A 143,074-nucleotide genomic window follows, 5' to 3' on the forward strand; every position below is an offset into this window, starting at 1 on the left:
GGACCCTGAAATTATCTGCCCTACTTGCCTCTCTAGCCTCGCCTTGTGCCCCTCTCCTCTCCCACTGCCCTGCAGACTCAGTGGCCTTTATTCAGCTCCTCAAACATGCCCAGCTCCTTCTTGCCTGGGTGTAGTGTGCTCGCCTTTGCCTCTGGTTCAGAACCCTCCTCCCTCTGACATGGGCGTGGCTGCCTCCTCTCCTCCTGGTCTCAGCTTCAACGCCTCCTCCAGGGAGGCCTTCCCTGACCACTCTGAAGCCTCTTTAGTCTCTACTTGGGCCCTCTGTTTAGATCCTTCAAGCACTTATCATTTAGTTTGTTTCCTTTTTTTTTTTTTTTTTTTTTGGTCTACCTCCCCAACTAAACTGTAAACTTTACGAAGAAAGGATGACATCTGGGTTCTTATTCACTGCTGCAACCCCCAGTGCCTTTGCACAGTATGTGGCCCATAGTAGGTCCTTGAATTGTTGTTAAATGAATATATAAATGGGTGGGTAAAGTGAAATTTGGGATATTGAAAGAACAGAAAAAGTGAAATTTTACAGGTCTAAGAAAACTGGAGCAGGGTATCAAGGGGGATGCTTTTGGCAAAGGAAGGACAAAGCCGTCCCAGCAGATAATGTGTCAGATTGGAGAGAGAGGCTGTGAAGTAATCACAGCCCTCAAGACCAAACAGAGAAATTAAGACGCTTGGAGAACCCTCACACCAAACTATGGAATGCGCCATGTAGAAACGATTCTGGAGTTGCTGTCTTTATAATATGTGTGGAGTTTTAGAGGAAGGAGGGCTATGGGGAGGCAGACGAGAGGAGAGAGAAAAACCGAACTGTCAGACTTGGAGCAATTAAGTCCATCAGAACAGAACAACCGCTAAGGAAGGTGCATCTCTTGGCTTATAAACCCTCTCATTGCTCCTCTGTGCTTTGGATATGCAAACGCCTCTGCCGACTGGCAGCTCCCGAGGTGGGAACAGCCTCCTTAATCCACCCGGAGTCTTGCATCTGCTCCCGAATCTTATCACAGCGCTCTAGGTATAATTAACGCGAGCGACGACACGCCCTTGAGGTGGCTGTCAAAAACTCCCCCCCCAAAGGGAGGATCGGAAACGGAGGGAAGAGGGAAGCCCAGCAACTACATCACTAGCGTGTAAGCTCCAGGGAGAGGGACTCATCTGCTGTAGGCGCCCAGACAGACCATCAGGCAAGGGCCAGCGTGCAGCAACTATTCCTAGATTTAATCAGTGTCTAGAAAGAGCCCTACACTGGGACTGAGGCTCCCCTTGCAGCCTGGCCTCTGCCTGGTCGTGACGTCAGGCACAGCTAACGTCTCTGGGTGCGTTTTTACAACACGCAAATGGACTAGCGGCTGATCTGGCCTTTATTTCCTCACCTATGAATCCAGAGAGGCTCTCAAGTCCCTTCTAGCTTTAAAATCCGACATATCAATACATCTGTGAATCATCTATCTATCAGTGTACATTTGTTTGCGCTCATCTAAGTCCTGAGCCACCGATAATAGAAGTGGACTGTTTCTACGGTTGTCAGATAACGTATAAGACACCAGGTTAAATTTGAATTTCAGATAATCAACAAATACTTTTTGAATATAAGTATGTCCCCCCCCTCCCTTTTTTTTGTGAGGAAGATCAACCCTGAGCTAACATCTGCCCATCCTCCTCTTTTTGCTGAGGAAGACTGGCCCTGGCCTAACATCCATGCCCATCTTCCTCCACTTTATATGGGACGCCGCCACAGCATGGCTTAACAAGCGGTGCGTCCATGCACACCCGGGATCCGAACCCTGGTCCACCGCAGTGGAGCGTGCGCACTTAACCACTTTCGCCACCGGGCCGGCCCCTAAGTATGTCCCATTTGGGACAAATATTTAGGATATCTGCTAGATCTGACAGCTTTAGCTATTTGTCTCCTATTCTTCAAACACTGTAACCTTTTGGAGGGACGGGAACTGGACCTTACTCATCTCTGGAAACCCTTACAATTGTGTCTGCTAGATTTTTGGATCTCATAGACTAAACATTATTGGATTTTTTTGAGGAGAAAACAACTTTTTAACTTTGGCAAATAAAGGCATTTTATGACCATCATTTTACTAAGGAAAAGCCAGTTAAACATTAAAAACTACAAAACGAACTCTCAGATCATTTTATGCAAATATATAATTACTTTATTATACTTATTTATATTTATGTATTTATTATATTTATAATTATAGCTATATAAATCATTTTAAAAATTTAACTTTACAGAATACTTATCACGTTGTCCTTTTGTTTGTGTGTTTCTAAGTCAACCAGGTGGCCCGTTGAACCAGTCTGGCACCAACCCACTGACTCGTGTTTGGGACATTCAGCCGTGCGGTGTTTATTTGAAGACTTTGCATGCCTTTTTGACTTTTTTGCTTTAGCTGCCAGGAACTCCGAGTTAAACTGGAGTTCAACTGCTACAACGATCCCCTCCTCTCCCTCCATTCCTTGGCTCCTGTGATTTCCTCCCAGTCTTTAAGCCTTTTTAATGAATGAGTTTTCACTACAAGTTGCCTCAAGAACTTCAGAAGTATACAAATTAAAAAAAAAAAAAAAAAAGGCTTGCATAGCGTGAGACCTCCAAAAAGATGCTCTTGACAAAGCAGATGTGAATATTAAGTGGTGTCTGATTATTTTACTTTCTGAAGACAGTTTTTTTTTTTACTGAATTCTTATTTTAATTTCCCATTCTTAGAATTTTAGAATCTTATAGCTAGAAAGGAAATCACATCTTCTAGTCCAATTCCAGACCTACCAAATTACGATTTGGGAGGATAAGACCCATGAATCTATAGGAAATCTAAGATCCAAGATCCACTGGTCCACACGCCTTCTTAGCATATATCAAAGGGTAATATACCATTTTACAGGTGAGCCAGCTGAGCCCAGCAAAGTCAAGTGACTGTCATAGGAATCGGTGGCAGATGTGGGTGAAGTGGACAGCACCTAGCTGTCTTAGCAAATTAACTGACTGCTGGGGGACAGGAAGGGCAGGGAGAGGTGTTCATTAATTTCTGTTCACACTCTATAGTAGGAAACCGGTGCTGAGTGTAGAGAAATGAAAGACCTAAGAAGATTTACCTCAAATAATAGCAACACCCCTCTCCCATCTGTTCTGGGATTTCACAGTTCACTAAGCACTTCTCCCATATTATCTGGCTTTGATCCTCACCACAACAAGGAGATCTAGCAAGGTGGTATGGTTTCTATCTTAACTTCACAGAGGAGAAGATGGAGGCACAGTCCCTGTGGTTATGTGGCCAATAAAAGAGGTAAAGCTGAGACTTAAACATTTTCTAGGACTAAACTTTACTCTAGTTCAGTAAGACAGGTCAATGTCTTTGCCACTTAAAAAAACAGATTTACTGTTTCAAAAGTCACACAAGTTCTATATGATTATTATAAGAAAATTCAAATAATTCAAGAAAACATAGATTAAAAAGTAGAAGAGTTTATCCCACTGTAGCCTACTCCTGAAGAGTTTGGTGAGTTTTTGTTTCCTTCCCAGAACTTTTTCTGTGAGTTTGCATGCATTTATAGGTAAAGATTTTTTTTTTTTTTAATGGATCAAACTACTACGTACACAATGCTGTGCTTTGTTTTTCTTAACAATATGTCCTGGCCATTTTTCTAAACCCTTAAGTAGAGATCTATCTCTTTGTTTTGAAATGAGCCATGCTTGAAAACAGAATAGCAACATCACGTGTACACTGATGATGGGGGAATATTATTTTTACCACCAGTATCTAATAGTGGAGTTGATTGTGGAAGGGAAAAGGTGCTCGGTGCTCAGAAATGGGGTAAACTGACTCTGATAGTGTCAGCTTACTAATTTTCTCTCAAGAGCCGGGGCTTCAGAATCAGAATCACAAAGAGCCTAACAAGGCCTTGAAAAAGTTATTGAATAACTCTGTCTCAGTTTTCCCATCTGTAAAATGGGGATATGTATAATAAGGTTGTAGCGAGGATTAAATGAGATAATTCAATTAAATGTTCAGCAAGATGACAGTGATGATGACGACGATGATGACGGCAAGGACAATGACGACAAGGACAACGCTGATTCTCCTTTGTCCGTTGAAGGTCTAGTCGAGTTTGAGACAGCAGGTGGGGCTTAAAGTGCAAAGTTACCAATACCAGGAACGGATGTCTCAGCGGATACTTTTTTTTATTACACGCCACCAAATCAGTCCGGCCGCCTGGGATACCCCCTGGAGACGACTCTGACAGCCCTCTGAGACAGCTCAGACATCGAGACTCCCGTTTTGGAAACTTCAACGTCCCAGGCTCTCATGATCCGGCGCTTGGCTAAACCTTTGGGGGAACTGAGGACTACAATTCCCAGGGTGCACCACTCTCGCCCCGCCCACGACGTTGCGCCTCTCCTAAGTCTCTCCAGGCTCTCGCCAGACCCAAACTACAAATCCCAGAAGACCCTGCAGCGCCGCTTGGTTTGCCGACTCATCACTCCCACTTTTTGAAGCGTACCTGCGGCCGCGTTGCCCAGCTGGGAGATGTAGTTCCTCGGTGACCCAGCCTTCCTCCCACCCCCATCCTCCAGGCCTGGGCACTACAATAAGGCGGGCCAACTGGCCACGCTCGAATAGCCGCTTCTCACCGCCCACCCGGAAGAGTCATCGGCTCGAGAGGGCTCTGGAGACGCGCCTGGGTTCGGGGTCGGCTGGAAATGTGGCTCGCGTCCTAGGCCTCACCGGGCGAGAAGGTAAACTGGGAGGAAGGCGGCGGAGGCGGATGAGAGCGAGGGGAGGGTGAATCCAAGTGGAGATAATAGGGGTGAGAGCGGGGCGTGGCGTTCCCTTCCTCCGGGGCCGGGGTGAGGAGCGCTCCCTAAGTGCAGTGGAACAGAAATCTCAGCAAAGAGAAGAGAGGCGTCCACCTGGTGGGATGGCTTGATGGTTTGGGGCTGATCAGTGGGACTTCCTCCCACGGCCTCGCCTCCCCTGGCTAGTGGAGCGGTTGGCGCAGCAGGCCTTGGACCTGCAGAGTTTGGAGTGCAGGAGATCCCTGGCTGGGAAGTTCGGCAGGAGTGTGTTACCCGGGGAGCCTGAGGGCTTCAGCCGTGCCCCGGGAACAAAGCCTTTCCCTAACCCCTCCTTCACTGCTGGTGGTTGCAGGAGGTGGAAGGTCTCTGGGGATAGATGGTGTTTGGGATTCTGGCCATAGGGAGTCCCAGCAGGAAGGAAACCTGTGAACCCTCGGGCTCTTCTCACAGGACTAAACAGTCCTGCTGGAGTACCCGCTACGTCATCGTTATAAGCCTTACGTGGCGTTACGTTGGGTGGAGGCTATGTAATCTGAACCCAGCCAGAGAAATTGGGGTGCAGCTCCCTGGGTCTAGAATATTGCAAAAGTGGCGCAGCTCATAGAAGAATGACCTGAGTAAATTAGTTGGGGAAAAAAAAAAAATCGGGATACAAAACAGAATGTATGTACTGATCCTGTTTTGTAATAAATATCTCTGTCTTCCAAATATGTAACATGTGTCTAAGGATAGAAAAAAATCAGAATTATACTGTGCTCCAAACTGTGAATAGTGGTTGTTGATGGATGGTGGGATTACTGATTAATTTTCTTTTTTCTTTACATTTTTATGTAGCATCTGAATTTGTACAATGAGCATATATTACCTTTTTTTCCCCTTATTTTTCAAAAAGAGTCACTCGGTTGCTCTGTGGTGGTGTGTTTTGGAAGGCAGGCTCTAAGCCCAGCTGCTCTGTGGCTCGAAGCTGACCACTTGTGGACTGATTTGCTGGAAAGATAAGAGGATTGAATCCGAGGGGTGAATTTTAGTGCGCAGTCTATGTGAGGCTAACGCTTTTTTCTCTCTTCCAGGTGGGAAAGAGGTTATTTTAGCAAGTGTCGCGCCATGGTATGTGGTTGTTTTGGTCTATGTCAGTCTAATCCATTATCCTGTCTAGTTTGAAAGGTCGCCCTTCTCATTATCTAATGGATTTAGGTTGCACTGCAAAACTTCCTTGGGATCTGATAACTCGGGGTGGCTGGGGGATGAGAGGGGGAAAAATATTGCAGCTGAAATCCCTGTTCAGCTTTGGAGTTGATCTGACCTTGCTTTTTGCTTTTTTGGTCGGGGTCATTGTTTTTAGCATATGCTACCTTCTACCCTGTGTGTATGTGCTTAATTATAAAAGAAACTTAAGTATATCCTTTGATTGTGCTCTTATGCATTTCCTGGGACAAAAGCTTGTTAAAATCAAGGTAGGAGAATGGCAAATAAATACATTTAATGTTAATTTCAATATTTTTTTCCTTCCCCAGCTTTTGCCAAGTTTCCAATTAAAGACTGACATTCCTGCATGAGGATTTCTCTGTTAAAATGTCCTTGCCTCTGACAGAGGAGCAGAGGAAAAAAATCGAAGAGAATCGACAGAGGGCTCTGGCCCGTAGAGCCGAGAAATTATTAGCAGAACAGCATCAGAGCGCAGGCTTGTGCCCTTCCGCTGCTGCCACGCCTTCCCAGTCCAAGCAGGGCCCTTCCCAGCATCTCCCCAGGGATCCTTCTAAGCCAGGGAGCCATGGTGTCATTTTCAAGCAGCAGAATCCCAGTAGTTCGTCTAATGGTGACCGAAGACCTCATAATTCCCACAGTTTTCCTCTCAGCACTCCAGAGCAGGCAAAGGGGACATGGAGGAGGCAAGGAGAGATGCCCACAGCCTGCCCAAGTCACAGCCCCCCAAGTCAAATGCCTGTCACTGGGGTCTCTCCTCCCTTGGCACAAAGTCCTCCACAGGTCCCCAGCCAGCAGCTCTTGGGTTATGAGTTAGGTCAAGGTCATTCCCAGTCTTCACAGGAGACCAGATTGACACCTTTTGCTAACACAACTCATGAACCTTTGTCCAAAGCAAAGAGTTTCCAGAAGACACCAGCTCCCTCTGGACAGCCTCCTGGGGATCCTGAATTAGAGGCCAAGATGGTGAGACCGTCCACCTCGGGGCAGAACATTTCTGATGTCCACTGTGGCTCAGGGAGTGGGACACCCAGGACAGATGGAGGACTCCTGCAGAAGTTAGGGGCCTCGCTCCAGAAAGCAGGAAGCTCCCAGAACGGCGTGTGCGTGAGGCATGGGGATCGTTTCCACGTGAAGATGGGATACAACGCGGAGCTCATCGCAGTGTTTAAGAGTTTGCCCAGCAGACGTTACGGTAATGAGTCTCCAGTCTAGTTCTTCAGAGGTTTTGGTCTATTTCTGGAGTCTCTTTTAATCTAAGAGTTTCTCATAATTGTGAAGAGAGTGCACTGGCACATTCTGTCCATCCCATTGTTACAAGTTCTTTGTCTTAGCTCCTTTTGTAATGGATAGTCCTTCAAACAGCTGCCACGCGGGGCCCGGCCGCAGGGAGAGTGGATGGATATTTACTGTGAGGCCCGCTCTCCTGCAGCTGCCTTATGTGCGTTGTAGCACTTAAGCCTAACAATGGTTTTTGAGATAAGTAGACGTTATTTCTGTTTTAAAGGCGGTGGAGCCGGCTCAGCAAGTAACGTGCTCAGGTCGGTTTGTCTGGAAGGGGGGGCCCGGGATGTGGCCAGCTCTGCCAGGCCTCGGGGCCCACACTCCTTCTCGTACCACTTTGCCTGACTACGCTGGGTCGCAGAGAACTTGGGTTCCAATCCCACCTCTGTCCTCAGCCCTCTTACAGGGAGGCCATGATGTCCCAGGCCTGACCTGAATTCCTCTGTATGGAATAAAGGCATTATCCTCGTGAGTGTTTGCTACCTGGCCTCTACAGGGACTTTGTGAATCAGTAGGGGCTTGTCAGTCCACTGCTCTGAACTTAGCGTGCGTTCATGCATTCCGCACGCTTCTACTGAGTGTCCACATACGAGTGATAACAACAGTCATCAGCCTCGTTGTGGGCAAACAAGTACTTCTGTTTCATTGCAGATCCTGCCACCAAGATGTGGAACTTCAGCATGACCGACTACAGCACCCTAAGTAAGTAGGTGTATCGTCACCCCCCCGTGCAGGGAGATGCTGGCATTGAAGAGTTCCCCTGGAGGAGCAGGATGGAGTCTAGCTTGTGCTTCAGATGGCTTTTAGGGCACCATCCCGATGCTCTTCTTCCTTCTCACTGTGGCCAGCCTAGGGAGGCAGCTGCTTGGGTCAAAGTCAGGGGTAAAATTAACTCAAGCTAACTCTTAATGGAAGGATCCTGCTACATGCCAGGTTCTTCTAAGCCCTTTACTTAAGTTAGCTCTTTTATTCCTCATGACACCCATTTTACAGATGGGAAAACTGAGTCCTAGAGAGGCTAAGTAACTAACCTAGGGTCACACAGCCAATAAGTTGTGCAACTGGGATTCAAACCCAGACAGTCTGACTTCAGACTGCATGTTCCCCTGGACTGCTGGCTCCAGCTGTGACAGCCCCTGCTCCCTGAAGGTGACAGCTCAGCAAACAACAGCAGTGCTCGCGGCACTCTCTCTGCTGCTGGGTAACTCGAGAGTGTGGGGAGCGGGCGCTGCCCAGGCAGGCTCCAGCCCGTGCCCTGTCCGGTCATTGTCCGGGCACCTGGGTGCCCCCCTGGCTTCTGAGATTTTGTCGACTGTCCTGCACCAAGGGGTCTTCACCTCCTCCTGGAGCCCGGAGCCTCCACCTCTGTCAGCGAGTCAGCCCTGGGCGTTCTCATCTCCCATTTACTCATCTGTCCCTGCAGCCAGTTCTGTGCCCTCTCTTTCCCCACCCAGTTCAACAAGGGAAAAGGTGAGGCTGCATGGTGAGGTCACTCCTTTGATAGGGTAGAATTCTCTGGAGTCTCCAGCACAGTTTCTAGGGGTGATGGGACAGTGGCATCCCTTTCTGTGGTAGCTGCTGGTGACCTCTTTTGGGGGCCCACTTTTACTGTTACTTTAATCCGTTTGTTAGGTGTTGGGAGGGGGAGAGCCTGGGCTGCGGGTGAAGATGCAGGGATGGACACCTGGTTTTCTCGTTGTGGCTCATTTCAGACCAGTGATTTCCACTGGCGTGATTTTGTTTCTTTTGTTGTCTTTTTACCCCTGTTCTCTGACCACAATGTGTGGTGACTTGGGTGACTTCTGCTTTTGCAAATTCATTTAGCTTTCTGTGTGGTCTGGTGGCTTTTGGTAATGCTCCACATATTTTTGGAAAACTGTTTAATGGGCACAAAATTCTCTGTAGCTTTTAGATGAATTTTACTGATTACGACTTGTTCAGCTCCTCTGTATTCTTACCTGTGTTTTGCACGCTTAACCTGCTGTCTACCGAGATAGATTGTGAACACTCTTGTAATGATTGTGGATTTGTGAGTTTATCCTTGTTTTTAATTTCAGATAGATTTGTGCTTGTTTTGTCTTCTTAGTAGATTATACTTTATATCAGTATAACATATAAAGATGGTCTCTGTCAGTCTTTCTGTTTTTTTGCTTTAGGTCTACCTCTGGATTTTGCCTTTTAACCCGACCACACGCTCATCATAGGTCAGAGGGAAAGTATATCAATGTGCAAAGAAGAGCCACCATCCCTCATAATCTCCTCACTCAGTTAACCACTGTTAACGTCTTGGTTTTGTTCCTTCCAGCCTTTTTTCTATGCATTAAAATATACAGATTTTTGGGGCTGCCCAGTGGCACAGCGGTTAAGTGCGTGCGCTCCGCTGCGGTGGCCCCGGGGTTCGCAGGTTTGGACCCCGGGCACTCACCGACGCATCACTTGTCAAGCCATGCTGTGGTGGCGTCCCATATAAAGTAGAAGATGGGCACGGGTGTTAGCCCAGGGCCAATCTTCCTCACAAAAAAAAAAATACAGATTTTATATATGTGATAGGATTTTTATCTTGTCTTCTTTACTTATTGTTCTAGCAGAAGCATTTTTATTTTAATGGTGAGTGTTAACAGCTAATTCTGCATGATGAAAGTGTGGATGTCCATTATTGGACCGTTTTGACCTCCGAAAAACTGATTTCATATTCTCGAACTTAATATTGGTTTTTGTATTTTTGTCTTTTCCAAAATTTCTTACTAAAAAAAAATTAATGGCTATGTAACATTCCATTGTATGAATGAATGTGTCATAAATTGTGTAAATTATTTTCTGTTTGTTTAATTTTAATTTGCTCACCATTTTTTCAGTATTAAAGCAGTAAGGAACACCTTTGTTCATAAACTTTTGTATTTTTTGTGTGTGTGTGTGTGTGAATTTGTTTTTATTGATGTCATAATAGTTTATAACATTGTGAGATTTCAGGTGTACATTATTATTTTTCAGTCACCATATAAATGCGCCCCTTCACCCCTTGTGCCCACCTCCAACCCCCTTCCTTCTGGTAACCACCAGACTGTTCTCTCTGTCAAATGTGTTAGTTTATATTCCACATATGAGTGAAGTCATGTGGTGTTTGTCTGTCTCTGTCTGGCTTATTTCACTTAACATAGTACCCTCCAGTTCCATCCATACTGTTGCAAATGGGACAATTTTTTCTTTTTTATGGCTGAGTAGTATTCCATTGTATATATATACCACATCTTCTTTATCCAATCATCTGTCATTGGGCACTTGGGTTGCTTCCACTTCTTGACTATAGTAAATTTGCTGCAATCAACATAGGGGTGTGTAAGCGTCTTTGGATTGTTGATTTCAAGTTTGGTTAAATACCCAGTAGTGGGATAGCTGGATCATAAGGTATTTCTATTTTTAATTTTTTGAGGAATCCCCATACTGTTTTCCATAGAGGCTGCACCAGTTTGCATTCCTACCAGCAGTGAATGAGGGTTCCCTTTTCTCCACAACCTCTCCAGCATTTGTTATTTTTTGCCTTGGTGATTATAGCCATTCTAACGGGTGTGAGGTGATATCTTAGTATTGTTTTGATTTGCAGTTCCCTGGTGATTAGTGATGTTGAACATCTTTTCATGTGCCTATTGGCCATCTGTATATCTTCTTTGGAAAAATGTCTGTTCATATCCTCTGCCCACTTTCTGATTGGATTGTTTGTTTTTTTGTTGTTCAGTTGTGTGAGTTCTTTAAAATAAATTATGGAGATTAACTGCTTGTCGGATATATGATTTGCACATATCTTCTCCCAGCTGGTGGGTTGTGTACTCATTTTGATCCTGGTTTCATTTGCCTTGCAGAAGCTCTTTAGTCTGATGAAGTCTCACTTGTTTCTTTTCTCTTGTGTTTCGCTTGTCTGAGTAGACATGGAATTCAAGAAGATCCCTTTATGACCAGTGTCAAAGAGTATACTGCCTATATCTTCTTCCAGGAGTTTTATAGTTTCAGGTCTTACTTTCAAGTGTTTGATCCATTTTGAGTTAATTTTTGTGTATGGCAAAAGATAATGGTCTACTTTCATTCTTTTGCATGTGGCTGTCCAGTTTTCTCAGCACCATTTCTTGAACTTTCCTTCTCCATCGTATGTTCTTAGCTCCTTTGTCAAGGATTAGTTGTCAGTATATGTATGGTTTTATTTCTGGGCTTTCAATTCTGTTCCAGTGATCTGTATGTCTGTTTTTGTACCAGTACCATGTTGTTTTGATTATTATAGCTTTGTAGTATATTTTGAAGTCAGGGATTGTGATGTCTCCAGCTTTGTTTTTTTTTTTCCTCAAGATGGCTTTAGCTATTTGGGATCTTTTGTTTCCCCATATGAATTTTAGGATTCTTTGTTGTATTTCCATGAAGAATGTCATTGGGACTCTGATTGGGACTGCATTGAATCTGTAGATTGCCTTAGGTAGTATGGACGTTTTAACTATGTTTGTTCTTCCAATCTATGTGCCTGCAGTATCTTTGCATTCTTTATGTCACCACTGATTTCTTTCAATAATGTCTTATAGTTTTTATTGTATAGGTCTTTCACTTCCTTGGTTAAATTTATTCCTAGATATTTTATTCTTTTTGTTGTAGTTATAAATGGAATTGTGTTCTTGAGTTCTCTTTCTGTTAGTTCATTATTAGAGTGTAGAAATGCAACTGATTTTTGTAAGTTGATTTTGTACCCTGCAACTTGGCTGTAGTTGTTGATTATTTCTAATAGTTTTCCAATGGATTCTTTAGGGTTTTCTATATATAAAATCATGTCATCTGCAAACAACCAGAGTTTCACTTCTTCATTTCCTATTTGGATTCCTTTTATTCCTTTTTCTTGCCTAATTGCTCTGGCCAGAACCTCCAGTACTAAGTTGAATAAGAGTGGCAAGAGTCGGCATCCTTGTTCCTGTTCTCAGAGGAATGGCTTTCAGTTTTTCCCTGTTGAGTATAATTTTGGCTATGGGTTTATCATATATGGATTTATTATGTTGAGGTACTTTCGTTCTATACCCATTTTGTTGAGAGTTTTTATCAAAAATGGGTGTTGTATCTTCTCAAATGCCTTCTCTGCATCCATCGAGATGATCATGTGATTTTTGTTCCTGGTTATGTTAATGTGGCGTATCACACTGATTGATCTACAGATGTTGAACCATCTGTGTCCCTGGTATAAATCTCACTTGATCATGGTGTATGATCTTTTTAATGTATTGCTGTATTTGGTTTGCCAATATTTTGTTGAGGATTTTTGCATCTCTGTTCATCAGCGATATTAGCCTGTAATTTTCCTTCTTTGTATTGTCCTTGTCTGGCCTTGGTATTGGGGTGATGTTGGCCTCGTAGAATGTGTTAGGAAACGATCCATCTTCCTCTATTTTTGGGAATAGTTGGAGAAGGATAGGTATTAAATCTTCTTTGAGTGTTTGGTAAAATTCTCCAGAGAAGCCATCTGGTCCTGGCCTTTTATTTTTGGGGAGGTTTTTGATTACTGTTTTAATCTCTTTACTTGTGATTGGTCTATTCAGATTCTCTATTTCTTCTTGATTCACTTTTGAGAGGTTGTATGAGTCTAAGAATTTATCCATTTCTTCTAGATTGTGCAATTTGTTGGCATATAGTTTTTCATAGTATTCTCTTATAATCCTTTGTATTTCTGTGGTATCGGTTGTGATTTCTCCTCTTTCGTTTCTAATTTTATTTATTTGAGCCTTCTCTCTTTTTTTCTTGGTGAGTCTGGCTAAAGGTTTGTCAATTTTATTTGTCTTCTCAAAGAACCAGCTCTTTGTTTCATTGATCATTTCTACTGTTTTTTTGGTTTCAATTTCATTCATTTCTGCTTTAATTTTTATTATTTCCCTCCTTCTGCTGACTTTGGGCTTTGTTTGTTCTTTTTCTAATTCTGTTAGGTGTCGTTTAAGATTGCTTATTTGGGAATTTTCTTGTTTGTTAAGGTGGGCCTGTATTGCTATGAATTTCCCTCTCAGGACTGCTTTTGCTATATCCCATATGAGTTGGTATGGTGTATTTTCATTTTCATTTGTTGCTAGATATTCTTTGATTTCTTCTTTAATTTCTTCTGTGATCCATTGGTTGTTCAGTAGCGTGTTGTTTAGTCTCCATGTCTTTGTCACTTTCCCAGTTTGTTTCTCATAGTTGATTTCTAGTTTCATAGCATTATGGTCAGAGAAGATGCTTGTTATGATTTCAATCTTCTTAAATTTATAGAGGCTTCCCTTGTTTCCCAATATACGGTCTATCCTTGAGAATGTTCCATGTGTGCTTGAGAAGAATGTGCATTCTGCTCTGTTTGGATGGAATGCTATTTATATATCTGGTCCATCTGGTCTAGTTTTTCATTTAAGTCCACTATTTCCTTATTGACTGTCTGTCTGGATGATCTATCCATTGGTATAAGTGGGGTGTTAAGATCCCCTACTATTGTTTTGCTGTTAATATCTCCTTTCAGGTTTGTTAATAGTTGCTTTATGTACTTTGGCGCTCCTGTGTTGGGTGCAGATATATTTATAAGTGATATGTCTTCTTGGTGGAGTGTCCTTTTCATCATTATATATTGCTCCTCTTTGTCTCTCATTACCTGTTTTATGTTGAAGTCTGCTTTGTCTGATATAAGTGTGGCAACACCTGCTTTCTTTTGTTTGCCATTAGCTTGCAGTATCATCTTCCATCCCTTACTCTAAGCCTGTGTTTGTCTTTAGAGCCAAGGTGTGTTTCCTGGAGGCAGCAAATTGTTGGGTCTTGTTTTTTAATCCGTCCAGCCACTCTGTGCCTTTTGATTGGGCAATTCAATCTGTTTACATTTGGAGTCATTATGGATATATGAGGGCTTAATGCTGCCATTTTCTCTCTTGTTTTTCAGTTGTTATGTATTTCCCTTGTTTCTTATCCTGTGTATTTCGGACTGCTAGTTTGGTTTGGTGGCTCGTTATGATGGTTTTCTCAGTTTTGTCTTTATTATTTGTGTCTTTCTTCTGATTGTTTGTTTAGTGTTTACTGTGCGATTTGTATAAAAGATATCATAGGTGAGATAGTCCATCCCCTGATAGCCTCTTGTTCCCCTAGTCTAAGCAGGTTTCATCGCTTTCCTCTTCCCCTTCTAAGTTGTTGTTGTCACAACTTATTCCGTTATGTGTTGTGAATTTGTGGTTAAGATGAAGTGATAATATTTATTTTTGATGTTTTCTTTTCCTTTATCTTTAGAATTATAATTAAGTGTATGCTAATCTCCTCTGGTAGAGAGTTGCAATTTTCTGATTTTGTCTATCCCCTGGCTCAAGGCTTTGTAAATCCTTTGTTTTTTTTAGGTATGAGGGCCTTCTTGATCAAATCTTATATGGGGAGACTTGTGGCAATGAACTCCCTCAGCTTTTGTTTATCTCGGAAAGTTTTTATTTCTCCATCATATCTGAAGGATATTTTCACTGGATATAGTATTCTTGGCTGAAAGTTTTTGTCTTTCATAATTTTCAATATATCATTCCATTCTCTCCTCGCCTGTAAGTTTCTGCTGAAAAATCCGCTGAAAGCCTGATGGGGCTTCTTTTGTAGGTTATTTTCTTTTGTCTTGCTTCCCCTAATATTTTTTCTTTGTCATTGACTTTTGCCAGCTTTACTAGTATGTGCCCTGGAGAAGGTATGTAATTAGGAGTTCTTTTGGCTTCTTTTACATGTAATTCCAGCTCCTTCTCCAGATTTGGGAAGTTCTCAGTTATTGTTTATTTGAACGAGCTCTCTGCTCCTTTTTCCCCCACTTCTCCCTCTAGAATACCTATAATCCTTATGTTACATTTCCTAATTGAGTCAGATATTTCCTGGAGAATTTCTTCATTTCTTTTTGGTCTAAGTTCTCTCTCCTCCTCCATCTGAAGCATTTCTGTATTCTATCCTCCATCTAATTCTATCCTCCAGCTTTTGTATTTTTAATTGTTACTTGGGTTAGAGTCCCAGAAGTTGAATCCTTATGATCACTTTTTAGGCCTCTTGCTATATATTGTCAAATTGTTTTCCAAAAGGTTTTATTCCCAGCTAGCAATGCAAATATCTGTGTTTTGGTTTTTTTTGTGTGTGTGCAAGTTTGATAAGTAAAAAATGGCTTTTTATTGCTCTGATTATTTGTGAAGCTGAACATTTCTGCAAATGTTTATTAGTAATTTTGCCCCCTCTTTTGAATTGGTTACATCTCTTTCTTCTTATCTTTTTTGGTCTTAGTATTTTTTTTTAAGTATGAGCTCTGTTTAGATTTCTTGCAAATATCTGTATTTAATAGTTTTGCCTTTCAGTTCAGTTTGTGTTTTTTGACTGTCTGGTTTTATGTAGTCAAATCTATTAATCTATGAAATGCGTCAGTAACAGATAAGGTTCAAAACCGTGCATTTGTGGCCGATGGTCCTGTGTCTCTTCCCTTGTTCTCCAAGTGTAGACAGAGTAGTGACCCAGGAATGAGGGTAAGTGGGTGATTTCTGGCGTGCCGACTTCAGGGGCTTCTCTGACACAGGAAAAGAAATTATCTAATAAGTTTACTCATCCTGGTGAGATCCTGCTTCACCCTGCTCATTTCTCAATTCTAAGTTGTTTAATTTGAAAACTCAAGGAACAGCAGAGTTACATTCGGTAAATACTGAAATTCATGAAGCCCCAGTGGAAGCACACTCATGGGCCTTCCCAACCTAACGGTGCCTTTTCTTGCCTACCTGCCCAGTGCAGTTTCTCTTGACCCTGTCCCTGCATGTACCTCCCAGGGCCCTGTGAAAGTTGTCCGCGTGGTCACCTCTGTCCTTTTCTTCTTCGGCAGTGAAAGCAGCCCAGCGCATCCCCAAGGTCACCCTACAGCCTCTGGAAAGAGGCGAGGGCAGTGTGGCACAGACCAGCCTTCCATCAGCCCCCTCCCTTGGCTTTGTCAAAGGGCGATGTGTGCTCATCTCCCGGGCCCGCTTCGAGGCAGACATCGGCTATTCGGAAGACCTGATTGCGCTGTTTAAACAGATGGAGTCCAGAATTTATGGCAAGTAATTGGCCTCTGCCCGATTCCCAGGGTGCATAGTGGTCTGTGATCTCAGAGTAGGTTGTTTTTCTCTCTCTTTGAACATTCAGAAATGACTTTCTAATCTACTCCTCTTTCTCTAGAAAGGTGTTGCCTAAACTGTTCTAGACAGTGAACACATAGTGGGGCCAGTTTTGTCCTTAAAGTCCTCCCAAAGAGAAAACTCCACATTGTCCCCAGTCACCTGGTCAGGTGATTCCTGCTTCAGCCATTTAGACCCATCTGTTTTTATTTTGTCCTTAGCAGAGCTTGAAAAATAGATGTTTGCCATAAAAATAAATGCCTTTGGATAGACCAAGTCAGTGGTTTTCAAACTGGAGCATGCATCAGAACCACCTGGAGGGCTTGTTAAAACCCAGATTGCTGGGCCCCATCCCTACAGAAAAGACTGATGCGTGGGTCCCGCCCGGAGACACTGATTTAATTGGTTTAAGGTGTGGTCTGGGCAGTGGTATTTTTAAAAATCTTCAAGTGAGTCTAGTAGTCAGCCAGGATTGGAAACCACTAGCCAAAGCAGAGCAGTTTTGCTTTATTTTGGGGGCAGAAGTTAGCTTTAGGATTTTGAATTCCTGGGTTTCGTTCTTAGCTTGGGTCATGTTGTTTTACAAAATGGTGTGGCTTTTATGGATTAGTATTCCCATTCTTGAGATGGTTTTAGCCTTCCCCTAGGCAAGTAGAAAGCAAACCCTTAAAACCTCATGCCTTTGAGCCCTCACGTTCAGGCAGCATCATGGAAGAAGCCTCTGGAGAATGACTTCCTCAGTGAGAGCTCTCCTGAGGGTTTGGGGCTCCTTCAGGAGGAGGGTGATGCTGGCTGTTACATTTTTATCCCTTCGATGGATGGAGTTGTAACTGGTGAGAGCAGGCTGGTGAGCAGGGTTCAGGTGAGATGCGCTGGGCCCAGCCTGAGTCGTGGGACGAGCCGCTCACACGAGGACCAGGGTTCTTTGTGTCTCCTGCCCCCTGAGATGTTCCGTTCAGCTTGGGGTGGACCTTAAAAGGCAAGCACAGATGACCTGTGTCTTCTGAAAAGCGTGACCTTCGAAATCACAATCCTGACATAGTCTGCTGTTTGGGGAACGTGAACAGCTAAAACATTGACCCCCAATCCTGCCCACACCCGGACATCCAAACCACGATTGGATTTTTTTGCCATAGCTACTGTTGGCGGGCTTGCCCCCTCTGCTGCTCTGCCGCTGTCAGGGTCAAGCCGTTGTCGGGAAGAGTCTCCTGTACTGGTCCCACCTCGAGAGTAATCTGTCTGCTTCCGCTCTTCGTGCCAGATGACGCCTGCACTATCTTGATTTCTTCCTGAAGTGGACTCACTATGTCCATGATGCTTTTTCCCCAACCACCTTGCTTCCCCAGTGACCAGAAGAATTAACTTTTGCTGTCCAGAGAACATGTATCAAGTTGAAGCTTTCATGATTTTTTTCAGAAGGTGGATGGGTAGGCAAACTCTCTAAGTAATTAGCCAGTGTTGGGTAAGCGAGATGCTCACCCTTCTTAGTTAATATTGTGCGTAGTTTATGCTACACTATACTAATTGGCAGATAGCCTAATAATGGTAATAACAGTAACAATAGTTTACAATTACTGACTTTTTTTTGAGTGCTCATTGTTTGTCAGGCACGTTTTCACAAGCATTTTACATTTAAATTTCATGTAATCCTCACAAGAACCCTAGGAGACAGGGACTGTAGTATCCTCATTTTTCCAACGTGGGAACTGAGGCACAGAGAAGTCACATAACTTGCCCAAGGTCACACAGCTAGGAGGTGGCAGAGCTGGGATTTGAACGTAGGCTGTTTGACCACTGACCACGTGCAGCTTGCTTCCCATGTGTGAGAAGGAGCTAATAATACTGTCCAGCTTATAGCATAGTGAGGAGCAGAGGAGATGGTGCATGTGACACTGTTGGCACCGTGCCTGGCTTAAAGTAAGCACTGAGTACATGTAAGCTACGCTTATTCTCCCTATCTTGAGGGGTAGGGCATTTCTGAGTTGCGGGGCCACGCCCAGTCATGGATCCCTGCAGCACCCTTTATCTCCACCCTTACAACCCACTGTTGGCACCATGTCTGCTTGTCTCTCCTCCCTGAATTCTGAGAAAGCATCAAGGGCAGGCGCTCGCTCAATTTCTGTGTCCCCACTGCCAGGCATAGGACCAGCCACATTGTCCGAGCTTGCCGGGGGTTTATGAAGCCGGGGACTGAGGAAGTGATGAGGTAGCAGAAGGGCAGGGGGTCGCGTGTGCTCACTTGTTTCTTCTCATTGCAGATGTCCAGACCAAGAAGTGGAACTTTCTCTTGGAAGAGCACAGTAAACTAAGTGAGATGCCCACCTTGCTTGTTTTATATCGTGCTATTGTTAAGCTTTAATTATCTGCCTTCAATCCAACGTATTTTAAAAGACTCTCCTCCCTCCGCTGCGGTAACTGCACGTGCTGGCATGCAGGACAAGCGAAGGTAAAGCTGTTCTTGGGCAGCTGCGTCCTTGTCCACTGGGAGGGTAGCTTTGCAGCAGCCAAGCAAACGCAGGGCCTCGTCTTCCATCAGGGTATAGCAGTACTGGTCAAATTCCTGAGGCCCATGCAACCTTCCTGCCCCTCGTAGAAGTGTTAGAAGTGAGGGTACGCGGACTTTGGGGATCAGAGGCGAGCCGGGGTTGCTTAGCTTAGATGGAAGCTGCTTTAGATCCCCTCTAGGAACATCTCTCAGTTTACTTCCAGAACCAGATGAACAAAGAAGGTTGGAGTGTCTCGTGGTCACAGGCTTCATAATGGGCTGAGTCATGGCAGATGCAGAACCCTAGGCCAGGGCATGTAAGTGTGTAATAAGCACTTTGGAGACTGACCAAGGGAGATATCACTACAAGAAGGAGAAGCCAGTTTGGGCTTATCATTTCTCTTCCCTGTGCTCTGCTTGGGTGGGGCAATAAATTCTAACATGCCTGAGAAAAGGAGACATGGTCTCATCTCAGCCTGCCCTGAATGCCAGTCTGTCCATCTTCCAAGCTCTCATGATTCTGCAGTGGGTGTGCAGCTGGCACAACTTCTGTGCCTCCTGCTTGACCCCCTGAGGACTTGTTGGGCCTCCCAGCCGGTGCTGGTGCCAGTCAGGCCAGGAGAGACGTGATCTAGCCCAGGGAGCTCCAAGTCATTGGCTGTCTCGCCGCCAGGCAGGGGCTTTAAGGAAGACGGATGGAAGCTGGGTTTCTTCTCTTTGTCTCTTCCTCGTGTGGCCTGCTGTGTGATGCCGGGTAGATAACTCAACATGCTGTGTCCCCTTTGTCTCTTCGGTAACACAAGGGGCCCTTAATCCCCATCTGCCCGACTGACAGAAAGTACATGTAAGGGAAGAGCTGTTGATTCCTTGAGGAAAGACTTGCTGGAAGCTCAAGGTTAGGTTTGAATGTGATGTGATACTTACTTAGTATCAGCAAACACTGGCGGAAGCGGAAAGGATGACCGGCGTTGATCTGAGACCCCATGGCTGCTGCTATTTAGAACTTCGGCTTCAGAGGGAATTATTTGGCCAAAGCTGAATTTTTGATGAGCAATAGGGGTGAGTTTTTCCCTCTCCATTGTCTTTAGCCACAGAAAGACGTATAATTATGTTAGCTATAAAGGCTTTGACTTCTGTGGAATGACAAAAAGCAGGGTACTTACCGCGTTAGCAGGTGAATGTAATGTTGAAAAATCATGACTCGCCACTCACATAGTGTTACACTGTGGTTCCAGATCTTTTGTGGGCAGTAGACTCTTTGAAATATCTGGTGAAAATGATGGATTCTTCACCCAGAAAAATGCACATAATGGCCACACATAAAATTTTGCATTTGATATTAGTAATTCCATGAATCTTGAGTTAAGAATTCTAGATTTATGGCCGGCCCTGTGGCGTAGCAGTTAGGTGCGTGCACTCCACTGCTGGTGGCCCGGGTTTGGATCCTGGGCGCGCACCAACGCACCGTTTGTCAGGCCATGCTGTGGCGGTGTCCCACATAAAGTGTAGGAAGATGGGCATGTATGTTAGCTCAGGGTTGATCTTCCTCACAAAAAAAAAAAAAAAGAATTCTAGATTTAGAGTTGAGATTGCGTGTTTACATTCTGTCTCATTACAATGTCTTGTGGAAGATAAGACTGATTTCTCCCCATTTCACAGATTGGGAAAAGCTTGGACCCAGAGAAAGGAAACAGTTGTTTTCCTTATTGGGAGCATTGCAGGGTCACAATAAAGTCAGTGACAGAGACCAGACTAAAGTTGCAATCTTGAGTTTGTAACGTGACCCATGTGGACGTTTAGAAGCCAGATCCGTGAACTAGGTGGCCGAGGAGACAAGGCGCTGGAGAATACCACAGTTCCCAGTTTCGTTCTGATTCCACCATTAACAGATTGCAAACCTGGGGAATGTGCATCTCTGTCCTCTCCCCTAGGTCTCATTCCTCAGGTGTGAGATTAGGTTATTGACCCTGAGCTCGTGAACATGTGCATATGAAACTAATTAAGAAATTACAATAAGACCTTCTGAGGGGCTGGCCCGGTGGTATAGTGGTTAGGTTAGCGTGCTGAGCTTTGGCGGCCTGGGGTTCGCCAGTTACCTACTCACCGCTCATTAAGCCATGCTGAGGTGGCGTCCTACACAGAAGTACTAGAAGGATCTACAAGTATGATGTACAACTATGTACTGGGACTTTGGGGAGAAGAAAGAAAAAGAGGAAGATTGGCAACAGATGTTAGCTCAGGGCCAATCTCCCCGCCCCCCCCCCCAAAAAAAAAAAGGAAAGAATTTCCAAAAAAAAAAAAAGACCTTCTGAGGATATGAATGCTCGTTGATGGTGTGGTGACAATTATTTTCTCCAGATAAGGCAAATCTAAGAGCTTTCCTCGTCTCCCTTTTCCCAGTGACCTGAGGCCTTTTGCCCACAGTGAAACTGGCATAAGACCTTTTGTTTTCCCCTGACTGTCACAATTCAGAAGGATTCTGCATCCTCTCCAGGGATCTTGTCTTGTCAGCTGTTGTTTGAAAGCACGGACATCTCTTGGCTGGGTGGCTCAGTGGCATTCTACCAAAGAGCTGTGTTACAGAAACGACTTGTAGATGACTGATGAAGCCAGACAGCACATTCTGCTGTCTCCCCGCATGGGGAAAGGACAGCAGCGACAGTCGTCGACAGAGCACAGGGGCTTGCTCAGAAACACACGCGGCTGGCAGCATAGGGTTTTGGAGACATAGTTGGAGGGGAACAGTGGAGGTTGGTTGTTCTCCTCTTGAGTGGCTGAAAGGACATAATGCTCACAACGTACCACATTTCACCCCAGCCAGACCGTCAGCCGTTTCTCAGTTTTCATCGGGTGTTTGAGTTCTGAAGATCATGGGATTAAAGCGAAAATGGTTTCTGAAAGCACGAGGAGTGCCCAGTCTCCTGAAGTGTGCAGAAACCAGCGTGCTCAGGTTTAATTTGGAGGCGTAAAATGTATTCCTGCATCCATGTGGACAGTCTCCTTTACATTAAAGCCGTCAGCCTTACCTAATTTCTTATCGTGGTGATTCTGTTCATGCAGACTCTTTCCAGAAATCGCTGGCACTTGTATTTAGTGAAGGACAGAAATGGATTTAAATATATTGAGAATACAAAGCAATTTAAGGTAGCAGAAGATGGCTCAGCCCTCCATATTCACATCACTATTTGCCATGGTATCTGGTTAATGGTTGTGGTGAAAGACTCTTGGAATACCTTGTTAGGATATTTAGAAAACACATGACAATATGGAATAGAGAACTAACAACCTTAGGATTTCAAATAATATTAGGTAGAAATGAAATATACCCAGTTTCTCTAGTTGGTTCCCTCTGCTGGATTCTTGAGGACGATTAGCCCCTTGCTGAGTTACTGTGACTCTCCCAGGGTGCCCCTGAAAGAGTAAAGGGATAAAGAGCAAATGAAGGTCTGTAAACAATGGTTACTCTTCTAATTAGATTTTTCAAAGGACAATGATAAAAGGGAAGAACATCTTGAAAGCTACTGCCCATAGGAGACCAGGCTGTGATTAGTAGTTTAATGATAATTCTACCACCAGAGATGTCTAGGTCTGTCATCTTGTCTCAGACTTTTTAATTTTTAACTTCTCCTGCCCCCCCAATACAGTTTTTTTCCTCTTAATTTTAAAATCAGGTAAGGCTAACTTCTTCCAAAAACCCAAATCAATGAAATTAATTTGCTTTCGTTTCCATGAGGATCCCAAGTAGTTTTTCCCACTTGGTTAATGGCTCTGGCTGGAAGAAGATGTAGGGGTCTGGACCCAGCACACTGGGAAGGAAAGACCCTTAAGTATAAGCTGTCATTGAAAGAGTCAGAGTAATGGTCACTTAGTAATAGTGTAGACTCTGAGCTTGGCAGGGGTTGGTAAACTTTTGTAAAGGGCCAGATAGTAAGTATTTTAGGCTTTGTGGACCATCAGGTCTCTGTCCCAACCACTCGACTCTGCCACTGCAGCGTGAAAGCAGCCGTTGACGGTCATGGCTGTGTTCCAACAAAGGTTGATTGACAGAAACAGGCAGCAGGCCGATTTGGCCCCCAAGCCTTAGCTTGCCAACACCTGCTTTAGAGGGTAGGGAGGGAGCTGTCAGGTCACCCCAGGCTGATGAACTCACTGGCTGCTCCACCAGGGAGATCACTACTATAAACTCACCTCTCAACGGCAGGGCACTATCCCCTATGGAAAGGATCAGAAGTGTGCCGGGCCACTTGCATTTTTATCAGTTGGCGGCCTTTGTGTGGACTCTGCCCCTTTTATTGTTGTTTGTAAACAGCACTACTGTCTTGCTGATCTTTCCTGGAAGCACCTGACAGCTCCTCTACGGAGCACAGTGCTTCCTTGCCTGTTGACAGCAGGTAACTTAGAGTTCTCAGACTTCTCAAACAGCAAGACAAAAGCAAACGAAGGAGCATGGAAGCAAGACAAGATATATTCATTCAAAGTCTTGCTTTTTCTGGGCCGATTTTTTAAGAATATGGGTCCTTATTTATTTGAATGGGAGTACTAAGATAATTTTTTAATTACTTTAGGTTAAAAAAATTGGTCACAAGAACAATTTTCAGTTCTTTCCAGTGTTTGTGTAGTATAGAAGATTAATTTTGCATTCTTGATTGTCCTCGTTTTGCATAAATTAAGGAAGAGAGAGGGAAAACTAGTTCTCCAGGTTTATGTGTTTTGCCCAGGGTGTATCTGTCCGCCCCCCGTTTTCTCTCCAGTTTTCTTTTAGGAGAAGATGGCATGCAGCAGAAGCCACTGAACTTTGTATTTCGAAGCCCCTTCTCTTTCCCCAGATGTCTTGGGCATTCACACTCCAATTCTTGTGTCTCTGTTCTTTCTAGTTGAAAGGGTGCGTGGCCTTCCACACGTTCAGCTGGATCCTCTGCCCAAGACACTCCTCCTGGCGTTCGCATCTCAGCTCGAGAAGACGTCTCTCCATCTCACGGCGGACGTCCCTGAGGCCGACCTCTCTGGAGTGGACCCCAAGCTCGTGTCTAACCTGCTGCCCTTTCAGAGAACTGGAGTCAGGTAGGTTCTTTATCTGCCTCTTGCTCAGATTTCATCACTTACCACTGACCGGGTTCAGATGCCCCCTTTTAAGAACGCTCATCTTTCCTGGACGTCTAGAAGCATCTAGGCGTTAAACAGCCAGTTGTGCCGTTAGCAAAGCCCGATTGCAGCCATTGGGTTTCAAATTCCATGAGTTAATCAGGACTCTGAATGGCAGGTGTCCAGAAACCCAACCCAAACTAGTTTCAGAGAAGAGATTTCTCAGTGCATGTCATAGAAAACCTGGTCTCTAAAGCTCTCGTCAGGACTCTGTCCCTCTCTCAGCTCTGCTGCTTCTTCGTTTGCATTGTTCTCAGCCAGGCGCTCCTCAGGTGTGGCCGTGAGGCCTGCCAGGGTCTTCGGCTTGCAGCCATCAGCTCACCAACCCAGCGGAAGCCCCTCTTTCCTAGTGGGTCTGACACAGAAATGCCTTAAATGTGGTGACTACACCAGAAATAGTCACCTCGGCCTGGGGGGTGTGGATGTCTTCTTGGCAAGACCAAGTGATGGGCCCATCCCTGGAGCCAGAGGGTGGGGCCTGCCCCACTCGATTACCTCAGCAGAGAGTGCCAGGTGGTGGTTTTCCAAAAGAAAGTCACGGTGCCTTTTGTTTTTGGTGAGGAAGATTGGCCCTGAGCTAACACCTGTTGCCAGTCTTCCTCTCTTTGCTTGAGGAAGATTGTGGCTGAGCTAACATCTGTACCTATCTTCCTCTTATTTTGTATGGGGGACGCCGCCACAGCATGGCTTGATGAGCGGTGTGTAGGTCCACACCCAGGATCCGAACCTGCGAACCCTGGGCCACCAAAGCAGAGTGTGCAAACTAAGCTACTGGGCCGGCCCTAGGATGCTCTTTTTATAAAAAGAAAAAAGAGAAACCTGTCTTTTTTTCCCCAGAGTTTCTTGGGAGAAGCAAAATGACAGGTTTGAACTTGCCTTCTAGTGAAAATACGGGAGGTCGAGGAGGGCTCGATAGTCCATCCAGAAATAATAAGATCTAGATCTGTTATTAGTCAGTGTGGTTGGAGAGGAGTCCTGTGCAAGGGAAGGGACTAACTTGTCGGTGGAACTGGCCGATGAAGACAGCCTGCCTGTCTGCTGCCCGCTCGTGGCGTTTGGTTACAGCTCGGCTGTCTCGGACAGGATGTCACTCTGTGTGTGGTTTGGGCAGAGTCTCACCTTACTGCATTCCCAGGGTCCCAGCTCTGCCCACCCCATCTTCCTGTCCCTTCCAGCTTCCGTCTCTCTGAGACAGCACGCTTTGCCGTGTCAGTCCTTCATCTGTTCGACGTTCTTTGGGCCTCGGTTTACCCAGAATCAGGGCGGTTTTCCCCTTTGATCTTTCTCCTCTGGCTCCTTCATTAACACTGAGAGGGACCACCCACCCCTTCCCCTGGGCAGCCTTCGGTACCCAAGTTCTTCGTGGCTCCAATAGAGATCCTTGGCCCACATGGTGCGTGCTGGCCTCAGGCGCCCGTTAACTCTGGCACCGCTGAGGGACTTGTGCGAGGCTCCCCAGGGCCCCAGTGCGTCCAAGCCAGAGTGTGGCCAGCAGATTCCATCTCTTCCCTCTGTGGCTCTGAAACTGCTAATGGTACTCACAGCCTTTCTTCAAAACTTTCTAATTGAACCCAGCTGTTAACTTGCATTCTCTGAAGAGGAGGGGTTGGGTGTTGGGGGAGGAGGGCTGGCAATTCCGTGGTTTTTTTGTTTTGTTTTTTATGTGAATACTACAATGGAAAACTCAAACTTGTGGAGAAAAACTCTCGTTCATGTGTCAGCTCCCTCTAATATCTAAATGGTCCCTTTCAACAGATGGTTGAGTCGAGGCTCAGAAAGGCAGTCATCTGCATAAAGTCACTCAGCTTGCAAAAGTGGAATTGGGGCTGAAATCCCTGTTTTCTGATGACGAGTGCAGCGTTTTTGTCTGTTATTCCAAACTATCCTGCAGGGGACGACTTTCAGCTCTGTGATTATTTCTTTGCTACCTGGGTGCTTTCTTTGCTTTGTTCTCATGTTTGGCCACTTTGTTCCTTGGTTGGGGTACCTCGAGGCAGGGAAAAAGGAAAGACTGTGAAATTCAGGGGTCCGTTCCGCTTTGAGAATGACCAGATGGACGAAACCCTGTGGACGTTGTAAATGGTGGCGCCAAGGAGGCTGCAACAAAAGGCCCTCCATGCTTTGTTGCTTGGGTGCCCTGTCTGCCCTGGCCACCAATTTTGTAAACCAGCAAGTGAGGTAAAAAATAAGTCTTTTCACTCTTGCCCTCCCCTCCTCTGTCTGTGTCATGAGATGATCCCAGAAACAGTCGGGAAGAGTCAGTGGAGGTAGGCGTGCCTGGGGAGGAGGCTGGGCCTGTTCGGAGAGGTGAGGTGGTGGCCCGCCGCTGGGCCCCCTGTCTCCCCACTGAATATGGTGGCCACGGCTGGGGGGATGCAGGAAGGACGCTCCCTCTCACCGTGTGGGCCGTTGTGGCTGCTGGGAGGACAAGGAAGTGCCTGTTGTCTGCTGTGCCCGGGCGTGCCAGCCTCATGCCACCCGCACGTCTGCTGCTCAGTTTTCGTCTTTATTGAGCAGTGGCTTTCCAAGGGCGGAAACGCTATTTCCAGGCTGTTCAGAAAGGCTGTGTGCAGCCTGGAATTGTCGGCCGAACCAGCTGCTGATTAGAAGAGGTTATATTGTCTGTCTTTACTGTGTGAGAAGGAAAGAAGAATGAGTCGACTGGATTATTACCCGGTTTCTGAGCAAATGATGAGTTTTTCAGGATTCAGATGGAAGAGGACTGGGTCTGGGGCAGGAGACCGGGCGTCTGGTGCTCAGATCCTTTTAGCTTTTCGTTGATTCAGCTTGTGACTTGAACAAGTCATTTTACTGTTTGTGTCTTATTTTTCTTCTTTTTGTGGAATAATAGTTATAAGAGAAACACTAACTAGCATTTAAGATGGTGCCAGGTGCTGTGTTAAGTGCCTTACACATTAACTTTATTAATCCTTGCAACAGTCTCTGGGGAGGTGCTAGATAATTCCCATCCTGGGGCTGAGGCACGAGGAGGTTACATAACTTGCGTAGAGGTATACAGCTGGTAAGTGGTGGAGGCAGGATTCCAGCCGGGCTGGTCGGGCTCCCCAAGAGTGGAATGCGCCCTCATTCACAAACTGAGCGAAGGTTGTTGCACCAGAGGGCTTTGGGACCTGGGAGGCTGCTGGTTAATGAGACACTTGCTAAGGCTGGTGCCCCTCTTAGGCAATCGCCTGTCCCCTCCTCTGGCCGCCCTCCTCTTCTCCAGCACCTTCTGTCTTTGCTAGCTCCTTCCGTTTGCTTTTATGCATATGGCATCCTCTCTGATCTTCAGAAAGCCTTACGTGACCCCGCTGTCTCCTCTTCCTTCTAGGCAGACCTGTCTCGTGAACAGGAGTGCCCCTCCTAGCCCCCCGGTGGGCCTCCCTCCCACTGTCCTCCTCTCACATCCCCGGGGCCTCACCTGCAAAGGCTGAGGATGACTCCTCTTATTGGAAACTTCCCGCCTTGGCTTCCATGACCTAATCACCTTCTAGAGCTTTTTCCTACCTGTCAGCCATTTCACATTTTCCCCATTTTTGACTCTTTTTTTTTTAAATTATTATTCTGCCCCTTGATTGGCCTCTGTCTGCCCTCTCTGGGGACAGGTCTCGTCTTGTGAGCAGGGCCCGTGCTGGTGAGCGCGGTAGCCCACACGGGGCTGTGCGTGTCCCTTCCGTGGCAGCGTGGTGGTGGGTTAACTGAGGCCCCTGGACACTGAGCTGTTCCGCCGTCCTCACCTGCTCTGCTTTCAGCTCTGCCATAGCCAAGGGAGGCCGCCTGCTCCTTGCCGATGACATGGGCCTGGGGAAGACCATCCAAGCCATCTGCATAGCGGCCTTTTACCAGAAGGAATGGCCCCTCCTGGTGGTGGTACCATCCTCCGTGCGCTTCACCTGGGAGCAGGTCAGTTCTCTTCGTGCTGCGATTTCAACCAAGAAGCTTCTCCTTGGTGTTAGAGCAATGAAATAGCAGCCTGGGGACAGGGCCTAGGGAGCTGTAAGGTCCTGTCTCAGCTGAAGGCAGGAAGGGAGAGGCAATGGCCTCCTGAGGCCAGGCCCATGCTTATGCCTTTAGGGAAGAAACCCAAGGAGTTAGCGAGCTCAGACTTGCCTCTGTCCATCAGTAGACCTTCCTGAGCCCCTCTCGTGCCCCTGCTAATAACACCTTTCATCTGGACCACACTTGAGCGTCACAGTATTTTTACCTCCTTTATTTCCCTTAATCCCCTAACAGCCACGTGGGGTAGACACAATAGACATTAACCTCATTTACAGACCAGAAAACTGAATCTCAGAGGGGTTAAGCACCACGCTTACTGCAGTGAGGAGCAGCGTAGGACCTTGAAGTGACGTCTCCTGACTTCTTAGCTCAGGGCTTTTCCCCTGGGGAAGGGGGTGTGGGCAGGATAGTCCCTGTGTACCGGGCACCTGTATGGCTGAAGGAGCTGACGTGAACACTGTGTTATCCCTCAGCCCTGAGCTTTGTCCACTGTAAATCCAGGGATCAGAGCGCGTCTGTGAAATGAATAAAAATCCACATGAGCAAATGCATTGAAGGAGGAAGACCTCGCCCATGGTCCGTAGCTTTTCCCAGCTTTATGCTGCTCGTGGTGGCTGTCAGCCGCCTCACAATTTGACTTCTTACTGAGTGCCTGGGAGCCACTCAAGGAGAAGAGGCAGCCCTGCGTGCAGCCCGTCAGCCTGATGCCCAGACATTCCCTGCCAGTGAAGAGAGAGCAAAACTTGGAGAATGTGCATGAAAACAACACTCATTCTTTCCCATCCTTGTTCTCTGACTTCTGTCAGTGCCTCTGGGAACTAACAATTCAACACATATTTATTGTGTGTGTTAGATGCCCACAGCACCCTCAGAAGTCTAGAGAATAGCCACGTGGTCAGATGGCTGAAAGCACCAGCCCTCTGATATAAGAATAGTGTCAACCAGGGGAACACCAGACACCAGCCACTGACACGGAGGCACCTGGTGGCCTTCCATTGGCTCCACTGGCTTTGACTAGAGATGGTAAGATTTCTGGAGGGAGCACGTGGCTTTGTAGAAATTCTGACATAAATATTTTTATCATCATCAGTGCCTTCGGTGTACCAGGCTCTGCTAAAAATTCCTTTATAGAATTCCTCTTAAAAGGAGTCACATTCTTTCTCTGCAGAAACTTGCCGTCTAGTTAGAGGTCATAGAAATGAAATCACAGACCCCACAAGGTGACTGCCAGCAGGCACTTGCTCACGAAGGCGGGAGGTGTCCTGTTGGTGCAGAGTGGCGGGGAGTGGATGGAGATGGTCGCTCTTCAGGGGGATGAGGGTCCCAGCAGGTGCAGGAGGACGTGGAAGGAAAGAGGCCCAGTTTGTTTTTCAGGGAGCATTAACTCTGGTCCACATGGAGAGAGTGCAGTTGAGGGTGGCTGGGGTCACAGCTGGCAGCTGCTGGGCCGAATCTTCATTTCAGTTTTGTTCTCCCCTGTCATCCCCAGGCCTTCCTTCAGTGGCTACCGTCCCTGAGCCCAGACCGCATCAATGTCGTGGTGACCGGCAAGGACTGCCTGACAGCTGGCTTGGTCAACATTGTCAGTTTTGACCTTCTGAGCAAGTTGGAAAAACAGCTGAAACAGCTAAAAATTCCTTTTAAAGTTGTCGTCATTGTAAGTGACTTGGCAAAGTCTTTATGTACTTTGTCTCTGTGGAAACTTTCTTCTCAAAACCTCTAAGAACTGTCCTATCTGTACTCTCATGGAGCCTCGCTCGGCTTCTGGGAGCATAGAAGTCACTGTCTTTATTTTCTGGGGAGCTGACATTTTTCTCAAATAGTAGTTCTCAACCCTGGCCACTTGTTGGAATCTCCTGGGGAGCCTTTTGAAAAATGTGATTTACTAGGTCTGTGCTGGGGGCTTCTAGGCCATCTCTCACCATGTGAGGTCATGGAGGGAGGCCAGTGTGTGGACTCTGGACCGCCCAGGGCTCCCGGAACTACAGCCTGGACAGCAAGGGCGTGTGCCTTCATCTGCTGCCCCCTGGTCGGATGGCTTAGACATACAGTTCAGACAGTTAATAAAGTCTCCTCCAGCCAATATACAGACACTGCCTCCCCCAAAAAAGCACTTTTTAATTTAGGTGTTTGTTAAACGATGTGACTGCACGTCTTTCAGTGACCGGCCCTTCTTTGAACTCCTCACGTCCTTCATAAGGAAGGTCTAGAGAGACTTGGTGTCTGTCAGCACTCAGTGTGTCCAGTGGCTCACAAATAAACATTATGACAGGGTGTGCAGTTTCTCCCACCCTGCTGCATCCATCCAGTTCCACCCCAACCCAGTGACCCCTCGGGGACATGCAGAGGTGAAGCGAGTGGTGGGTGATTTCCAATGGAAGTTAACCCTCGTTTTTCCTCTTGGCGAAAGAAAGAACCTGATGCCTCTAGATGATGTGAAAGGTTCTTCTTTATTCAAACATGTGAGTTTTTAAAGCCAGTGGTATTTTCCTCTTCTTAAAAATAAAACTCTCTGTTGACTGTGGCTTCCCAAATCTTGGTGCTCAAAATTGGAGTGTATTTCTTATCTAGAGGGAGAGTAAGGAAAGAGTTTTTAGGAGGCCCAGAAGAGTAAAGGCTCTGAGCCACGCAAGTCAACAAGATTATGATGGAGACTCCGTGCCCGGCCTTTCCCAGCACAGGGCTGACTGCTGTGGGAGGCACGTTCATCTCTGTGTTCATCTAACAGGATGAGAACCAGCTCAGCGCCCTGCCCAGTGCTGTGCACTGAGGGCGTGGAAGGAGGAAAGTCAGCCCCATCCTCCATGGAACCACAGTCCAGTAGGACAGACACACACACACACACACACGCAGATCATTAGAATACATCTCAGTGCTTTCATAAACGTGTGAACCCACGATTGTGGGAGCTCAGAGAAGGGAAGGAGAAGGCACAGTTGCAGACCTCAGGGCTCTATTACTATGTTTTGGACGTGAGAACCATACTGTGTTCTTAGCATAAGCAAACTTAAATGTTTATATTTTTTCACAGCTATACGGGTAATGAATCTTTGGGGGAGTCATTTCTGGTTTGGCACAGATTCAGATGTGGCTTTGAAAAATGTTAGCATCCATGTGAAATGAAAGCTAAGAGAAGTATCCCAGGGTGATGGCGATGGTCCTGCAGTGTGTAGAAGTCACGCCCTCACTGCCTGAGGGCTCTCCTGTATCAGGTCCTTTATATGTAGTCATTAAGGCGGATAATGTCCCCATTTCACAGCTGATGAGACTGACGAGAGAGGTTACGTAATTTGCTCATGCGCCTGAAGCTAGCAAGATGGAGAGTCGTTGATCAAAGCTGGGTAGCATCTTGCTTCAGAATTCATGTTTTTCTATTTCTAGCTCAACACTTAACCTGCCATATGATTTTTGACAAGCCACTTCCACCCCTGTCGGTTTGTTTTTCAGTTAAGAAAGAGCCCTGTCCCCTTCTGACTTCAGAGAGATGTTGTAGGAAGGAGTAAAGTGACGGCTCTGAGGTGCCACACTTCTTAGAAGAGACTTCAGATACAAGCCATTCCTTGTGGCTGCTTATCACAGTGGTTAGTTAACAGTGGCTAGTTATAGTCATGGTTAATTATAACAGTTGTACATTTTTACCCATTGATTGAAAGGGTCCATTCCCTTCCATGCCCTCTGTACTTTCTGCTGTTTCTTTCTATAAACTCTTTTTTCTTGCCTGTCATGCAGGCTCTTGAGACAGGAGCACAAGTGTCACACCCTAGGTTTCTGGGAATAGACATTGTGACATTTGGGGGTTCATCTCGCACTCCCCTCCGTTGTGCTTTTGAGGTCCTGTTTGGTTCATCGTAGCTGAAATGGAACAGGGAGTTCTCACAGATCCTCTTCAGGGACAGTGCCGGGATGTCCTGGGTATCCCCATCAGAGGGCGACTATACCAGTGAGTGCTCACTAAGTGACAGGACTGTTCCAAGGGTTTATGTGTGTTAGTCCATTGAAGACTTAGAGCAGCCTGATGCTGGTGTTACGCCCATTATACAGATGGAGAAACTGGCAGCGTAGGGAGGTCATGAAGTTGCTCAGAGTCCCATGGCATGTAATTTGAATGTGTACCAAAACAGAAATTTTCTCCCTAATACTAAGAATGTACTAGTTAGTCACCTGATAAAATATGACATATTCTAGTTTTCTTATGCACAGAATATAGAGCTATAAATAATCAAACTCCACGTTCTAAACGTGACAGTCCGTGCCTTGAGGACAGGAACCACACCTCCTTCCCTTCTCCAGGTTCCCACAGTACTTTGTCACGCCCACCTCAGTGACAGCTCTCATAGCATCGTCTGATGAGTTGTCAGTGTGGCTGCCGTCCTTCCTGCCCTGCGAGTCCCTGGGCAGGGGCTGAGTGCCAGTGCCTCGTGCCCCGGGCACACAGTGGGTCTTCAGCACGTGCAGACGTGACATGCATCTGACAAAGCAGCAAACTACCTCTGGGCGGTTTGTTCAGTACAATCTTGAGGTGGGCAGAACGGGGGAGTCACTAACCCCGCCTTATAGGTGGAAAACTGTCCCAGAGAGGTGGAACGACTTGCCCAGAGCGTAGCGGAGAAGCTGCGCCAGGACCTGGGTCCTTCCCCGGGCCCACAGCTGTCCCTGGAGTGAACGATCTGAGGGAGGCGTCCTCGACGCGATGCTGTGCCGGGGTCCAGCTCCACGTGGGCTCTGCTCCGTCCACTCAGGACTTGCCCTTGTTCACCTGCATGACTGCTTCTTTTCAGGATGAATCTCACTTCCTCAAAAACAGTAAGACTGCCCGGTGTCGTGCTGCCATGCCCCTCCTCAAGGTGAGTCCTGCTGAGAACAGCCCGGGAGCCTGAGCCCACTTGGCATTGAGACCCTGCGGTCTTTTGCTCGGGCTGGCAAGGGGTCCGAGGAGAGCAGGGCCTGCAGGTCTGGGGCTGAGGGCCGTGGGCCGTGGACTTAGTGTTGACTTAGGGCGTCTCTGCTTAGGGCTTCAGTGCCAGATTTGTTTTTCTTCCTAACATCTTGCTAAGGAACTAGTGGTTGGTGCAGTCGTCTCTGTCTCTCAAAGATGAAGACTTGTCTAAGGTCACAAGCCAGGTCGGGACTGCCCTCCAGATCCTCCTTGGGCTCCTCCTGGACGAGGCAGAGGGGGAGCCTCCTGCAGTATGCCCTGTGAACAGCTCGGGAGAAACTGCCTGTCTTCTAGGTCGCTTGTGGGGGCGAAGCTCTCATGGTGCTAGGAAGCAAGGGATGAGTTACACAGACGTAGAACCAAGCCAGTGGGGATAAGCAAGAAGCACCGAGACGTGCCTGAGCTCTCTGGCTGGTTGAGTCCCGGCTTCAGAGCAGGCGGGGTGTGTATACAGTGTAGCTGGAAACCGTTACCTGCAAGTGTTCTATGCTGACATGCAGTGTCAGCTCCATGTCTGACCTGGCACACACTTCTTGCCTGTATTTTGTGTCCCAGGGCCCCCACCGCCAACAGAGGGAAGGCCCCCAAATTCCCTTCTGTCTTCTTGTAGTGAGCTTTTTCCTGATATTGGGGAAGAATAGTATAATTAGAAAAGTGGCCTTTTCTCTCATATGAAGGTAGAAATCTCTCACAGATGACTTTGGGGGAATCTCCTTTGGTTTGTGTAGACTGAGCCAATAAAAGCACATGTTCATCTTGTACTCTATTAAAGCAGCCGGGGTGTTGCACCAGCATCGTAAAACTGCAGCTTTTATTGCTTAAAAGAACCGTTAAGCTGTACCTAAACTATGGAAAACAAATATGCTAAATATTGGTGAAGCTTACTAGCATTTGAAAACTAACTTAATTTTTCCACCTCCTCGAAAAACACATACAAGTGTCGACTCATTTCAAGTTTTGTTGTGTTGTGTTTTAGGAATAACAAGTAATATGATACAGCTTCCAAAGCAGGATTATGTCATATGCTCCAAACTTAAAAATAAAGATCCTTTACTTAAAAAGCTTGATCCTCTGCTCATATTGCCTATAAATATTTATAGGTCGAGAGCCGTTTATGGACACACTTAAATGAGATTTTTTTTCCCTTTTTGACCCTTCTTTTGAGAAGCTTTAATTTTTTTTATTTTGAAAAATGTTAATACACCTTGGTACTGTGGTTCCCATATTACAGCCTTAACTAAAATTAAATCTGTACCCCGATGGTTTAGACAAAAGAAACTGCACAATAGATAGATCACATCATTAAAGGCATAATAGGAAAGCTTCTTAGCAACCGTCCTGTTAATATAGTCGCTGCCTGGTCAGGCGAGCTGGACCACATATTGGTTTCTGAAATACGTGCTTCTGAGCCAGGCCTTTTAACACAGAGCTTGTATCTTTAATATCTTGGCTATGTTTCAAAATGACACATTTAAAACAAATCTTTTAACTGTTAACTAGTATATATTACTCTGCATTTGCTGTAGAACTTGAATAAATTAACATTTGAAAATAGGACCCCTGAACATAGCCTGCTGTTCATCAAGGTGTCTTGAAGCTGTGCTCTCCCGTAACCTTGACTTCACGTGATGCTGGGCTACTGGCAGGATGGAGTGGAGGTGGGGGTGAGGCGTTCTGTGTCGTTCTGTTAACTAAACCTTTCCTCTGTGTGCTGTATTTTCATCTGGATTGGAGTTCCTCAAACTTGGCGCTGCTGACATTTGGGGCTAGATAATTCTTTGTTGTGCGGAGCTGTCCTGTGCATTGAAGGATGTTTGGCAGCATCCCTGGCCTCCATGCACTAAATGCCAGTAGTACCCCTCAGTTGTGACAGCCAAAATTGCCTCCAGATACTGCCAAACGTCCCCTCGGGGGAACATCTCTCCTGCCCATCTCTGTTGAGAACCACTGATCTAGATACTCTAAGGAGATGGATCTGAATGTTTCTGGAATAAGAAGAGTTGGGAAGAAGTAAAATATGCCTTTGAAAAGCCATGTAAGGGCCTAGTGTAATACCACTTCATTGTTCCTCTGACTTGTGCATCTCTTAGAACTATATTCTGATAATTAATAGTTCAAGATGTTTTCAGCAAATGTGCATGTTAAGGTAATTAGGTTATATCTTACAGTCTGTGAGATAGCTGGGTCAGATCGTGTCCAGAAAATGTGGGTTTCATAAATGGTGACAGCAGCCGTATGCAGAGGACACGTTGCTTAGGTTGTAAGAAACTGTTGTCGTCCCCTGGGAAATGTGACATTTTTCTTCCCCTGTAGCACAATTTGCCTGGGCTACTAAGCAAGATGGTTCTATTTTTATATACTAATGTGTGAAAGTAGACAAGACAGAAAGCTGTAAAGAACAAAATTAAAATCACCTTTAATCCCTCCAACAGAGAAAGCCACTGTTAACAGTTTGGTTATTTTTCTAACACATCAGTTGTAGGGCAAGATCCTCATTTTTCATGGCTCTGGAGCATTCCATTCTATGGCCGTGTCCCATATTTTAACCCTTAGTGTTGGGCACTGTTTTGCTATTATAAATAATTCTGCAAATGAATATTATCCGTATATTCGTAGCTTGCATACTTTGTTCTATTAGGACAAATTCCTGCACTCAGAATTGCTGGGTCATAAGTTTACCTTCTGATAGATGCCTTTGAAGTCCAGTCAGGCCAGGCATAACCATCTTTACTCTTGCTCAGCCCGCATCGCATGGTCTTTTTCTCCACACGACAGCAGCCCTCAAGGTTATCAGTCTCTTCCCTTTTGAGCAGTGAGGTGTGTGTTGGGGGTTTTCCTTAGTAGGGTTTTATTTACAGTGCTTTTTATTGTTAAACCAGTGTTACAACATTATTAACAGTATAGATTATTTCTTCAGAGAGAAAAAGGCCCCCAGAATCCTACTATCCTCTCCTAATAAATAGCTATTTCATTTTGTGTGAGTACAGTCCTTTTTTTATATCTCTATTGATTGGCTAGACGAGATGAAAATAGTGGTCTAAAATGTACGAGCTCTTTCTTTTTCCTTTTTCATTAAAGTAGTTTAAAAGGATGATATATTCAAATAGTATGAAAAGGTGTACAGTGAAAAATAACTCTTTCTCCCACGTCTGGATCCCCAGTCCTTTGATCTCTCTCCCCAAAAGCAGCCCTAGGTACCTGATTTTCAGGTTCACTTCTAAAATTAGTCTGTGCCCATGTAAGCACACATACATGTGTCTCTTTCTTCCTCCTCAGAGTGCTCTACAACCACTGGTTCACATCTGCCTCTTTTCCCTTAGTAGTGTACCCTGGGAATCATTCCACCTCGTTCCAGATGACCCGGCCACATTCTACAAATGGTATTCTCTGGTATAAATCTATCATGTGTCATCTGTTCCCTTGTGATAGATTGGTAACCAGGCTCTGCATGTCATATACAGTATGGCATTGACCATCTTTTCATGTGATGAACAAGCAGGGAGTAGAAAACCCAGTTCCTCTGCCTCCAGAGGAGAAAGCCCGGTCCCTCTGCCTCCAGAGGAGAAAGCCCGGTCCCTCTGCCTCCAGAGGAGAAAGCCCAGTCCCTCTGCTTCTAGAAAACACCCAGTCCCTCTGCTTCTAGAAGAGAAAACCCAGTCCCTCTGCTTCTAGAAGAGAAAACCCAGTCCCTCTGCCTCCAGAGGAGAAAGCCCAGTCCCTCTGTATCCAGAGGAGAAAACCCAGTCCCTCTGCCTCCAGAGGAGAAAGCCCAGTCCCTCTGCTTCTAGAAGAGAAAACCCAGTCCCTCTCCTTCTAGAAGAGAAAGTCCAGTCCCTCTGTATCCAGACGAGAAAACCCAGTCCTTCTGCATCTGGAAGAGAAAGTCCAGTCCCTCTGTATCCAGACGAGAAAACCCAGTCCTTCTGCATCTAGAACAGGTGGCTCTTTGCGTCTCTTAGGCCACAAGGGAGGGTGGTGTCAGCTGGAGGGCCTGCTCTGCCCCCAGTGTGGTCAGGCTACTGGAGGAGTCTTCTGTAGTCCAGACTCTCTGGTGAATATTTCTCAATTTCATCACAGAATCAGACTTAAAAGGAAATTATAGGAGTCTAATACAAACCCCACACTAGTGTTTAATTTTAGCGTGTGCGCTATACACAAGTGTTTTGCATAACTTGAAGTGATCGGTTGTAATTATACCGTTTGATGTATTTTTGTAACATTTTGGTATTTTTGAACCAGTACACCTGTAGCCACAGTCTTCATTCTGTTACCCAAGACCTAGTTGCCTTACACATGGCATCAGAATTTCATTAATATCAGAGCAGTGAGACTCACTTAGCTTAAAAGTGCGATGCTTATCATGCAGATCAGCTTAGTAAAGGCAGTGCCATCCAGACTTGTGGCTGGAACTCTGTCTCTTTTTGGAAGAAGGCTGGAACCTGGAAGGGACCACTTTTTTGTGAAATGTGCTGACCTAACCCGAGACTCAGAAAAGCCATTTACTGGGTATCACTGAGCAGTAGGTGGCCCTCTGCTGATCCCTGGGGCGACTCTGGTCAACAGTGGTCATAATTATACCGTTTGTCTTGGTTTGGTCTTGTGTGTCATGGGGAGCAGAGTAAAGAATGGAACCTCGCATCTTCTCCCCAGACTCATCACTGGATTCTCCTGAACAATGAGCTTTCCCTCTTGTTCTCAGGTTTTCAATTTGCCTATGAGTGTTGACTATTCTGTTGCTTCTTGGGTAGTGGCTAGGATCCTGCATTTGTTCTTGATCTTTGTACTTTTGGTCACTTGTCCCCAAACTATGTTTGCCGCTATCCTTATTTTTCAAGATTCTTCTGAACTAATTAAAACATAGCTCCACTGTCCCTGCCACATCAGGGCTAATGCATATTGGGACACTTGGGTGGTATGGGCTTGACCTCTTTGATGTCACCTGCCTCCTCATGTTCTATTGCTAAATCATAGGGGACTTCTCCTGTAGCATAAACTTTATTTAGAGTACCGTTGGGAATAATATTGGGTATAAGAATGAGACTAAGCTTTGAGGAGCATGACTTTTTCCCTAGTCTGGGGTCCTGGTGAATTGTGTCATAGCCAATCAGAGTAACTCAGTAAAGCAAGTTATTGGCTCAGTTAGGAAAAAAAAGAGGTAACAATGGAAAGTGTTGAAGAATTTCCAGACTGCTTCTTATTTGAACTTAAAACAATTTCAGCTCTTTTCTCGACAATAGAACATTCTCTTGGCTCATATTTTAAAATCCATGTGTAGGTTATGGATTACTTTGAATTACTTCATTGAGCAAATTATATATACCAACTTGTCCTGCTGTCAGCCTGCAGGGCACCCCCACCGTGACCCCTGAGCAGACTAAACCTGTCTTTCAAGGTCATCTGCCCCCAACGGTGTCTGCTCATGGGAATCACATAATTTCTCTCTGACACCAAATAGAAGGTATTTTTTACCTTGTTCCATTGTGGGTTTCTTGGGTGCTGCTTTCTTCCCTTAACTAGAGGAGTTAACCATAAAGTGTTCAATTTAGTGTGGATTTATGTAGCTTTCTGCATTTATATTTTCCCAGAGTGGAAGTTCTCAGAGGTGGAGGGTGACACATAAATCATTGCAGCTGGGCACGATTAAAGGCCTTATGGGTGACAGTGATGATGCTGCAGACGTGTTGGGGCTGAGCAGGGAGCAGGCTCCATCATTCTATAGCAGATGAGATGCCGTTCTGGTTGCTTTCAAAGCTGGCCTTTTTCTTTTTCCATAATCCTGCCTCTGCTTTTTAACACCCACAAATGTCCATTTTTCAGTGGGTCCATCACCCCCTAGTCTGGGCAATGGATGAGAGATCTGACTCAGTATTCACCCTGGAGTGAATTTTCATACCCTGCTCTTTGAACTGCTCTCCGGGCTCCATCCCCAGGCAACAGCAGCCACCATGTGGGGAATAGATTTGGGATGATGAGCCGATTTTCTCTTATAGATAAGCCTTTTTCATTTTCCCTGTTTCGTTGAAAATGGTCTTGAGCCAGGCAGGGGATGCTACAGACGTCATTGAAGAAACTCATTGTTATTTTAATGAGTCTGCATTAAACCATGCAGGAAATTAGAATGCCGGGTAATTGAACTGTGGAAGATTAAAGCTGGAGAAAGTCATAGCTCTCCTGTCATAATGGAATTAGGTATTGGTGGTTGCTGAGAGGGCAGGAGTGCATCTTGAGAATTGTATATATTGTGTATTTATAAAGAATCATTTTCCTTCCCTCTGTTGCACCTTTTTTTATTTATTTTTATGGAGCAGTGTATCCATCTGAAGATCTCATATCCTCCCCTTGGTGATTTACTGCATGTGATTGCCTTGTATTACTGTCATTAACTCAAGGGTACAGTGGTTAACAAGCTGTTTCTAGACAACTGAGCTCCATGATGGGGTCCCTTCCCCGAGCCGAAATGAATTTTACCTCCAGTAATCTTTGGCCATTCCATGTTCTGATACAGTGGGAAGTGTCTCCTTTTTTATTCTCACCCTTTTTCCCATCTGAATAAGAGGTACGATATTTGGGTCTGATCTCCTGGGGTCAGGTTATTGTCAGGGTACTGAGCAATGTGGAGTTCGTCATTGGAATTGACCAACTCTTTATTTCCATCCTGCCCACTGCTGAGCAGGCCGCTGCAGACCCAGGGCTGAGTTTAGAGTAAATGGTTCCAGGTCCCACCTTTTAAAGTCCTTATCAATTGCAAAATGAGCTTGAGTCAGGATCTCTACACCCAAAGCATGGTGAAGCTGAGTTAGTGACGGCCCTTTTTTCCCCTCTAAAGAAAGTCACATAGCAGCTTGTAACAGGCCGTCCCCGACTCTTCCTCCTGGGAGTGAGAAAGGGCTGATCCTGGGTGTTATTATTTGGTCATGAGTTCACCTCCGATGTCAGAAATCCCTTCTGGAAGAAGTTCGGAGCCATGGGTATCTCCCAAACTTCCACTTCCTCTTCCTGTGCTGGATTCTCTGAGCCTACTCCGTGTTCTCTAGGGCACTAATTAGCTTCCTTCTGAATATTTTTCAGCTTACAGAGAACATTTACTGATTACCTACTTCTTGCCAGGCACTGTGCTACAGAAAATAAAGGTGAATACAGACCAGTCCTTGGTCTCAAGAAGCTTGCGGTCTAGTGAGGGAGACAGAGAGCTAGGACTCAGTGTACTGTGCTAAGTGCTAATATAGAGATGGGCAGAGAGTGCGACGAAGGCAGCTTGGGAGATGATGTCCAGCTACTGACATGGGTCACGCCATGAGGTTCTCTTTTTCTCTGGTTGTAGTACCTTCCTTAGAGTTCCCAGGTGTGGGCCACACGGAGCTCTGGAGTGAGGCCAGTCTGCAGTGTCTTTGGAATCTAGATCTGCCTGGGCTCTGAGATGGGTAAACTTGAGAACAGCCAGCAATCAGAGTGTCCAGGAAGTGGAAGGCGTTTATGCTGGATTCTGAGAGATTTTGCTGTTCCTGAGGGCACCCAGCTCCTGTCTCATTGGGGCATTTGGGATATTCCCTGTGTGCTCCTCCATGTTCTCAGCACCTCTGGCTGTTTGTTTTCTAGATGGCCAACCGGGTGATCTTACTGTCGGGCACGCCAGCCATGTCCCGGCCTGCAGAGCTCTACACGCAGATCCTTGCGGTCAAGCCAACTTTCTTCCCTCAGTTTCATGCCTTTGGACTTCGCTACTGTGATGCCAAGCGGGTATTTATCCCCTTCCCTCCCCAGCCCCATCCCCCTCCCTGACTTGACACTTACCTTCCTGCTCCCTCTCTTCGGCCATGGTGTGATCAGACCACCAGCCGGGGAGCTGGACCAAGATTGTATTCTGCTTTGCCTCTAACTCTGACCTCGGAGTGTCCCCAAGGGGAGGATGAGAACAGTCCCTCCCAGTTTTAATGCTTGTGGTGACTCCAGGTTAATGTTTCCCAATAAAGGGACCAGTGGCTGATGTGTCGGTGTGTGGAGCTCTGAGAGCCAACAGCTTTTGCCTGAGAGAAGGGCACTGAGGTGAGCTAGAGGCGAGGCCGAAGGAGAAAAGGAGACGAAGTGGGTGAAGGAGTATGGGAGGAGTATGAAAAACTCCTCTAAAAAGTGAAAAAATACTCTGCAGAAAAGACAGAGGAAGGCTTTGAGCAGGTGGTGTAGGAGCACAGTCGAGCTGCCTTATAGGCTCCCATCAGAGAGCCCGAGCTTGTCGATAATGACTCATTATAGTGAATTGTGCCAGAAGCCTCTGACCTATAAATTATTTCTATGAATACGATGTCAATGGAACAGGTGCCTCAGAAGCTACAATCTGAGCAGCTTCAGTTCTCCAAAAATGGCAGAGGAAACCTTGTAAACACAAATGCCATTGCAATCAAAATCTCAATTTCTAAAACCTCAATTTTTTTTTAACTGAAAAAAAAATGTTTATTCAATGATATTGGGAAATACAACATTGGAAAAAAACTTTCTCTTCTTTTCTTCCTTCCTTCTCTCTTTCCTTTCTTCCTCTCTAGGTCTCTCGCTCTCTCCTTTCTCTTCCTCTCTGATATCTGAATGGAAGGCAATGTACACCAAAATGGATTACCTTTATAAGCAGAGGAAATTAGGGTTTCTTAAAAATGTTTAAATTGCATTATTCACAAATCCCAAATTCCTCCTGATGGGTCATTGAATCCATTTGTGTTCATTGATCTGATCAAGCCAGCTGAGCACAGGACGCTGTCCTCCTCACCGGTTCCTTTGCGTGTCTTCAAAGCCACCCACTTTCAAAAGGATGACCTTGCCAGACCAAGGACTCCTGTCGAAGGATAAATTCATCACTTGGCTTTCCTCCGGATCCCCCAGGACCTCACTTTTGAATCTAGGTCAAGAAAATTCTAGGGCCGGCTCCGTGGCTTAGTGGTTAAGTGCGTGCACTCCGCTGCTGGCGGCCCGAGTTCGGATCCCGGGTGCACACCGACACACCACTTCTCCGGCCATGCTGAGGCCGCGTCCCACATACAGCAACTAGAAGGATGTGCAACTATGACATACAACTATCTACTGGGGCTTTGGGGGGAAAAATAAATAAAGTTTAAAAAAAAAAAAAAAGAAAAGAAAATTCTAGTTGCTACAAACATTCTCTCTTGTAAGCCAGAGGACAAGAGTCAGGGGGTTAAGGGGAGGAAGAGGAGAGGGGGAGCCAATGTTTTTCTCTTTTATCCCTGGATTTCCTCATCAGCCCTTACATCACAGGTCACGTGCGTGTCGTGTGTGCTCTCCCTCCTTATGCGGGTGAATTTGCTGCAACTCTCTTTGCTGGGCCTCTCCAGACATGGCACAAGCCTTGGCTGGTAGCAGGCTCGCCTCTGCGGTTTAGGGGCTGACTTGAGAACAAAGAAACACTGATAGGATGGACCCAGTGGAAGTGCTGGAGGGCCTGATCGTGGCTGGTTCTCAGCTGCTCCATCTGAGCAATTTCCTCGTATAGACTGGTCAGATCTGATGCCCTATCACCCTTGCAGTAATAATGCTGCCCATTGCCTTTTCAGAGTATCCCAGGGCTAGGGTCAACCAGCGGGTGGCCCAGGAGGCTCTGTCCCAAGCAGTTGTTAGGTCTTTCTCTGAGCCTTGTAATCCACAAAGCCCTCCTTTTATGAGATTTTTTTTTAACTTTATTTATTTATTTATCCCCCCCAAAGCCCCAGTAGATAGTTGTATGTCATAGTTGCACATCCTTCTAGTTGCTGTATGTGGGACTCGGCCTCAGCATGGCTAGAGAAGCGGTGCATTGGTGCGCACCCGGGATCCGAACCCAGGCCGCCAGCATCGGAGTGCGTGCACTTAACTGCTAAGCCATGGGGCCGGCCCCCACAAAGCCCTCCTTTTATAATTCTTTCGGCCCCTTCACGTTTCCCTCTGCCTTCTGCAGGTTGAAGTAGGCCTCTCTGCCATGGTTCTGCAGAAGCCAGCCATCCCGAGTGTGGTAGATCATGGCCAGAGCTTCAAGGATTTCTTTTTTCCCCTTGTCTGTGGTCATGTCTCCCTTCCAGGTCAGCAGTGTGTTCCTGGTGGACTCAGCGTGTTTCTTGGCCTGAGCTGGGAGGCCTCTCAGTGTCAGGCAGCCATAAATCAGGTTGGCCAAAGCCTGTACACATTTCCAGTGTTCTTCCCCAAAAACAACCCAAGAAAAGATGACCCAGCAAGTCAGCTCCATGTTTGCTTGGATGTTCATTCTTTTCCTTAACGAGCCGAGCTGTTTTCTTCGGGGGTTGGGCTGCTTTCCTTTGAGAAGAGACGCACAGTCCATGGCCTTCTCCTTGACTTTAGTGCCTTCTTCACTCTCTCCAGACCTACCATTGGAATAAAACCCATCTGTGTGCTGGGATCTCGGTTTGCTGTGATGGATAGAAACAGAAGTCGCAGTCAGTGTCATTGTTGACGGTTGGGGTGTGGGTGGGGCTGGCTCTCATCTTCGTCCTGAGCCCCAGGTAGCTCTCTCTGATCCAGGCTCAGAAACATCCACGAGCTGAAAACCACGAGGGAAGATTCGCTAATTTCTCTTGCTCATCTCTACTTTCAAAACTATGGCCAGGGCAATGAATTCATCCTTCAACAGTAGACCTTTGTCTGGCAAGGTGAGACTTCTCAAACTCCTGAACTCTGTTCCCCTGAGGTTGAGCGTGGCCCTGAATTAGAACACCACATTTGGCCCCTCTCTCAAGGGCTCATCACTTCTCCTTTTTCCCTGGTTGTTCTGCTATAGCTTCATAAACCCTGAAGCCACATCCTGAGCTGCCCCTGGCTTCTTCCTTGAAGGCACTGCCTCTGCCGCAGGGGACTAGCTGGGCTCTAAAACCTCATTAATTCAGACCTTAAAGATTCCTGTTTTTGTCATCAAACCGCAAATATCCCAAGCCACTATTTGCATCAAAGACACTGACGCTTTAGGGAAATGGCTGCAGCTTACTCGTTACCTATACCGTCTATGAGGGAAAAGCCTTGCTATGCAAGTTCATGATGTAAATGAGATTGTCTGCCTTATTTTTTAAATACTTTTTTTAAAAGAAAAAAAAAGTTTTTAAGTACTTTAAAAATATCCACTTACATTCAAACAAAGTACTTATAATGTAAATTGTAGTGCTTTGCAAAGTTAATTGCAAACCATTTTTAGCTGGTAATTGAGGCAGAAAATTTCTCCGTTATTAAATGTATTTAAAGCCATACACTTCAGCAGATCTGTAATGCACTTTCCCCATGGATCAATCCAGATTAGATTGATTATATACAGTTTTCATGGTTCCTCAAAGCTCTTCATGTGCGATTTGTACCTTTGTCCTATTTGCAGATGTTCCTCTTTCTGAAAAGGATCTTCTCTTCCTCGACTCGCTGGGCTTGTGGGATAATGATCAGCTAGTGATGGAAGGGGCTGAGATGGAATCCATTGCCTTTACTCCCCAAACTGTCCCTTCCTGTGTTCCATCTCCGACCATCATCTCCCCTGGGTCATGCCATCTTCAAACTCGTCCTGTCCCTCCTTGCTGCCCTCCCCCACACCCACACCACAGACAAGTCCCTTCCAGATCTTCATATCCTTTCCTCCACCTAGCCCAGTGCCTGGTACTTGGTTAGTGCTCAACAAAACCTTGTTGGATTGTGATTATTCCAAAGTCCAACTTAAAATCTTTAGTATTATTGGATTTTAACCTGCAAAATTAAAAGCTGACAATGTTAGAACTTAGGAGTATGATATCCAAAGTAATTATGATGTCCACTTGTCCCCAGCATGGTTTTTACTTAATGCAGCCGGTAGGCCAGGGCCACCGTGTGTGTGTGTGTGTGTGTGTGTGTGTGTGGCCAGCGTCCAGGATTAAGAGAAGCCGCTGAAGAGAGTGCCCCATACTGAGCTCATTTTCGACCCCATAGCATGAGGCGTTTGCTGAGAACTTCCAGTTGATTTCAGGTTTTTTTAATAGAAGAAGCAGTTTTTCATTATTTTATTTCTCCACCTTTGACCATCTCTTCCTATTCTCAGTTTAGCAAAGGTTTATTAGACGCCTGCCATGTCCCCAGTGGCCCTCGGACATGGACAAGCCTAGCCCCTATGCGAGGTAGTTCACAGTCCGGGGGAGTGGGGGGCAGGAGGGGAGTTGAAGGGCTGAAAATATAAGGCAGCAGACACCCTGGCTCCCTGATTCTCTATAAGACTGTGGGAATAAGTCCTCTTTCCGGTAAGATTGTTAGTGAAGGATAGGGTTTTTCTTCTAATCGATAACGTCTTCTCTAGCTGTGAGGCAGGAAATAGACATTCTTGCTCACTGCATCCCATGAGCCACTACATGAGGGAGCCATGCTTGTGAGGGACTGGCTGGGGGCTCTAAAACCCCCTCTGGTGTCAGCCAGATTGGCAGAAGCCTGTGTTCTGGGCTCCTCCTCCAGTCCCCACCACCACCACCATCACACAATTGCATGTGCTACACTTCACTCGATTGTGTCACCCATACTGAGGACACAGCTTTTTAAATCCCTGTAAATCTCATCAAATAAAGATATTACTGACAACATTATTTATTACATTGTGCAATGGACTCTGTAGCATAAGCCCTAGGGAGATTATTTCTGTATTGGGTGTGTAGGAATGGTCTGACAAGCTGAGTATTTTGTTTGTTTTTTAATATAACGGACACCAAACGGCTTGATGTCTTGCATTTGCTGCTAGAAAGCTTAGTGCCAAATTGTAGAACACCATGATAGGTGTTTTCTATTCCCCTATTCCTGACTTTCTTTTTCCCTTCTCCTTCCTGTTTCTCATTTGTCTTATATGGGGTTTTATTCATTCTTTAAGGCCACTTGACGTTCTTCGCACAAAGCCTGAGGGAGAGAAGGTGGTGAGGAGACCACCTGGAGGTCACGGCCCTGTGGACTTGGCCCTGGGACAGTCTAACGCTGTGTCTCGGTTCTCCTTCCACAGATGCCCTGGGGGTGGGATTACTCAGGCTCCTCCAACCTCAGGGAGCTGAAGCTCCTGCTGGAGGAAGCGGTCATGCTACGCCGCCTCAAATCCGACGTCCTTTCCCAGCTTCCCGCCAAACAGCGCAAGATGGTAGTCGTTGCCCCAGGCCGGATCAATGCCAGGACCAGAGCGTCCCTGGATGCGGCAGCCAAGGAGATGACCACCAAGAACAAAACAGTGAGTCCAGGGCTGAAGACAGGTGTTTGGAAGTCAATGTGTGCACAGGTGTTCCTTCCTGTGAGGGGCTCTACGGGGATTACCCAGAGTTCTCTGAACTTGCCTCTGCGTAACCTCCTACCCCTCCCTGGGCAAGGCCAGTGAGCCCATTTCCTTGCTCAGCCAAGCTGTTAATTTGCAGTTTTATACTTGTGTAGATCACTGCTGATGGATGGCCATAAAAATAAACCCCAGGGCAACTGCAGGATGGTGATATAGATACTGAATCCCTCAAAGAAAGTTGGAATTTATGGTTAGTGTATTTTGAGAATGCCTCCATCTAGTGACAGTTCTTGGAAATTAGTCCTACATGTATTTGATATATACGTTAACCCTCTAACCGTCCCATGTCATTGCTTTAGTCAAAATAAGAAATTGACATTTATATAAAAGTAGAGTTTTCAAACCCTCTTAACGCTTTGAATCCTTATTACAGTCATTTGTGATTGGCGGGAAGTTGGCATCTCTATTTTACAGAGAGGGAAACTGAGGCTCTTAGAGATTACGGTTGGCCCAAGGTCTTATGGCTGCTCCGTGGCAGAGCTGAGTCTATAGCCAAGCCTGTTACCCCTGTATTTTAGAGCTCTTTCCACTATGGTGGTTTTATCTTTTCAGAACACTTCAATATCTGTCTTTAGTGTCACACTGTGCTAAGTGCTATAGAGTAATCTACGTCAGCTCCTTTTCTGTCCTCTTGGGATAAAATCTTGCATTTTTCATTGCCAAGAAAATAGCAGTCGTTGACATTTTTTGACGTTATCATAAAGTATTATCTGGGCTTGATATTACCCTGTATAAAGGAACTTAGATCTAGATGAGATCCCAGCCTTCTGGGAGATTACGAAATAAATAAGAATGACAAGACAGAATGTGTGATTTTTCTTTAATGTTATTTTACTATGTGATGAGCGAGACTAGCTGGTAACTTCTGAGAAACAGGGTTGGGTAGAGGATGCGCTGGTAAATTGTCAACCTGGATTTAATTTATGCTGTATTACAGTTAATAATACGGGTGGTCTGCTGGAAATGAGCAGGCATAATCTCTTTGCCATGGAGTTTTCTAGCAAGTTCCACGACATTGATGTGGATGTAAAGACCAGTGGTCCTCAAATTATATTTCAGTGGGACCATGAGCAGAACCAGGGTATTCTGTTGCGAAAATCAGTCTTGGTGGTCTTTTTCTGATTTCTGGAGATAAAAACTCAATGATTGGAAAAATTTTTTCTCAGTTTTAAGTTTTTTCTTATAATTTTCTTAAACCTTTAATGTCTACTAACTTTTGCCCACTAGTGAGCTCTATCTGACAAGAATACCAATGAACAAGTACAGTAAATGTAATATTAATGGAAAAAATTCAGATGTGTGGTATTTTTAGATGCAAAGAACTGAGTATTTTTAAAATGCTATGTTTTAGTTCCTTGTGTGTGTGGTGGAAATAAGTCTATTAGTATTTCGTTCAGTTCCCCAGAGAACACCCTTACCTGTACCTGGTCTACCTCCTGAACCAGGTTGAGAATCGCCAATGTAGACAACTGAATAAAACAGTCAGTGGGCATTTGAAATGAGGAGGAAAGTCACCTAAATTGGCCGAGAGGCAACTGTAAATTTTGCAGTATGGCCAAAAAGAAAATGAAAAAGAAAGAAATAGAAGTAATGGGAATTTTGAACTTAGTGCAACAAAGTTTGAAGGCCTTTTTTAAATGTTTTGCCAACTTGCATAGTTCCCTGAGTTAGGTGAGTGGCTCTTGACACAGATGATTTCAGATGTAACCTGAAAGTTTGATTTCTGAGTTTACAATGATGTGAAATTAACTAGGCTAAGCCATGGAAATCAGGAACGTTGGGTGTTTATAAATTCTGGTAGCTGTGCAATCCCTTAAATTTGGGGAGATATTTTGATATTTTCTTACCTAAAAAGAGGAGCCACAACCTGCCCCCTAGGCTTCCTGCTGGAGAAGTACGTAAGGGTAGTGCCAATTGCTCTGAGCCCCACCTGTTGTGTGATTGTCGTCTCTGCTTCTTCACCCCAGAGTCTTAATGCTATTTTGCAGATTCTGAAAATGAAGCCTAAATTGCAGTGTAATTCTTTAAGAATCCAGCTGAGAAAGAGCCTAGAGTCCATTGCTTGAGAGTTGCTGTCGGCTTCCACGGAGGCCTAGGAAAATTAAGAGTTTGTCCCCGAAAGGGAGAAATTGAGTTGGTATAGAACACCTTCCATGTCATGCTGAAGCCAGATACTAAGCTCTTCCAGTAATAAGATTAATCCTTGAAAATTTGGTTCCCTTTTGTGTTCTGTAATGTAAATTCATTTTTATAATGGAAAATCCAAGTAGAAAACAAATTTACGAGCTTTGTGCTTTAGACCATCAGCACCTTTCTGACTCTAAAGCCAGCAGTGTGGTGAATCTGTGAACCGTGGATCTCATTGGGAGCACGGCCCAGCTTAGCTCAGGCAGGGAGTTGGACTAGATGGCCATTGACCTCCCCTGTAAACCCTGGCCGGGTGTGAAATCCTGCGTTGGAAGAGTTAAAATGGGGAATCATGGTTTTAAGATTTTAGTCAGATAAGGAGACTGTATGAATCTACAGAAAGTCCCATTTTTATAGTTACTTTTTCGGCCCAAGTTTCCCTGCGATTTTGCACATTATGATGGTTCCAGCAAAGCACCGCTGACCCGCCAAGAACTGGTTCTTTCTTTGTTCCCTCGCATCTGCCATCTGGAGGAAGACATTTTTTATAAAGCTTTAAATCACAGGAGCCACGGTGAAGCAGCCAATTTATAAAATATAATGTACAACAAAAGCTTTTTCTCATTTTCAGCTGAAATAATAGATATCTCTTCACAGGCTAAGAAAAGCTGACTCTAATCATCTTTTGTCTAAAGCCCTTTTTTGACCAGCAAGACCAAGAGCAGAAAAAGGGAACAAGTCCACACAGGTGTCCTGGTGACAGTATCAGTTCACCCTTCTGCCCTTTGAGAATCCATTCAAATTTCCAACATAGAAAAATAAAATCGAAACCACAGTGGATCTAATTTAATAAAAGTCTAGGAGACAGGAACAAAGAATGCAGGTCATTTAAAATTTCCTGGCCTGTGTCTGGCAAAAGAAGTGAGACCATTAATAGACTAGTATTATGTCTACCCAGTGTTGGGGAGTTTTTTTTTAAGACAAAACTATTAATTTTCCCACATTAAAAATATGATAGATGTCTATTATATAAAATGTGAAAAATAAAGTACTTAAGTAACATTTATTAAACGCTTTTTGTTGCTATACTGTAAAAAAAGATTCTCTCATCTTTTATATCACATAATTTCAGCATATATCATTTGGGTATTTTTTCCATAATGTGTATGTATATTTTGCTTTAAAATATGTATTATTTTTATATACACATATATATATTCAAAGCAGAATTGGGATCATACAAATGTACATCAAGTGGGGAAGAAAACAGGTTACAAAGTTGCATCATGAACATTTTCCATGTTGTTAAATGTTCTTTTAGAACATAATATTTAAAAACTGTAAACTGTATAGTGTTTTCTCACGTCTGTGTTATGGTTTGCCATTAATTTTTGGTTGGACACTTGTTATTTCAGTTGTTCCCTATTCTAAGTAAGACTACACTGAAAGAGTGGCTTACATATGAATTGGTGTATATCCAATTATATCATGAGATAAATTTTAAGGAGTAACTTGCTGATCATAGGGTATGGGCGCATTTTGAAGGCTTTTGGTGCACATCGACAAATCGTCCCCCAGAGGATTAGCCCAGTGGACCATCCCCCGACCATATAGAGTAAAGGTGTTCGTTTCCTCACACCCACATCACCTCTAGGTGTTAAATCTTGGGGCAGGGTTTCCGAAAGTGCTCTTCACCGTTTTTCCTTTCTTATTAGCAAGTGTGGAGTGGGTGAGTGTTGGTTGGAGTGATGGACCTATCAAGATAACGACGGTCTCTGAAGGACACAGGGTAGATTATAGACTGAGGATAACTGACGGCAGTTAGCTTGAGGCATCCACATTGTGGGTGGGGTCATCGTATGAAGCCCGGCTCTGTCCCTTTAGCATATCCTAACGGGGACCGCATTAGGTTAGAAGGCTTCCCCTGCTGCAAGGGACCCTTTGAGGGCACATGACTGGACCTCCTAAAGTCTGTGAGCTCACTGGCCACAGGCGAAAGGCTTTGTGGTGTCCAGAGCCTCATCAGAGTCTGAGCTGGGCCTGTAGCTGAGAAACAAGTTGAGACACACTGCCATGGAGTCTCGTCTTCCACATGAGTCCCCAGGAAGTTTGAGCTATTCAGTTGGACTACCGCCACAAATAGAAGGGATGGTGGCCACCACTGCTGCAACATGTAGAAGATGAAATGGATCCACTGCCCTGTCAGTGCCCCCATGAATTCCTGTGATTCCTGGGAATCTTTCTTCTTGCTCGTCAAGACCTGAAGGAAAGACAGTGTTTAAACCCAAGAAACTATTTTTACCAGGCAGCTTTTCACACCATCCGTGGTGTCAATAATTTAAGGTACAGTCTGGCTGTGGCTGCTTTCCTGAGTTATTACTGAGTTCAGGACCACAGATATTGTTACTATTGGGTCACTTCTTTGTTCCGTGAGGAAGCTGTGTCACGTCAATCACTGGCCTCCTAGGCCCAGGCACGAGAAAGTAGAGGCATCTATAAACCCATGCTTGCTCGTGGAAAGAGATGGCTGCCCTACCATTGATGGCAAGGGTATCTTTCATCTCTGGGAGCCCAGAGTGAGTACATGTTATCTCATATTGTTGTGAAACTATTTGAGCATCTTCTGTGTTAGCATTCTTTATTAGGATTTATTTAGATGCAAACTAGAGAGAAAACATGGTTTCTTCTTCTGGGAAGTCATTTACCTTATGTGGGAGATAAGCCAAAAACATATGAACCATGGTTTTGAGATGATGCTAGAATAGACTAGTTGGGATCAGTTGGAATTAATTCAGTTAAGTTTTGGGCAGAGGTGGGCTTGGTCAGTCGGGTATGGACACAACTTGGCAGAAGGAAAAGGGGAGGTGAAAAACACGTTGGGCCAATGTCATGTGCAGGTTGTCACCAGGCTGCAGTGAATAGGTGTGCTTAGCAAGGCTGCATTCCAGCTGGTCACGTGAGCTTGGCACGTATGGTGAAGCCCTACCTGTGATTCTCACAGCAGTTCTTGGAGGATGACAGAGGAGCTATAATGCCGTGTCTCCAGGACAAAACCCGAGTCCAGACAGTTCCTATAGCTTGGCTAAAGTGCATGGATAAGTCAGGGTCTCCTGGCTCTAGCGATTGGGGTTAGGATTTGAAAAGTTCATAGTGGCGATAATTACGTCAGCTTATCCTGGAGTTGTCAGAGTGGGAGACTTTAATCCCTCAACTTCTCTTTCCACAGAAACAGCAGCAAAAAGAGGCCCTCATTCTCTTCTTCAACAGAACAGCTGAAGCTAAAATCCCGTGTGTCATGTAAGTGGTCACCAAGTGTCGGCTTCTCTCTCTCTCACCTTTAAAAGAAACACCTGCTACCCTAGTCTGCCAGAGCAGTTTCACTGCCGTAAGAAGTGATCAGAGATTAGAATTACGGCTGCCTTGGGTATAAATTTGAGGGCGCCGGGCATCCCCCACAGGCATAAGTCGGCCTGTCACTGGAGCGCTGCCAGAACGTGCTTGCGGTCCCCGAGAGGTCCTGTCTTAACCCAGTGAGCTGGAGCAGCCCACTTACAAGGAGGGTGGGGTTGACCCAGACACTAAAGGGAGCTTTTCCTCTTACCTGGGAGAACGGTGGTCACTTGCCTGTAGGAAAAAATTAAGGGTTTCGTGGAAGACCAAGAAGGCTGCCTTAAGGGAATTCTCTGGTCTTCTCCAAAGACATGAAGTTTCAGCTATTATTTACCTACATAAAAAGGCAAATGACAAAGTTTGTTCAAAAGAGATGGGCAAGTAGCCATTGTCACAATTAGCTTTCCTTCCGCCTTATAAACTAAGGCTGAAGTAATAATTTCTGTTCTTAAAATTATTCACTGACTTGAAAAATCTCAATTGTCTGCCTTTCTGAAAGAAAGGAAAAACCCACTCATGTTCAAATATCACTGTGGTAGAACCTTGTAATTCTAATGACGTGCTATTTCCTACTTTTCTGTTATTTAACATTCATGTGAGGCTCTGGTGGGGTAACACTCCATGTGATTAAATTACAATGGAAATGTGTTTAGCGTGGGTTGGGTGGTGCCAGATTGGTTATGGGGACCAAGCCCTGTGGATAAATTGAGACACACACAGCCTACCCCACCCTCGCTCTCGGCCTCCAGGTCTCCCAGCCTCACCAACCCCTCCCTCTGCACCCTTCAATGTGGTAAGAAAGTGAGTTCACTGCATTATTCAAATCGAAGATTCTCCACAAAGACCACTGAATGTTGGCAAGCTCTCTGTCACCCCCCGGGCACTGCCCTTTTGTTTTATGATACTGTTACGAGACTAATGAACTCCAGATGTGGTTTTTGTGGCCTGGAAATTTATCTCAGAAACTAATCTGAATTGCCCCCACCGACCCATTTCTCATGAGCTGCTGAATAACAGATGGCAGTGGTCCTTTCTTTTCTCCCTCAGCTTGTGACCTACAAAATTCAGGGTCCATTGAGCGCTGGGCCCAGAACCACCAATTTAACCATTTTGCCACCTCATAAATAAACTTGAGTCGTACCTTGTCTTAGTCTGTTTAGGCTACTATAACAAAAATACCATAGACTGGGGGATCTAAACAACAAACGTTTATTTCGCACACTTCTGGAGGTTGGGAGGTCCACGATCAAGCTACCTGCAGATTCAGTGTCTGGTGAGGGTTCTCTTCTTGGCTTGCAGACAGCCGTCTTCTCGCTGTGTCCTCACATGGTGGAAGGAGCGAGGATGCTCTCTGGGATCTCTTTTATAACAGCACTAATCCCATTCATGACGGCTAGTCCCGAATTATTAGATCTCATGACCTAATCAACATATGAATTTTGGGGGGGGACACAGACCTCAGTCCATCACATACCTTATACCTACTTTTTCAGAATTCCACGATAGATTATATAGTGCTTTTATAGTTTCCAACAATTGTGACATCTGTTAACTCATTTCACATTTACAGTCTCTTTGTGAGATCAGTAGAATAAGTCATATTGGCCCCATTGTTAAAATGCAGAAACAGTAAATCTCACTTACATCTCTGGACCTCAGAGTCACACAGCTCGTAAGTAGAAATTGGGTTATAAATCTTAAAACCCCAATTTCCTCTGCTGGTTGTTTTTCTTCCCTTTTTTGCTGTTGTTTTCATTTGAATGGACTTCTTTCAATGTGAAGCCAAGGTCGGTGTGGGAGGCAAATATTTCCAGCGTGGTGGCTTAGGGATGCAGGGAAGGGCAGAGCAGCAAAGCCTTGTCTGAAATGGAGAAGGGAGAGAAGCGTTAGGAACATTGGGGCCTGCGGTGTTTATAAGCCAGCCAAGTTGATTTTATGGCCTTGTGACTTCTTGATGCTGTGGCAATAAACTTTTTTGCTTATATCATGGCAAATTTTATGTCTCTCAAACTAATTAAAGCAGATTCTGTTAGTACCAGCAATTCGCAAAATGAACTCAAATCCATACCGTAGTTGGCCGTAGTGTTGTTTAAAATAATTCTTGGATGTTTAGAGGACAGTCCACTTACCTTTCCATCACCTCCCTATAATAGGAGACTCTGAGATATGTCCTTCTCTGAGGAGGGCAATGCCTCTTCTCTGCCCAGACACACACACACACACCACACACGCACGCGCGCGCGCACACACACACAACAGGGATGGCCTCAGGCAGAGTGAGTGCTCCTTGTGTCCAAGGAAGCTCCCTTTCTCGCTGTCCGTGCGAGAGCAGTGACCTGCACTGGGGCTGAGAGCCCTCTGCAAGGTCTGCTGACTGGGTGGCTCTCCTCCCTATAGTTCCCAGGGGTAGCTGCCTTCCTTTAAGGCCTTGGCTGAAGATAAGACTTTTCTTGGGAAGTCAAGAAAAAACACAGTGGATAGAGGAGAGAAGTAAACTAACAGGACAATGAAGACCAAGAAAATAAAGTCCTTCACCCCATATTCCTTTGCCTCGGAAAAGAATTCGCTTACCACTGACTTAACTGCTGGCCCTGTGGTTTGCAGTGTAGTGTGGGAGGGAGCTGGAGAGCTTTCGCTGACCATCTCTTCTATATTATTACTTTTGTCTCAATATTATACTTCCAGAAATTTGATTACTGTCAAGAAATCCCTTAATCCCCTCCCTAGGCATTTTCAGATCTGTAGGCGACACTTCGGTTTGCATTGAAAACACATTATAATGACAGTAGCAGCCCACGTACAAACTGTTAATTATCTTCTGTGATCCCAGGTAATAAAAATGTTTCAGTAACATATCAGAGACACATAAAACATAAGAATACCTCGATTTATTTGTGTATGGGAGTCGACTAGAAAGTACAGAAGAACTCTTTCTGTTCGTGACAGAAGATGGCTTCTCCACAGCTCCTAATTTTGCTTCTTCTGGTCAAGTGACCTGGCGTGAGGGAGAGGGGGAGAAGTCGGCCCCAGAGAAGGGCGGGGATGGGTTGGGGAAGGCAGGTACCCTGAAGATGACTGCTACAGATGTAGGCAGTTTTCAGTAATTAACCTCAACTGGTTGAGTAGATGCCTAATTTATTGTGTTGTCATTGTCGAATGCAGTGAATATATCCTGGACCTACTGGAAAGTGGAAGAGAGAAGTTTCTAGTGTTTGCACACCATAAGGTGGTTCTGGATGCAGTTACTAAGGAGCTTGAGAGAAAGGTAAGCTCCCTTTGAAATTCAACACAGGATGCTTTTATTATCTGTGTGTCGGCTGCTAAGTTGTTCTGAGCAGGCTGAGATCAGACCTGAGCCAAGAAGTGAGATTGGGTTTCCTGAAGCATTGCTGAAGACTCTCTGAAGGATTCTTGCTTATAGAACCATGGTGAGGCCAAAATATTTTCTTAGCAGTGTCATTTAGCTTCCTCCATGCTCCGTCCAGATATCCCTGGAGTCTTGGTCAGGAGCATCTCCCAGTGGGTCTTCTATTATTCTGTGTAAATAATTACAAAGTGGTCGAGAGAGGAGGTGGCAAAAATCATTGTCTTGTGTGGGGACAAGTATTTGTGTGAATATCCTCCTCTCTTCTTCCTTTTGTTCCTCTTCGTTACTGTCAAAGTGGCTTTATTAATGGTACATGGCAGTGCGCACACTTCAGTACAATTTTATGGCTCTCGTTAAATTGAGTGAAAAATATCTAGAAGGATTTCCAAGGATGTTCATTAAAACTAAACACATCGTATTTTCACCTCCCTTTCAATTTGTGGTTAAATTTAGGACCATAAATTTCCTTTTTTCTTCCTGCATCTTTTATTACACTTATGTAATATTTCAAACATACAGATGATTACAGAGAAGTACCCAGCAAACACCTATGTGGCCCCCACCTAGATTTAATAAATGAAATCTTTTGCTGTATTTATTTCAAAGTTTATTTTTTAAGTAATGTAATACTTAGGCCTCCTCAGTGGTCCTCTAATTCATTCCCCTTCCTTCCTCCCCAGAGATAACCACTATCCTGAATCCTTCCCCTCCGTATTGTCATGCTTTACTCTAGAAGTGTGTATCTTTAAACAATATATAGTCTCTTTTTGTATATTTTTTAATTTACACGAATGGTAGCATAGTGGAAGCATCCTGCAGTCTACTTTTTTGCTCAACATTATTTTTAAGATTTCTCCATACAGTGTTATATGTGTAGTTCATTCACAGTAACTGCTGAGTGGTCTCTCATTGGATGACCGTATCGCAGTTTATCCATTCTCCTGCTAATGGACATTGAATTTTATTTACAGTTTTTGCTGTCATGTGATTATTTTTGCATGTGTGTGTGTACATATGTAAGTATGCCGTGTGTGTGCTTGGGCATATCCATGCATGATCGTGCATGATCGTTGGATAGGCTCATCTTCAGCTCTACTAGGTATTGTCAAATTGTTCTCCAGGGTGGTTATTCAAATTTATAATCCCACTAGCAGCATTTGGGAATTCCTGCTGTTCTATGTGCTCATCAACACTTAGTATTATCAGACTTTTTACTTTTGCCAATGAAGTCTCATTCATTCTTATTTTAATTTGCATTTCCCCGACTACCAGTAAAAGGTGTATCCTTTTATGTGTTTGTTGCTCATTTCAGGCTCTCTTCTGTGAGTATTCTGCTTGTTTTTCTGGGGAATTGTTTGTCTTTTTTTTATTGATTGATTTGGAAATATTCGTTAAAAACTCTGGATATTAATCCTTTATCAGTTATGTTTTTATCTTTTTACTTTGTTTCTATTGAACAGAAGTTTTAAATTTTTATCTTAAATTTTTAAATATATTTTGTTTATTAATTTTTTCCTATATAGTTTTTAATTTTTATGACCAGTTTAAGAAATCTTTCCCTACCTGAGGTCATAAAGATTTTCTCCTGTATTTTTTTTTCTGAAAATTTTAGAGGTGGACCATTAACCCACTTGGATTTGAATTTTATATATAATGTGATGCAGAAAGCCAGCCAATGGAATTAAAAGCTATAATCCCTGGAAAGGAAAAATTAGAGCTGTTACTATTTTCAAGAAATTCAAAACAATTAATTAGAAAACTATTAGAATGCATAAGAGTTTCGTAGGATGCCTGGATTCCAAATAAATACGCTAAAGTAAATTGCTTTTTTAATGTTCTAGCTGTAAGTAATTAATTAATGTAATGGGAAAAAGATAAGTTCACAGCAGCAAAAAACTTAAAGTACCTAATAATAATCTCACCAAGCAGAGTGTAGAAACTGATGAAGACTTGGAGAGACTTGTGCCGTACTCCTCTGAATAGGATAAAAGGTATAAAAATGCCCGTCCTTCCCAAATTAACGTGTAGGTTTCATTCAATCCTAATAAAAATTCCAGTTGGATTTTTTTAAGGGAACTTGATACTGTTATTCTAAAGAACATCTCAAAAAATAAGCAGGAGAGGTATCTAAGACAACTTTGAAAAGGAAGGGCAAGACTGATAGACTTGTCCCTCCAGATATTAAAATCTCTTATAAAACTCAGTTGTGGGGCCGGCCTGGTGGCGCAGTGGTTAGGTGCGCCCACTCCGCTTCGGTGGCCTGGGGTTTGCAGGTTCGGATCCCGGGCACGCAGCGAAGCACCGCTTGTCAAGCCATGCTGTGGCGGTGTCCCATATAAAGTGGAGGAAGATGGGCACAGATGTTAGCTCAGGGCCAGTCTTCCTCAGCAAAGAAGAGGAGGATTGGCATCGGATGTTAGCTCAGGGCTGGTCTTCCTCACACACACACACAAAAAAACTCAGTTGTTCTGGTCTGAGAATTGGTGGCCAGATGGGCAGAATGAGGAGTAGTAGCCCTTTAGTGTAAATTAAAAACAAATATATGATCAAAGGTCATCACAAATCAGGTTTGACTTACTCAACAAGTAAAGTCTGGGTCATTGGGGGGGGAAAGTTAAATGGAACTTTGCTTCACTGTTTACTAGACTAAACTCCAGAAGAATCAAAGCTCCTTGAAATCGTAAAGTATTAGAGGAAAATACAGGTGAACATATAGCTGATTACTAGATGGAGGAATGACTTTCTAAGCATAAAAACAATGAAAGAAATTACAAAGGAAAAATTGATTCAGATTACCTAAAAAATGGATCCGTTCTGTCACACACATACACAATGGTTAAATCATGGTTCTTTTGCATATTTGGTACATTTTTTTTTGGCAAGGCCAAATGGCAGTAACTTAATGTGCACACTAATATTTCCAAGCTCCTCTGCTAGGAATTTATCCTAAGGAAATAACCAGACCAGTCAGAAAGATTACGTACAAGAATATTAGTCATGTTGTTATTTATGATGTTGAATAATTACAACCCTGAATGTTCATCAATAGGTATACCATTAAATAATAGTCCATTCAGACATAAAAAATAATGGTGTAGATCAGTGGTTCTTAACTTTGTGGAGATCACTGGATCCTTTAAGAACCTGAAATATCAAAAAATTCAACTTGGCTAGTAATCGAATGAATGAAAATTAAAACAAGATACTTTTTTTTAACGTATCAAATCAGCAGAGGTTTCAAAACGTGCGGTGCTCACTATTGATAACCGTGCAGTGAGCTGGACGTGCTCGTGCATTACTTATTGGAAAGCAATTTGGCCATTATATTGAGAGCCTTAAATTACATTTTTCTCTTTTACCATACAACCTTGATTTTTAGTAGTCTAAGGAAATAACCAAATATGGGCAAAGAACCATGAAGAGGTTTATTTTAACCCATCCTTTTTAAATTTTTTATTTTAATAGCTCTATTGAGGTGTAATTACCGTGCAGTAAACTGCACATATTTGAAGTGTACAGTTGGATGAGAATCAAATAGTGAACATATCCGTCAGCCCCAGAAATTTCCTTGTGCCCTTGGTAAACCCTCCTGTCTCTCCCCGCCCTCCCGTCTCCAGACCACCACTGATCTGCTCTCTGTCACTATAGATTAATTTGCATTGTTCAGAGCTTTATATAAATGTGGAATTATACAGTGTCTACTTTTTTTAATCTGATTTCTCTCAGCCTATTTTGAGATTCATACGTTATTGCATGTATCAGCAGTTCATTCCTTTTTATTGCTGAGTAATATCCCTTTGTGTGCCTACAACACAATTCTTTATTCACTAACCTGTTGGTGGATATTTGCGAACCCATCCTTTTTTTTTTTTTTTTTTGTGAGGAAGATTAGCCCTGAGCTAACATCTGTTGCCAATGCTCGTCTTTTTGCCGAGGAAGATTGGCCCTGGGCTAACATCCTTGCCCATTTTCCTCTACTTTATGTGGGACACCGCCACAGCATGGCCTGACAAGCAATGCGTCACTGCGCACCCAGGACCCGAACCTGCAGACCCCGGGCTGCAGAAGCGGAGCGCGCGCACTTAACTGCTACACCACCAGATCAGCGCCGCCAACCCATCCTTTTTTAGTGAAAATTAGAAATCCTCCAAGTGTGAAGAAATAGATGAATGGTTAAATTATACTATTGCTGATAGTGAAATAGTCGTTAAAAGTCATATTTTAGAAAACTTTTGAATAATTTAATTTACAATATCATGTTTATTGAAGAAAAGCAGGATATAAAACTTTTTATTTAAAAGACATATTTTATACATTGAGAAAAGAGAGGAAAAAATAGATTGGTAATATTACTGATATTTTTATTTTCCTTAAAATGTTTATTATTATAAAAAAATAAGTGCCCCTGAAAAAGAAAATAAGCTAAATTAAACATGCAGCCACCATATGACCCAGAGGTTGACTCCTGGGCGTTTCCCCAGAGGAATGAAAACTTGCATTGACACAGAAACCCGTACAAATGTTCGTGGCAGCTTTATCTGTAGTAGCCCAAAAACTGGAACCAGCCCAGATGTCCTTCAGCAGCTGGTGGGTAAACTGTGGTACATACATACCTCGGGGTGGGACTCGGCAGTAAAAAGGAATGAACCACCAATACATGCTGCCACTTGGATGAATCTCCAGGGAATGATGCTGAGTGAAAAAAAAAAAGCCCATCCGCAAAGGTCACACACTGTCTGACTCCATTTATGTAACATTCTTTAAACGAAACATTTTGGAAATGCAGGACAGATGAGTAGGGACTGGAAAGAGGCAGGGAAGGAGCAAGAGGGAGGTGGACGTGGTTATGAAAGGGCTAGAAAAGGATGCTGGTGGTGCTGGAACCGCTCTGTGGAGTGTCTGTGAAGGGGGATGCGTGAAACCCTATGTGGGTGATAAATTGATAACACACACACACACGAGGACAAGTGAAACTGGGGAGATCTGAGGAAGATCGGTGGATTGCGTCCAAGTCAGTATCCTGGTTGTGAAGTTATACTATGGTTTTACAAATTATTATCATTGGGGAAAACTGGGCAAAATGTACAAGGACTCTCTGTATTATTGCTTAAACTGCATGTGAATCTACAATTAACACAAATTTTAATTGAAAGAAAAGAAGCTCCGAAAGCAGGATCACTGACAAACTTGGTAGCCCCCCGTCCCGCCCTGGGTCTGAGCCAGAGTGGCAGCGCGGGTGTGTCAGGGAGCCCTGGCCCGCGCTCTCCCTGGCCCATGCTCTCCCTCCCTCGCCCCTGAACGGGAGCCCTGGCCCCTGTTCTCCCTCCCCACCCCTGTCCGGGAGCCCTGGCCCACGCTCTCCCTGGCCCATGCTCTCCCTCCCCGCCCCTGAACGGGAGCCCTGGCCCACGCTCTCCCTCCCTCGCCCCTGTCCGGGAACCCTGGCCCCTGTTCTCCCTCCCCGCCCCTGTCCGGGAGCCCTGGCCCGCGCTCTCCCTGGCCCATGCTCTCCATCCCTCGCCCCTGAACGGGAGCCCTGGCCCCTATTCTCCCTCCCCGCCCCTGTCCGGGAGCCCTGGCCCACGCTCTCCCTGGCCCATGCTCTCCCTCGCTTGCCCCTGAACGGGAGCCCTGGCCCACGCTCTCCCTGGCCCCTGCTCTCCCTCCCTCGCCCCTGAATGGGAGCCCTGGCCCATTCTCTCCCTCCCTCGCCCCTGTCCGGGAGCCCTGGCCCACGCTCTCTCTCCCTCGCCCCTGTCTGGGAACCCTGGCCCCTGTTCTCCCTCCCCGCCCCTGTCCGGGAGCCCTGGCCCACACTCTGCCTGGCCCATGCTCTCCCTCCCTCGCCCCTGTCCGGGAGCCCTGGCCCACGCTCTCCCTGGCCCACGCTCTCCCTCCCCGCCCCTGTCCGGGAGCCCTGGCCCACGCTCTCCCTCCCTCACCCCTGTCCCGGAGCCCTGGCCCACGCTCTCCCTCCCCTGCCCCTGAACTGGAGCCCTGGCCCGTGCTCTCCCTCCCTGCCCCTGTCCGGGAGCCCTGGCCCACGCTCTCCCTGGCCCAGGCTCTCCCTCCCTCGCCCCTGTCCCGGAGCCCTGGCCCACGCTCTCCCTCCCTCGCCCCTGCCCCTGCAGCAGGTGCAGCACATCCGCATCGACGGCTCCACCTCCTCGGCCGACCGCGAGGCCCTGTGCCAGGAGTTCCAGCTGACCGAGAGGCACGCCGTGGCTGTGCTGTCCATCACCGCCGCCAACATGGGCCTCACCTTCTCCTCGGCGGATCTGGTGGTATTCGCAGAGCTGTTTTGGAACCCAGGGGTAAGGGTCGGGGACTTGAATTCCCGGGCGTGCCTACGGCTGCAGGGAGGAAGGAGCTGGTGTCAGTCGGGGAGACAGGGTTTCGGCAAGCTGTCCCTAGTGCCGGTTTCCTCTTCTGTTAGGCCTCATAAACATGTGTGTACTTCCCACATGTCAGTCTTCACAAAGACCTACTAACTAGTAAGGTTATCACCTCCATCTCATCAGTGGGAAAATCGAAATTTTAAAGACGAGAAGGAATCTTAGACTTCTCTCTCTCTGAGGAAATTGGGGCACAGACAGCTCAAATGCGTAGCTGTCCCCAAAGGGGAGCGTGTGGCAGCAGCAGGGGCAGCCCAGGCCTTCCAGCCGGGGCCCCTTTTATTAACCATCCCTGTGAGCTGCCTTGGCTGATGGGGCCAAACACAGCGACCGCGTGGTGTCCCCTGAGCAAGGTCCTTGTATCTATTAGCCTTACCTGATCAGCTGAGGGCTCTGACAGCAGATAGAAGATGTCTGTTTGGACTCATAACATTTTCTCCTGAGCTCCAGAAAGAGGTTATTTCCCTTCTGGTATTCTGACATAGTGTCCCTCTCACTGGCCACATCGGTGAGTGCTCTAATGATGGGTGGACTTCAAGGTTGAAGGCATTTTATAATAGAAACAAGTCTCTTGGTTTTCCTTATTTATTGTGGGGCTTGCCACCATATTGAAAAAACAGTGTACCCCCTAATCATATATGGCCTCTCCCTTGGGTGTGATGTTTATCTATTTAGAAGATAATTTTATTCCACGGAGAGAAGAATGGGAGTGAGCCAGGTTTCCTTCATTTGCCCTCCATCGCAGCCTGATGGCAGGGCTGAGGCTCGCTCTGCATTCGCAGTACCTACACCAGGCCCGGCACTGGAGGGCCACCCACGGCCGTCCAGCTGCAGATTTAGTTCCCCGACCAGCATTTCGTTTGGTTCCCTCTTTTGTCAAATGACAGGTCCTTGTACCTAGAGGCTCGTGGGCCTGCTGGCGCGTGGCACGGCAGTGAAGAGCTTTGAGGAGGAAGGGTTGAGGTGGGGTCGGGGGCAGGGGGTTGCCCGCGGTGGTGGGCTGAGCCGCTTCGGGCCCTGACCTATGTGCATGCTGATCCCTGGCCGCACAGGTGCTGATCCAGGCTGAGGACCGGGTGCACCGCATTGGACAGTCGAGATCCGTGGGCATCCACTACCTCGTGGCGAGAGGCACCGCTGACGACTACCTTTGGTACGGCCGGCCGCTGGCCCAGCAGTGGGGGTTGAGCAGCAGTTGACACCGATGCCATGTTTCCCGTGCTCCTTACGTGCTTCTGCTTTTGCTAAGGTCTTCGGGGACCCAAACAGAAGACCTGTTAGTAATGCCCCTCCCTGCCCCCACCCCGCATTGTGACCACGTTTGGCCTCCTTCACAGCACTCACTGGTGGCTTGCAGCGCCCATGAGGACATCTTGTAGGAATAAGGGGATGTGCTCCTTGCCCACTGGTCTGAGACAAGGGAAGGAAACTGATTGTGGTGCAATGCAGATGGAATTTCATTTTTGAAACACCATATTCCCAGCCATGAAGGCACTTGTTGAGACAGGGTGACGCCCACTGTGCCCCTTTATGTCGTGCACTGGTATGATAAGGCCACATCTTAGAATGGTGGATCTTGCAATGCTGCCGCTGGGGCATCGGGAGAAAGTGGCTCACCCGGGGCCGTGTAGGGTTCATTAGCAGAGCTGGGGCAAAATTTCCAACCCTGGGGGTTCATGTCTGTTACCTAAGCAAAAAATCCCAAAATGCTCCTTCCCAATCCCGTTTCCCTTTCCTGATAGGAAGTTTCTTGATTCTCTCATTAGTTTCCACTGCTTGTCTCTGTTCCCAGGCTTATGACTAAGGGGTCCTCCCTTTGCACATGTGCAGATTTCCCCCCTTCCCTCTCTTTGTGTAGTGGATTTGTTAATTGGGTGGCTCCTAACGACACCAGGTTCAAGATTTTGTTGTCATGAGGTAGACTTTATATCCTACACATCTTCCAGTAGAGAGAATTTTGAACTTGATAATATTGAGCCCTAACTTTGTTGGCTTACCTTGGAGAGGGGGCATTATTTCAGGATGGGCATTTGTGCCTCGAGAGATGCGAGGATATGAAACATTAAGCGTGTCACAGTCCCATGAGGAGGGTGGCCTCATTTTAATCAGTCTTCTGGTTCTGTGCAGGTTGTATTCACTGCAGCTCATTTCTCCCCAACAGGCCTATGATTCAAGAGAAGATTAAAATTCTGGGTGAAGCCGGGCTTTCTGAGACCAATTTTTCAGAAATGACAGAAGCCACTGATTACCTCTACAAGGTAACACCGGCACCGGGCTCCTCACCACTGGCGGGGAGGGAGACCTTGAGCTGTCTGCCCAGCCCTGAGGTCTTGAGCGGGAAGGTGTGAATCACTCCTGGGCCACCCTCCCCAGCCCAGGAGTTGAAAAGGATGGCCTGCAATCATTCTCAGTTCAACTCATATGTACATTTCCTTCACGGAGCATTGATGGCATTAACTCCTACTGCTTGTGACATGCCCTTGTAGATTCTCATAAAACCAGGGCTTTCAAATGCTGCCTTTTCCATCAGGGCATTAGGCGCTGACAGAAACTCCCCATGGCAACTTTTGAGTTGTTGCAAAAAGTACATAGCAACACCACACAGCAGAGCTGCCACAGGAACACGTACTGAGCACAGAATGAGAGTGTTTAGCGTGGGGTGTTGTTTTTAGATAACGTATTGTCCCCTCTGTCATTGCATTTTATTCTGTGTCTCCCCATTTTATAGAGGGGTGACTGAGACATGCAGACCAGTAAGACTTGCCCAAAGTCACAGGTCATGTGAAGCCAGCCCAAAGTAAAAGGCTTCCTAACCCGGCCCAGCATTCCTTCTGTGACAGCCCCTCTTGTCGTGGGGAGTGAGAAGCCACTGAACATCCTTCATGACTTGGTGGGCCTTGTCAGAGGTGCTGGGAGGAAGGCTCGTTTGCCTCTGGAGAGGATGACCGGGGCCCAGCAAGTCTGCCCTGGCCTCGCGCTCCGGCCCAATTGCTGCCACGGCCTCTTCCTCCTCCATTCCCGTGAAGCTCAATGGAGAGGAGCAGGAAACACAGGAGAGCTCAGGTAGTTGACAAGGGAGGTGAATCTTGGGAGGTACTGCCTGCCGGAGGTGACTCCTGAGTGAATGCTTCTAACACGAGCTTGGACAGAGGTCTGAGCCTCGCACAGAAAGGCGGCCTGTGGTAGCTTGTTGGGAACCCGAGGTGCCTGCTCCTTCCTGCGGAATTGCTGAGCATCAGAAGCTGAGTTAAATTAACAGAATCTTGTAGGTGACAAGACCTAAGAGTCTGAGGATTCCATCTTTCACTCAAATTTACTTAGCAACTAAATCCTTTCTTCCAAACGTAATTATTGGAACAAATAAGACTCTGAGATCATATTTTTAAATGTAGAGTATAAATTATCCTTATAGATGTAAACAGTTAATAAGCCAATTTTAAAATAACCTTATTTTTTAAGATTTTTAAAGAACTCTCTAATTCAGTTGAATGGTAAATATTTTAACAGAGCCTTGGTTATTATATGCCCTTCGAAAAGAAAGAGCCTTATTTTTAAGGGATTCTCAACCAGTGACAATAAATTTATTTATAACTGATTCATTCATACTGGCCTTGCCCTCAGTTACTCTGAATTAGTTAAGAATTTCTGCCTAAAGTACAAGATAATAAAAATAGGATTTATCAATATTTATTTTGATTAATAATTATATCATTTATTGTTTTTTATTAAAATAGGGTTGAAAATTTTATCAAATACTAGAAAAAGAAAATGTTACCTCCTATGTAGGCAACAAAAGCAAAAGAGGTTATGTCTCACTAAGATAACCTGCCTTCTGAGAGGAAAAGTGACATACTCTGATCTTGAAATTTCCTGCGTCAATTATGCATGTTCCAAGTTAACACATAGCATTGCCATCGTCATAATCGAGTGCACATTGACATTATTTCTACTTAGAATAGGCTGCCTCGTGGGGTAGCATGCATTTCCTTGACTTTTTAGTTGCAGACAGAAGCTGATGAGGCTGTCCCAGAGGAGGACACATGGATGGTGTGGGGTTGACCTTAATGACCTTTAATATCACTTCCTGTCTGAAAGGCGAGGAATGTAGGCTGCAGGTTCATTGAGTGATCCGGAATTCTTCCTTGACGTGCTCCCCTGATCAGTTTCCAGGCAGCTTCACTTCACCAGTGTGGAGGGCTTCTGTTAAAGAGCAGTGAGGAAATAGAGGCCAGTTAGGTTGAGACCTGATTATAAAGAGCCTGAAAAGCCAGGGGAGCAACTTTAGGCTTGATGAGGTGGACACGAGGGGACCCAATGACGTGACAAGAAAATCTTGTTAAAGATAGCTTAGGGGGAAATCAGCCTGGCAGAGACCTGTCAGGGGTTGAAATGGGAGGAGGCCTGAAGTGGGATGTACAGTTGAGCTTTTGCAAATCCATGCAGATACAAAGTGAGGGGGCCCAGGAAAGATTATGTCTGTGAAGTGTCAAGGAGGGAACAGATGGGAGAAACACACGATACCAGTTTGAGACATGAGATATGGAGTCAGGATGCCCTGGTGATTTCAAGCCAGGGAGACTATTAAGCATGTTGGTAGACTATCAAAACTAGGCTTTTCTGGAAGGGGAGCTGGGTTAAGGATGCGGGAGTGAGATGAGAGATGGTTTTGGCTTTAAAACAGGTTTAGTGTCAAGGAGCTATGGGTGTCAGTTTGTTGTTGTTGTTAGTGCCATCAAGGCGATTCTGACTCCTGGCGACCCTGCGTACAGCAGAAAAGAACCCTGCCTGGTCTTTTTCCACCATCCTGTCACCTTCCAGCACTCTATCAGACAATGCTCCGCTGCTCTTTGTTGAGTTTTCGGGACCAGTTTTTTTGGCAGTGAGTGGCCAGGTCCTTCTTCCTAGTCTGTCTTAGTCTGGAAGCTCTGCTGAAACCTGTCTACCATGGGTGACCCTGCTGGTATTTGAAATAGAGGTGGCATAGCTTTCAGCATCACAGCCACATGCAGCCGCCACAGTATGACAACCAACAGACAGGTAGTATGGTTCCTTGACCGGGAAACAAACCCAAGCCACAGTGGTGAGAGCACTGAATCTTAACCACTAGAGCACCAGGGCTGAGATGTCAGTGGAGATATTGAAAATGTGCCTCTGGATTGAAAGATGGTCAGGGTCAGGAATTTAGACTTAGGAGAGGTCAGCAAAGGGGTGATAGCGAGCCCATCGTGTGTGGTGGTTGTAACCACTGGGCATGATTTTGACCCTACACCATTGTCGTCACTGCATAGATACAGTGGGTGGGCGTTTTGATCATTTGTAACTTTAAGGTAATCATAAACAGGTACAGGTATCTGCTTATCAATATGTTAAGTATGTGTGTGTTTTATTAGCCATCCTGAAAATTAGATGTAAGCCATGGCTAAGCACACTGATTCGGCAGGTGCATTACAGCTTAACTAACCCCTCAGTGGAGAAAGGCTTGGAGGAAGTGAGATCTTGGGAGCTATTTCATGTTGAAATACTGACTTGGAAAGTTAGAAGAGAGAAAACATTTCTAACATAAATTATAGTGTGAAAGCAGGTTCTTTGTTGCTCACAACCATTTCTTTTTTTTTTTCCCTTTATCCAACAAGCAGCACGGGGGATGAGATGTCAGACACTACTGCAGTAAGGCTGCTGTAGTGATACATAGTTTGCTGAGCTGGTCCGCACTCGCCATCGGGCGGCACCTCGTGTCACAGTGGTGGAGGGAGAGTCGGTGTTGGAGCCTGGGTTCTTCCTTTTATCTTTTCTTCTCTATCTCTGATGAAGGACCCAAAGCAGCAGAAGATCTATGACCTTTTCCAGAAGTCCTTTGAGGAAGCCGGAAGCGATATGGAGCTCCTGGATGCAGCAGAGTCCTTTGACCCCGGAAGTGGTTCCCAGGACATGGGAGACACACTGGAGGAAAGCACCGTGACGGGCAGTCCACTGAAGAAAAGGAGATTTGAATTTTTTGATAACTGGGACAGCTTTACCTCTCCCCTGTAAGAGGGGCAGAAAAAGCATTGAAAAATCACAGAATTCATTACAGTAAAATAAGGCATTTTGTTCTTAAAGCCTGTGCTCCTCTTGTCATTGCAGCAGTGCTCGTGTCCGTCTCCCAGCCCAGCAAGGTACCGGGCCAAGTGTCGGCGTTTCCTTTCCAGCATCAGTATGTGTGGGTTTGCTGGAGTCTTAATCAACCTTAGCTTTTCTGGCTGAGAAACAGAGACAGTAGGTGGTTGTAGTGGTAATTCATGTTCTTTAAATAACAAGGTGCTTCTTACACAACCCTGGAAGTCTGGATTTTTAAAATTTATTGATTGAACAGGTATTTATCAAGCACCTAATATGTGCCAGACACCGTTTTAGGTGCTGGCAATAATTCACCAAACAAAAGAGAAAAATTACTTACACACCTTTGGAGAGGTTATCTTGTAATGAGAGAAGCAATAGTTATATGTCCTATGAAGAAAAATAAAGTAAGGGAAGGGTTTAGAGCAGGGTGACAGCGTTTTCTATAAATAACCAGATAGTAAATATTTTGGGCCTCATGGGCCAGGACATCTCTGTTGGAAGTGCTCAATCCCAGGACATCTCTGTTGGAACTGCTCAATTCTGCTATTTTAGATAACAACCATAGATAATCCAGAAACAAATGATCATGACTCTTTTCCGATAAAACTCTGTTACAGACGTTGAAATTTGAATTTGGTATAATTTTCACGTGTCACGAATTGTTATTCTTCTGATTTATTTTCAACCATTTAAAAATGTAAAAACTGTACTTAGCTCACAGGCCATACAGAAACAGGTGGTGGGCAGGATTTGGCCCCCGGACCGTAGTTTGCTAACCCCTGGTTTAGAGCAGCACTGTCCAATAGAAATATAGCACGAGCCACATGTGTGATTTCAGTTTTCTAATAGAGTATTTTAAAAAATAAAAGATCAAGTTAGTAATATTTTATTTAACCCAATATATTCAAAATATTGTCATTTCAACATAGGATCACCATTAAAAAGTTTTTGAAAAACTTTACGTTCTTTTTTTCATACTAACCTTCAAAATCCAATGTGTATTTGACACAAACAGCACATCTCGGTATGGACTCGCCACGTTTCAGGTGCTTGATGGCTCTGGTGCTGGACAGTGCAGGTGTAGAGACTGAGGAGGGAGCAGAGCATCAGGTGGGAAGAGTAATAGGTGATGATGTTGAGAGGTAGCTGGGCCGGCTGATGTAGAGCTCCCAGGTCATCGTCAGGGATCGGACCATGTTAACTTTGAACGTGAATGGAAGCCACCGACTGGTTTTGAGCAGGGGTAGGAGGCAATCTGATTGTATTTTTAAAGGCTCACCCCAGTTTGTGTGTAGAAAATAGACTAGAAGGATGGGTGGAGGGAACAGTGGGGGAGGAGGCTATTGAGGTGTTGCAGCCGACCATGGAGGAGATGCTGGGGTGTGACCCAGCTGAGTAGCAGTGTGAGGGAGGTGAGAAGTGGTCGGATTCTGGATATATAATGGAGGTAGAGCTGAAAAGATTTGCAGATGGATCGACCATGGGGCATTTGAGGAAGAGAAGAGTTAATGCTGAGACCTAGGGTTTTGCCTGAGCAAAGTGGTAGTGCTATCGACTGAGCTAAAAAGACGAGGAAGAATAGGTTGGGGGGCAGAGTGCGTCAAGGGTTTGGTTATGGACTTGTGGAGTTGGAGATGGCTGGTGGACAGTCTGTGGCAGACCTGGAGACACCCCACCCAGCTCCCCTTCCAGGAGAGACTTGCTGCCCAGGTTCAGGGAGTGCAGTCAGCAGATGGCTTCCACCTGGCCACAACTTCCAGGTTGGACTCAGTTCACAGAAAGCCACTCTGTCCGAGGTCACCTGAGGTGGCCTGCATTGGTGACTGAGCAAGGTGGGCGTAAAGGCTGGGCTGTTTTGGCCTAACAGTTGGACACCTCAGATGGGCAGTATTCCCTGCAGAGTTCCCCACTCCCCCTGGGTTGTCTGCATCACAGTTCTCCTTCTCCCTCTGCCCAGCCCTGCTTCCTCCCCGCTTCGTGTCACAGGCGTCAATCTCTAATAACACCTTGCACCCCAAACTCCATCTCAGTATCTGTTTCCAGAAACCCAACCTGTGGCAAGATCCAAGCAGAGACGTCCTGGGGGCAGTGGGATATCTGAGTCTTTGGCACGGGCGGTCAGACCTAGAGCTGTGGATTCTGTCCTCCCCAGCTAGAGGTGGTATTTATAGTCCTGGGGCTGGGTGAGATCACCTAGGGCGCACAGCGGCTTCAGGAGGAAAGCGGATCTGACTGTCCCCACAGCACTCCAACATTTAGAGTTGGGAAGAAGAGAAGGAGACCAAGCAGGAAATTAAAGGAGGAAGAAAACCAAAATGGGTGTCCAGGAAAGGGATTTTTAAAAAGTGTTTCAGAAAGGAAGGAGTTCCTGCTTTAATTGGTATTGTAGAAAGACAGTGGGCCAGGTGTGAGAGTTTAGAATTAGCCCGATTTTCTTGGCAGCAATGAAAGATGCCCAGTTGTTCCGGTGTGATAGTTTGTGGATTTGTTTGTTAGACTTGGTTTTTAGTTCTGTGCTGTTTACTGGGCGCCAGGCACTGGGCTGAGCGCTTCACATGTATAGACACGGTGAACCCACCTTGGAGGAAGGTCGTTCCAGTTTCATGGTGCACATGGTGTCTCCGCTAGGAAGTGGCAGGGCGCCCCCTCCAGAGCCCACCTGCAGGCGTAGGTGTGCCATTCCTCCAGGGCAGGAGGCCCGGTGTGCTTTGGCGGGTGTGTGAGCAGTTTGTTACGTGGCTCCTTCCTGAGGGCCTCAGCCCTGGCTGTAAACCTGCACTGGCTTCTCCGCAGGCCCCCGGCCGGCTCTCTGCTCAACAAACTGGAACAAGACCTGGGAATGCGCCATTTTTGTCCCATCGAGTCCCCTTTCCTGGGCGTCCAGACAGCTCCAGTGGAGAGAAGGGATCTTTGGGAGCCACCTAACTGCCCTCACTGTTGCTCAGGGGAGGTCCGGCTTACTGACATCTCAACACAGCCTGGATGCGGGGCTCCACGTCCTGTGTAAGGCTCCGGCCTCAGGAAATGGCTAGGAAGATGCTAACCTTTCCGCCCTCCGCGGTCAAGCCTGGCTTTTGGTTGCGATGCCTCCTGTTAGTGGCTGTGTCGACCCGCGGCTGCTGGCTTCTCCACGGGATCAGGGCACTTCAGGACGGTCCGGCCTGAACACCTGAGTCTGAGGGGCACCAGTTGGTCCTCTTCTTTCTGAGGCCTGTGAAGATGAGCAGCTGAGCCTGCGTTCTGCTGGTTCCTCCTGCCGTGAAGAGGTCCACTGTGGCCCCAGATCTCCGTATCATCAGGCCTTTGGTTTCCTCATCTCCTACTGAAAAGGGAACTACCCGGTGTTATCTGGAGAAAATCCAGGGCCAGAGCCCTGGAGAGAGTGACTGTCTGGCTCTCCTCTGGGCCACCTGAAGTTGTCTCATACGGTCTCCCTCCCAGCTCTCTATTTTATTTTTTAATTTTGTTAGCTCTACCAGCTCAACATGTTTGTCTGTGACAGTGACTAGTCCTGGTGGAAGCTCCCAGAGGACAAGTGTTGGGTCTATCTAAATTTTACTTTACTTTTGCCCCAAACAGGCACTTAAATATTTTTCTAAGAGCAATTAACACAGAGCAGTGGCTGCTGTTTCACCAAAGCTTTACTGAGTCCTCTCCTGAGTGGGTGCCCTGGAAAGCCAATTACGTCACTTCATGGCTGTTGCCCTTGGAGGTTTATAATCGGCCGTGGACACAGCAGTCAATGCAAAGATGGAGAAGGACACAGTCACTCCTGCACTGGGTGGCCTACTGGGAGGTGATCCAATGGGGACAGAACCTGTACAAAAAGAAATGTTGACAATTCTACATCAACTTTGCCCGTGTGATCTTGCCAGTCTTGCATTAATGGAAACAACGTAGTCACTTCATTAGGGAAAAGAATCTCTGGAATGAGTTAAGGTCCAGGAAGCAGAAAGGTTTTGGGGTCACAGTCAGGTCCTGAGAGAGTTTCAGAGAGGAGCATTCTTCCTCGCCTGCCCCAGTGCCTACCCGTAGCCTCTGCTCTGCGTATTTACATCACACATCTTGAGAAATGTTAAGGAGCCTTTTGCTGTGAGCCTGCGGACATCTCCAGAGACGCTCCCACCTGCCTGCTGCTCACTCAGCCCCCAGAGTATCCAGAGAAGTTTGGGTGCAGCTTTTCCATGGGCTCCACTGGAGTTTGGTCAAGCTCTTTAATGTCTTCGAGTATGTGATCGTAAGATCTCTAATTCTATTCGAATAAATTCCTCCTTACTCCAGGGATGTGGCTAGGATACAGTGCATACTCTTCAAAAGTAAAAAAATGCACAGGTGATTTTGACACATACATGTGCAGTGTTGCTTGGGAGAATCACTGATCATTGTTGAATTAACAGATTCCGGCTCTGTTCACCTCGTGGCACAGAGTGGCCCTTGGAATACTGCAGAGTCTTGGCTCAGCGCCTGCCATGGGGAGAGTTTGCCCTTGGTCCTTACAACTTGGTGGTCATACTGAAACCACTGTTCCTCTGTGGTCTTAGCAAATATGGCCTGTTGAGCCTCCATCTGGCCTCTAGTTGAACCTCCATTCCAGCTGCACTGGAGAAAACCTCTCTCTCTGAGATGTCTCTGAGGTCCTGCAAAGCAAATTTTATTTATACCACGTAGTCTATATAGTTTAAATTAGGCTGTCCCAAATGTACCTCTGAAATTTGTTGAGAGCCACTCAGCCATTTCTGTGTGAGTCAGTGAAAGACGCTTGGACTTATTTACATGGAGTGGATACGTTTGGTTTTACGGAAGCATTTCCACACCAAATCCTTTTCCTCCTCTATTTCGCAGCCCAGTCCAGACACTCCTCCCACCATGCACTGCGTTTTCTGGAAATGTCAATTGGAATGAAGAAAATCTGGGCCCATCTCATCCTTCTCTCATCCCTGCCATGATTATCCCCTTAAGAGGTTTTACTGAAGGCCCCCCAGACCCACTGGAGCTGTCTCTGTCTCCCTTCTCCAGGGTCATTAAGTGGAGTCTTATTCCCTGAGTGACCCTGGTTAATTTCTGCCTCCAGGGCCGGCGTCAGGAAGACTCCAAGAGGCAGCAAGTGATCCTGTTAGCCTTGATCCACTTGTGTTTGAATTAATCATGTCTTTCCCTTGTTGGCTTCCTATGAGCCTTTTTCTAGGTCAGAGGGAGAGCTGAGAAAGAGCCGGAGGTGCCCTCCCCGCACCGCCCGCTCTGGGGTTTTGCCTTGTCTGTGCATTCTTGTCTGTTGGAACCTTGATGCTTTCTGAAGCTCTTTTTAGGTGAAATTTAAGCTGCAAAGGGGATAAAGAGAAGTCCAACCTTATTATTTACCCCATCCTCTCATTTCTTACCAGGTTCAGGACTACAAGGTAAAAAATGTCTTGGAAGCTTAAAAGGAGTTTATTGGAGCAGTCTTTCGTACTTATGTTTTATTTTGGTTTTGTGTGTGCCTGTGGGGTCTCAGCAAAGGAAATGGATTCCTAATCATTGCAGAGAGCATCTGAGAAGCCTGTGAGTCACAATCTTTTGGGTATTGTGACAGCCAACAGTTACTTGATTTTGCAACAACTGCCCACATTCCTCCCCCAATCCAGTCAACAGATTTTATTGCACATCAGGCACTCTTCCACTTTTTTATAATCCCCCCCTTTTGGAGGTGAAATATAATACACGAAGGAGTTCTTAAAACAAATTCACAGCTTAAGAAAATATTATAAAACAAACACCCGTGCAACCATAACCCCAAGTTTATAAATATAGTATCTTGAAGCTTTATTGTTGTGCTTTTAATGGTTAGATATACAACCCACCTGAAGTTTATTTTTATATATGGGGTGAGGTAAAGTCAAGGTTAATTTTCTGCCTTACGAATATGCAGCTATTTTAGCACCATTTATGGAAAAGTCTGTCCCTTCCACCAGTGCTCTGCAGTGCCTTCTTTCCGCTATTATGAATTTGATGTAAAAACTAACTAATCTAGAAATGTATAAGTAAAAAAATGGAAGTCGTACATTCTCATCCTTTCTACTCTTAGCCCTACTTCCAGGAGGTACTAACTAATATAACCAATCTGGGATGGAGCCATTGGTAATTATTCCCTATGTATATGAATATATATAAATGTACATAGAATTTGTTTTTACAAAAATTGTGTCAAGCTCTTCGTACTGAAAATGGCTCATTTCACATGATAGATTTGGTCATGGTATTATATTGATCTACCTTATTCCCTTTAAGAGTTGCTAACTCCCATCCTGATGGGTGTATTCCCTGTGTCAATGCTCTGTGAAATGTCTATTAAAAAAACAACAGCAACTAGAATGAATGTAAATTTGTGGAGAGAAGGGAGGCAGGAAAGAATCCATGTGCTGAATCCATTTCAGACAGCTGCTTCTTTCTAGGTGTCCAGGATGTGGCCTTGGCAGGCCTTGCCCCCTCTTGCTGAGTCAGCCCTTCCCTGAGGAGCTTGGCCCACAGGGCTCTTGACAGTTCTGTGCAGACTTGGCTCTTGTCTGTGGCCTCCGGGTGCTTCAGTGAAGAGCAAGCGAGAGGTCTTGAGGCACGCAGTGAAGGAACAACGTGGAGCCTGGGGCTCCAGGATAAACCCTTTCTGTCTCCAGCATGAGAGGAATCGGGGATGATACTTGCTCCTCTGATTTCTTTCAAGAAGAAAATGTTCCACGTGCCCCCAAGAGAACTGGTTGACTCAACAGCTGAAAGAACTCTTCTCTGGAGGCGATTTTAACTTATTTGTTTTTCTAAAGGGGAAAAGTGATTTTTGAGTGCCCCTGAGGAGCAGGGGTGACTCAGCAGAGATTCTTACTGAGATTTTTATGGGTACACATTAGAGTTAACAATCTCTACACCTGATGGTCCTCTAATGGGGATGGAAATTTGTCAGCCCACAGATAAGACAAATTGAGACTTTATGAGAGGCACAATTCTCTGAAGCCACTTAGGGCTGATTTCATGAGAGCGCCATTTGTACATCCTCGAGCTTGTTATTTAAAGAGAATTGTTCAGTTTTGACGAAATTGCTCTGAACATGAACAATTTCCTCCTATTTTGGAGTGTCTCATTTTCAGACATACTATTGCAGTCTTACTCATGCATTCTCTCTTCTCTTCTTCCCTGTCTCTCAGACTCTCTGAAGGCCAGAGACAAAGGAGGCTATGCAGAGGATGGGGTGAGGGAGTGGTAAATTTGCTAAATGATGACCTGAACTAGACTCTAGAGCCAGCCCAGGAGAGCTCACCTCGGCTCTGCCTGAGCTGCCCCAACGCCAGGCTGGCTGTGCCTTCCCACTCACCCAGGGCAAGTGAGCACCACTCCTGCTTGGCCTAGAGACACAGGCTGGAACAGGAGAACCACTTGAGTGCTTGGTTCTCCACACTCCTTCCACCAGTCCCATTTGTTTGCACCAATATGAACACATTTTTGTTTTAATTTGTAGTTTTCTGGAGGCAGGGCATAGTTTTGATGGAGAGTTTTCCAGAAGTCATCCCCAAATGCAGTGCATTTCTCTTCTGGGGGAGGAGGGACTTGCTCCCTTGGCCCCTTGCTATTTTTCACCCTGAAGGGGCAGAAGGTACGTGAAGGCTGTGGTGGAAATGAGAGACCTTGAGCACATCCTGCTCCCTCAGTGGGCCTCAGGTAGCAGTAGCCACGACTGTAAGAGTCTCATTGTGCCCAAGCTAAAGAAATTATGGAGAAAAGAGATGGGCATATTTTTAAAGGAAAGTAGAAAGCAGGTCTGTTGTAGTCCCCCGAGTATGGCAGAAGAGGAAATAGGATTGAAAAGGCATCAAGAGACATTGAAATCAGGTTTCATCGTCATCTCAATGATAATGATAACCATCATTTAGAAATGCCCACTGGGCACTTCATAAAAGTTATTTCATCCTCCCAAGGACCTTATAAGGTGTATGGTATACTCATTTTGCAGCTAAGGAAACAGCATGGCTCTTGTGACAATAGTAGAAAGAGCACTGGTCTCGAAGTCATTTATTGACTATATGACCTTGGGCAAATCATTTGACCTCCCCGGGCCTCAGTTTCCAGTTTGGGCTAGATTGTCTCTAATGCCTTGTTTAGTTCTGACATAAGTGGATTGACCTTGTAGGGCAGAGAAGCCTAGACAAATAAAACCCTTTATAAACCCATCATCACCCTTATACCATGCAAGGTAACATTCCCCCATTCAACAAGTATTCATTACCACTGACGTGCCAGGCTCTGTGCTTGGTCCTGGGATGCAGAAATGGACAAACACAGGTCCTGCCCTCATGGGTTTGACTTGTGATGACTTTGGGTTGTTTTTTTAGATAGAGTTTATTTTTTAGAACGGTTTTAGATTTATAGAAAAATTGAGGAGATAGTGCAGACAGTTCCCATATACCCTCTCACCCAGATTCCCCTATCATTAACATCTTACATTAGTATGGTACATTTGCTATAATTAATGAACCAATATTGATACATTATTAACGAAAATCTCTAGTTTATTCAGAGCTCCTTAGTTTTCAGCTAATGTCTTTTTCTGTCCCAGGGTCCCATTTTAGATTTAGTCAGCATGTCTCCTCTGACACAAGCTCCTCATGGCTGTGACATTTTCTCAGACTTTCCTTATTTTTTATGATCTTGATAGTTTGAGGAGTACTGGTCAAGTATTTTGTAGGATGCCCCTCTACTGGAATTTGTCTGATGTTTTTTCTCATGATGAGACTGGGGTTACGGTTTTGGGGAGGAGGATAGCAAAAGTAAAGGGCTACCTTCGTTGCATCATATGGAGGGTACATCCCATCTGCATGACTTATGACTGTTGATATTGGCCTTGACCTGGCTATGATAGTGTTTGTCAAGTTCCTCCACTCTAAAGTTACTCTTTTTCCCCCCTTTGCATACAGTGCTCTCGGAAGGAGTCACTCTGCACAGCCCACGCTTAAAAAGTGGAGAGTGCCCTCCTCCTAGAGGGCAGAGAATCCACATAAATCATTTGGAATTCTTCTGTAAGAGAGAGTTGCATCTTCTCCCCCATTTATTCATTTATTTGATCATTTATTTATATCAGCGTGGGCCCAATTTATTTACTTTCTACTTTGGGTTATATTTATATTATATTTATTTTTTACTTTGGGTTATAAATCAATTCTACTTTATTTTTTGCTCAAAATTTTCCAAACTATCTCTTGGGAGTTCTTTCAGTTGACTCCTCTGTCCCTTTGACATATCTCCATCAATGTAGGGTCTTTTTGCTTTTTGAGCACTTCTTTATTTTCTGGCACTGTGAGATGGTCCAGTTTCATCTTGTATATTTCCTGTTGCAGTCCTAGAATCGCCATTTCTCCCAGGAGCCTTGGTTCCTTTTATTGAAGAATGGTATTAGAAGCCAAGATCTGGGTGCTAGGTGTACTTGTTGCCAGTGGGTTTGTTCTTGTTGTTTTTAATTGTAAGTTTTTCAGATTATAAAATAAATACATGCGCATTAGCAGAGCTATTTAGAAAACGCAGAAATGTATAAAGACAAAAATCATCTTAAATATTCCCACTACCCATGACCACAAAAAAGTAGACATTTTGCTTTTTCTCCTCCTTGAATTTACACAGCCAGAACTGGAGCAACAGATTGGGGAGGGTAAAGGGGGAGCTTTTGTTCCGCAAAAATTTACGGGATGGTGACAGCACAAATTGCCTGGTCAGTCAGCTGCCCCAATAGCACTCAAAGTCTGGAAGCTCATCCTGAAACCATAGAACCTAAGAACTGGATGGGATCATGGGGATCATCTGGTCCAGCCCCTCATTGTAAAGATGGTCGCTGCTGGGAGGCAGGGAGTGGTGGTTCTCCAGGCCAGGCAGGGACTACAGCTAACCCAAAGTCATACCACAAGGCAGTCACAGAGCCTGGCCTGGATCGAGTGCCACAGACCTGATTCTAAGTCAAGTACACTTTCTGCTATGAGTTTTTGGTGCACTAAATATTATGACTTGGAGTGATACAAGCCAACAATTAGGAGAACTGACTTCGGGGTCAAGCAGACCTGAATTTGAGTTCTAGTTCCACACCTATTGCTATGTGACCTTGGGCAAGGTGCTTAAATTCTCTGAGCCTTGTTTTCTTCATCTGGAATAACAATAGTAATAGTTACAACTGTATAGTGTTTACTATATTCTAGGCACCGTGGCAAACATTTTCCATGCATTTAATTCATTGCCTCTTCACAACAACTTCATGAGGTAGGTATTACAATTATCTAGATTTTACAATTGGAGAAACCATCATAGAGAAAAGTAAAATAATTTGTTGGAGGTCCCATAGCTGGTAAGTAGCAGAGCCCTGCTTTGAATCCAGACCTATGATCCTAATCATTACATGAGACCTCCTCTCTTTATCCTAATAATGAAGATAATGATTTTTCCTATCTCAAAGTATCGTAGCAAAAATTAAATGAGAACATCCATATAAAACACTCAGAACAGTGCCTACCATATATTACCTTTCAACAAATGCCAGCTGGCATTATTATTAATACCACTTCTACTGCTTTTGAGCTCCAGTGACTCTCCCAGTATGGTACTCAAATCACGAAGGTCCAAAGATTGTAAACCTATGAAGTATGAAGTATGTGGCTGTCTGCAAAGTGCTTCTAATGTACTTGTGAAGATAAATGAACACATGCAAAATCATTTGAGATAGTTAACGCTAAACTTTGTGAATCGAAGCTACTTGTTACCAGAATTCTGATTGGAAACAAAGCCAAGTAATCCCACCATGCCTTTTTGCTATCAACTTAAAGAGCAAACTTTCCTGCTATTGTATCTCAAAATGAGTTTATTTGGGAATAGTGCAAAGAATTGCAATTCGGGATGTGCATGCTATGGCAAACCATAGGCAAATCCAGAAAACAAAGGAGGGGAGCTGCTTTTATAGAGAAAAAGGGGGAGTAGGGAGGGACTGTTCTAAATGAAAGTCCGTTGGGGGAAAGTAACAGTTCAGAGCGGCAATGCTTCTCATTAGCCGGGCAGTTACAGAGTGAGGACAGAAATCTTCCTTCAGTAGTCAAACAGTTTTACTTCCCTCCAAGATGCATCTATCTATCTCTTCCTGTTTGGTGTAATTGACGGTGTGTGATAAGGCATGAGAGCTCCCCCTACAGACCTTCCTGACTCCAACTCAGTTAAGGTTTCTTTTATTAATTTCCACACAGCGCTCCTGGTCTTTCTTGGCCCCTAAATCATGGATCTTCTCTTACACTCTCATACAATAGTTCTCTGAGCTTCCTCTCCTAACCATCTTCTGAGAAAGGGCAGCAAAACCTTCTGATATGTATTCTACATGAAAAGCTAACGTCATCTTCCTCTTCACAGAACACACCTTCCACTTTCCCGCCTTGAGCGGAAACCTGGCTCTTTCCTGCTGAAGCCTTTGAGAGAGCTGCAAGGATAGATAACAGATTGCGGTTAGAGAGTGAGATGGGTTCAAGGTTTGAGACAGGGACCTGACAGCCTAGGATGCGGCCAAGGGAGTGGATTCTGGAATGAAGAGGAAGACAAGTCATCAGGACTGAGGAGGTGGAAGGAGAAACTGGAAGAACAAAGTCCACAGTGACTGTTACTCCTCCCCAGCCGTCGGATCTGACTTTCCTCAGCGAACCTCAGGCTCTTCCCTCTTCCTTCCTTCCGAGCTCTGACCAGTTTGAAATTTCGTAACGCGTTAAGGTGGTCCTATGTCTGTCTCCTGGCTGGCCTGGAACTTAGGAGAGTAGAGCTGTGGTTTTTAGTCACCCCTCTGCCAGGACCCCGCACACGGCCTGTCGCTTTTAGAAGGTATAATGTAGTCGAGGAAGCAAAGAGAAGTGGAGTTATCAGATTCAAGCACGTCTTCTCTAAGCCAAGTACCAGTGAGCAAGTCACTTAAAATCTGAATCTTTCTTTGTCCATAAAATTGAGCAAATCGTACCTGCTTTGCAGGATTTTGTGAGCTATATGTGAGATACTGTGGACGTGCGATGCTGCTTCTGATACAGTTTGTTGCTACACTTGGTGAATCAGGGTAAACCTGGCAGGGAGACAGACCTCCTGCCACATTTCCCAGGAGGCCGCGGGGGCAAGGAAACCTCCAGACCATAGAGCTCAGTTCCTAGCTGGGCCTCCCACTCGCCACTTCCGCTCGTCGGCCTAAAACCGCGCCTGCGCACTGCGTCTCTTCCTCTCTGGGCTGGGACCTAGTTCGCGGCGACATGGTGAGTGATGGTCCCGGTGAGGCCTAGATGTTTATCCGCCCGCATCTCTCTGTTTCTTGATTTCTTCGACCCAACCCGCCTCTGCTTGGCCGCCCGGTCCCGTGTCCTCGTCGGCCTCCGAGCCCTCGCCGCTCTTCGGACGGAGACCGGGGCGGAGGGGCGGGGACGGCTTGGCGGGGTCTGGCCCCCCGGGGCGGGTTACCAGGGTCCCCTCGGAGCACCGGGCCCGCGCTGGGCCCTGGTTTTACGGGGCTGGAATGGGGGCAGCTGGGTCGCAGGCGGGGGCCGGGCGGGTGGAGGAACGGCCTCGGAGGCGCCGGGACTTGGTGACGGTGGCGGGGGAGCGGGTCCCAGTATCGCCCGTGTCCCTCTTCACTCGCCCTGCGCAGGCCAAACGCACCAAGAAGGTCGGCATCGTCGGCAAGTACGGGACCCGTTATGGGGCCTCCCTCAGGAAGATGGTGAAGAAGATTGAAATCAGCCAGCACGCCAAGTACACTTGCTCCTTCTGCGGCAAGGTGAGGTGGTCCCGGCGGGGGCGGGAGGGGGAGGCTCCCCCGGCCCTAAGTTGGGGAGCGGCTCGCATCGCGCCCCCTGTTCGTGATCAGTGTGCCACGGTGGAGTCTTGTTGGTGACTTAGGTTTTGTAGGACGTTTCCCATTTAAAGAAAACCACGCGGGAACTAAAGGGCAAAAAATGATTTGAGCGAGAGCCCCAGCCTAAAAACGAGTGCCAGTCTTGTCTCCTGGAGCTGCTAGAGATTTTCGTTTAGTGTTTGCACATTTATTGTGTGCAGAATACCGTAGTACAGCAGTCTTCGTGTTGGTTTTGGGGGAATGGGGGTCTTGCATATCCCTGGCGGTGTCACCACGATGAATGCACATTCTGCCTCGGAGAACTGGGGGGTGTTAGAAACAGGCGCAACCTCATAAAAGGCGCCAGCGTTGGTTGTCCGGTGCAATTGAGGCTCCTGGGTGTTTGCAAGATAAGAGGCTTTTATTTGGCTCCGGGGGAAACTTGATTTGCCGTTTACAGACCAAGATGAAGAGACGAGCCGTGGGCATCTGGCATTGTGGCTCCTGCATGAAGACGGTGGCCGGGGGAGCCTGGACCTACAAGTGAGTCCCCTGCTGTGGGGGGTATTTGGAGGGGTGTGTGTGGACCACGTCCCACGTCCAGGTTTGACGCCGGGTGGGCTGGTTTTCCCTGTTTGTCGAGACTGAGAAAGTCAGGATGGGTTTGCTTTTTCAGGACTCTTGAGAGTTAGGGTTTATTTTCAGTTATTCAAAGACTGGAAACAAAACTACAGAAAGAAAAAGTCACGTTACCGTAGAATTGTATAGAGTCGTCAGGGTCGTCATTGCGAGCATCATCTTGATGGTGTACAGGTCCACTAGTGGGGCTGAATACGCGCTGAACCTTGACTTGCATTGCAAGTTGTTATGAAATTTAAGTCGGTTAGCTTATTATTGAGCGTGGAAACTTGAGGCCATCTGGACCGCCACGCCCTCGCCATTCTGAACAGTACTGGTGGGACTTCTTCCGATTTTTGGGCCTGACAAGGGCCAGGTAATATTGCTGAGGTGAACCTCTATGCTGGTTATTAATTGCGTGGATTCTTTTTTTTTTTTTAGATTTTATTTATTTATTTATTTCCCCCCCCCAAAGCCCCAGTAGATAGTTGTATGTCATAGCTGCACATTCTTCTAGTTGCTGTATGTGGGACACGGCCTCAGCATGGCCGGAGAAGCAGTGCGTCGGTGCTCGCCCGGGATCCAAACCCAGGCCGCCAGCATGGGAGCGCGCACACTTAACCACTAAGCCACGGGGCCCGCCCTGGTTATTAATTGCGTGGATTCTTGAGTTTATCCATTTCTGGATATGAAAGCCACCCTGGAAGGCCTCTGGTCTTGGAATTCGTTGCTGACCCTGAAGGCTGAGGTGTTCTTCCGCCAGTGTCTGCTTTCGCTGTCCAATACACTGGCCACTTGTGTATGAAATGATAGGGCTGGTGTGGCTGAGGGGTTGAATTTTTAATTTTAGTTCATTTAAATTTGAAACTGAAGCAGTGTAAAATATTGGAAAATGTTGAAATGATGATATGAATATATGTAAGCGGCTGGTGTGGCTTTTATGAGGTCAACGGGGAAGACAGAGACTAGTACAGTCTCGGTTGTGATAGTAAGATGAATTAGCATTCATATGCCCACCGAATGGGATGGACAGTTGTGTGTTTTTCAGGCACAGTTCCTGAATCGTGTGGTAAAACTTTTTGTAGTTTTAATAGCTCTTTCCAAAATGTGCTTTAGTTTGCTCTACTGCCTTAGACATTGTTTTCTTGATATCTCTTATTTATTGTCCCATCTTATAATTTAGTAGTTTCTTCTGACATTCTGTCCATTCCCTTTTAATGAGTTTAGATCAGACTCCTGCAGCCATTCCTCGTTAATTTTTTTATGCTCTGTTTGAGAAATCAGATGCGTGAGATTGCCTGTCTAATTCTGCAAGAGCCAGAAGACGTGACTCTTAAAGGATGACATCAAAATTAAGATTGAAATGTAAAAATAAGGCAGATTTACTCATTTGCCATTTCACATGTTAACGTAGTTAATTATGTTGGAACCAAATTTGTTTTTCTTTCCAGCACCACTTCTGCCGTCACAGTCAAGTCTGCCATCAGAAGACTGAAGGAATTGAAAGACCAGTAGAAGCGCCACCATTTGAAACGTTGCTAGCCTATAATAAATGGGTTAATTTATGTAACAAGACTACTTTGGTTTGTTGTTAATTTTATTAATTAGATGTTCTGATTTGCATTGCATTAAGTTTGCTTTCTCAAAAAAGACTTGGAAGTGAAAATGTTCTATTTTTTTAGTTTTTGTGAGAAAGGTCAGCCCTGTGCTAACATCTGATGCCAATTCGCCTCTTTTTTAGCTGAGGAAGACCAGCCCTGGACTAACATCCGTGCCCATCTTCCTCCATTTTATTTGGCATGCTGCCGCAGCATGGCCTGACAGGCGGTGCGCCAGTGCACACCTGGGATCCGAACCTGCGAACCCTGGGCCACCGAAGTGGAGTGCGCCCACTTAACTACTTGTGCCACCAGGCCGGCCCCTGAAAAATGTTCTATTTTTTGTTGGAAAAGCATGCTGAGATAGATGGGTTTTCATAGTCCAGTATTTTTTTTTCAGTAGTCAAATAAATAAAATATAAGACTATTAGCCTTACAGGTTAGATTTGTGTCTTAGCTTTTTATAAGTTCTTGCCAGTTTGAGTTGAGATACGTTGGTTCAAATTGTGCAGACTTTTGTTTTTAAATCACAGTTAATATTTTTTAAAAATGTTTGTGAAGGGTAGGTTGACTTATATCGCCTCTTAACTTTTGGTGCTTTGTCTGACCACCCATTGTATCAGCATCTTCAGAACCAATATGAAACAATTAGAATTTCAGAACAAATATGTACACCATACTCTGTTTTTCAGTTTGCACACAGGAATTTATAGGCTTGAATTATTCAGGTTGATACAAATGGTCACACCAATAAAAGATGAAGTTCCTTGGAGGAATTCAAGAGTTGTAAATAGTTACAGTTAACCTTTCATTGTCACCTTTATTCAGTCCATCACTTACTTCTCTGCCAGTTTTGCCTGTTGACCTCTTGTCAACTGTCTAAGCTACTATCTGTGGTGTGGACTCAGGAGCCCCCTCACTGGTATGTCTATCCTTTCCCCACTCCGCAGACAGTAGTTTTTTAAGAATGCACATGTGAGGGAAACATGGATTTCCTATACTCTTAGGGTAGCGTAAAAACATTTGTGGCTCTTCATGGGCTGGCCCTGTCTTGTGTAGCTTTCTCTTTGGCCAGTTGCTTGCTCTTGTCTTTAATGCTCTGTAAGGCCTATGCGTAGATTTTTCCCTTTGCTTCAGCATTGGCTCTAGCACAAACATCATTACCTCAGGGTTACACTCCTTAACTGTCAATCCCTTGTCAGACCCAAAGTAGTAACTATAGGGTTTTTGTTTGTTTGTTTGTGGTATTGTTGCTCCCAACAGTTTTGTTCACCATTATATCCCCAGTACCTAGCATAATTCCCTGTGCATAGTAGGCGTTAAGTATTTTATTGAGTAAATGCGTGGATCTCATTTTTAAAACAAAGTAGCACCTCTATCTGATTTTGTAGTGTGAGACATCAATAAGTACTGTGGGTCAGTAGGAGTAGGACCAGGAGTGACGAGTCGGTATTATCAGACTTGATAGAAATATTTGACACAGGTCAGTCGGTATTATCAGACTTGATAGAAATATTTGACAGGTCTTCAGGAATCCCCAGGTGACCGGCTAGGATTTCATGCCAGCATAGAGAGTTGAGTAAGCATTAGGTGGCTGTGGTTAAGAGTCACTAACTCAGCCAGACTGCCTGGGTGGTTGTGTAGTCGAGGTTAAGTTACTTAACATCTCTGCTTCCGTTTTCCTGAACAATTGCTGGTAGTAGAATGGAGTATATGATGGGAGCTGGGATGACTTTTATTTGGAGGCTTTTGTGTTACTTTGCTTAAGAATTTGGATTTGAGTCTGTAGTCAGTAGAGAACTGTTAGAATTCTGTAAGCAGTGAGGTAATATTTAACATTTGTTGAGCCTGAGAATTCTAAACACTGAGTATCATTTAATCCCACAACAGCTTTATGAAGAAGTGTAGATAATGTCCTTATTTACGCATGGAGCTGGGGTTTGAACCCGTGTGTTCTTGGCTCGAGAGCTGATAACCCTAGACACTTTATATTGCTTTTAACATACTTGGTTTTTTATGATAAAGAGGAGAGTGGATGAGGGGCATGGAGACTAGTTAGACGGCTGTTGAAATAGTAAATATTTTTGTGGCTAAGGAAGTAGTGACTTTCTCAAGGTTACAGGAGGCAGCTGTGGGGCGAGGGCTAATTAGGTTTCTGACTTCTCATCCATGTTTTTCACATTGTATTAGGCTGCCTCATATTTTATGGCTCTAAAGAGCACATTCCTCTTTAATTTGCCGCTTTATAGATTAAAGATCCCTATCTTAATTTTACTCTCATAAAACCACCTGACCCTCTAGCTTGTTTTCCCAGTGGTTTTCTGAGGCTTTGAATCTAAGTCATTTAGTTGAATTGCATCAGGATATAAAGGTGAATAAGGTGTGTTCCCCACTATTAGACTCCAGGCTTACAGGCCATCTCATTGTATCTTAAATATTTGTGTGCTTGCTGTGATAAATGTCAGGTAGCCAGAAAGCCCAAACAGGAGCACATCTAACTGCAGGTTTTGGTTTGGGTGTGGAGATGAGGGATGGGGATACTTGAGCTTTGTTTTAAAGGATTGTCAGCCAAAGATGAGGACTAGAGATCAAGTTTTGGAACCAAGGATGGAAACTAAGAAGGTATTTTGGGAGGACCAGAGTTGTGGACCCAACTAAGATATAATAGAAATAAAACATTTGCAGCGGCAACTTTGAAATGTAGCAACCAGAACTAAGCAGTCTACAAAGTTAAAAAATTTTTACTGTTAACTGTTTTCCTGTGGAAAACCGAAAGCCATTTTGTTGTTGATAGCACTTTCGGCCAAAATTCAACAATGGGAAAGGGAAACTTTAAATATGTGTTTTGGGATACAAAAGGCAAAGTGAGTCAAGGGTCTAATGTCATGCTGCAATCAACCTTGTAGTTCAGGGCCCTGAGCATAGTATCAGGAGAGTGGGTGGTATGGCTGACGCCAAAGACCCACAGGTGTTTTTGTGGTTCCGCTAATGCAGAAGGGGGATTCTTGAGGGTAGGGACCATTCATTAAACCAGCGTGTGTTGACAGCTCCCTGCAGTGTGGACAGGATGTCACCACCCTCAGCTCACTAGCAGGGGTGAAACAGCATGCCTCATTAAACTGATTTACAAACTCCTAGGTTGGAAAACTATATGGTAGAGGTGTTCCAAAGTAATTCCATATATATGTATATATATATATGGCATTTCTAATCAAAATGCTAATTTTCCCCCCAGAACTCTAAAATTTATTTGGAGGCAGAATTAGGAAAACAAGAAAGTCAATGTAGCATGGTGGTTAAGAACATGTATTCTAGAGTCAGAAGTAGGAGTTTAAATTTCTTACTACTAGGTAGGTGACAGTGGACAAGTTTATTCCTTTTCTGAACTTGTTTCCTCCTCTGTAAAATGGATATAATTTTTTCCTCAAACAGAACAAATTAGGTAAATTTTGTTCCAGAACTTGGTCACTAATAGTGGGGTCCAAGAACTCAGGATGAATAGAGTCCTGGGTCTTGGAGAGGGGAAGAGGACTAACTTTGGAGATACTGGTGCTGTTTTTTAGTGGGGATGTTAGACCAAAGGAGACAGAATCAGGAGGGAAACTGCCTGTGGCAAAAGGATGATTTAATGATACCAGGGAAGGAGGAGGAGATGTGAGGTTCAGGGTGAGGAAGCTTTTTATAAGGTACATTTTTGGCCAAAGGAGAAAGAGGAGCTAAAGCAAGATTTATTTTGATGATATGAAGCCAGCGTCATGCCCTGTGTGTCATGCGCATGTGCACACGTGTGACCACAGGGCATGCCCAGAATATGGAGCATTCCTTTTTTATGGTTCAAATTTCTGTGGGTTTTTGTGGTATTCCTTGTAAGGGGAAGTTTTATTTTACTCTCTTGCATCCGATCTGCCTGTGCTATTTGTGTCTATGTGAAGTTGTCGTGGACCTGTATGTCGTGGGTTAAATTCTAGCAAATTTATGCAGAAAATCAAACAGTAACATTTCCAGGTGCTCTACGTAGGTATTTTAGTCTAATTGTAGATAACTTAGTCACTCTTCAGCTTACTCCAGGCTCTGGAGAAAATAAATTATGAATTGGCAGCATTTGCACAGAAACCATAAAAGGATTGCCCCAAGCACTATGGGAAAAGGGATGGACAACTGATAGAGTAAATGAAACCAATCAATTCTCTTCAGAGAATTTGAATCAAATGACACAAGAGCTGAGTCATACTAAGGCAGAGCACCACGCTTCGGGAAATTTCATGGACTCCTGCTGCCAAGATCACAGAGCTGTCCCAGTTCCTACCTGTTTCTGCTAGTGTTTTTGGTTGAGTGCAATAGAGACTGATTTGAGCTAACCAAAGCAGAAGAGAGATTTACTGGAGGATAATAGTGTTCTTCACAGGATAGAAGAAAAGGACCAGGTTTGTAAGGGGAAGAAACCAGGGCTTCTTCACGGTTATCAATGGGGGAGCTAAGAGACAGTCCTCTTAAGAAATCCCCAATGAGGGGATCAGATCTGTGTTTTATGTCTTTTTGACACTTTGTTCAGGAGTCAAAACCTGAAAAGAGTGTCCAGTTGGCCTAATTGGGGTTACATTTCTATCCCTTGGCACTTGAGTAGACAGTTTCACCAAGACTACAGACGACAGAGGAGAAATCTCCAAAAGGAAGTGATGGGCCATAATTTTAGGAGGGCAAGTGTCTTTAACATCAGACTTGAATTATTTGGATTGTATTCTTACCATTTACTCTTTTATAAACCATCTAATTTAAAAGTAACACTTGTATTTTGTCCCTCAAACCACCTTGCAAATGGCAACTCATAGAAGAACGCTGTAACATGGCCTCAAGTATACGCTGTAGGTTGTTCCCCACTTCTTTCCCATGGAAACGTGAGGCCACTGACCATGATCAGAATAGGCGCTTATGCCTGTCAGATGGTAGATGATGTCTTGGATTGAGTCATCCGTGGATAATGTGGAATGATGGCTTCCATCCTGTGGTTTTTACCCCATTCCCAGAATGTAGAATGGGACTAGGTATATTTAGTAACTGGTAAAGTCCCTTCATTTGTCCCTTGGTCAGTGGAAGGAGGACTATTAGGTTTGGAAAGGTGAAGTGCAAACCTCTAGAATTGCACTTCCCGTCCAACAGACACACCAAGATAGTAAAACAAAAGGACTGTCTGGGGAATCAGATTAATGGTACCACCAAACAATTGAAATTGCTATGAGCAATGGTCTTACGATCATAACTGATCTCAGCTACGATTCCGAAGATAGTTCTATACTGGAGGAAATCAACACCTCTGGCCCTAAGATGCTGCTGTTAAAACCTAGCAAATGTTTCCCTTCATCCTTTTCTGCAAAGTAATTGAAATTAGTTTGCCTTCACATACAGGGACAGCAGTATAGTTTCGTTGTTTTGCTGCAGGGCCATCAACTCTTAGAACGTCATAGTCCTGAAGGATCTTGATCATGTTGGTCTCTCACAAAAGATCATATTGCTCCATTACGCTGATGACATAATAACGACCAAGTGAGATTAGGAAGTATTGTAAACCTTGTATGGCTTAGTAAGACATGCATATGGTGCTTTGGGTCATCTTGGAGATTTCTTATCTAAAGTGGTAGACAAGTTTCTTTACCATAGACCACCCCCAACTAAAGAAGAGGCATAACATTTGTTAGATCTGTTTGGATTTTGGAGGCAAAACAGATCACATTCGAATGTGCTTTTCTGTCCCATTTACTGAGTGATCTGTAAGGCTGTCAGTTTTGAGTGGAGGCTAGAGAAAAGAAAGGACTCTGGAGCAGGTCCAAGTCACAGTCTAAGTCACTCTGCCATTTTAGTGTATGACCTAGCAAATCTGAATAGATTGGAAGTGTTAGTGGCAGACAGAGATGCCTTATGATGCCCCAAAAGAAGAATCATAGTGCACTAGGGGTTTGGAGTTAGTGACTGCTTCTGCTAACATTTATTATCCGTTTGAAAGTAGCTCTTGTTTGCTACTGGGCCCTGGTGGAATGCCTGAACACAGAGTGGAGAGTTTCTATGCAACTGAAACTGCCCATTATAAACTTGACGTTACCTGATCTATGAGATTAGAAAATCAGATGTATGGGGCAGCATTCCATTCTAAAATGGAATGTTTGGATTTGCTATGTTGTATTTACTGTGTTGCTATGTATGGATTTGCTATATTTGCTGTGCTAAGTGGCAGAGTGACTTGGATCACAGCTTAAACCTCCAGAGTCTTCTTTTTCCAGTCTCCACTCAAAATGCATAGCCTTACGGGTTATTCTGTAAATGGGACAGAGAAGCACACCCAAGTGTGGTCTATTTTTGCCTCCAAAATTCAAACAGATCAAATAAACATTATGCCTCTCTTTCAGTTGGAGGTGGTCAAAGGTGAGGAAACTTGTCTATCACTTCAGATAGGAAATTCCCGATATGATCTAAACCACTGTATGCGTGTCTTACTAAGACATGAGATTCATAATATACACAAAATTGACAAGGGAAGATCCAGAAAATACAAGTAAGCTGCCCTAGAATGTAGCTTAGATTCCCATGGATATAGCATGGATATAGTATAGGTGTATGCTCCTACTGCCTCACTGTTTCTTCCTTGGCTCAGATGGTCTGGGGGAGTTGCCTGTGTCTGCTAATGGGAGAGGGACATGTACTTTATGGATGGATCTCCACACTGCTGGCATCAGCTGAAAGTGGGCAGAGGTAGCCACGAAAGACAGCAGTGAAGGGAAATCCTCCCAGTGGGCAGAACTTAGGGTAATATCTATTTTTTTTTTTTAATTTTTTTGTGTGGAAGATCAGCCCTGTGCTAACATCTGCCAATCCTCCTCTTTTTTTGCTGAGGAAGACTGGCCCTGGGCTAACACCTGTGCCCATCTTCCTCCACTTTATATGGGACGCCGCCACAGCATGGCTTGACAAGCGGTGCGTCAGTGCACGCCCGGGATCCAAACTGGCGAATCCCGGGCCGCCCCGGCGGAGCGCGCAGTTAACCGCTTGCGCCATCTCGCCGGGCCAAGGTAATATCTATTTTGCATGGAAGAAGAGATGGGTTGCATTATAGATTTATACTGATTCATGGGCAGTGGCAAATGGCTTGGCCAGCTGGTCAGAGAGTTGGAAAGAAGAAGAATCAAAGACTGGAGACAAGGATGTTGCAGAGATAGATATATGCATAGAATTCTCAGAATTAGTACAGAGTTGATATTTGTGTCCCATGTGAATGCCCACCAGAAAGCATTCACTATGAATATTGCTCTAACCATAAATAAATAGATAATCCATTCTGTGGATGTCAGCTATTTTCCCCAGCCAGTACCTTGGTGATTGCTCAATAGGCCCATGAGCAGAACAATCATGATAGCAGAGATTGAGCCTGTGTGTGAGCTCAAAAAGATGGACCGCCTGTTACCAAGGATCTAGCTGTTGCCTCCGCTGAGTGGCAGACTGCAACAAGAGAGGCCAATGCTGAGCCCTAATAAGACACCATTCCCTAGGGATACCATTTAGCCAAGTAATTACATTAGATGCTTTCCATCATGCAAAGGACAACAGTTTTTCTTCTTAGGGATTGATGTGTATTACGGGCGTGGATTTGTCTTTTTTGCCTACAGTATATCTGCCAGCATCACCGTTCATGGACTTGCAGAATGCCTTATCCATCTCTGTGATATCCTATACAGTATGGTCTCTGACAGTGAAGGAAGTGAAGGAATTGTAGCAATTGGCTCACACTCATGGGAGTCATTTGTTTTGCAATGTGCCCCGTCACCCAGAGGCAGCTTGCTTAATAGACTTGGTGGTTTGCCAAAGGCTCAGTTACAGGACCAGCTAGGATAGGACTTAACTCACTACGAGGTTAGGTACTGTCCTACAAAATTCCTTGTAAATGCCTTCAACTTATCAGTATATGATGCTTTCTCCTGTATAGCCAAGATGCATAGGTCAAGAAGACAACAGATGGAAGTGTGATCACACCACTGAGAAGTATACCAACTGACCCATTGAAGGCATGTTTGCTTCCTGTGCTCATGACCTTGAATTTGGTGAGTTTGGAGATTTTAGTGCCTAAGGAAGTATGTTTGTTCCAGGGAGCACAACCTTGGTTCCATTTAAATTGAAATCTTGAGATAATTTTCTGATCACTTTGGGCTCTTTATGCCACTGAACCAATAGGCAGAAAAGGGGATGTCTCCAGATACTCGCATCAGCTTTACCACCCAGCTCTGTGCTCCAGCAGATTTCCTTACCTGTATGGGCAGCAGCAGTGGGTTCCCTTGTTCTCTGGCTTCTAGTTAAGTTCAGTAAGTGGGAAACACCAGAAGAAGACTTGGCAGATAAGAGGAAAATGGAGTCATGATACTTTATTTCTCCTGCTCTGCCTTGCAGAGTTGCTTCAGGTAGACTGTGTTACTGAAGGCTGCAGGTCTCTTAGGTGACTCTTCCCTGTACCTACAGCTGCTGCCTCTGAGATTTAGTATCCACTCTCTCTTTACTCCTTCAGGCCTAGTGTAATGGCTCCCCATTGCTACTAGTCCTGGAGGACTTCATCCGTTGTTGATTTCCCTTAACCCTGCCCACACTGTTGACCTTAGTCCCTTCATTCAACTCACCTCACTTACTCCATTTGAGTGTCCCGTCTGTTTTCTGCCAGGACCCTGACCAAATCAGATGTTTCACAGTAACCTGTTTTAACATTTCTAGAGCTGAAATTATATCCTCCAAATTTGTTTCCCATCCTATGTCATGTGTTATTCCTCTTCCTTATATTCTGTAATAGACACATTATTTTTGTCTCCCCAAATCTCTTCCTTTGAGCCACTTACCTCCTCCCTTCCATTTGGGTATGGTGGGAGAACCAATGATAGGATCCTTTCCCTTGGCTACAAAAGGATGGTCACATGACACAAACTGATACAACTGATCAAACAAATTTTTTTTCCTGGGAATATATAAATTGGCACTAGTCACACACATGGAGGTGAGTAGTTGGAATTGAGTCTTTTAGTGGAAAACTCTAAGAGACAGACCATGAATTTCTAAGATTCCCTGAAGCTGCCCTGATTCTGCCTTGGTATCAGCTCTTCCTTTGATTTGGTGAGATCCCAGTATGGAGTAAGACTCCGGTGGGCTACTATCTGAGAGTAGAACTGAACAAGAAATAAACTAGCCCTTGCAGGGACTGAAGATGAGTTCTAAATCATCTTAACCCATGATTGGATTTAGTTAATTTAGAATTACTAGTGCCCTAGCTGTGTACAAGAAACAAATGTAAATCCTCTCTGGAAAAAGAAAAGGTATCCTAAACTTCAAATTATCTCTATACTTTTTTATATATGATGTCTGGGCACCCAAGTAAAGATAACCAAGTTTACAGAAAGACAAGATAGTTTGATTTTAAAAACCAAAAGAAACAGTAGACAACTGAACCAAATCCACAGGCTATAAAAATAATAGAGTTATCAGACACTGACTTAAAAAGAACTGCTTAATATGGACAACGAAATAAAAGACAAGACTGAGTATTTCATTACAAAAAATGACATTTCTTGTACTGAAAAATTTAATAACTAAAATTAGAACTCTATAGATGGATTTAACAGCAAATTCAATGCAGTTTAAGAGAGTATCAGTGAATAGAAAGATGAATTTAAAAATATCCAGAAAGAAGTGTAAAAAACAATGGAAAAGAATAAGAGACATAGGAGATACAATGAAGAGCTCTAATTCATGCATAATTGGAGTCCCAGAAGGAGAAAAAGGAGAGATGATAATGATTAAGAATTTTCTAAAACCAGTAAAAAATATCAAGCCACAAATTTAAGAATCCCTGTAAACCTTAGGCAAAATAAATGCAAAGAAAATCATGTGAGAATATCATAGTACTAATGAATACCAAAGACAAAAGGAATGTCTTAAAAGCAGCAGCACTAAGACAGTCAACTTTTTAATAACAATAGACTCTAGAAGATAACAGGTTTATATCTTTAAAGTCCTTCAAATTCTGTACTCAGGGACCATATCCTTAAAATATGAAGGTGAAATAAAGACAGTTTCAAACAAACCACTGAGAGCATTTATCACTGCTGACCCACCCACTGGACAAAGGGTAGATAATCTAAGGGGGAGACTTGAAGATGCAGGAAGGAATGAAAGTCAACAAAAAGGGGAAATATGTAAGTAAATATAGGTGAATATAGACTCTATAAATAATAGCAGTAATAATTTTGGGGTTAACATTAAAATATATTACAGGATCAGCATATAGATCAAGAAAGAGGGTAAATAGTGTTAAAATGGTCTAGGGTTGGGGCCGGCCCTGCGGCGTAGCAGTTAAGCTTGCGTGCTCCGCTGCTGGCAGCCCGGGTTCAGATCTCAGGCGTGCACCGACGCACCGCTTGTCAGGCCGTGCTGTGGTGGCGTCCCACATAAAGTGGAGGAAGATTAGCACAGATGTTAGCTCAGGGCCAGTCTTCCTCAGCAAAAAGAGGAGGATTGGCATGGATGTTAGCTCAGGGCTGATCTTCCTCACAAAAAAAAAAAAAAAGGCCTAGGGTTCTTGCATTGTTCCGGAAGAGGTCAAACTACAAATCAAATATGTGTTGTAATCTCTGGTAATCATTAAAAGAATAGAAAATGATGTATAACTAACAAATTAATACAGTGGAAATAGAATTAAAAAGCACTCAATCAGAAGGGATAGGAAAAGAACTAGTAGGACAAATAGTACATAGTAAGATGGTAAATTTAAGCATATGTGTATATACACGGATGTGTGTCAGAAATAATATTACATGTAAATAGAATAAATACTTCAATTAAAAGGTAAACATAGTCAAATTGAATTGCATACCCAAAGTATAAAGATTAAAGCAGACCTAAAGAATAAGGAATAGGATATAAATAATAAAATATAAGGGTGCAGAAAGGTTTAAAGGAAAAGGATGAAAAAAAATAGAACCTGCAAACACTAATCCATGAAATGAAAGCTGTATTAATATTTGACAAGGTGGACTTTAAGGCAGAAAAGCATTGCTAGAGACAAAGAGGGACATTTATATTGTTAAACATAAAGAAAAAGTGTGTGCATGATTTTTCAGCATTTCTGGGCCATTGATGAAGATATGAAACACTAGATAAGTAGGTGGTGATGGCTCCAAAGATATTCTTGAGGAGCAACTTGAAGAATTAATTGAAGAACTTAGAGAAACACTGACTAGAGGAAATCAAGGAGAACTGATAAATTCTACAAAGCCAATGCCAATGACTAAAAAGACCCAGCAAGTTGGAATCATTATCACCTAGAAAATACATAAATTAGTTAATTTCTGAATAATAGTTATCTCTATGAAGTAAAAACTTAAAATATCAAAAAATGTTTCAGCAGCTCAAGATATAATAGTAATAGATGCTAATAATTTAAAAAAATTAACCTTTCAAGCTGAAATAGAGCTAATACTGAACCTCTTAATCTCAAGTTCATGTGCTCGATGCAAAATAAGCCAGTCACTGATAGACCAGTGCTTGGAGACGGAGAAAGTTTTATTTGAATTGGCCCAAATGCGAAGGTGGGAGGATACGTTCTCTCAAATCCATCTTAACCAAAGAAGAAAGCAGGGGGTCTTTATAGAGCTAAGGGGCTTGGGAGGAGGAGTTTCAGAGAAACAAGGGAAATCCGTGTTTCTTTCACTCCAGATAAGCCCTTGTGCAATCAGACTTCTGGGCAGCTGGCAGCTGGTTATCTGATGATCATAACTTCCTTAAAGGCATTCTTTTTCTTCTGCAAAATAAGCTCATAAATCCTTGGGACCATTGAGTCACCCCTCAGGTTAAACAAGAAAACAGCAAATTAACAAGATCAACTTCTTTTCATCTGTGTCTCTGTTGGGAACACGGTCGAAGAGTAATCAAGTTCTTGTTGAATGTTTATAGTAACCTTCAGGTACCTGGCTTCAGAGCCACCACCTTTCCCTTTGTCTATGATTTGTTCTCTGTTACTGAAGCCTGCTGCTCCATTTTGTTTCCTGGATTGGCATTAAATATTGACGTATCCCTAAAAATGTCAACAGGGGAAAACAGAACAATCATTGGTGCATGCATATCACTGTATTCACCATTTGTTTTGTGTGCTGACTTTGGAAAACAGACTTTGTAAGGTGTCATGTATAGTCACTGGTTCTCTAGATATTTTTGAAGGTTTGTATGGTGCACTTTGGCCTTGGAACACAATGGGTATATATATATTCTTTGGGAACCTAGTCTGTATATCAGGAAAATACTTATCTGCAGATGTTATTCATTCCCTCTACAAAGCGGAGAACTTGGTCAGTATGTGTTGGCTGCAAGCCTCAAATATAACGCTAGGGGGTGATAGAGTATAACTAGGAGAAAGGAACGTAGCCTGACAATTAGGCGTAGTGTTTGAAAGATTCATCTTGAGGGCGTATATAAAATGGTTAAGAGCTGTGTAAAATTACAGTTTAGTAAGTACCAAATTATTTTTAAGTTTCCATAATGCTATAATGTGACCAAGCGGACTAAAGTGAAGAAAGGAGACCAAAAGGAGTTAATAATTACAGGTCTTCTGGGACAAACAACTCTGATATATAATTAAGATGACCTTCAGTGTATTTTCTAGAGTCTGCTAGTTTGAAGAGAAAAATTTTAATTTAGTATTTTCATTTTGTTGATAATATTAAAGATTGTTTTTACCAGTTGAAAAAACAGAACTCTTCTGCAGTGATAATGCATCGTTAGAATGTATTTAATTGATTATGATTTTATTTGTCAAGCACTTCTCAAACTAGGGCGTGCAGGTCTCTGACCACATTTTCAGAGTCTTCAAGAATTTTTTTCGCTTTAAAAAGGTCAGTACAGGAGGAAAGTATTAAATACACCATCATAAACCCTGGGCTTTGTAATTGAGTAACTCGAGCAATGAAGACTTGAGCCAATGAAGGAAGCTAAGTGAGAGCACGGCCTCCCAAAAGTGGGTCAAAAGGTTACCTTGATGCAGGGAGATGCCCTAATGGTGTCACTGCTGGGCAGAGCCATTGGGATGCTCAGTGGGAGTATGACGTGGAAGGGAGCCAGGAGGAGAGGGCCTTCTCTCTGTCCAGAGGAAGTTTGTGTGTGTGCACGTGCACATGTGAAATGGTGTGATTTGTTGAGACTCAAAGGCCAGTATTACAGGGGTGACATATGGATCTTCACTTCTCTTTCCTGGTGTTTTTCTTTCAAGGTCTTTTAAGTGTTTTTTCCCTCCCAAGCAACTCTTCTTTAACTCATCGACTCAAGGCTGTTGTGCACATATATTTCCCGGCTTTAGTTTCTAAGTCATGATTAGCAGTGGGAGGGTTTTATTAGAAATACCTAACACGTGCACCTGGCTGTGCACCAGGCTGTGTTCTAAGGGCTTAAGCTGTATAAACTCACTCCTTCTGACAGCCCTGCACTGGGTAACTGTAGGACCGTGTTTTACAGGGCTCTTTATCACTTGACTCCTGCTTACCTTTCCAGCCTTATCTGTTGTCATGTCCTCTTTCCTCTCTAAGCACCAGCCATACTAAACTTGCTTCAGTTTCTTGAACGCCCATTGCTTTAAGATCATAGCTAGTATTTATTGTGCTCTTTCTATTGCCAATTCTCCTTTCCTCCTGCATTGTCCTCACACCAAACTCATGGGATCAATATGATTGTTTCTCCCATTTTACAGATGAGGAAAAAGAAGCTTTGAGAAGTTAAATGTTACATCTAAGGTCACACACTTCAGAGAGGGATAATAATGTGGAAAAAGGATGAGCTTTGGACCCAGAAGTTATGTTATCCAACTTCAGCTGTGTCATTTACTGACTTGAACTTCAGAGAATCTTTATTCTCTTTTTACAGATAAGGAGACTGAGGTTCTCTGAGAGTAATACGTTGCGAAGGATTTTGCTGATGGGAGGGTCAACCTAGGCATGAGACAAAGGCATAAAGTTAGGGGAAGAACAACAGAATGGAAAGGAAAGACTGTTTTCAAGAGTAATGTTAAGGAAGTACAAACAGGACTTGACTGATTATATTAGGGCATGTACACATCTGCCTCAGACTAAGGGATCTGGGCATGTCGTATTTTATACAGGAAGAGGACTGTAGAGAATGGACAGCAGAGGGAGCCCTTGTAAGTTTTGCTCATCAAGTCTGGACTCAGAATGAGAAAGTGACATTCTCCCTGGTGTTCCCCTGCCATGAGCTTATTCCTCCCCATTCTCGTCTGTACTCGGTGCCTGTGTCATTTCCCTAACAGAGGTGCCTATGAAGTGCTGGCAATCCTGCCTCTCCTCACAACGCCCTGTGACGTTGCTGCTCTATTCCTCTTCACTAGATGAGGAAACCAAGCCTCAGAGGAGTTGACTAACTGCCCCCAGTTCACTTACACAACGGGTGAGTCATTGAGTCAGGATGCCAGTTCTTAGGGCTCTGCGATTCTAAAGTGCAGCCCTCTCATCTCCAAGTCGCTTTTCTGTGCCCCTGAATCTTCTGTGGGCCTGTATTCCCCCTCTGCAAATGCAATCCGGGGTACGAATGGGGTTAAAAAGACACTATATTAGAGTACCGTAGTAGGTTCATTTTTTTGTTGTTAGTGTCGACGAGTGGATTCCTACTCCTAGTGGCCCTTTGTACAGCAGAGGGGAACCCTGCCTGGTCTTTTTGTACCATCCTCTCACCTTCCAGCTCTCTGTCAGACAATGCTCCACTGCTATTCACAGGGTTCTCATGGCCAATTCTTTTGGAAGTGGGTGGCCAGGTCCTTCTTCCTGATCTGTCTTAGTCTGAACCAGCAAATGGGTGGTGTGGTTCCCTGACCAGAAAATGAACCTGGGCTGCAGCGGTGAGAGCGTTTAGTCTTAACCACTAGACCACCAGGGCTGGCTATGTTCATTTTAGCAGGGACAGTTTAAAAACACAGTGCTTTAGGGGCCGGCCCCGTGGCTTAGAGGTTAAGTGCTCATGCTCCACTACTGGTGGCCTGGGTTCGGATCCCGGGCGTGCACCAATGCACTGCTTGTCCGGCCATGCTGAGGTGGCGTCCCACATACAGCAACTAGAAGGATGTGCAGCTATGACATATAACTATCTATTGGAGCTTTGGGGAGAAAAAGGGAAAAAAAGGAGGAGGATTGGCAATAGATGTTAGCTCAGGGCCCGTCTTCCTCAGCAAAAAGAGGAGGATTGGCATGGATGTTAGCTCAGGGCTGATCTTCCTCACAAAATAAATAAATAAATAAAAATGATCATTTAAAAAAAAACCAAAAAACAAAAACACAATGCTTTAACTCAAAGGAGGTGCACACTCAGAAAGCCCGTAGGAGAGAAACGTGGGGACTGGTGGCAATGGCAGTACCAAGGGTGTGGATTTGGGGGCTTTAAAATCCCCCCATAATTTCCATTCGCCTCCCCTCTCTCTCTTTCTTATAAACAACTGACATCATCTTAATCTAATGTCCAAAAGCTTTGCAAATACAGTTTCAAAACCCTACCCTGGCTGCCGCCTTCCAATCTTCCCTAAACTCCACTGTGGCAGCCTTTACTGGCAATAATCAAACCTTCCTCCCGTGAGCAATGGTGGGTTAGCACAACTTGGAGACCCCCAAAGCAAAAGAGCTCCAACTTCACATCTTTAGTTGCTACAAAATAAAGACTCTTTCTCTTCTGGGATCCCCGCTGTGCAGCTTGGCATGGGACCAAGTCCTGGTGGGGAGGGGGGCAGGGGGGTGGGGGGCTCAGCAAAGACTTGGTGACAGGCTGATTTATGGATTCCCCACTTCTGCCTGCCCTCCCGCCCACTCCTGCAGGCTCTGGCCCAGGTCCACCGTCCTGCTGCCTGAGGGGTCTGCTTTTCTATGTTGAGTCAGCACCAATGAGTCAGGGCCAAGATCAGCTGGGGGTCGGGGGAAGTACTGCAGGACATTGGGAAGGAAGTAAGAATTTAGTGACCCAAAGGAAGACATGGCAAGGGGCATCTGAAGGGAGGGTACTGGGGTTGTGGTCAGAGGAGCCTGAGCAGGGGGCTGACCTTTTGATGTCATTGACCATCAGCTGTTGGTGGAACACTTTCTTGTTGAAAAACACAAGGAGTTCCTCAAATCACATTGCTTAGGGCCCTAAAAAATCCCAGTCTTTTCAAAATCGTCCCATTTGCAACAACATGGATGGGCCTGGAGCGTATTATGCTAAGTGAAATAAGCCAGAAAGAGAAAGACAAACACTGTATGATCTCACTCATATGTGGAATATAAACCAACACATGGACAGAGAAAACTGGACTGTGGTTACCCGGGAAGTGGGGGTGGGGGTGGGCACAAGGGGTGAAGGGAGTCATATATGGGGTGATGGACAAACAAAAATGTACAACCCCAAATTTCACAATGTTAGAAACCATTAAAATATCAATAAAAAAAAAAAAATCCCAGTCTTTTCCCTTTCGTGCTTCAACTCTACTCTTTTAGAGATGCCAAAATGAAACCACATCTCCATGAGCTTAGCTAAGGGAAGATGAGAAGAAGGCAGATGAGTGAAATTCTTGGATACACTCCAACAGCAATTCAGCCTTTGCCAGAGCTGCTGAGGGTCAAAATAAAGTGGCTGATGACATTTGGTGGCATCCTTCTGTACTTCTCCATCCACAAGTTGTATACACTGGTAGTGGGGGCAGGAAGAGAGTTGGTTGTGGCTGGAAGGTAGGTAGGGGGACAGAAGTTAAGAGAAATCCACCTTCTAGTAACACTTAGGGAGGAGGAAGTGGATGGGAAGAGGTAAACCAGTGATGCTGTTCTTGCTAACGGTCAAGCAAGACAGTTATGCCAGTGTTGTCCCCCAAACCACAGAGCTATGGCAACCTGAAATCATGTTGCTGGGGGTAAACTTAGAGGTCGTCTCATCCAGCTCCATCATTTTAAAGAGAAGGAGGCGCAGATGTGGAGAAGTGAAGTGACTTACCCACAGTCATACAACTAGGTGGCGACAGAACCTAAAGCCTGATTCAGGGCTCTTCCCATGACAACAAAGCAGAGCAGACCTGCAGCAGGCCTCGGGGAGTTCGGAGTTGTTTTGGGCACAGGTTTGCAGGTGAGAGATTCATTACTGCCGAGAGGCTGAGACTCTGGAGGTCCTTATTTTGACACTTCTGTTCCTCTGAAGGAACCAGTCTCTTATCAGGTCAGTTGGACTTGAGCTTTTTTCATTCTCAAGAGCCAGGTCATCAAGAGAAGGCCATCAAGAGTGAAAACGTCCTCTCAGAAAGCCCTGAGTTTCTGCCTAACAGAAGAAGAGAGGTGGATACAGGAGGGTCTCTTTGTTGCAGGGTCTAACTGGGCACAAAATATGGGAAGTCTGAGTGTGTTCCACCAGTGCCATTCTACGAAAGGACTAGGGCTTCCACTCTTGGGAAAATTGCTGTCCCTTGCTCCTGTTAAGGGGCTGAGGAATGCCTGTTGTAAGGATTAGTAGGATACAATGAACAAAATTCCCTGGGACCGGGGCTTGCAAACTGAGCCCAGAGCCACACAATGAAGCCACACCCCCTCACCCCAGGCTCCCTAAGAGAGGCCCCCTCCCTGGCCACCACTTCTCCAGTAAGCAGTTTTCATCCATATATAAAAATCTCCCGGCAAGAACAGGAAGTCTTTCTGCTTTGGCGGCACGTTTCTCACACAGCAGGACAGCGCCTTGGAGAGGAAGATATCTGGAGTGGACCTCCTGCACCCGGGGGAGGCACGTCCTCCTCTGTCGACGGGGGCATCCATTTTGTTTCCCCAGTGCCTTTCTCCAAGACATTCAGAGCACAGCACAACTGATTTTCTTGATCCTGTGAGAGTGCAGCAGTGATGAAAATGGGTGTTAGTTTCAAAATTGAAGACCTAGGTCAATTGTTACCATATGGCAATGTCACAAAGTCTTAGAGGGTCCAGATGGACAGGATCTTAGAGATGACCCTGCAGATGTAGCATGGAGGTCAAGAGACAAGGCTCTGGTGTCAGACCATTCACTTTCCATCACTAATTATTCTTAGTGTCGGGGCCGGCCCAGTGGTGTAGTGGTTAAGTTTGCGCACTCCGCTTCAGCAGCTGGAGTTCGCAGGTTCAGATCCTGGGCTTGGACCTATACACCACTTATCAAGCCATACTGTGGCAGGCATCCCATATGTAAAGTAGAGGAAGATGGGCATGGATGTTAGCCCAGGGCCAATCTTCCCCAGCAAAAAAGGAGGATTGGCAACAGATGTTAGCTCAGGGCTAATCTTCCTCACACACAAAAAATTAGTCTTAGTATCTTTATTCCCTTGGGCAAGTTTCCTAACCTCTCCAAGCCTCTGTTCGCTTGTCGATAAAGTGAGGATAATAATAATACCCACCTCATAGGGTTGTGGTAAGGATAAAATGAGATACTTTTTCTAAAGTGCTCAGCCTCATGAGCATTCAGTTAATGTTTAATATTATTAGTATGTTATTATTCTTTCCGTCGCTTAACAGACATGGAAACTGAGGAAATAGAGGTATATTTTAAGAAATACATTTTCTTAAAATCACAAAACCAGCCTAGTTGTGTTGAACATTTTAATTGATTAAAGAAAGGGAACATGTGGGCACCTGGATAAGAGCCAGGGATGGCTCTCAGGTTATGTGGCAGTAACAACTCCCAAGCACCAGGGCTTCTAATACAAGTGTTCATTTATTGCCCACACTCTGTCCATTGTGGGTCAGCTTGGGGCTCTGCTCCTATCATTACTGCCCTTGTTCTGGGACCTGGGCATTTGAACCACAAACCTACTCTTAAATCATCCATCTGGAAGTGACTGTGATCACTTCTGCCCACGTATCTTGGCCAAAGCAAGCCACATGGCCACATGGGAGTTCAACAATGTGGGTAAGCATGATCCCCTTACAGGAGGTAACCAGATATTGGTGAAGAGCAATGCAATTTATGATGATCTGCTACATAAACAGAGATAATCTTAGTGTGAATGATCCTCTGACATGAGCCAAGTGAAACACCTGCCCTGAGATGTCAGAATTGGTATGAAAAACTTAGAGACCCTTCCACAGCATTAGAAGGAACATCTCCTGATGCCCAGTCGTTGAAATAATTTCTCAAAATGCCCAAACCATGGGCAAGGTCAAAATCTCCATTCCTTAAAAGCCAACCATACACAGTCATGAGACTCATCCTAGGATGAGAGGGTCCTTGTGCTAGAACATCACAGAGGGTTCACCTCCCTCTCCCATCCAAGTGTTTACCACCCATCCCAGTGTTTACCACCCATCCCATGCTGTCCCATACCCTTTGTGGTCCACTCCATTAGCCGCTGCTGATTTAGTGCTTACCACCTGTCTAGACAGTGGAAACATAAAAGGGGACGCAGCCCTTGTCCTCAAGGAAGGGGGCAAACTTCCTGCTAGTGGTGGCAGACTAGCAGTAAAGTCAACAAATAGAATATAAGGTAAGCTCTGGTATGGTTTGGGAGCTGTGGAACCACAAAGGAAGGTCACTTAATCTAGGCTGAGTCAGAAAAGTTCAGTATGGGAAAGCTGATGTTTCTGGAATTTCATTCCTAAGGACGGGTGGGAATTATGCAACTCGTTGAAGTTGTGAAATGATATTGGGGACAAAGTGTTACATCCTTTAAGAAGCAAATGTTTAGACTTCTTGGTGTTTTCTCATTTATTAACAAGCATCTTTTCTGAGTGTTGGGCATTGGCGATATACCAGGCAATTAAATGACACAGTCTGTGCCCTTTGAGACTTAACTAAACTGAAGCAGGGGTTCTGAAAGAATGGGTCTGGGGTCACCCACAGGTGTAGACTTGTGGGGCCCACCCCAGAGTGTCTCAAGGTGAGCCACCCAGAAACTGGCATTTTAAACAAGTGCCTATGATATTTTCATCACACTTGAAATTTCAGGGTTCCTGCTTAAAAGGCAGCCATAATATTGACAGATGTGGAGAGGACCCAGGGAAAACGAGATGAGTGTATTGAACAAAGAAATACATTGGAGTAAAAAATATTTGTGTTCTCTTGTGAGTCAGGGGCCAGTGCCCTCTGAAGTGTGGAGCAAAGGTTAGGGAACTTGGCATTTCTTTGTCAAGGCCACTGTTGACTTCAGTTCACGACCGTCTCTCCAAGCCTGATCTCTTAGGCTAATATGTTGTTTTTTTTTTTTCAATTTGTGTTGCCTTTTTTTTTTTAATCTCTTCCAATAAAACAATTTAATGGCAGAATCTGGTACTCATTTTGTGTACAACAGCCAATTTGGGGTAAAGGTGATTAGTGAATGAGGAATAATGACATCTCTCTGTTGGCTTCAAGTTTACAAAGAACGTAGATTGTCTCATTTGATCTTCACCCAAAACTGTGGAGGTAGGTCTCATGCTAGCCTCATTTCTCAGTCGAGGAAACTGAATTTGGAGAGGATAGGCCATCTGCCCAAGGTCACATAGGTAGTTAGGAAGCTAGCTGTGCTGAAAAATGATAGACTTCAGTGAGAATTTAGTCTCTGGGATTATTCCAGTGACTCTAAGGATCCTGGGTGAATAGTTTGCCTCATTTACAACCAGACTGGCTGTGACAGAGAACTCACCCCTTCAAGAAAGCCCCGTGAGCCCCACCCTGATCACTTGATCCCCCTCTTGACTCCTAGCATCCTTGAACACTGCTGGATCAACAAGAATGAGGTGGTCTAGGTGAGTGTGAAGGAGAGAAAGCAGAGCAGAAGATCAAAGAAAAGTTCAGAAGATGGAGGCCTCCTTCGATTCCCTGAACTCAGCAGGCTGGAGTATGTAGTACATTCCCCGTAGTACGCTGGACCAACGTTGGCAAAACCATAAAGAAGTTTTACATGGCCTGCGGTCTTCCTCACCTCACCCCAGCTGTCTCCTTCACCCCTGTTCTCTTGCCTAACTTTTAGCTGATGGTCTCCTTTCTGTCCCAAAGGGACTGTGAACTTCTCAACCTGAAAGAATTAAGGAGCTGGTGTTTTACTCTCCCCAGAGGCACATTTGTGCTTTAAGCGTAAGATCAGTTTTGGGAACTGCATAACCCAAAGGAACAGATGATTTAGAGGACAGTCTTGGCTGGGAAGGAATCACCATTGTCAGTCATTATGGAGAATCCCAGAGAGCTATTTTCTGACCTCTGGTGAGAGGACAAGCCATAGAACCAAGGGCTCCGGAGAGTCTCCTTTCCTTTCCTCATCATGACCTTGAGATGTAGTACCAGCAATGGGAGATGCTTTGGCTTTAGAAAACTGAGCTGGAAGTCCAACTCCCCCAAACGCTTGCAGTGACCTCTGGCAAGTCTCTTTACCCCTGTTCTGCTCAATTCCCCCATGTGGAGTGGAGACAGAAAGGTCTGCCCTGCTCACCTCACAGGGTGGCTGTGAGACTCAAAGGAGAGGATGTGCACAGCTAAGCAAGTACTAGCTGCATGGTCTGAAAGTCCCGTGGGGGAGTGGTGCAGAGTTGGAGTGGAGATGTGGAGTCCCTGAGGACAGGTGCTTTATGAATGCCCACTCTGAGTCCGGGGGAGGATTTTTACCTCATCCCATGATGAGTGTGAGCACAGGTCACCGGCTAACCTGGAGTAGCCATCAGAAGACAGTTAATAAGGCAGGAGAGGGGACTGGCTCAGAGGGTGGGCTCGAGGCAGACTATCTGGGTTTTTCTGACTCTGGCTCTCCCTAGCTGTGTGATTCTGGGAAGATATATCAACTTCTCCAAACCTCGGTTTTCCCATCTATAAAATGGGGATACAATCCTGTCTCAGTGAGTTGCTCTGAGATTTAAATGAGACTGGAGGGGAGTGCTTAGCAGAATACCTGGCACAAGAGAGAACCCGTGAGTGTTAGCTGTTATCATTACAGATTACATTTGACTGCGTGGACTACGCTGAGGCCAGTGCTTTCTGGTTGCTCCTGGGGCCTGCTGGATGGGCCTGAGGGACGTAGGGTAAGCACCGAGCAAGTACAGGAATTAATTAAGTGGATAGTGGATGCAATCAGGAGTAATGCCCTGACACTTGTACGTGCCAAGGACGGTAAATGCATATCTATTTGGGTGGCTCTGTCCCCTGTGTGCTCCCTGACGTGTAGGAGTGAGAGCAGTCACACAGCCGTCACTGTGCTGCCACATCCTGTGCAACTAACAGAATCAGACTCTTTCTCTTGCCTTGTGGTCCTCCCTAGGGTCCTTGAAGAGAAAGAGAAGTTGTGACTATGACTGGGAAGCTTTTCATCCCGGCCATCTGGCTGCTCCCAGCCTTGACTTACCTTCCTCTGTGTGCATATTCCCAGCACTGAACCCCCATTCCAAACCCTCTCCCTCCGCCACCCCCCAACCTCGAGTGGAAATGAAAATGAGGCTGCAGGAGAGCGACTGTGCTCTGCTATTGAAAACAAAGGCCTGGTTGGCATCAGCTGGCAGTCCCTAGCTGACATTCTCGATTTCTTTCTACTTATGCCTGGGTCAGCCTTTAAGAAGCACCACCTCCCTCGTTTGTTGTACTTAATAGTGATTCTTTCTGGGAAACCTTGGAAGGGGCTTTTGTGCAAAGCTTTGGTGATTTATGGAGTCACCGGAAAGGATGATGGGCTATGCTGGGAGAGGGAGGGGCAGCCTCTTCCACAGCAGGTTATTTCAGGAACGGTGGGGCAGGGCAGTGGGGGAAGACCCTCCCGGCTCCTCTCACCTCCAGTATCAGCAGCATCCATGTAGGTGGGAGTGGGCGGGAGACCGGCTCTGTTTGGCAGTGCCAATGGAGGGGGACACATCTCTTGCCTTTTGAGGACTGGTGACCTCAGAGGGGGCATTGGTTTGAGAGACAGTGGGTGAGGGTTCCTACGTCTGCAGCCACTAGCTCACAATGCCTGTGACTTATGAGCTTTGCAGGCATTAGGAAACTTTTAAGTCCTGAAAAAAGAAGATACCAAAAGGAAAATGCAAGATCGAAATTATTATCCACTGTGGGGCCGGTCCATGGCTTGGCGGTTAAGTGCACGTGCTCTGCTACTGGCGGCCCGGGTTCGGATCCCCAGTGTGCACCCACACACCGCTTCTCCGGCCATGCTGAGGCTGTGTCCCACATACAGCAACTAGAAGGATGTGCAGCTATGACATACGACTATCTGCTGGGGGCTTTGGGGAGAAAAAGGAGGAGGATTGGCAATAGATGTTAGCTCAGGGCCAGTCTTCCTCAGCAAAAAAGAGGAGGATTGGCATGGATGTTAGCTCAGGGCTGATCTTCCTCACACACACACAAAAAAATTATTATCCATTAAATTAAAACTTCTCATGTCACGTTCATTATTAAATTTAACATTTAAAAATTTCTTATGAAAACAACTTTTAGTTGAGGTTTTCATACTTTGCAGGAATTCCAGGGAACACAGTTATTAAAATACCTGGGAATCACAAGCAACCATAAATTTAGTAAGTTACTAATAGCCAAACCACTTCAAAAGCAAAATTAGAAATACACTTTGGAGATTAAACAGACAAAATTTATTCAATGTGGGTGCACTGGGACATGCTTGATGTGAGGTAGAGCCTCCAAAAGAACAAGTGCCCAGGGCCTAGGAGGTCTTAATCCGCCCGCCAACGAGCCTTGACTAGTCGCTTTCCTTCCCTGACACTTTTCTTTTTGTTGGGTGAGTGCGCAGTGATAGAAACTCTCTCGGTTTTTTCTCTATCTAAAAATCTGTGAATAGTCTTGCTGTTTTTGCTTCTATCACTTGATTTTTCGGCCTGTAAGATTTAAAGGATGATCAGTAATCAATCAATTAATAGGAACCAGACCGAGGCTCCACTGGGGGGCAGTTGAAAGAGCTTGGCAGTGTTTCGCTACCCAGTCATTTGCGTAGGACCTTCATGACTTTTGCCATACTCACATAGCACCTCACTATGATTTAAGTTAATAATTTTTGGTAAATCATCTCATTTGTTTTTTTCCAATTTATTCTTTGAATAACTACGACATTCACATGATTCACAAATAAAAAAAAAGCTATAGAAAAAGACATACAGTTAGAATTCTGACCGTGCCCTGCCCCCATTACCTGGTTTCCACCCGCTTCTCATTGCCAAAAAGTGATCAGTTTCTTGTATAACCTTCCCAAGTCTTTTTGTGCACATATAACAAAAATGCAGATATTCTTCCCACGCCATCTCTTTTTTACACAAGTGTCACAAATTAAATAGATATGCACCTACTTGTTTTACTTAACCATCTGCCTTGGCAATATTTCCATAGCGTTACATAGAGAGCATCCTCATTCTTGTTTTTTAACAGCTGCATAGTATTTTCATTGTATACATCTACCAGAATTTATTTAAACCATACGTCCTATTGATGAATATTGATGAATATCTGGGTTTATTCCAGCCCTTTGCTATTACAATAAGGTTATCATGAATGTATCTCTATTTAAAAATTTGAATAGTCTTGCTGTTTTTTCTTCTATCACTTTATTTTTCAGCCCATAAGATTTAATGTCTGTCATTTGGTTTGTACATAAGTGTTAGGGACTGAATGATTGTGTCCTCCCAAAATTTACATGTTGGCGATAGGGCCTGTGAGGAGATGATAAAGGTTAAATGAGGTCACAAGGGTGAGACCCTAATCCTGTAGAGCTGGTGTCCTTAGAAGAAGAGGAAGAGACATGAGGACGCAATGAGCAGGCAGCTGTCTTGTCAGGTTTCTCCACTGTAAAGTTACTGTTTCCCCCACTTCCATTCTGTGCTCTTTCGAAGGAAATCTCTATGCACGGCCCACACTTAAGAAATGGCAGTTATGTTCCCCTTCCTGAGGGAGGACTATCTATATAAATCATTGGGGATACTTGTATAAGAGGTTTTTCTCTTCTTCCCCGTTTATGTATTTATTCATATATTTATATCATATATGTATTTATACAATATGTTTATATCAGTGTGGACTCATGGACATTTCTTTTATACTTCGGGTTAGAAATCATTACTACTTTATGTATCTTGTTGTTTAGATTTTTCCAGCCTTGCCTATTGGGAGCTCTTTCAGTTGGTTCCTGTGTCCCTTTGACATAACCCTACTACTGTTGGTTTATAATTTTTTTCTTTTTTTATTTTTTGAGCACTTCCTTACTTTCTGGCATTACAGGTTGTTCCAGGTGCATCTTGTATATTTTTTGCTGCAGTCCTAGAATCAGTTATTTCTCCAAGGAGCCCTGGTTCCTTTTATTGAAGAATGATATTAGAAACCAAGATCTGGGTGCAGGTGTGCTTGTAGCTACTGGGGTGTCAAGTCACATTTTTAATTCACTGAAAGCATTCAGGACGCCCATATTTCCAGTCTCTCCTTCTTAACTCCCTGATATTCACATCAAAGTCAACTGGTGACCTCACTGTTTCCTCAGGAGGCCTTGGAGTCTTCCTCCCTCCCTCCTCCCTTCCTCTCTCTGTCTCTCCCTCCCTCCCTCTCTTCCTTCCTTCTTTTAAATCTTCACCCATACCTTGTCTAAATCCTTCCCATCCTTCAGGCCTCAGTCCTTCTGTCACCCCACACCTATCCCAGCTTCCTTTTGACATCCCTGTCTCTTGTTTCCTGCTGCAAGAGGCTCTGAAATCTCAAAGTCAATAGAAGTCCAAGGTACTCTTAGAAAGAGAATTTCATAAGCCAAGCAGGATGAAACTAGGAAGGGAAGACAGCATCTATTATAACATCTTTAGTCGCCATTTTTTCGTAAAATTTAGTTTTGTGGTTTGAACCCATATAGCTCAAATATCTGAGTTTTATTAGGGCTTCTGTGTCTTTGTAAGGTTCTGATGCAGGCACCAGGGTTCAGCTTTGCAGTTCAGGGCCAGAGCTGAGCGATGAATCCTGCGCCCAAGCGCAGCATCTGTGAAGCAAGTACAGAGAGAAGCACTGAGTGTGGTGCTTTGCAATCCGTTCGTCCCGCTTCTCCACTGTAGTTCTAAGGTGGGGAACTGAGACCCAGGAGGAAAAGTATCTCACGGGGAGCTATATGGCTCATTAAAAGGCAGAGCTGGGTCTAGAAGAATTTCTGATTGCCAGTCCAGTGCTCTTTCTGCTGCTGTATAAGGGCTCAGTTTAAGATTTTTTATTTAATTTTATTTATTTAATTTTTTCCCCCAAAGCCCCCGTAGATAGTTGTATGTCATAGTTGCACGTCCTTCTAGTTGCTGTATGTGGGATGCGGCCTCAGCATGGCCGGAGAAGCGGTGCGTCGCTGTGTGCCCGGGATCCGAACCTGGGCCGCCAGGAGCGGAGCGCGCGCACCCAACCGCTAAGCCACGGGGCTGGCCCCTCAGTTAAGATTTTTCTTCTCTGGGCTAGCCCTGGTGGCCTAGTGGTTAAGTTTGGTGCGCTCTGCTTCGGCGGCCCAGGTTTGGTTCCTGGGCACAGACCTACACCACTCGTCTGTCGGGGGCCATGCTGTGGTGGCCGCTCACATACAAAAAGAGGAAGATTGGCAGCAGATATTAGCTCAGGGCAAATCTTCCTCTGCAAACAAAAAAAAAAAGAAGAAGATTTTTCTTCTCTAAGAAATTTGTCTTAACATCCCATTCCTGCACCCACTCAGGCACCCAACTGCACCCTGGTGGAAGGGGGCAGCCCCGTTATTTGAAGGTGCACAAATTTTGAAACTAGTGAGACCTGCATTGAAAGCCTAGCTTCGCCTCTTAACAGCCATTTGATCTCAAGCAACCTCTCAGAGTCTCAGTTTCCTTATCTGTAAAATGAGTCTAAGCACACCTGGGCTACAGGAGTGTTTTGTGGCTTAAGTAAAAGCATGGATATGAAGGCACCTGGAGCACGCCCGATGCTTAGCCAGCACTCAGCATTGGTCCGGGGAACCTGAATCTGCTGAGATCGTTCTGTAGCTTCTCATCTGGTACACTTTGTGTCCTGAAACAAATTGAAAGCTTCTATGTTAATTTGACTTCCTTTATATGTCTTTAGAGCTAGACACACAGCTGATGCTCAAAAATCCTTGCTGAATGAAGGAATGCCTCAAAGAGCAAGATCTGCTCTTTGGATCTCACCCCACAGGGGGCAGTGGAAGGGCAAAGGGTTTTGTAGAATCTCCTGGCGTGTTTACACAATCCGAAGGAGAAGGCCTGCGTCACGCAGGTGCGTGGGGCAGGTGAGGACTAGAACTGCCAGGCCAACCTCTCATTTTACAGACAGGGAGACTGAGGCTCGGGAGAGGGAGAGAACTGCCTGAGGCCCCCAGAGAGGGCTCTGCTGAGCCGGGCCTCTGCCGCCTGGCCAGGGTGAAGGCCGGGTAAAGCATCGTGGGGCTTGGGGCCTCTGTGCTTTCACTGGTTTCAGCCTGCCTGTCCCTGCTTGGGGCCTGGGCACGTTCACAACTGAACAAGATGTGACAGGAAACCATGAATCAAGGGGGCGAAGGCGTTAATGAAGTCAAGCTGACTTCTGGGTCTAAATCCCTTCCCCTCTCCTTCTAGGCTTGCTCTGGCGTGTCCCTGCCTGGCGGAGTCTGGAGGCCGCCCTCAGCTCTGCCTTTCAAATCACACTGGGAGCTGGGTGATGGCTGTGAGATCACAGGGCTGGCTCAGCATGCACACGGAAAGTCAGAATCGAGACCAAGATGGACTGCTGCTGAGATGGGTGTCCATCACACGACGTTTATGGAGAGGGAAATTTTCTTTGCAGGAAGTTTCTCTGTAAGACGCAGCACGGCATTGAGCAGGGGTTGGCAAACTTTTTCTGTAAAGAGCCAGATAGTAAATATTTCAGGCTTTGAGGGCCGTGCAGTCTCTCCTGCAAACATCCCCGCTCTCCTGTTATAGCACAAAAGCAGCCAGACAATACAGAAATGAACAGACGTAGTGGCATTCTAATAAAACTTGATTTGTGGACACTGAAATTGGAATTTCATATAATTTTTCCATGTCACAAAATATTAGCTTCCTTTTGATTTTTTTCCCCCAACTATTTAAAGGTGTAAAAACTCTTCTTAGCTCGATGGCCATACAGAAACAGGCACCAGGGCAGACGGTAGGAGGGAGTTTCCAGACCCCTGGCATAGAGCATGGACTCGGGAGTTAGACAGGGTTGGGTTCAAACCCTGGCTCAGTGGTGCACTTGGCATCCGACCTGTGGCAGGTGACATAATCTCTCTGAGCCTCGATTTCCCTATCCGTAAGTAGGGATACTGATGTCTATCTCACTGAGTTTTAGTAAGCGTTAAATGAGGTCGAGAGTATGAAGAACCTGACGTGGACTGTTTGAAGTCTTTGATAAGTGGAGGCTATTATTGTTGCTTTTATCATCCATAAGGAAACTAGTCCTGCGAGCTGAGAGTGATATCCTATTCTCCATTTCTACCCAGAACTTCTGAAGCCTATTGAAAAAGGCTCTTGACAAAAGCTGTAACCGCCTGCTCTCGGCTACAAGGAACTCATCCTGTTTGCGTCCAGTTCACTTCAGCTGAACACACGGTCACCGAGCACCGACTGCGCAGGTCTCAGAGTGCAGCGGGAGTGGAAAGATGAACTTGGCCCGTTCCTGCCAACAAGGTAGGTATCTCCGAAGGAGGGGAGATAAGATGCAACCCAAACAGCCATAAATCAAAACAGCATGTAGAATGAGGCCTCCCAGGGAGGCCACCCTGTCTCCATTTACTGAGCACCAGGCCCTGTGCCAAATTCTTTCTGTGCATGTATTAATCTCATTTTTATAACCCCACGAGGAGAGGATGATTATTATCCCCATTTGATAAGTGGGAAAATGGAGACAGGTTTTGCCAAAGGTCACACCCCGATGAACAGAGGATGGAGAGTCACACCCAGGCCTGGCTGTTGTGGGGCCAGAAGTTTACCTGCTGGCCTAAGATGCTTCTGGAGCCCGGAAGGTCTGTTCTGGCTGTGATGGTTGGGGACACTTCACAGAGAGGGCAGCTTTGAAGCTGCCCCTTGAAGCTGGGGAGGGTTTCTCTCGCTGTTGATGGGGGCACAGGGGTGGGGTGGGATTCAGGCAACAGGGAACAACATGAGCAAATGTCGCTGGGCAGGAATGTGGACTGCTCTAGGCATGTTTGAGGAACAGCAAGTGGCCCGTTCGGCCCAAGGAGGGTGCGTTCCCTAAGCATCCTGTCCCCTCGGAGGATCTCCCTGTGCCTTCAGGCAGAGGTCGGGCGGAGGCAAGGCCTGATGACTTTCCCAGACTCACATAAATAGGAACTTCTCTGCGACAAAGGAAGACCTTCTCATTGTAAAACAATCTGCCGTGCAATGTATTCAGCTCTTCAGACTTGCTTTTTTCTGTCCATAATCACTCTCCCAACTTCCAGATGACTTTCCTGGTGTGAAGAAGAGGCTATATGGTGTGGTGAAAACAGCTGGGCATGGTTGCAGGCCGTGTCTCAGCAGGCGCTGCGTGACCCTGGGCTGGTCACTTCCTCTCTCTTGCCTCTGTTCCCCCAAACATAAGAGTAGAGGTTAGGTTATCTCTGGGTCCTTTCCAGTTCTAACCTTCCAAATTACAGCATACGATCCCTGTTTCAGTAAGGGAGGCAGCCTTCACCTCTAGCTTAGAGGAGGTGGGGCCGCTGCACTGCAACATTAGATGATTGACTGTGGTTCTTGGACATCACGGGGCCGGGATTAGAACTTCCAGCCTTCAAGTTGTCAATGTGCTACTGAGATAACCCGCCCCTTACTGCAGCTCATGGGGATCCATGCTCTTTGTCCGTCCATCCACCAATACATCAGCCTTTCAATTATGTGATATAATTAGTCACACCGAGCCTCTGGAACCAGACCACCTGAGTTTGAATCCCAGATCTACCAGCTCTGTGACCATGGGCAAGTTACAGAACCTCTCTGTGCCTTAGTGTCTTCCTCTGTACAGTGGGGATAATAATGGATTTGCCTTACAGGGTTGCGAAGGATTAAATTAGTCATATCTATGAAGGGCTTAAAACCATTCCTGGCATGTAGTAAGCATGACATAAGTGTTTACTACTAGTATTTTTATTCAGAACATTTCTTGAGTGGATCCTGTGTGCCAGGCGCTGTATAAGGAGCTGTTCCTAGGTCACACGTTCACCTCCCCTACAGCCCTACAAGGCAGGCGTTACTAAGCCTGCTTTTCAGAGGAAGAAGCTAAGATTTGAAGAGTTTACGTGACTTGCCTGAGATGAGGCCCTGCCCCCATGGGCTGCAGAGGACACGTGAGCAGGGCCAAGAAGGAAGACGGCTGGGAAGAGCGGGCAGGTCACCTCCTGCCCCTGTCACCTACCATCCGTCTCGTGTTGCCTCCCTGCCACACTGTTGCCTCTTGCTCAGACCCGGACTCCTGCTAGTGTCTTGTCTTGAACTGTGTAACCTGTCAGCATATAAGAATCATTTGCAGCAAGTGGGGAGAAGTGAGGAGCAGGGGAGAGAGTTTTTTAGTGGGACCGGAAAACTGCCACTCCACGGTTCATTTTGGAGCTGCCTCTCAGCCAGACCAAACAGAAACGTCCTGCTTCGGAAGTGAGGACGCTAACACTGAGATAAGTGAAGACGCACATGTCTCAGCTCATATCCCAGACATATCGGACTGATTAGGCTGCACCGTAGTGCAATTTCCTCCGGGGTTTTCTTTCTCTGGCCCGACAGTGCGCAGATGGCGTTCTCTGCTTACTGGCAGTAAGGGTGGAAATGATAAAACAGAAATAGGAGACACTTGGATATCACAGAGCTGAAACTTGACACTGCAGGTCTGATGGAAAATCCAGCAGGCCTCTTTCTTGACCCTTTAGCCCTGCTCCCCCACCACCTCGGAAGGCGCCTGCTGAATTGCCGCAGCTCTCTCCAGATCCCGCTGTTAGCTCTGGCTCCTTAGCCCGACTTCCCCCAGGAGATGTTGGACCGAGGACTCCTCCCCATTCAAGTCCAGGACGCGAGCTCGTTCACGCGCATGCGCACACACTCACCCCTCTCGGCTTGGCTCCCCTTCCAGCTTTCAACTCCTCATTGAGGACTGCTGTCCCCCGAACCTTCTTGAGTTTCTCTCTCCCATTTTCCATGGGAAAAAGCAGTTTCCTCTGTCCTCTGAGCTCCGTCTCCTTCCTCCTCCGGAGCCCAGCTTGCAGAGCGCCCCCTCCAGGACGTCCTCCGTATTGCAGATCCTGTCTTGGGCTAGCCCTCTCTTTGTCCTAGGAGCCTTGGACCTGTTTTAGTTTGCTCTCAACACAGAAATCCAACTTTCTTAAAGTTCCAGGCTGCCTCCCTCTCTCCCTCCCATCTCCAGACCCCACCATCCTGTAACCTGGAGCCCTCACCCTTCTGTACTTCTGGTGATTTCCATATTAATTGCAGATTCCAGGGCAACTTGGGTTGGAATTCCTGAAACCCTCTTTCCCACCCCACTCTCTGACTAGACCAATTTTAGTTTAACCGAACCTCAAGACTGTATTTTTGCCTGTTCTCTTTAATGATTAACTTGCTTCGAGGAATTCGAGAGCCCAGACACAGTGACTGCTAACCTAGTAACTGACCCATCCTAAGGATGTCTCTCATGAGGGTCCATCCTCGGGGCTCTGGTCCATTTCACGTGAGAATGTGAATTCCTCTGGGACACCAGTTTTGCTTCTCAAGCCATGTCTGCCCCCTTGACCCCACGTCTTGTGGAGGTTTGGTGTATAAAAGTTTCCAGCGTGGAAGGATTATGATGGTTTTGCTTTGCTTTAGGTCTTGTGTTTTAATCTCTCTAAACCCCAGTTTTTCATCCCATTGATTTCAAGCCCTGATCTTGTCAAGGCAGACACCATCAACTGCACTGCTGCTGCACAGCTCCAAGCCATCTGGGGCTTGTCACCCCCAGAGCTCAGCTGAGGATGCCAAGGGGTCATCAGGTTCCCTACAGCCAAGACAAGGCAAAGGCATGCAGTGGTTAGCTCCCCTGTGTAGGCACCACGTGCTCCCTGCAGACTCGATTCTTCTAGTTTCTCTAAGGCACTCCTGGGCCATCTCTTGCTGTATTAGTCAACTTGGGCTGCCATAACAAATACCACAGACTGGGTGGCTTAAACAATGGAAATTTATTTTCTCACAATTCTGGAGACTAGAAGTCCAAGACCAAAGTGTTGACAGGGTTGGTTTCTTCTGAGACCTCTCTCCTTGGCTTGTAGATGGCCGTCTTCTCCCTGTGTTTTCATATGGTCTTCCCTCTATACCTACCTGTCTGTGTCCAAATTTTCTCTTCTTATCATGACACCAGTCATATTGGATTAGGGCCCACCCTAATGACCTCATTTTAACTTAATTACTTCTTTGAAGACTCGATCTCTAAATACAGTCCCATTCTGAGGTACTGGGGGTTAGGACTTCAACATCTGAGTTTGAGGGGGACAAAAGTCAGCCCCTAACACTTTCCACTTTTTAAATCTATAAAGCCTGGTTTTAGAGCATCCTGGACCTTCATTAGGCTTCTGAGGAGACATTTCCTCCTCTGTAAAATGAGGTTAGCAAGAGTACTGGTCTCTTGAGGTTGTTGTGAAGACTAAGTGCCTATGAGGCTTAACATAGCCTGGTTCATAGTAGGTGCTCAGTCAATGTTAGAACCATATGAATAAACGCAGATGCTGCTCCGCTGCTGCTAACACCACCACCGTTATTAGCAGATGTCTCGGTCATAACAGAATTCCTTTTTTATGGCACCTGATGATCACTATGCTCATGTCACTTTCATTTTGCTGATTCCTTTCCAAAAGAGGCTTCCCTGTGGCTGCTCAGCACAAGATTCATGTCAGAGCCACTCTCCACTCCTGCTGTGAGGCCTCTGAAGCGCTCTGGCAGGAGGAGGCATTGGGCCTGCCCCACCGCTCGCATCTCACATCTCCTCTGGGTAACCAGGAGGCCCTGGGGCTCCCTTAATCACAACTCACTCACTCAGGCATCTGCTTTTGACCTTGGCACCTTCCCCTGTGCTCTGCCAGGTGCCTGGGGGACTGCCAGCTCTCCTAGCCTGCCAAGCTGACTCTCTTCCATCACTCAAGTGACCTGGGAAATCCCGTCTCCCCTCCAGCAGGGGATCAATCTCCCTGGATTGATCACAAGAAAGATGCTGCCATGTGGGCACGCAGCCCTGCCACCCTCCCCTACACACACAATGCTTGCCTCGCACTCGAAACCCCTTCTGATAAAGGGGGTCAAGACTGTCCTTCTGTCTGCATGCTTCCAAATGTTCATCTCTGTCAATGTTTTTAAAAATGTTAAATTATAAGGCTGGGTCTAATTTCGTTCTCTGTCCTGTGTATTACATGTGCGTAAACATGCCCGATGGAGGGGCCGGGTCTTCACAGTTGACAAAGCAGTCATGCATGAGTACTTTCTCTCTCTCTTCCACCCTGTCTCATGCTTCTGTGCTTTTGCATCTGCTGTTTCCCTTCTACCTGGCAGCTCGTCTGCTGCCTTGTCCCCTAGTGAAGGCCTGTCTTAAGTCAGGCCTGGGCCAAGGCTCTAGGAGGTGCATTGCTGACCCCCCTTGGTTGAGCTGACGTCCCACTCCTTGGTGGCTCCCTTGTGCCTTTGGTAGCATCCTTTCTGTACTTACAATACTGTACTGTGGTTGTGTAGCTTCCCCGGCTGGACCGGGAGCTCCTCAAGGGCAGGCACGATGCTTCATTTAACTTTGCGTCCTCCGCGCCTAGCACAGTGCCTGGCTGCAAATGAATGAAGCCAGTGAGGAGGGCTCTGAGCCCTGGCCATGCTGGGAAGTGCCTTTCATGGCATTTTCCGTTTGGCCTCACCTCTTCCTTTGTCCTGTTTTTAGCCTAATTCCTTTCAAGGCTCTGGCATGGGACTCTGAGCTCATTTTCATGATTGCTTTAAATATTTGGGGCTGTTGGCATGCCAACACGGGGACCCATGCTAAGGAGGGAGAGGAATTCTCTAGCTCTCTGGGTCCTGCCCAAACACAAGGAATGTGCCAGAGGCAGGGGAGGCTCTGAGAAAGTGCCAGATTGGGTTGAACTAAACCGCTTTCTCACCTGGCTTAGGCAGCCAGGAATTTTGGCAGGAGACAAGAAAGTGAGAGGACACGAGGCCTGGGGGGAAAGGGTGGGGGCGGGGGCGGGACGGCGTTCTGGGAAACCCAGGAAGAGCCCCAGAGGAAAGTGAAAGGGCAGCGGCAGCTCCAATCTGGAGATGCGGTATCTGTGCCAAAAAATGGCGAGAAGCTCCCTGGAGTAGATGTCTGGACGTGGGCAGGCCTGGGGGCCGCTTTTGAAATCAGATAGACAGGAGGAGACTCTGGAAGTCTTGTCGTGGAAGAACTGGGAAGCCACAAAAATAAGCTCGTGAGCATCTGGTGTCAGGAGGGGCCTCAGAGGTCACCTCATGCAGCCCCTGCCACTTCATGCATCAGGAATGGAAGCTTAGAGAGAAAAGGGGTGACCCAGGCCCCACAGTTCATGGTGGTAGCAAGAGGACTGGAACTCACATCTCCTGTTTCTTTCCAAGGCTCCTACCCCTCAAGGGTTGCAAAGGAGCTAGAATTATAGTTTCTTCAAGTTTTCCCCGATAGTTGTTATAAATAGAACAGAAAGGCTGGCTTCTGCTTGGTGAGTGCCTTCTACATGCCAGGCACAGTCTAAGGGGTTTACATGTTTTTTCTTATCTCAGAGCAGCCTTATGAGGGAGACATTTGTAGCCCCATTTTAAAGATGGGGAAACCAAGGTTCAGAGGCTAAATGATTTGCTTAGATGAACCACCTACTGAGCACTAAGTTCCAGTTTCTAACTCAGAGACTGCCTGATTCTGGAGCTCATGCTTTTCACAGCTACTTTCTGAAAACTCTCCTGTCTGGCCTTTACAGATCTCAGAGAATGGGTCAGAGGAAACATGGCCTAGAGCTTCCAGATGAAAACGCAACACCCCAGCCCTCCTGACAGTGAGAGTTCAGGCAGCCAGGTGTGCGCACCTGAAGGAGGTGGGACCTTTTTCTTCCCTGAAGACTCTCCAGTCCAAAGAGGCCTGTGTTTACGGGGTGGAGATGGACAGATGACCCATGGTGGGGACTGCTGACCCAGAGTGGGTTCTGAGATGAGGCAGCCCAACGGAGCAGCCGAGAGGAAGGAGACAGAGATTCCTGCCTCACTTCCTGAGCTGGCCGATGGCTCTCGATCTCTGTTGCCTGAGAGAGTGGATTCATAAAGGAGCACAACAGCCCCTTAAAATTCCCACACTTTACCTTTGTAGAGCAACTTCAAGCTCACGAAGTGCCGTCTCACAGATTCTCACAACAAGAAGGCAGGGTTACTGTCCCCACTTTAAAAAGATGAGCCCCCTGACCCAGAGAAGTTAAGTGACTTGCTCACAGTCACCCAGCTGCCTAGCGGCAGTGCTGGGACCAGAACCCAGGTGTCTTGAGCCCTGCATGGAAATCCTTCATCTTGATACCACTTCCAGTGGACAAAGGAGCCAGTAGAGATGCTGCTGAAAGCTGCACTGTCGTCTTAGGGGATGACGACCCCACTCCCAGCTCTGAGCTCGCCCTGATTGGGCTACGTAAAATCCTATTTCCTTCACCATTAATGGGTTCAGGAAAGGCCATGTGACACAATTCTAGCTAATGAGGCAGGAATGGGGGTCTGCGGGGCAGCTGATGGGGAAACTTCTCTTGCTCCTAAAGAGCCACAGGAAGGGGCAGCGTCTCTATTCCTCTGGCTGTTTTGCCTGGAACATGATTACTGGGACTGCTGCAGCCGACTTGCTGCTTGAAAGAAGGCAGCACGTGGAAGAGGATGGGCAAAGAGACAAGAGAGTCTGGGTGCTGCATGGCATCCCTCAACCAACACTGGGACCCACTCCCCTCAGGCTGCACATCCCAGACATTAGACTTCAGATAGGGCACAGTTGAGAAAATAAAAGGGTCAGAAAACCTGTGTCTTCTTAAGAGTTAGGATAATCTCCCCAGAAGGTCGCCAGCAGCCTGCCCTCGTGGTTTTTGGCCAGCACTCGATCCCATGGCTACCCCAAACCAGGCAATGGCAAGTGGCATGGGAATGCCATGATGGTCTTATTATCTTAGGTGGGGTGAAAACAGCAAGCTCTCCGTATTTATGACTTTTATTATGTTTCAGACACTGTTCTAACTGCTTTAGATGCATTATAATCTTCTCGAAAAAGCACTATTGGTATCCCCATTTTATACATGAGGAGATTGAAACACAGAGTTTCAATAATTGGCCCGGGGCCACACAGCTAGGAAGTGGCAGAACTAAGTTTTGAACTCAGGCTCCAGCGCCTGCGTTCTTTTTTGTGTGTGTATGAGGAAGATCAGCCCTGAGCTAACATCCAATGCCAATCCTCCTCTTTTTTTGCTCAGGAAGACTGGCCCTGGGCTAACATCCATGCCCATCTTCCTCCACTTTATATGGGACGCCGCCACAACATGGCTTGCCAAGCGGTGCGTCGGTGCGCGCCCGGGGTTCCGAACCGGCAAACCCCGGGCTGCCGCAACGGAGCGCGTGCACTTAACTGCTTGCACCACCCGGCCGGCCCCATCACCTGCATTTTTTTTTTTTTAATTTTATTTATTTTATTTTCTTCCCCCAAAGCCCCAGTAGATAGTTGTATGTCATAGCTGCACATCCTTCTAGTTGCTGTATGTGGGACGCGGCCTCAGCATGGCCGGAGAAACAGTGTGTCTGTGTACGCCCGCGATCTGAACCCGGGCCGCCAGCAGCGGAGTGCGCGCACTTAACCGCTAAGCCATGGGGCCGGCCCTCACCTGCATTCTTAATCAGTACTTAACTCGAGTTAAGAATAAGGTCAACCTCCTTGGATCACATGGCTGTGAAGAGAGGTGGGGACTTGAACAAAATTGAATTTCTGTTAGGAAAGAGGAAGAGAGAAATAGATGTTGGTTAGCAACGGTGCTTGCTACAGTCGACCCCGTTGGCCACTCTACCTAGATTTCCTTTGAGGCAAGCTAGCAGATATCCTAATGGTTAAAGCCATTTTGAGTGTTTCTCAAACTAGCCCAACTGTCCTAACTAAAATGAGGTATTATTGTGGGCTAGAGTTATCAGAAAAGCCTTCAGGGAAGAGAATGATTTGAAGGATGGGTAGGATTTAGAGAAAATGGACACTCTAGGCAAAGAGAATTGCAAAAGGAAACGTCCAGAAGAGTAGGGCCAGGTTTTTGAAGTCCTTGAATCTAAATGGAGGAGTATGGGCTTTGTTCAGGCAGCAAGGACTGCAGAGGATCCTTGAGTGGGAGGGTGGCCAGGCGTTTAGAGAGATCCATGCTAAAGCTGATCAAAGGAAGGAGTGTGCAGGAGGAGAGCGCTGGTTGGCAAGAGGACCTGCTTTATGATGAAAGTTTGAATAAGGGTGATAGTGTTATAAATAGAAAGGGAGAGACACTCCAGGAGGCACTGAGAAAAAAAAATGTATTGGTCTGATGACTGCTTAGATGTTGGAGGGTAAGGAGTCCAAGGTGCCTTGGAAGTTTCAAGCTATGGTGACAGGAAGATGGAAACCAGGAGCTTGCCTGGGGGAGGTGGAGGAGAGGGAGCAGGTTATGGTGGGTTTGGTGTTAGACTTGGAGATGTGAGATGATGGCAAAGCCAGGTGGAGACGTAGGATTGGGACATTAGTGATGAGTGAGGACTAGAGGTGTCAATTAGAAAGCTGGGGGTTGGTTGGAGGGGATGAGACCTCTGACAAAAAGGATTCAGAGAAAGATGAGAAGACTGCTGAGGTCTGGACTTGAGGAAACATTCAGCATGAGAGGGTCCCAGGAAAGTGGATGCAACAAGAGAAATGGAGGAAAGATCAGAGATATAAAAGGAGAACACAGAAAACAGGGAGAGAGAACCAGGGAATTGAGGGTTTCAGGAAACAGTGTCAGTAGTGCTAAATGCCTTCACTACAGAGAAATCCAGGTGGATGAAAGCCAACTTTTTGAGTATTTTAAAAGAAGAGATTTAGAAGACTGTGGACAACCCAATGTCTTTATCTACTGCTTGTGGGAATGTAAATTGGCACAATCCTTCAGAAGGGCAATAGGGCAGTATGTTTCAAAGGCCTTAATGTATAGAATTGCTGATCCAGAAATTCTTCTTCAAGGAATAGAACCCCAAAGTCATAAAAATTAAAGTTTATTGAGTGCTCTGTCAACCAATGACAGTATCAAGGATGGCATTGTTTTAAGCACTTTACATGTAATAATCATTTAATCTTCAGGACAACGCTATATGGTAAGTACTACTAATACTTTCTATAAGTAGATTTTCATTTTATAAATAAAGAAAATTAGGCCAAGAGAGGTTATGTCATCTGAGCACAATCTGATGACCAAGGGATGGAGATCGAGGAGAACAGCTGCAAGGCCCTTGTTCTTATGCACCAGGCCATCCTGCCTCTTGGAATGATTAGACATGAACATGAGGCTGCGCCCTGAGAGTGTGCATATTAGCGTTTTAATAATAGGAAACAATCTAAATGCTTAACAGCTGGAGATTGGCTAAATAAAGTCTGACTTCCAAATGAGAGCATGCTATATAGATGTTAAAAATCATGTTGTAAAAGAATACTGAATGACATGGGAAAATGTTGATGATACATTTTTAAGTGAGAAAAGCTGTTTTCAAAACAGTGTGATCCCAAATATGAAAAAGAAAGCGATTTGTTATTATTCACATGTGTGTACGTTGGCAGACAGATCTGGCTTCTGCACTGGATTGCCTGTGCCACCAACAGGTACCCTCTTTCATCCTCATCCTGCCTGCACGAGAGCCCATCCTCACAGCCCAGTCAGGTTGGACTGGTCATCCCTATGCCTCTGGATTGAAGGGCTGCGTGTTTTAACAAAGATAAGCAGGATGCGTGGCGGAGTTCCATGCCCAAAGTGTCATTGTTTCCCCTCAGGTCATTCCAGAAACACTTTCCCGATGAGGCAGAATTCTTAGGGAGTGTTGACTAATGGAAATGGTTGGGTGGAGCTCATAGGAAGAATATTTCAGATATATGGTGCCACTTAGGAATAGGCGTGGAAGAAAGGATGGGTCCCTCCAATATAGGGGATACTGCAAAGGAGGGTGTTCTTCTTGGATCGTGGACTACTGGTAGACTGAACTCCATCCCTGGGGTCACCAGCTTTATGTTGCAAGTAGCTGAGCCCCAAGATGATTCAGGAGCCCCGCTCAGAATCCTCTTGGCTTTCTGTCCTATGCTTCACCCCGGCTCTATATCCATGTTCAGGCAAAGCCCAGAACTGACTGCTTAGAAAAATATTTAATTGAGATTCCTCCTACAGTGCTTATTTCTGTCTCAATAAGGCCTTGGCATGCCATGGGTAGCTAAATATATTGGCTGTTTCCTCTCCAATGCCAACCTAGTTTTTTAAATGTTCCCAAGTACATCTGCCCGGCTTTCCCCTTAGAGAGAATTTACAGCATTCGCCCTCTGTAACCCAGAAGAAAAAAACTGTGGGGGAGGTTAGCTTACTTAGAGAAGAGAAACCAAGGGACCATGTCTGTGCAGAAGTATCTTCATTCATTCATTCAGGAACCATCTACTGAGCTTCTCCTGAGTTATTGGCACTGTGTTTAATGTGGAGACTGCATAGATTTATGGAATTAGACCTGGCCCCTGCACTCAAGGTGTTCACAGTCTAGATCAACCAATAATACAGAGTGTTAATGATGGAGGATGAACAAAGCAGAGCTCATGGGAGGGTCTGCAGTGCCATAGAGTGAGGACACACAGGGGACATTTTCCTAAATAGCATCTCTACCTGTCCTGGAAGTGTTTAGGAATTGAGGGCACAGGGAGAGCTGAAAACGCAGCAAGAATGTAAGGTTAGATGGGGTATGTGTGCTTGTTGCACTAGTTCAGGGTCAACAGTGTGAATCCTTTGTCCAGTAGAGTTCTTCTATTGGATTCAGTATCTGATTCTAAAGAAGTCTTGAGGACAATTAATTTTTCCTCTCTAGGCTTGGGTTTCTTTATCTATAAAATATATTAGTGAGACAGATGTTTTATAAACATTTTTAGAACCATAAGACCCCTTTCGTAAACAAAAGCATATACGGAACACCGATATATAAGACCAGTAACATCAGAGCTGCTGTGGTTGAGGCAGGGGTGAGAGACCCAAAACTACCCTGATCTGCCGCCATTCCCACCCCCCAAAATACCTCATCGGAACTCTGGGATTCCGTAGGGCTGCAGTTGAAACCCGCAGGTTGAGATGGTGCTTCAGGTTTCCTTGGCTCTAAGCCAGTCCTCAGTGTTCTTTCTTCTCTTCCGTTTGGGCATGTGGCTGGTTCCTGCCTCCAAGAGGCTCCTGCTACCTAGGCTGGTGGGAAGTGGTCTTGAAGTGCTTGGGGTTGCCAAGTCCTGGGAGTGGTCAAGTCACAGTTCCTTTGGTGGGAAGAAAGTAGGTTAGTTTCATCTGAAAGCAGGAAGAGTGTTTGCAGCCGAAAAGATAAGCATAGTCTGGTAGCATGTCACACATGGCTCTGGCCTCATTTACCGTCTAGTGCTTCCGGAAGATGATCTAAAGGTAAAGGGTCCTTTTGACGTGTCAAGGTCTTTAGCATCTCAAATGGGCTTTAGTTTCTGTGATATCAATGAGGAAAGGCAGAGAATGGTCTCCCCATTTTATAGTTGAGGAAACTGAGGCCCAGTGTGGTTCTCTCTTCCACAAAGGAACACTGAGACTCAGTTTTGAGAGTGTGGTCTGTGCCTCACACCCTCTCAGACTCCTGAGAAGTTCTTTCTGTTCTCTCTGTCCACTTTGTTGAGGTAAATCATTTCCTCTGTGTTCATCTGTTTCTCTCCAGAAAAATCTGAAGTTTGATTTTCTACCCTTCTCAAAATTGCATAGAAGGCAATAGAAGTATTAGGAGGTCTTGAATGAATGACCTGCAAGAGTTGTGGCAGATTTTCATCTCTGTTCGAGAAACACTGCGTTGGTAAGTCTTGGCAGGAGGTTGGAGGCTGTACATGAGAATTTTAGGGTGAAGGTGATTTCAATCCCAGGGAGTCTGTAAGTCCCCAAATCTTATTAACATAGGGGCTGAATACCAGACGTTCCTTTGGGTCTGCGTGCCGATGCTCTCAGCCTTTCCTAGCAGCCTTTCTCCACTGGTCTGGAACCTTTTAGGGCATTCCAAGCCCCCGCACCTCTCCCCGGCGCTGGGGCTGGCCTGCAGTCAAGCATCTTTACACTCTACTGCTTCCATCTGGAACTCCCTTCCTCGACTCCTGATGCTGGCTGCCTCCAGGCCTGCTTGCTATTCTGGTGCCCAGAATTTAATGCAGCTCTGCCAGCTGAAGCCATGGTAAACTGCAGCAGCAGGTAAGGGTGGGCTTCCCGGAGGCAAATGCATGGGCAAGAGGACTTATCCAAGGTCCACCTGACCATTCATTCAAAGGTACCTGAAAGAAAGAGAAAAGACAGGTTACCACCTGGGAGGAGATATTTGGAATACACATAATCGAGGAAGGATATTATCCAGAGCACATAAAGAACCTCTCCAAGTTACCTTAGGATTCTAAGATTCTCTATGGCATTGACTCTCCCTAAGACATGAAACATTGCGTGATATGGAGTCAAATCCTTTCTAGTAACTCCTATTTTTCTTCTGCAAAAAGGTGAGGGAGTCTGAACACAACATTTGGGAGACTGCTAGCTGACCATTTCAGGGACCCAACTAAGACGTAGGAAAAACGGGTGCTAAGCGCACCTCTGCCTTCCTCCGGATGGCTTGCATAACTTCCCGCCTCCGCCAGACCCAGTTATGAACTCACTTGAGGTTTTAGGAAACATGATGCTGGAAGAAAGTGAGAGGAGAGGGTAGAATTAAACAGAAGTGAACCAGGGCCTGCCCTCCAGGGCTGTGCACTCCCCTGAGACATCCACACGAGGGCTCTTATTCGGCCATCTCACGTAACCTTGTCCAAAATCAACCAAGTGGCTTTCTTCTTCAGGCCCCCCCTTTCTAACTCTGCAGGCCCCAGTGTTGTCAGTACATTTCCCTGCTATCCTGACTCAAACCAGGAGTCATCCCCGATTTCTCCTCCCTTTATCCCCCACATCCAAGCAGTTGCTGAGCCTCACCATTCCCTCCTTTGCTGATGGTTCTCCCCCTCGCTGCTCCTGCATGCCTCTTGTCTGGGGAGACGGGAGGCCTTTATCATCCCATTGCATAGAACTCTGACCTCATGATACCAGAACCTACAATTAACCCCATATCTGATGAAATCATGCCCACCAACTTCTGCCTGGCTTCCCCAGCTCTCTGCACCATGCCCCTGCACCTCCCCTGCCATATCATTTTGTCCGGCTCCCTTCCATGGCCTTTCATCTCTGGTCACTCTCATCTTGTCTTCCTGCTCTCCCACAGACGCGTCAGTTTAATTCCTCCCTCCACACCTGGGCTTGAAATGCCAGCCTCCATTCTGCTCCTACCCACCAGTCCTTCAAGGCCCATCTCCCCTGTGAAGTGTCCCCAGTCAGGCCATCCCCTTTATCCCTTCCTGTTTGTGTGCTGATTATTCCCAACTGAGCACCAATTTGGCGGTTTATTATATATTACTAAGTGTTGTCTTTTCAGCAGGATTGTAATCTTCTCGGTGGTAAGGGTGTGGTAATACCTGTTTGAATCATCTCTCTACCGCACCCAAGGCAAAGATGTGGGAAGGAGGGAAATTCACATTCATCCAAGGCTTTAAGACATTATCTCATTGAGTCCTTCAACCCTCAGAGTTGGCTATTTTTTGTCTCTTTTATGGATGAGGAAACTGAAGCTCAGAGAAGGATTTTTACATCTACAGCTGGTAAGTGGCTGAGTCAGGATTCAAAACCAGAGTTGCTTGATCGCAGAGCCTCTTTCCCTACTCCATGTCTCGATTCTAAGGTGGGGCGGAGGGCAGTCATAAGTGCGTTGAATCAGAACAGCAATCTGCCACACGAAGCTGATGTACGTTTAGAAACATTGAGCTTATATATGTATTTCTTTTATCCACCCTGAAAACTTGAATCCCAGGTCGATCTCCTTCAATGTTTACTTTTTTCACAGAAGCTAAGAGCAAGTTTTATGACTGACGTCTCTTTAAAAATGTCCTAATTATCTTTCTGGAAGCTTGGTTCTTCTAAAATTTTTGCTTGCTAAGAAGTGGCCCGGGATGTCTGGTGTTGCCTCTGAACAACCAGGGAGGCTCTGGCAGCTGCCAGTATGTCCTCTCAAGGCTGGGGCCACAGCAGAAAGTGTCCCTGCCCCTGCACGTGATTAGACTGTAATCAAAGAAACAGGGTTGCAAAGCACATTCTTTTTTTTTTTTTTTTGTGAGGAAGATTGGCCCTGAGCTAACATCTGCCAATCCTCCTCTTTTTGCTGAGGAAGACCGGCTCTGAGCTAACATCCATGCCCATCTTCCTCCACTTTATATGGGACGCCGCCACAGCACGGCTTGACAACTGGTGCGTCGGTGTGTGCCCAGGATCCGAACCTGCGAACCCCAGGCCGCCGCAGCGGAGAGCGCACACTTAACCGCTTGCGCCACCGGGCCGGCCCGCAAAGCACATTCTTGAGGGGGAATTCAGGTATTGTAGATACCTATACCTCGGCCAGGTTCCCAATGTCAGAAATTTCCTCATGAACCCAAAAGAAAAATATTCCATTGCATTAGATAGTGAAGAAAAAGGAGAGAGACAGAGAGAGAGAACACTCAAGCACAGATAAGGAAGATATATAAGGAAAAAAAACAAAGGAAGAAAAACAGGAGTAGAGAAAGGCTGGAAGGAAGCTTGGTAGAAGGTTTTCTTTGTTAAGTGGATGGAAAATACATCTTGAGTCTTCAGAATTGGAAGGGAAAGCAACTTTCGTCTTAAGCGGCAACCCTCCCCAAATCCTTTATCATATCCCGACAGGGTGGATACAGGGTCTGGTGGTGTGGGATTTAGGCTGAGTTGAAGCAACCTGGCTTCAACCTGGGCTTTCTGCCCAACATGCTGGAACTTTCTGACCAAATAGATCAAAGCCTAGGCTCTGCCTGGCCAGCCTCTGTCCTACTCTGGCCTGTCCCTGGTCCTTCCACCGCAGGGGCAAGAGAGAGGATATGGTTGACTAATCCCATCTCAGTCACTCAGCAGTTCCTTGACCTTGATTCTCAAAGGCCTTCACTCTAGAAAACAAAGGTTTTGGATGCATTACCATGAAACAGACACAGAGCTCTCTGCAGTTTAAAAATGGCACCATGCTCTCTGCTTCTCTGGCTCTGCCCCTGTGTATTTCTTCAGTTGCCTTTTCAGGCTTCCTTTGGTTCCAGGAAAAAGGGAACTGGAAGACTCTGGAACCTGGAGGAGGTGAGGCCCATCGAGCAGTCCCGTTTCTCTCTGTTCTGGCCATTGGGCATCTCATGCCCACACAAACCACAGCCCTTCTGGAGCCTTGGGGAGAAGGCGAAGGTGAGTGGTCAGCGCCCGGGTAAGAGTAAGTCTCTGCTGTCTGCACTTGTCGAGGCTGATGCCCCGCGGGCAGGCATCTGTCATGGGTTTGTCCGGTGTTCAGACAATGGATGGTTGTGTCCCATGCAGTAACTGCTTAGATAAAAGGGCCTCAGTTCTCTAAGAGAAAACGCCTGTTTCACAGAAGGCGACGTGCCGTAGTGGAAACAGAATGGGCTATGGAATCATATGTTCCTGGGTTCAAATCCCAATTTCACTGTTAAATATTGTGTCATCTGGTAGCCTTTCTGAGCCTATGTGTGCCCACCTAGGGTGGTTCTGAAAATTGAATAAGACAGGTGCCTGATAGATAGTCGACACTAAATAGTGCCAGTGACGCCTTCCTCCTTATAGGTCCTACACCAGTGTGGAGAGAGCAGGGGTGCTTGGGTATTTCTCCAGGTTCATTTCCTCCTTCTCTTCCCTTTACTCACTTCCTTCCAGCTTCAAATACCAAGACCCTCCCCACTTAGAGCATTGATGCTGGATACCTCCTCGGCTTGGGTCTTGCTGCCACCGGATCTCCTTTCCTTCATTCAGGTCTCTGCTCAAACATCACCTCCTCAGAGAGACCTTCCCGGACCAGGGTGTCTAAAGCAGCCCTCCCAGCACTCTCCATCCCTCTCCGCTTTACTGCCCTTGATAGGATAGATCCCTCGGACACTGGAGTGTCTCCTCCATAAGATCATCAGCGTCACAGGTACAGGGATTTTGTTTGCCTGTTTTTTCACTTTATTCCCAGTATCTATAACAGTTCCAGGCCACATAGCCGATACTCAATATATATTAAGCAGGTTAAATGATGGTCAACCAGAAATATTGGGAGAGTCGATTCTGCTTGCTAGTGGGGAAGGGTGAAGGGCACAGGGTCCCTGCTGCCTGCAGGTGCATGTCTGGGCAACTCAGTCTCAAGCAGGATTTCAGCCTCAGCTGCCTCTTCCTCCGGGTGCTCCGAGGGGATGTGCTCTATGGCCGCAGGAGAACTTGCACACTCCTGGCTTCTGTGTCCAGACACCCACATGCAGGGGCCAGTCTTCCCACCACTGTGCCGGCCACAATACTCAAGTGATATAGCCAAACCCCTACCTGAGCCTCTCACCCTGGGCGTGGGGCCTATGGGCTGGTGTGTGCGTGTGAGGAGGGGGGCACGAGTCGCCATCCTGTAAATGTGTCACAGCTTCCCGAATCATCCTTTTCATCTAATGCAGTTCACTTGAAGCGTCATTGCTGTGGCGTATCAGCCTTGGCTATGTCATGCCATAGAAAGCACAAGTTCCACCTTTACAAAGGATGGCCTGGTGACTTTGGAGAAGCTTCCCTTCCGGTGGGGTGGGTGGGGTGATGAGCTCGGGATTGGGAAGCAGATTACCTCGGCTTTGCAGGTCTTCTCAGCTGCTGGCTTCTCTAGGGGGGATGTTTAGATGCCTCATTAGGGGTTTCTGGGTGGAGGTGCTGGATTAGAAACATTTTCTCATCAAGGTTGAGCTCCTCCCTGACAGTGGAAGCTCCGTAGAGAGTAGCGAATGAACGTGCCCTAAGAGATGGGCTGGTGGAGGGGGCTCTGGGCATGAAGTCAGGAGGACTGGGTTCTGGTCCTAGCTTTTCCAGGCCAGCCTCTTCCCTGCTCTGAGCCTCAGTGTCCTCTGAGTATGAGCGGCCCGACTCCATCGGTGAGGTCCCATCTCACGGCAGAGACCCGAATGGAGTAAAGGAGCCATGAAGAGATCTGGTGGCTTACACAAGCAAAAGTCCCATAAGGAGACCAGTCTCACACAGCCGCACGCTGATTGCACAAAGCACAACCAGCTCCCTCCCTTCATCATTCCCACTGAGAAAAAGTGGCCTGATTCTCCTGCCAGGAACACCTGAGTGATCCCTGACGTCTCCTGGCTTCTAGAGCTGGCTCTGAGGGGTCACAGCACATTCAGTGTGCTCACACAGGCCCTGGGGACCGTCGGGGATAGGAGGTTGTTCAGAGTCATGAGGCAGAGTGGGTGAAAGTTGGAGAGCCCAGAGGCTGGAGGGACCCATGCTGTGGGGGCTGGGGAAGTGGGCCAAAGAGAGCATCTGGGCCTTGCTTTCTCAGGCCAGAGCAGGCCTGGGATGTGGTGTGATGTCGCTCACACCACAAACTTCTTGTCCCATCCATCTTCATGAGTGCCACGGTGTTGTAAACAGCTAGGCCTGGAGAATTGATTGAGCCCGCAAGAATTGATCTTGTCTGTCCCCCTCCGTGGCAGTTTTAAAACGTGGCCCACCAATTCTTTGATCCTCCTCCCCTTGAGAAGTAGGATGTCTCCCTTCCCCTGGAATCTGGCCTTGTGACTGTTTGACAAATGAATACAGTAGATGAGGTGCTGTGCCAGTATCTGGGCCCAGGCTCCAGAAACTGGCAGTGCTTGCTTCCTGTCTCTTGGGATGCGTGCTCTTGGAATGCAGCCACTGTGTGGAGGGGAAGCCAGAGCAGCGGATGGGGAGGGGAGAGGCCCACATGGAGAGGAACCGACGCTCCGAGCCCATGGCTGTGGCTGGGTGCCCAGCGCCAACGTGCCAGCCCTATGAGTGAACTGTGCTGGAGCCCCCAGTCCAGTGGCCCCAGCTGACGTTGTGTGGAGCAGAGATGAGCTGCCCCCTCAAGCCCTGCCCAAATTGCAGATACACAAATTGCAGTACGTGCCTGTTGCTCTTTTAAGCCACTAAGTCGTAGGGTGGCTTAGGTAGTGTTATTGGGCAAGAGAAAGCTCACACACCTGGCACTGGGGAGCAAGCCCCTCAATTCCTCCCAGACACTTGCTTGTATTTTTCTTAAAACAGCGCCCAACCCAACCATCCTGTAGACTCCTTTCTCTGGAGACTCAGCTCATCCCTCTGAATGAAGTTGATGATCAGCAGGACTTTTATTCCTAGGAGCCCATTCCCCCTCCCTTCTTATTTTTCTTCTCCCTCACCATCCGCACGCCCCACCTCCTATTTTTTTCTCTGCCCTCCTTCCAGCAGACACCTTCTTCTCAGCCTCAGGCTCCAGCACCTCTCCCAAGGGAGTTGACCACAGGCCTGGGTGGAAATCTCAGGGTTTGCTCTGTGTGTGTGCATGCATGTGTGTATGCATGTGTGGGTGCACGTGTGTGTGCGCCCACGTGTGTAGGTGTGTGTGGAGGATAGTGTTGCATACACTGCAGGTGGGTAGCAGGGAGTAGAGGAGCTGATCATTTTGATTGCTGATGTTTTTGGTGGGTCGATTGGAAACCAACCATTCTTCTTTTAAGATATTTTAAAATTAAAAGTCAACCTTTTCTGATTATACCGTTCTGCATTTTTCAGATTTTCTGCAATGGACATGGATTACTTTTGTAATGAAGAAAATAAAACTCACTTCCAATTTCAACACTCAGAGTTGACCAGAATTCACATTCTGGTGAATTTCCCTCCAGCTTTTTGTCTGTACTCAAACATCCATTGGATATTTAAGATCATACCACGAATACAGGTCTGTGTCTTGACTTTTCACTGTACTTTATGTTTTAAGAGTCTCTCTCAATAAATAGTTTCCAAAACCTAACGTTTTAATGGATCAATAGTGTTCTAGTATAAATAAATATTTATTTTTAAAATTTGATAGTGTTCCAGCATAAATAAATATTTTTAAAATTTGTTTAGCATAGCAAGCAACTGTATATGTATGTGTATATCACAATATATACATACATATATGCACACAATATGGGATATATACTTATAGAACAAATATACCACAAGGGTTAAAAGGGAAAGAATACGGATGTAATGGCTTATGATCTAACAATATAACATTCTATGTAACAGAATGGGAATAGCATATAAACATTTATTCTTTTTAGGGGGCTGGCCTAGTGGTGAAGTTTGGCATGCTCCGCTTGTTAGCCATGCTGTGGTGGCAACCCACATACACAATAGAGGACGACTGGCCACAGATGTTAGCTCAGAGAGAAACTTCATCAAGCAAAAAGAGGAAGATTGGCCATGGATGTTAGCTCAGGGTGAATCTTCCTCAGCGAAAAAAAAAAAAAAATTTAACTAATTTCAGTAATCATAACTGGTGGTAGTAGTAGTAGTAGTAGTAGTGTTATTCCAAGACTGTTGTGTTTATAATTTGGGATAAGACAAATGAGTAATTGTGTGATATATACATATTGTGTGATATATACATATTGTGTGTATATATGTATGTATATATTGTGATATACACACATACAATATGTATATATCATATATATACAATATGTATATATGTACAACATATACTATTTATATATACACATATATATATCACAACCTAAATGTCAAATAAATGTATATGCCAAATATATATGTGTATGTATATATATACATATCATATCCTTGACCATAAATCTCTAAATCTTTGAACCTTGAAATCTTTGAATGTTTTGACTTTGATTCCTAGAAGTGGAAGCTCTAGGTTAGACACCAGCACATTTGAGAGGCTCCTGATGTGGAGGACACAGTGGCAGAAATCCTCCCTTCTGAAATGTCAGTTTATCCTCAGGAACCATGTTCTGACTGTCTGGGCATCTCTCACTCTTTTATTCCCAGGGGAGGACCCAAGAAAGGGAAACCAAGGGAAGAAAAGACCAGGTGAAGATATGTGAGAAAGTATGGAGCCGGCAGAAGAAACTCTTAAACTTACTTTGTGAATATTTGAGTGGCTTGGGAGATAGCTTTTGTTTTCTCATCCAATTGAATAAGATGAAAGAAGAGAAGGGAGCTAACAATAGTCACGTGGATGGATGCCCTCCATCCATACCTCATTTAATCCTTACAAGGACCCTGTGTTATCATTATTCCTATTTTACAGACGAGGAACCTGGGCTCTCAGAGGCAGACAGCTGGTCAGGGGGAGAGCCCGGATGTGAACCCAGGAGTGTCCAGCTCCAGACCCAGTGCAGGGAGCTGTCGTCTGGCCCCTGCGTGTCCACAGCAATGTGGGGAGGGGAATGGGCTGTGGCTCTGCCTTCCTCCCTGTCCCAATTTGCTCTTTCTGCCCTGGAATAGGAGGGGCCGAGATGAAGACTTCAGGAACACTTTCCCAACTGTCACAAGACATGGGACACCATCTTGAAGAAGTTATTGAACCTCTTTCCCTGCAAAATGCCCGCATCCCGGTGAAAGCCTCCTACCCTCGAGCCTGCCTGGATGACCTCTGGAGGACCCTGCCCGGCAGAGGATTTTGTGGGTTGCTGGGGAGCCCTCTGTGGCTGTTCTGACCTGCATTCTTCCCGCACGTGTTGTCTAGGAGCATAAGCCCCAAGCGTGTGCAATAAGGGGAGGGAGGGCGCCGCTGGCAGGGAAACCACAGGGAGTCCAGCAGATCGAGGAGTATTAATAATGTGGCTGCTGGCTGTGAGGCCTGCCCGCAGAGTCTGTCGGAGGGCGGGACCCAGAGGGCAGCCCAGGGCAGAGGGATGTGCGAGGCGCCTGAACCCTATGTTTAAACCTCAGCACGCCACAGGAGGATTGCCCCTAATCAGAGCTTTTGTCCAAACCCTCACTCTCCTAGCCACTAAATTGCATCTCTTACCCCTTCAGATTTCCTTTGCAGGATTTGTCCTCCGGGGAGCCACCCCAGATGGACCCCATGTGGCTCTATTTAGATGCCTCATTCCATTTGGGTAGCTTCATCTGGGGGTGACATGCAAACTATTTAAAAAATAGTAGGAATGAGTTTAGTCCTAGACCAGTCTTAACAGATAGCCAACTCTGAAGGCAGGAGCAGGCTTCCAGAGGACCTCTGCTGGGGCAAGTGTTAACTCTTTAGTTGCTGGACTGGGGGGAGGTGTGAAGGTGCCTGAGGAAAGCGTGGGGTGGCCAGGGGTGCTAGTGGGGCTCAAGGTAGAGGCTATTTACCAAGCAGTGCAGGTGTTTTCAATATTTTAAGAACTGGTAGGGCTGTACCTGTGTGTGCAAGTATGGCTGGGCTCTGCCTAGATGGGGAAAAAATGGAGCCCTAACCTTGGTTTCTTAGGGTTGTGGCGAATGAGTCTTTCCTGACCCCTCAAGAGACATGGCACAGGCTACATCTCCGCACAGAGCCTAGCACTGGTTTCTAGAGTCATGTTTCTGCAGTTGCCATGTTCCAGCTCATCGGAGATGAGCCTAACATGGCCCAAGGCCTGCTCCCAGTTCCACACGTGAGGCTTCCTCCATCTTCAGTCTCCCCCATGGCGTAAGCACTCCCTGATGCCTCCCTCATGGTGGACACTCAATCAAAGGTGGTTGAAAAAAGTATTTGTTTTCTTGGGTGAGTCAAATTGGGGTTAAATTCCCATCTGGGGATTTAAGTGAAAACTTGCCAGTTCTCAAGGGCAGTCTGGCCGATCAGCAGTCTCTGACCATTCCTCTCTTTCTCAGAGGCAGGACAACTGACCTGGAATGTTAGATGCCAGGCTTCTAGTCCTGGCTCCGCCATCACCAGCTACATGGCCTCAGGTGAGAATTTCCCCTTTCTGGGCTTCATTTTCCTCCTCTCTAAAACAGATCTGGAAAAGTTGATCTCATGAGCCCGTTCAGTTTCTAGAATGTTTTGATTCCATGGTGTCCTTTCATTGCTTCAGGGGTGGAGCGTTCATGATGGTTAAGAAAGTAGGTTAGGGAACCAGATGGTCTAGGTTCAAATGCCGGTTCAGCTACTTCCTACCGTTAACTTTGGGATAATGGTAGGATGTGGTGTGGGTTAAATAATGCCAGTAAGGTGTTTAGAACACTGATCTTAGCAAATTCTCAATAAACATTTGTTTTTGCTGCCTCTTGTTTACTGTAGGTTTCATGAAAGCTGGGTCTTACCTCTCCTTTATTACTGATGCCCAAAGCCGCCATATTCTAATTGGGTAACCCTGTGAGCAAGTTACCACCAGGGGTTCTGTCCTGTATCAGAAGGAAGAACTAACATCCACTGAGGTTTTCCCCTGGGCCAGATGCTGTACCAGACACTTAACATAAACTTCTCTTTTCATCCTCACAACAAGCAAGAGATAAGGATCATCCCCCGCTCCTTTTACTCATAAGGAAATAGAGGCCCCGAAAGATGAGAGCTACACCACCAGTAAGTGGTGGATGATGGTCTCTGGGGCTCCAAGCCTCTGCTAGTATGAACAGAAGGAATTCCTCTGGAAAGGCAATTTCATATCAGTCCAGGCTCTTCCTGGGGCGGAAAGCTGACACCTGCATTTAGAGAAGAAAGCCATCCTGTGGGCAGAGGGCCGAGCATTTCCCCTAAAGCCATCTCCTTCTTCTTTCAAGCCAGGCTTAGAGATCCAAACCGCAAAGGAAGATGAAAGAACCTTGTTGATGAAGTCCTCCACCCTGGGAAGAGGAAGATTAAAAAAAGAGAGAGAGAAAAGGAAGAAAAGAACAGAGGGAGGGGGGAGGAGACAATCCTTGACAAATATTTTCTGTTAATAAATTCCATTTTGCCTCTAAGATGTTTGCCAACTATCTAAGCAGGAAAAATTTTTCACATACCAGGGCAAACTGTCTCTGAAACAGCCCCTGTTTCCATAACTTCCCAGGAGGCAGCCTCTCATGGACTCTCGTGGTCTTCCTCTAGGAAGACCTGCCTTTTCCATGAAGGAGATTCAGGGCAATTTAGGCGTACTCTCTTTCCAGCTGGGGGACAAGGTGCCCTAGTAGCCCTGCAGGTCTTCATGTGTCCCCAACTCCCCTCCCCTCCCCTCCCCTCCCATCCTCTCCCCTCTCCTCCCCTCCCCTCCCCTCCTCTCTTCTCTCCTCTCATCTCTCTCTTCCTGGCTGAACTAGAGTGTGGAAAACTTCTGCCTCGCTGCTTTCCTGCTTTCCTTCCATGGTCATCCACCTCTCTCTAGTCAGGAGCAACTCTCTCCTACCCCCTTTTCCCTTAGTGTTTCTTCTTCTCCTTCCTCCTGCCAAACTTGGTTGGTTTTCTTGGGTTGGGAGGAAGGAAGTTCTCAAACCCTTAGTGTAATCTTCCTACACCTCCAACACTGTCTTCATGCATTCATACATTCAACAAATTTTACTGCGGGCCCACTGGTGGCTTCCATTTTTGAAAAGTGCATCAGGCCTCAATACTGGGTTTGGAGAAAATTCTAGCTAGTGTCAAGGGCTTGTTCATATTGTTTTATTGAATTTGCTTAGGGATAAGGCCTCTCGAAGATTCTATGGGTGGATTTGTGCCAAAACCTACCATTCAGGGACTCCTGAAGCCATCTGGGGAATAGCTGGATGAAAAGGAAAGGCATTCATCAACATCATTCTGCTGAGCTGGAGAGCAAACGTGGAACTAATTAAAACTAAAATGAGGCCAGAGGGTGGATTATCTTTTCTCCTGATGGACCATCTTCTATCTCCAGCTCAACTTTCCCTTCCTGGAATAGAGAGGCTGGCTTCCACAATACTTTCTCACTCAGGCCAGCCGGGAGAGTGGCATCTAATACGGCCCCTTGTCTCCGAAGGAAGCATGTTCACTCGTCTACGGCCTGACCTTGGCATTGAGTTACCCTTGTTCTTCCCTCTGGTGTACACTGGAGACTATTGATTGATTGATTGATTGATTGATTGATTGAGGAAGATCGGCCCTGAGCTAACATCTGCCAATCCTCCTCCTTTTGCTGAGGAGGACTGGCCCTGGGCTAACATCCATGCCCTCTTCCTCCACTTTATATGGGACGCCGCCACAGCATGGCTTGACAAGCGGTGCGGTACATGCCCAGGATCTGAACCGGCAAACCCCGGGCTGCCACAGCGGAGCGTGTGCACTTAACTGCTTGCGCCACCGGGCCGGCCCCCATTGGACACTTTTTAGAGGGCCTGATGATTTCTTATTCTATTAGGTCACAGAATCAGGGCCTTTGGGTGAGCCGGACCTCTCTGGGGTCAGAAGGACCAGTCTCTATTTAAAATAACTCTTTCTTTCTTTCTCCCTTCATTTAGCAACTATTTATTGACACTACATTCTAGGCATGGTGCTGGATGCCAAGGATGCGATGATAAATAAGATAGACATGTTCTTGTCTTGCTGGAACTTACTGTCTGGTGGAGGAGATAGATGCGAGACATCAGTATGGGCCAGTCAGTGTAGTGCAGCAAGAGCCATCTTTAATCTTTCTGATACCATGCTTTGTCCCTTGCAATTGAAAGCTCCACTTTAGCTATATTCTTTGACCCTGCAATTCTACTAGAATTTATTCTTATTTATGTGTGAAATAGCACCTGTATGTGATTATTTGTTACAGTAATGTTTATAATAGCACATGATTGAAAATATCCCAAAGTCCATCAATAAGGTATTGGTTAAATGTGGTACATCCATATAATGGAATTCTATCCAGTTGTAAAAAAAATAAAAAAGAGGAACCTGTTTTTGTACAGACATGAAATAATCTCCAAGAGACATTGTTTAGAGAAAACAGCAAGGTAAAGAGCAGGGAGTTTAGTGCATTATCATTTCTGTGAAGAAAAGGAGAAAAGAGGACGAATAGGTGTAGGTGTGTGTGTGTGTGTGTGTGTGTGTATTTGCTTGTTTATATACAGAATGTCTCCGGAAGGCTACAAGAGAGGGATGAGTTGCAAGGAGACTGCTCACTGTATCCCCTTTTGTACTTTCTGACTTTTAAACCTGTGGATATAGTACTTCTTCAAATATTTTAATTTTACTTTTAAAAAGATGAACAACAAGGGGACGTGGGAACTCTGGCAAACAGAAGCACGGATGCGTTTTTCAAGGCGGGCAGCGGCTGTGCAGTGTTATCCAGCATTGGCGTGGGGAGATACAGATGTAATAGTGCCAGGTCTTCCAATTTTTCAAGAAGAGCTGGAAATAAAAACATGTTTGAGGAACCTTCCAATTTTAAAACGTCGGCTCAAAATTTTTAAAATATCGGGCTAAATGAGGCAGATCTATGAGCTGTGTCCAGTCTGAGCCCATCAAAGTGTAATCCTGTGGTAGGGACTCCAGGATCCTTAGGAAGCGACTGTCTTTACTTGGGAGAGGGGTAATGAAGGCCACCTAGGGCAGAGGCAGTGGGGTGACAGCACAAAGACAGACAGAGTGGAGACTGTGTGTGCGGTGAAAACAACAGGATCTGCTGACCATTGGATGTGGGGGATAAGGGGGAGAGAAGGTGGAAGAGAACTTTGGATTTTCAAGACTCAGTGGTTTGTAGGTGGAGTGATTTACAGGCAAAATGGAAGGAGAATGGCTCTGAAATCAGAAAGACCTGGGTTCTCACCCCTTCTCCACCATTTGGGGTAAAATTTGGGTTTTTTTAATCATTAAATATAGATAGTACCTACCTCTTACGGTAGGCACTAAATAAGAATAGTGCATGTAAAGTGTTTATAGTGCTCAAAATGTTATTTGTTACAGATATTTGCTATTTTTGGTCATCAGCATTCATTCTATTTCCTGTTTAATAGCCCATTTTCCTTCCAGTCCATGTGGTCCTAGTGCAGCTGACTCCACCCCCAAGAGGGAGTAGCAGGAAGCTCAGGTCTGGCCAGTGGGGGAACTGCATCCTCCTAGCTACAGTAATAGGTTCAAGGGTGGTCATATGACTCCATCCAGACCAATCGGAGCCAGTGAGAGCCAGTCCTGGCACTTGCGTTGGAATTGGAATGGAGGTGAGGTGGAGCCTGGGCTGCTGTGGCTGTCTTGCCACCCCAGGGAGAACAGGTCTGAGATGGAGCCAAGCAGAGTTAGCAGAGCTGAGAGATGAGGAGAGGGGAATCAGGGCCTGGTGAAATAATTAATACCCCTGCATCATGTCTCAGCTCCATGCCCGGGGTTTTGGCTCACACCTGGGCCAGAACATTTCTTTTTTTCCTAAATAAATGCATTGGAACAAACAGAGAACAAACACGAGCATCTATGGACAGAGGGCAGGAACTGCTAAGGAGGTCACTTGGTGTTTGGTGTCTTAGTGTCTTAGGCCTCACCAGTTTCCTTAATCCCCTGGAAATTTTGTGGGGGTGGGAAGTAGCACAATTGAAAACTGTTGAGAATTCTCCATTCCTGCCTGCAACAACCTTATAACAGTGTCACAAGAGGCTTCCAGATTAGTGAAAACTTAGACCTACAGTCAAGTGTGAGTCAGAGGTGAAACAAGGGAGAGGAAGAGACCGCAGAGAGACAGAGCAGAAGCGAGATAGTGGAGGGAGGTGAGAACATCGATGCTGTGTCTAGATTCCCGTGTGGGAAAGCTTTGTAGGGGGGCCTAGGATTCCATGGCACTGAAGCATGCAGGTACCGCAGGAGCCTCGGTGCCCTGTGTCACGTAGGCCTGTGAGCACTAAAACAACTCCACCCAAGACGTGGCACCTGCAGAGAGACATCAAAGGGTGGCAGCTGTTCAGGCAGGAGAAGGTGAGGCCTGAAACTGTCCCCGAATGATGACCTGGCAAAGGGTGTGTTAAGCGTGTGTGCAGGTCTGTCTTCCCATCTGAATGGTCAGGGTGGGGTCCAGGTCCCGTTCATCCCAGTAACCTGCAGAGGAACCCAGATACTGCCTGCACTTAGAAAGAGCTAGAATAAAACGTTTTGCATGGAAACAAACTGGAAGACTTCAGTGGACTGACTCTCCCCTTTCCGGAAGAGTAACGCTAGGCAAACTGGCTAAGCTCAGAACTGAGATGTTGGGACAAAGCTGGTGTGAAGAAAGGCGTCTGGGCCGAGATCCCTTGGAGAGACATGGGTCAGCTGGGAGTGTTGACAGGGAATTGGGGTTAGTTCCCCCGACACAGGGTCTCCTTGCCAGCCTGCCCTGGAACTGCAGAGACAAGGGGGCAAGCCTGCAAGTTACAGGGTCACGTTTTTTAGGAGGGAGACAGGCGGGAGCCTACTGGCATCTCAGCACACCTTCCCTGCCTTCAGGCACCAACAAGGATGAACTTTGGAGGGGGCTGGGCCCTTTCAATTGCTCTCTGGGCTACAACACTTCTGAGTGATTCCTGCATCACAGCTTCTGAGTGGTCTGCCCCCATCCTGTCCTCACTCCCCTCCCAGTTAGGTGCCTGGATAGCAATCCCCGTGTCACAGTAAGATACAGTGGGGTGAGAAGGAATGAGTTGCCATCTCCTACCTCAGACCTCCTTTTGGCAAAAAAGGAAACTCCATCTTCCTCGAAAAGAATGGGAGAAAAGTGACCGCTGGAAAGGCAGAATTGGAAGATTTAAAGTCTTCTTGGGAGAATTAAAATTTGGGCTCTGACCCTCACAGCATCATTGATTAGCAGGTGGCTTTTGAGCAATTCAAATCAATTCATCCATTCATTCTAAAACATTGAGTGATTAGCATGTCAGGTACCATGTTATGCATTCACTGGGGATACAAAGCTGACCAAGGAGGATTTTCTACTTTCACAGACTGTATGGGAAGAGAGATGGCAGTCAAGACAATTCATTATACCATAGGGTGGTAGTCGGTGTGCCGGGAGGAACCCAGATGCAATGGGACCCCAGCAGAGGGCTGTCTTCTGTGGGCTTGCTTCCTCATGTGTGCACTAAGTGTGTGGTACCAGATCATAAAAAGAAGAGAAGGGGGCTTTGACGTGGCTGTCATGATCACACCTTGAGGAGGAGCCTGGATCCAGGTTGGGCTCCAAAGCAAATACTGAGCAGTGGTTCTCAAACTCCACTGTACATTAGAATTAGAACCTGATGGAGAGCTTACTTTAAAAAGGCAGATCTCTGGGCTCAACCCCAGGAATTCTGATCCAGTAGGTTTGGGGTAGGACCTCAAAATCTGCATTTTTAAGAAGTATCTTGGGTTGATTCTGATGCAGATAGTCCCTGGACTGTGCTTGGGAAAAGACTGTCTTTAAAGTCCCTGAGGACTCTGATGTACTAAAATTTCCCCAAATGTAAGTCACTGACTTTGAGCAAGCAGAAGTGCCCGTAATTGAGCCTGGATTTTGGCTTTTCCCCCAAGATGCAGGCTTCAGCTTTATGAAACTAGCTAGTAAAAATTGCCAGGCTGTCTGTCTGCTTGACAGAAAGCATGTCTATTCACACGGTTATTCTTGATTTAGTTGTTTGGGGAGAAGCAGTGTGAGACTGCAGTATAGAGTCTAAATAGTTTCCCATTACAAAAACATCTAAATATATGAAATAGGAAAGCAGTGTAGCGTATCGATTAAGAGCACAGGCTCTGAAGCCAGTTTGCCTACGTTTCAATCTGAGCTTCTTCACCTACTAGCCAGGAGACCTTGGGTAAGTTGCTTTATCTCTCTGTGCCTTAATTTCCTTATATGAGAATGAGACTGACAATAATAGCACCTACCTCAAGGGGTACTGCAGGAGTTAAATGAATTAACATGTATAAGCACTTAGCATGGCGTATGGTGTTTATCGACAGGAAACACTACCTGTTATTAACAAAGCTGGGTGTACAAAAAATCTCCATGAGCCAGAAACCAAGAGGGAACCAAAAACTAGAAAAGTAAGCATATGTGCCGTCCTCTTCAGTCACCACAGGGGTGGAGGAGGTGCTGGTGTTAGAGCTGGTCTTATTTACACAGGGGTTTGGGTTTTAATACTGTTCAGGGATGAGAAACAAGATCTCGAGCCTCTGTGAAGTGAAGTGTTGGCACTGGAATTTCCACATAAAGCCAAGACCGTGGAAGGACAACATCCCTTACACAGTTGTAGACCAGAAATAGTCAATCTCAAGCACAGAAAAATGGGAAGAAAGCTTGTTTATCTTGAACTGAGCTCTAGGTCAGGAGGGGAAAATGTCTCCCTTAAGAATTCAAAACCGCTGGCATGAGCCTTTAGTGGGTTTGGGGTTTGAATAAATAGTTCCTGTACAACCTAGAAACCCCGAGGCTAAGAAATCACATAAAGTTTGGTCTGGGCCGATGATACTCTATTAGAAGCAAAGACTTTGGTTATATTGGTTTCTCCAGGTTAAAGCCCTGCTGAAGATGAGCTCACAATCTGAAATCACACAATACACAAGGAAAAACATGAGCAAGAGTCCACAGACCTGACACACCTCCCAGAACCTTAGGTTATAGAACCATGATAGGAGACCATAAACTAAGTATGATAAAATGACTAATAGCATAAAACAAGGCTTCAAAAACATAATAAATATCTAGAAAGTGAACAAAATTAGGTAGATTTAAAAAATAAAACAAATAATACTTTTTCTTAGGAAAAAATACTCATTAAAATTTAAAACTCAGTGAACAGACTAAGTAGTAGATTAGACATAGCTGAAGAAAGACTTATTGAACTTGGAGGTAAATCTAGGAAGTTATCCAGATAGAGACCAGAGATGGAAACAATGAAAGAGAGATTAGGAGACATGGAGGATGTCCTAAAATGAAAAAGTCTAACTTATATCTAATAAGAGTCAGACAGGAGAAAATAGAGAGAATGGAGTGAGATGATGTTTGAAGAGAAGATGCCTGAGACTTGATGAAAGATGAGAATGTTTAGATTCAAGAGTCACAACGGGGCAAGCCCCGTGGCTTAGCGGTTAAGTGCGTGCGCCCCGCTGCTGGCGGTCCAGGTTCGGATCCCAGGCGCGCACCGATGCACCGCTTCTCCGGCCACTCTGAGGCCGCGTCCCACATACAGCAACTAGAAGGATGTGCAGCTATGATATACAACTATCTACTGGGGATTTGGGGGGGAAAATAAATAAATAAAAATTATTAAAAAAAAAAAGAGTCACAACGAACCCCAGACTGGAGAAATAAAACCAAATAGTCTTTTAGATACATCATGGTGAAACTGTGGAACACCAAAGACCAAGAGAAACTTTATAAGAGAAGCAGGAGAGAAAAGGCTGAGATCCATTACAGTTGAGAATGCCCTGTGAGAAACCATGAAGACCACATGAGTGTGAATGTTCCTAGGACCTGTATCCCGGGAGTGGAGGCCATGTGACGCGGGACCCATGAATGTGAGACAGATGCGGGATGGAGGCAGAGGCTGAGTTGGAGGATGACTTCAAAAGCAGGCAGAGGATTTGGACTTGGTATCGAAGGCTGCAAGGAACTCTTGCATTGTTGCAGGGGCCCAAGGAGACAAGTAAATAGGCTTGTTAACTAAAAAGCATTTTCCAAAGGATTGTTTTGTGGTGACTGTGGTGTGAAAATTAAACTATTCTGGGACTCTTTGTTCTCAACTCCAAACCGCTGCTTTTGTGTTTTGTTTTTTTCTTTTCTTTTCTTTTTTAAATAGCACAGAGAGGTTTTGCAACAATCTGAGGTGCTTTGAGAAAAGTGTTAAATCAGTTTTGAGCAAATGCGTGCTGTTTCATTCTGGATTAACCATTCTGTGTGCAGTGTTGACATTTTCTGATGGAAATGACATAAATTGCCCTACTTCCTTTTCTCTCTCTATTGCTTCGTCAGATTAGGCAGACCCTGCTTGGAAAAACACTGGATGGGGCCAAACAAAGGTAAGCTCTGGGCAGAGGGGATGTCCCTGACACTCTTGATTTCACATACTGGTTGGTAATTCTCTGTGCCCTCCGGCCTCCTGGGTTGTTGTTGACAAATGGAAAGTTGCTAGCATTTGCCCAGGAAACCCCCATAAAGAATCATACGCAGCCTGCCAAGGAATGTGAATGACTTAGCAAAGGCTGGCCCCAGGGAAATGAGGAGGTGGGCTGGGTACCCCTCAACTCACTCCATCACCCCCTTGGGAGATTTATCTCGCTGGCCTGTGACCTGAGGACACAGCTGGCCCAGGGAGAGCTTATTCTTTCAAAACAGTTTTCGGGAGTGATGACTATATGACAGTCACTGCACTTGGTGTGCTAGGGAC

The 143,074-nt window shown here is 45.7% G+C and overlaps 2 protein-coding genes and 1 pseudogene across 3 annotated transcripts; 2 read left to right on the forward strand and 1 right to left on the reverse strand.

Annotated features, from left to right (window-relative positions):
- Positions 1–4,613: 4,613 nt before the first annotated feature.
- On the forward strand, positions 4,614–67,661 carry SMARCAL1 (SWI/SNF related, matrix associated, actin dependent regulator of chromatin, subfamily a like 1). Of its 2 annotated transcripts, none has more exons than XM_058532960.1 (18): positions 4,614–4,836; positions 5,896–5,932; positions 6,340–7,223; positions 7,964–8,014; positions 16,158–16,367; positions 18,687–18,737; positions 23,788–23,974; positions 27,808–27,958; positions 29,544–29,711; positions 32,833–32,898; positions 40,587–40,727; positions 45,964–46,182; positions 51,638–51,708; positions 54,964–55,066; positions 61,300–61,482; positions 62,616–62,716; positions 63,725–63,821; positions 67,375–67,661. In XM_058532960.1, the coding sequence occupies exons 3-18, from the start codon at positions 6,398–6,400 to the stop codon at positions 67,591–67,593; spliced, it is 2,844 nt and encodes a 947-aa protein (XP_058388943.1). In that variant the 5' UTR covers positions 4,614–4,836; positions 5,896–5,932; positions 6,340–6,397; the 3' UTR covers positions 67,594–67,661. The 2 variants fall into 2 exon arrangements, with proteins under 2 accessions (XP_058388943.1, XP_058388945.1); XM_058532962.1 differs by having other exon boundaries at positions 4,614–4,765.
- LOC131399226 (tetratricopeptide repeat protein 23-like) lies at positions 42,880–43,465 on the reverse strand (annotated as a pseudogene).
- A 12,170-nt stretch (positions 67,662–79,831) lies between the features above and the next one.
- RPL37A (ribosomal protein L37a) lies at positions 79,832–82,696 on the forward strand. The gene is made up of 4 exons (XM_058532963.1): positions 79,832–79,928; positions 80,318–80,446; positions 80,964–81,046; positions 82,573–82,696. The coding sequence occupies exons 1-4, from the start codon at positions 79,926–79,928 to the stop codon at positions 82,634–82,636; spliced, it is 279 nt and encodes a 92-aa protein (XP_058388946.1). The 5' UTR covers positions 79,832–79,925; the 3' UTR covers positions 82,637–82,696.
- Positions 82,697–143,074: the final 60,378 nt, after the last annotated feature.

The sequence above is a fragment of the Diceros bicornis genome, chromosome 37 (genome assembly GCF_020826845.1).
Source record: "Diceros bicornis minor isolate mBicDic1 chromosome 37, mDicBic1.mat.cur, whole genome shotgun sequence".
Taxonomy (NCBI): Eukaryota; Metazoa; Chordata; class Mammalia; order Perissodactyla; family Rhinocerotidae; genus Diceros; species Diceros bicornis.

Excerpts from the sequence above, each read along its gene's own strand:
- SMARCAL1 (XM_058532960.1), top strand. The coding sequence starts at position 6,398 with ATGTCCTTGCCTCTGACAGAGGAGCAGAGGAAAAAAATCGAAGAGAAT. Across the intron at positions 7,224-7,963 it reads TTTGCCCAGCAGACGTTACG|ATCCTGCCACCAAGATGTGG; the intron begins GTAATGAGTCTC and ends GTTTCATTGCAG. Across the intron at positions 40,728-45,963 it reads GCTACTGTGATGCCAAGCGG|ATGCCCTGGGGGTGGGATTA; the intron begins GTATTTATCCCC and ends CTCCTTCCACAG.
- RPL37A (XM_058532963.1), top strand. Across the intron at positions 80,447-80,963 it reads CTTGCTCCTTCTGCGGCAAG|ACCAAGATGAAGAGACGAGC; the intron begins GTGAGGTGGTCC and ends TGCCGTTTACAG. Across the intron at positions 81,047-82,572 it reads GGGGGAGCCTGGACCTACAA|CACCACTTCTGCCGTCACAG; the intron begins GTGAGTCCCCTG and ends TTTTCTTTCCAG.